General features: G+C 40.0%; 1 long non-coding RNA gene across 1 annotated transcript; it reads right to left on the reverse strand.

Moving 5' to 3' along the window:
• Positions 1 to 23,075: 23,075 nt before the first annotated feature.
• LOC145538553 (uncharacterized) lies at positions 23,076 to 104,368 on the reverse strand. The gene is made up of 3 exons (XR_014077009.1): positions 104,049 to 104,368; positions 102,695 to 103,214; positions 23,076 to 23,970 (listed from the first exon to the last, which is right to left on the reverse strand). It is a non-coding gene; the product is annotated as an uncharacterized LOC145538553 (long non-coding RNA).
• Between the last annotated feature and the right edge of the window lie 39,811 nt (positions 104,369 to 144,179).

The following is a 144,179-nucleotide window of genomic DNA, read 5'->3' on the forward strand; positions in this document are numbered from 1 at the left end:
AAGCAAAGTAATCAATATATCATTTAATAGGATACTGTAGAATGAAGTGTGGGTCAACAGCATGATGTAAAGCCTTAGGAAACGTTACTACGAACAAAGCTAGTGAAGGTGATGGAATTCCAGCTGAATTATTTCAAATCATAAAAGATGATGCTGTTAAAGTGCTGCACTCTGCATGCCAGCAAATTTGGAAAACTCAACAGGGGCCAAAGGCTGGAAAAGGTCAGTTGTCATCCCAATGAAAAGGCAATGCCAAAGAAAGGAAATGCCAAAGAATGTTCAAGCTATTGTACAATTGCACTCTTTTCACATGCTAGCAAGGTAGTATTCAAAATCCTTCAAGCTAGGCTTCAGGGGCACATGAACTGAGAACTTCCAGATCAGCAAGCTAGATTTAGAAAAGGCAGAGGAACCAGAGATCAAATTGCCAACATCTGTTGGATCATAGAAAAAGCAAGGGAATTCCAAAAATAAAATCTACTTCTGCTTCATTGACTATGCAAAAGCTTTTGACTGTGTGGATCACAACAAACTGCGGAAAATTCTTAAAGAGATAGGGATACCAGACCACCTTACCTGCCTCCTGAGAAACCTGTATACAGGACAAGAAGCAACAGTTAAAACGGGACATGTAAAAATGGACTGGTTCCAAATTGGGAAAGGAGTACCTAAAGGCTGTGTGTTGTCATCCTGCTTATTTAACTTATATGCAGAATACATCATGCAAAATGCCAGGCTGGATGACTCACAAACTGGAATCAAGATTGCCAGGAGAAATATCAACAACCTCAGATATGCAGATGATACCACTCTAATGGCAGAAAGTGAAGAGGAACTAAAGAGCCTCTTGATGAGGGTGAAAGAGGAGAGTGAAAAAGCTGCCTTAAAACTCAGCATTCAAAAAACTAAGATCATGGCATCCAGTCCCATCACTTCATGGCAAATAGATGGAAGAAGAGTGGAAACAGCTCCAAAATCACTGCGGATAGTGGCTGCAGCCCTGAGATTAAAAAATGCTTGCTCCTTGAAAGGAAAGCTATGACAAAACCAGACAGCGTATCAAAAAGCAGAGATAGCACTTTGCCGACAAAGGTCCATTTCGTCAAAGCTACAGTTTTTCCATTAAGCATGTACGGATGTGAGAGTTGGACCATAAAGAAGACTGAGCACTGAAAAATTGATACTTTTGAATTCTGGTGTTGGAGAAGACACTTGAGAATCCCTTGGACAGCAAGGAGCTCAACGCAGTTAATCCTAAAGGACATCAACCCTGAATATCTATTGGATGGACTGATGCTGAGGCTCCAATACTTTGGCCACCTGATATGAAGAACTGATTCACTGGAAAAGACCCTGATGCTGGGGGAAATTGAGAGTAGGAAGAGAAGGGGGTGACAGAGAATGAGATATTGGATGGCATCACTGACTCAATGGACATCAGTCAGTTCAGTTGCTCAGTCGTGTCTGACACTTTGCAACCCCATGGTGCATCAGATTCAATGGACGTGAATTTCAGCAAACTCCAAGAGATAGTGAAGCCTAGCATGCTGCAGTCCATGGAGTCACAAACAGTTGAACATGACTTAGCAACTGAGCAACAACAACAAATCAATGTCTGAGGTCCAAAAATAAGAAAACAGATATAAAGAAAGGAATAAACAAACCACTTAACCAAGAGACAAAAGGAGGAAGAGAGAGGAAAAGAGAAATAAGGAAATAAAAGCAAATTAGCTAAAACATTATGTAATACTTCAGTTGAAGAGCTTGGAGATCACAGGGAGGCATTAGTAGTTCTAGGTTCTAGCTAATCTCTTCTGTATTTGGCAACTATTCTAGCTCTTTTTCAGATTTTGTGATCTGCGTGAGACCGAGTCAGGAATTATGAGTACCTCAAGCTGAAGAAAGATTTACTTTAGCTACATTTGCTGTTTTTCTAGCCTATGATGGAAAGAAACAGTAATGTAAGGAGTCCATGGCATTATTTTGCACTTGAGAACTTTTATGCTAAATCAAATTTCCCTGCATTGGGGTGTCTTAAGCCTTCTGAAAAACTGACCTCACGCTCTGCATGGGATATTGAGTCTTTCAGGGTATCTGACTCCTAAATCCCTTTTCAGTGCATCAGATTCCCTTTGAAAGCAGGTCTGGGGGCATTCTTCAAGCTATTAGATAAAATTCATATCACATTCAGAAATTCTGTTTCATCAACACAGTATGAAAAGGCTACACTTAGCAACACTTATGCCTTATTAGCAATATGAAAGAATTTAGACAACTTGCTTGGGCAGCCGGTAATACTGCTAGACTCTCTTGCCCATATTAATTATGAAGCCATCTTGAAAGGCAGCATGGTAAGGCTGGCTGAAGATAAATAGAACTATGTTGTTGTTTAGTTGCTAAGTCATATCATGCCTGACTCTTTGTGACCCATGAGGTGTGTAGCCCGCCAGGCTCCTCTGTCCATGGGATTTCCCAGACAAGAATACTGGAGTGGATCTCCATTTCCTTCTCCAGGAGATCTTCCCGACCCATGGATCGAACTCATGTCTCCTGCTTGGCAGGCTGATTTTTTACCACTTAGCCACCTGGAAAGCCTGAAATAGAACTAGAGGACTGTGTTTGTACGTTTTTCTCAATCTTTCTTCCACTAAAACCTTGATGGGTACTTGAATAAATGTTTTCGAGAGCCACCATTTCTAAGACCCTTAATGAGACCATTAAAACCAGAGAGGGGAAAAGTATTGTAGGTTACAGAAACAGGCCAGGAGAGATGGCTCACATCCAGTAAAAAATAAAAAGCACATAGCTTCCTCAGGAAGCCAGGTGTGAGGAAGGAATTCAATGTCCATCTGGACACTTAAATCTTAAAATAATGTGGAGGAGGGAATTCACAAAAATGAAGAGGAGAGCAACAGATGCTAGACTGGAGAGTAAATGTGGGTAAAAACGACTGTCCTACCCTATGGAATAAGAAGAACGTCGCTAAACTGAAAGATTTGGAAGGAATAAAGGAAGAGAGTCACCAAAAGTCATTTTGCATGTGTGTTAACTGTGGTGATTTTTATTGTTCATAAAACTCTATTGTTAGTGCATGTCAAAATTATCTAAGATTTTGTATATTGGCCATCTTTGGATTATACTTTTATGTATATAAAGGGATGAGATCCTATGAAACAGATCAATACATTTTGGCGGAATGCACATAAAAATGAACAAGAATCATCTTGATAGCTTTTCTGTCGTTGTTATTGTTCAGTTGCTAAGTTGTGTTCAACTCTTTGTGACCCCATGGATTGCAGCACCCTCGTCTTCCCTGTCCTTTGCTATCTCCTGGAATTTGCTCAAATTCATGTCCATTGAGTTGGTAATGCCACAACCATCTCATCCCCTGTCACCTCCTTCTCTTTCTGCCCTCAGTCTTTTCCAGCATCAGAATCTTTTCCAATGAGTCGACGCTTCACAGCAGGTGGACGAAGTATTGGAGCTTCAGCTTCAGCATCAGTCCTTCCAACGAATATTCAAGGCTACTTTTCTAAGGAGAGGAAAAACTTGAATCTGAAGAATGAATAATAAGGCCCATACATCTAAGTTTTATTCTTCAAATCAAAAGTCAACCATCATAAAAAAGCTAACCTCTTGGCTCACGATATAATTGCATGTCTCTCATTTATTCATCCCAAAATGTTGAGCTTCCAAGAACTTGGAGGGAGTGACCAGAGAGGGATTTCTTACCAACAATTTTGTAGACTGTAATTCAGATGCCCATGCCATATTATGGTAAGTAAATGAGAAACTCAATACTATGAAAAGCATAAATAATAAAACGGTACTTAAGAAAATCAAAGTCATATCACAGGAGAATATATTCTTTGCCTTACTGAAAAGGATAAATTTAGTCCTCCCTGGAGGAATTACAATTTCTTAACTACTTGTGTAAGGAGAGACTCAAAATCACCACAGTAAATAGAATGGGGTGGGATGAGCACTCAGTCCAGGAAATTAAATGCAAGAGGTCAGTGAAGGATACTCCATGACCACTGACAGATGGCGACCTCTCCTCACAGGCAGAAAAGGTAGACGTTGCTAAAAAAAACCCTGCAGTGAATTATCTGCCTAAAAGCTTACCAGGAGGAAGGGGATGAGCAGATGCTATAACAATAAGCATTCCCTCTGGGTGGCAGGGACAAAATACTTAAGGAGTCAGAATCACATCACCAGAGGTGATTAAGAAATTTATTGAGCAGATGGATGTAACAGCTACTATAAAGGGAAGGGGAGCAGATTTTTACAGATATTGGCAAAAAGACTCCACAATAGTCTCATGCCATGGTCCTATACAGTTTCCCAAACCAGGGCTGCTCAGTCCTTAATGAACCGTTAACATCTCCAGGAGGCAGTCAAGAGTGAGCACAAGCTAAAACATGGGCTGTTGAGTCAGTCCCCGAACCTAAGTGGTTTGAATTGTTTTTCTGCAACTTACCTAATCTATGAAAACTTTGGCTTTCAGCTCCGCAGAATAAGGTTGTGTGCGAGTATGTTAAGTTGCTTCAGTTGTATCCAACTCTGCGACCCTGTGGAATGTAGCCCACCAGGCTCTTCTGTCCATAGGATTTCCCAGGCAAGAATTCTGCCCTTCTCCAAGGGACCTTCTCAACCCAGGGACTGAGTCGCATCTCTCAAGTCTCTTGCACTGGCAGACAGGTTCTTTACCACTAGCACCACCTGGGAAGCCCCAGAATAAGGATAGTAGTGATCCTTTGGCAGAATTATTGTGAAGACGCCAAAAATAAATACAAAAATAACAACGCAGTGCCTGGCACATGATATGACCTCAATGAATTGCCCTAATTGTACTGTTGTCATCATTATTATCAGTCATTAGTATGTATTTCTATAACATGCTTGGGATCAATTTTCACATTACTTAGACTTATGGTTTGGATAATGAACACTTTTTTTGAGGGCATATAGCATAGTATTTTGAGAACACTGTCTATGTTTTGGGATAGTTTCTTTAGTATTTGAGATGATCGTAAAAAAAATTACCAAAATCAGGATAAAGGAAAAAGAAACTCTGAGAAGTGCATCTAGAGCAGAAAAAAAAAATGAGCTGTGAAAATTAGTATCATGCCAAAACCATCAAAATTAACCTATGGCTCTAGTGAATCGTCAGAAAGTAAAAAATATTCAGTTTCTCAAAACAGCACTTTTTTCGATGTATCCATGAGTGACTTATCTAGTGTGTTTAGCAGAGAGAAAGGATGCTCTGTGCAGTTAGAGCTTCTGCCTGGTGTACAGCAAATGAAAAACTCAAAAAGTTCCAAAAGACCAGTGCAGATGACTGGTGTTTAAAAAAAAAAAAAAATTTGGAGAAGCTAAACGTAAAGATCCCTGGGACACAATAAAAATGTTCACCTATCTCAAAGGAAAGAAAAGATGTTCTCTTCCAATAGCACTTTTTAGTGCAATTGACCTTGATGAAGAAACACCTTCCTCTACGTGTTCTCATTTTTGTCACTCAAAAAACTCTGGCAGCATGTAAGCTACTGTTACCTCCATTTCACAGGTGAGGTGATGGAGGCTCAGCAGGCTGGAGTGAGAAGATGAAGACCAAGGTGTGAAGCTCAGATTTTCTGACCCTGTCCTGTTTCCACCTCTCACACTGTTGACACTCAGAGACTCAATGGAATCTCTTTCTTTTTGGAAATCCAAGAATAGATTCACCTTTGAGAAATGCAATTCTGTCTAGAGTAAGAATTAATCATCTCTCTCCATCAGGATTCCTTCTGGCTTTTGATTCCTCTGCATTTTCCTTCTCTGAGCCTGGGCTACTCATTGACCTACTTTGGAAGCAGAAGAAAAGGAACCTGTAAGACAGGAAGTCAGTATTGGAATGTCATAAGTACTTCTGGATTTAATGAGGTGTATATAAAACCAAAATTTTGAATATGATGACAATATCACAACACATTGCCAAAGGTGTTCTGAAATAGGTAGACTGATTGACATTATTGTCAAAAACATACTCAAAAATAGAAAGTGTATACCTACATGTCAATAACAGCTTTGCAATAGGCTCCATCTCAGTGCACAGCAGCAGCCTGTGAAATAGTTTGACCCATATGAATCCTTCATACATATTTTTGGCATATTCTGGGTTGTCTTTCCCTTTTGGATATATTTCATACTAGCCTGGATTCAAATCAAGGCCCTGCCATTTCTCAATCTCACTGTTCCCCAGTGTTTTATCCATAAATAAGAATAACAGGCCTTATAGTAACTCATAAAGTAGACCTCATAAGTTATTTACAGGAATAAAATCATGTTAATATAGGATTTTGATGATATTCATATATATAATTGCTCACTAAATGTTAACTATTACTATTAGCTATTCGATAAAGAATCTGCCTGTAATGCAGGAGACCCAGGATCGATCCCTGGGTCAGGAAGATCCCCTGGAGAAGGGAATGCCTACCCACTTCAGTATTCTTGCCTGGAGAATTCCATGGACAGAGGAGCCTTGTGGGCTGCAGTCCATGGGGTCACAAAGAGCTGGACACGACTGAGCAACTAACACTTTCATCCTCCTGGGTGCCAAACCTCTGAAACTCCTCTCTCTCTTCAGTTTAATTAAATCATGCCTCACCTGTCAGATCAATCTGATCCCAAGTTCTAAGAGCAAATTTGGCCTTGGCAATCCATCCCTATAGAAGTCAGGGTCACCTGCTGCTGGTTCAGATGTAACCTTTGGCATAAGCTCCTATAGCTGGATGTATTGGTTTTCTAGGGCTGCTCTAAACTAGGGGTGCTTAAAACAGAAGAAACATATTCTTCACAATTCTGTAGGCTAGAGTTCTGAAATTAAGGTGTCTACACAGCATATTTCCTTTAAGACTCAGCAGAATCCTTTCTTGCCTTTTCCTTCCTTCTGGTGTTGGCCATTGACTCATGGTGTTCCTTGGCTTATAGGTGCATCACTGCAATCTCTACTTCTGTGGCCACATGGCCTTCTCCTTCTGTCTCTGACTTCATGTGGCATTTTCTCTTCTTATAAAAATACCAATTATATTCAACTAAGATCCATCCTAATGACCTCATTTTAACTTGATTATGTGTGCAGAGAGCCTTTTCCCAAATAAGGACATGTTCACAGGTGTTAGAGGTTAAGCTATTAATAAGTCTTTTGAAGGGGACCCACAATTCAAACCATAACACTGGGTTTTTGCCTTGTTCACTGATTCATGCAGGTAAATTTTTTTCTTATCACATTCCATGCCACATGCTTGTAAATCAGATACATAATGGTTCCTATGCTCATGGAAATACCAGTTTAAGAAGGGAAACAGACATTAAATAACTTAAAAAGCAACTAACAACAAATTTAGTGAGTGCCAGAGGGTGTTGTGAGAGGGCTATAACAAGCAGCCCTGACCTAGTCCTTGGGAACAAGAAGGCTTCCCAGAAAAGGAGAACTGGAAAAAAAGATAAACTAGGCAAAGTGGGTTAAGCAGCAATCCAGATAAGGTAACAAGATATGCAGGTTTCCTAAAAGCAGAAAAGAGATGGATACTTGGAATGAATTAAAAGAAGGCAAATGTGGCTCAAATAGAGAGAACTAGGGACCAGGGTGAATAAAGTTGGCAAACTTCCAAGGCCAGAAAATGGCTCTAAAGAACCTGATGCTAGGAGCTATGGCATCCGTGGAAGAATTTTAGGTGGAGAAGCATTATCAGGTTGGTGTCAGTTACTATTTCTGCTAAATTAAACTACTAACAATTGTCATAGCTTCAAAACTCCCATGTATAAGCAGGATACACAGGCATCTCTTTGACAAGCTCTCCCAGATTGTGAGATGTTCTTTTCTATTTTGTTGTCATCAATCTATTACCATTGGTGTCTGTTCATTCTGTCTGATCTGCTTCCATATCCTCTTTATGGTTGTCTCGTTCATACTAGACAGATTGGAATAACTAGGATGCTAGATAGACCTAAAATAAGAGAAGGTATGGGACACTTGGCTAAAAGGCCTCTACCTTTCTATGTGACTGACCTCACTGAAGAAGACTCAAATGAAAATCCAAACTAAATAAATGTAGAGAACAGTTTACACACACACACAAAACTTAACTTGGAATGAAAAACATTCACAACTAGAAGAATTATGTTAAACTCATGATTGGACAAGATAAGCTCTCTTTACCTGATTGGAAACATCATGGAATTTTCCCAATGAATTCTATAAAATCAGTTTTTTTTAAGCTTATACTTCGGTGACAGTAAGTATTCACATTTGTGTCTCAATGCTCATTTTCTTTAAATGTTCATTTTTATTGACTAGGAAACCTAATAAAGTGAACTCTACTTCATTTGCAACTATCAAACTAATGAAAGACAAACTGAAGTGGTTTCTCCAACACTTGATTTCACTTAGATCTGTTAAATGCTTCAAGTGCAATGGGATAGCAGTCAATTCTGGATTCTAAAATACAATTGTAATACTTCATTCCACTCTCCAGTCTAATGCATAGTATTTCTTGTTTAACTGGGAAACATAAGTACCAGCGATTTAGTTTGAATTTGAGACCACCCAATGCCTCCTGGATTAATGCCTCCTGGCATTAAGCAGGAATATTAAATTAAGGAAAATGCCAGTCTCATAGTTTTGCTAAATGTAATTTATAGTTTAACCATCATATTAAATCCTTTAATTGAAATCTGTAAAACAAATGACAGTATTAATAATTCCTTTATCAGCTTCCAATTCTCTGCCTACTTAACACCAGCCTCTAACCCAGGGGAAATAATTTCCCAAACGCAGTCCTTGAACTTGGGAAAACGTCATTGAATCTTCACATTGCATAACCTTAATGTTCACTATTCCTGCAAGATAATATACTTTCATTTATCACACAAATGTGCTCATTTCCTTATTGTGCTTCAAATGCATATTACCAAGGCCTTTCTAGCTTAATATTATCTGGACTTCTGGCTTATGCTGTAATTATACATAAAAAAGAATAATAGTTCAAGCAGAAGAAGAAACAGAAAAACAGAATCAAAATGGCAGCTAACAAAACTACAGAATAGGAGTGAAGTACTGAGTGACAGAGATGATAAGGAAAACCTAGAATTCGCAGAGAATCATTATCATCTTTCCCAATACATTTATCTCTCTCTGCAAAAAGCTGTTGCTTGTTCTTGTAACTGGTGCTTTCCAACATGAATGTGTGCCATGGTCTTTCTTTGCTACAATGTGCCTATATATTTGGCAATTCCTCTATCTAGATCATCGAGACTTGTCCAGATGTTTAAAGGTAAATACATCCACATCCTTAAACCCTAAACCAGGAGTGCCAGTTAATTCTGCTAGATAGAGAGCAGGCAGGATCAGATTGAGGGCAGGACTGGCCAGGCCACAGTGTGAGAAGGAAAAGCGTTCCTGGGAAATAAGAAGAGGGACTCTTGGAGAATCTCCTTACATCTATTTGCTTAAAGGAACCAGGGCCAAGGGAAAGGGCAAGGGTCAGGGAAGGGAGTCAGGAGGTGGGAGGGTACCCTGACCCCAGGTGGACTTCAGGATTTATACCCAGCTCCAGTGCCCATCTGCAGGAAGGAGCTGAAGGGTGCTTTTTCCAGCTTGCTTTCAGTGAGGGCAGTGGCTGGATCCTAGAGAGTTGAACGTATCCACTGGCTATCAACAAGGGGAAGTTCCAAGGAAAGAAGGGAAGCACCTGTCATTTTCCTGACAGTTACTTCCAGCTTTCAATCTGGGGGACACATTCCCTTATATATCGTGGTCTTTTTCCTCCAGCTCTCACCTTCTTTCTCGAACGTCTGAGTTCCCCTCTACTTAATTCCCTTGCAATCATACCACTTTCTTCGGGAGAGAATTCAAAGCCAGCTCTCAGGGTGCATTTTATCATTTTTGTCCCATCAGCTAGATCTGGCAGTTGATGGCACCCTTCTTTTTTTTTTTTTTTTAATAAATTTATTTATTTTAGTTGGGGGCCAATTACTTTACAATATTGTAGTGGTTTTTGCCATACATTGACATGATTCAGCCATGGGTCTACATGTGTTCCCCATCCCGAACCCTCCTCCCACCTCCCTCCCCACCCCATCCCCCTGGGCCATCCCACTGCCCCAGCCCCGAGCATCTGTCTCATGCATCGAACCTGGCATCGAACCTGGAACGGTGCTCTGCTTCACATATGATAATATACATGTTTCAATGCTATTCTCCCAGAACGTCCCACCCTCACCTTCTCCCTCAGAGTCCATAAGACTGTTCTATGCATCTGTGTCTCTTATTCTGTCTCACATATAGGGTTATCGTTGGATGGCACCCTTCTTTAACTTAAAGCATACTTACATTTCCTCGGCTCTTTTGGCCAGGATCATTGGAGCAGAAAAGGAGGGGGATATGCCTGTGTTGCTGTTACTTTGTTTCATACTGATTTTCTACCTTAGTTTCTCACAGCCCTTGTTTAAAGAATTTGAGGCCATTTTCCCAGAAGGAAGATGTCCTGGCTTGTTTATCCTTGAAGCTTGAAGAGCTACTGGAGAACAGGCTTTGAAAATGCTTCTCAAATCTGCATGAGCTGGGATTCATAAGAGGGCATTTTTGATGATCCCACCAAGTTATTCCACCAAAAACCACTCCCCGCAATCAACAATCACCCTTGACTAAATCATAGGAGCTTTATTCTGCATTTTCAAAGCTGGTTTCCTATGCATTGAAGACCATTCCTAAAAATCAGGGGCGACCTCTGCCTTCTCTCTTGTTGAGTGCCTGCATCTAAGTCATCTAGGGCTTAGTCACAAGTTCCAGAGTTTTCTTCACCATTTCTTAGGTCATTATGTAAAATCAGACTCCAGCAACCTTTCCTAATTCCCAAGATCATTTGACATATTAGACAAAACTGGAGTTATAACTGTTACTTAATTTAGGAGACTAGGAAAGGAAGGAAAAGGAGAGCAATAGTAGTATTTTCTAATAAGAGTTTTTTTATTTTGTTCTTTTTCCTTATTTCCTTCCTCCCTTTTAATATCTTTTTTTTTTTTTTAACAGAGACTAGACAACCAACCACTTTTTAAGAAGCTACAAGGTGGTGGGTCTTGTGTTGGCACTTTCCTGCAATTATTTCATCTAGCTCCCTAAAAACTTGGTCAGATAGGCATTTTAGATGGTCAAACTAAGGCTACATCAGTAAAGGAACTTGCCTAAAATCAACAACAGATTGGCTGATTCAGAATTCAAATGTGGGTATCTAACTCCATAGCTAATATCCCTTCCTTTCTATCTCTATAGAGAGAGATATTCTATCTCTCAAAAGTTTCATTTTATTGTCAGTCTTCAATCAATACATAGGTCATTGAAGGACCAAATTAAGGAGGCAGCACATTGTAGAGAAAGCCCATAGAACCCACTCAATTCAGGAAGCCTGGGCTTTTCTTTTTCCTTCCACTAACCAGCTCTGTGACCTTGGACTGTTCATGTGGTTTGCTGGGCTCTCTCATTACATCTATAAAATTTATTTCAATAACTGGATTATCGCTAAGGTCTTTTTGACTCTAGCATCCTATGATTCCTATATATAATTAGATGAAACTATTTGAGTAAATTAATATATTGGAAATCAAGACACAATTTTTTTTTACCTCTTCCCGTAATATCCCTCCCTTGAAGAACTCAATTTCCAGGCACTCGTGTTCTCATCATTACAGACATTACTGCTTTGACAATGCCATTTCATTCACCTTTAGAATTTAAAAATCGTCCACCATGAGCACATTTCAAAAATCACTCACAGGCAAAGGTTAAAAAGTAGAGGCTACATATAATGAATTTCTGAAGAGTATTCAGTCACCGATCCTTCTACTGCAGGCACTGCTTCTCAACAATAAAGGGACAAAAATAATTGAAAGCAGAGTCCTTAAAACACACACCTCATATTCATCCTTCATCTTTGCAGCAGTCCTATCACAACTTAACAAGAGCCTTTTCACGCTTAAAGGAAACTCATTTAGCCTCTTCATTCAAGCTTCATCTTAAGAAGAGGAAACAATTAATAGCCATGCTGATACCAACCAGAGCCCTCACTTGAGTTCCTTGTCGCTAAGGTGTGTGTGTGCCCTCTGGGCATTAGGCAAAGAAAAACTTCAGGACAGCTATTTTTCTTTTATCTGCCACACAGTTCCCACCATAAATTAAGCCATTTTCAATTTTCTTAACTTCTGTAGTATTAGCATCTTCTATCTCCATGTTCATTATCATTCCTGACAAACGTTTTCAGAGAATATTGTTTCACAGTAGCTCTTGCAGCATTTCTTCTGAAGATACCTTTGAAGAAATTGATGCTCCAAAAGGTGGAAGGATAAAATAAAACTTGAATGTGATAGAATTTGTATTAAACACATACACATGCAAGAATATCATTGTGTATATTTTACAGCCATATTTATGAACACAGATTTGTTGAAACATATATGGAAGAAGAAATAACAAACTGACAATTGTAGTTTCCTCTGAGGAGTGGGGTCAGTAGAAGGGACATCGTCTGAAATATCTTAACGTTTTGCAAAGAATTTTTTTTTAATTTTCAATGCTAAAATAATTAAGTTTAAAGAAAATTAAAAACATGCACTAACCATCTTTACTCTCAATGGTTAGGATGGGCCTTGATTTCTGCAGCCCTGATGAACCATGGATAAATTTGCTTAAGCTGTCTGCCACTTGGAGCATGATGTCATCAACCTTCCACCCTTCACCGGGAAAGTGAGACTGGCAACCCTAAAGAAAGTCTAATAATGAGTTTACTTCCCATATGATCTAGTAAGACATAAATAGAACAGATTCATAATCTGACTTGGGCATATGTCAGGAATGGTGCCCTTGTTCTCACACACCCTGTTCTTGGTCCTGTTCCCAAGTGGAGGACCTCCTGCTCACACATCTGGGTTTCCTACAAAGACAGTGCTGGAATTATTGAGAGTGGCCCCTGGTTTTTGCCTCTGCCTCTCACTGCCTCTCTTCTACCACCTTCCAACATGCCCCCTGACCCTCTACTCCAACGTCAGTCTTTTCAATCCTTCCAGACTCCATGAAATCCCCATCACCACTTACTCTAAGGTAGTAGCCATTTTCCCAACTTCTTCTTCCAGTCTTAGAACTTTGTACATCCTTCCAACTTGGAATGTCAATATGGAAACAAGTATATATTTAAAAAAAATTTACAATGCTCATCATAGCTAAGGGGGAAAATTCTGAATACATTCCTTCTGAGGTCAGGAAGAAGACCAAGTTGTCCGTTATCACCAATTCTATTCAACATCATACTGAAGTCATAGCCAGGACAGTAAGGCAAGAATAAAAAATTAAACCATAAAAATTGAAAAGGAATAAATAAATCTGTCTTTATCCTAAATCATATGATGTTCTATGCTGAAAATTCAAATTAATCTAATTTACAGGTAAGTTATTGGAATTAGAATTTGTTAGCAGTGATCATAGCTATGAAATCTGTCTAGAAAAACATTTGCTTTTCTATGCAACAATGCAGAAGATGTTGTAAATATTTTAAAAGGCACCATGTACATTAACATCAAAAGTATGAAGCACCTAGGGGAAAATATTACAAAATTTTGCAAGTCCAAGGTGAAAATTACAAACATAAAATAAAAACATATATTGTTTTTGTGTGATTTATAAAGCATTTGGAAGTATTGACTTTTTAAAGGAAAGGTTTTGGAGGTGACAATGAAGATAGATAGTATTCTTCAGATAACAGAAATGTCATAAGCATCATCTACTTGTTGAAGCTGATGAATTTTTGCATGAGCATCTGCAAAATTGCAAATGGAAAAACAAATATAGCCTATTTACCTAAAACAGTTTGTGAATAATTAGTTTAAAATAATGAAAAACATGTATAAAATAAAAAGATAAAGCCAACAAAAGAAACAGCAAATACTACCACATTATTGTAGATTTGTCACTATATGGGACAAACAGTAATCAGTTGGGAATTAAGTAAACTGTAATTATTTAAACACAAATAACATAGCAAAAAAACAAACCCCAAAACCCCAACTCTGAGCATGATTTCTAACCTCTTCGTCAACTGAAGAGCTTCTACTGTAGGTTTATTAACAACATGAAACAAGTTCCATACAAGTGAAATGTGCTGTGGAATAATAATCATAGACAGATACGTAGACTGCAGAACTCCCCATAATATATCTATCAGCAATTTCTTTGTCTTGCCTGACAAAAGCTGCCTCCACGGTCCCTGATATGGTTGACTACTTTGTTATTTTGCAACTGTTACTCTTTTTCTTTTCCAGCTGTCCTTTATGTGGAGTATCTTAAATATTCTTGGCAAGGTGTGGCTTTCTTTAAATAATCTAAGAAATGTGATGAGATGTCTTGTCCATTATAAAACTTTTCAAACTTGCAACAGTAGAGTGGCATTTTAATTATTTGAATATATATTACAAAGATTCAGCAGAAAAACCCAAACTCAGATGAGATGACAAAGAATTTTTTAAAACAGTTGGTAAAAACCAAATATTTTAACTACAACGATTTTTAATAAAACAAGTGATAAAGAATCCCACACGCATGTGTGCTGAGTTGCTTCAGTCATGTTGAACTCTTTGCGACCCTATGAACTGTAGCCCACCAGGCTTCTCAGTCCATGGGATTCTCTAAGCAAGAATACTGGAGTGGGTTGCCATGCCCTTCTCCAGGGGATATTCCTGACCCAGGGACTGAACCCACATCTCCTGCAGCTCTTGCACTGCAGATGGGTTCTTTACCACTGAGCCACCAGGGGAGCCTGAGTTAGATCCAAGTAATGGGTACCTCTTTTCAACTTTAAATTTATTTTAAAACAGCAAAAAGGAAATTTCGATAAAACATTAATGGGATATACAAAAATGGTGATAAAGATAAATGAAGAGGTCAATTAAAATTATTCTGCAATCAAGAAGCAAATAGCTATAAAAATTTTTTTAGATTATGCCAGGAGCAGTATGGAGAAGGAAATGGCAACCCACTCCAGTATTCTTGCCTGGAAAATCCCATGAATAGAGAAGCCTGGTAGGCTACAGTCTATGGGGTCGCAGAGAGTTGGACATGACTGAGCGGCTGAGCACAGCACACAGGAGCAATAAATGATTAAGAGAAAGACATAAATTTTAAAAGTAAAAAATGGATGCTCGGACAACTTGAAAATGAAATTAATAAAAAGTCAAATATCTGATCACATTAAAAAGATTCAAACGGCTTGCCAATTTGACATGAAATACTGACGTCAACTAAAATAACAAAAACTAAATATGTCATTACAACCTGGGCATCAGGAACAAGGCAGGTCATTAATTTAAAGAGTAGTCATGATTAGTCACTACCCAAGAAAATGTGAAATGTTCTGAAATTTTATAGCTTATACATAAAAGAAACTTGGAAAAGAATTTGCCAAATTTGACAGCAGTCCTAAAAATGTACATGATATTACCGTTAATGAGGTATAAAACTTAAACAAAATTTTCCAGGCCATCAATAATAAAATAAATTTCTACCACCCATGTTAGAGTGGGGACTAAATCATCTTTATGTTCCCTATATAGAAAGTTACATTACAAAGTCATTGTCATATAAAGAAGCTATCAAAGCAGCCAAAAAATAATAGAGGGAAATGATTCTATTGAGTCAGACTTTTAATAATAAAATAACTTACTTTTCTGGATTTGGAGATGTTTATATTAACGTTTGTCAACTTTTTAAATTTGGAATTTGTATGACTCCTTTGCTCTTCCAAATGAGTATTCACATTTGTACCTGATTATGTATTTTCATTGTAAATTTTTTTCTCAGAATGAGCTACCCAAATTGTAAAAGCATCAATTCTCACAAAACCAAGATCTACCTGTACCAACCCATGTGAGGTGAAAGTTGGAACTGTGAGTCCCAGTGAAGGTAGACATGTGCTTATAATTTCTCAGCAGTTTTGTAAAACCACTTCTCTGCTGGAAGCCAACACACAGGTCCTTGCAGTCCCTGGGAGCAGGGTTGATTCACTCCTAGTCAACCCTGATCCCAAGAGTATGACATTTCTGGGTTCCAAACTTTCTAGGTGATGGTGTCCTCCTAGACTCTCCAACCTGGATTGGCTATTGGACTTCTCTCTCTTTCACCTAGCAAGTTCCAAAAGCTGCTACTCATTTGGCAAGTTCAGTGGAAGTACAGGGCAACAGTCAGGACCTGTGGTGCTCTGCTGATCCCCCAGGGTGGCACCATTGGTAATATTTTGATTTGACAATCCCTTACTATCTTATTATTGCTACATGTTTAATAAATTTTGTCCAACATTTCTAGTTGTTTTCAGTAGAGTGGTCAATTTGAATTATTAACAACCCATAGCTGGACACAGAACCTTATTTGCCCATTGTATGCTAGATTTAGAAAAGTCCTATATCCTCTCAGGCATATTCTTGCTTTTTAAATACAAAAAAGAAGTTTATTTAGATTACACATAAATTTTTTTGGAATAAAAACACCCACAATTCTACTAAGCAAATAAAATGAGTATCCTCATATACCATCCTAATTCTATGCTTTTTTCTACTTTCGAAATCACAGGCTAATATTTTGAATGATGCTTTCTTCTTTTGTCTTCATTCTCAAGATTTTATCATAAGCATTTTCTCACATCATTAAAAATACTTAATGAACATTTTAGTTGGTTGTGCAATAAAAGTATATTGCTACTCTATACAGTAATAATGTTTGCAATTGAGGTAATTAAAGAATAAGATCTGAGAATATATAAAAGACACATATGCTTCACCTAGACTTTTCATTCTATGAAGTCCTACTCTGTGGGCAGATTCACTACAGACAGAAAGGCTTATTAGAGAACCTGGTCTGGGGGCAATTCCTTCTCTCTCCTTCCTAACCACCCCCCCCCCACACACACACACATCGTGCTTGTGTGCTCATGAGCTTTGACAAGCCAGCACAGTTTTGAACTAAGATGGTCCCCAGTGGCCAGAGGAAATGAGTTTGCAATTCCTGATTAGCTGGATCCAGCCAGTTCAGCATCTGAACAAGTGCAAAGAAGTGGCTGGAATAACCCAAACTGTTTCCTCTTCTACTCCATGTGACATTGGCTGAGGGCAGCCGGTGGTAGTCAGATGGAGGGCGGGTGGTCTGGAAGGATCAAGATAGCTTCACTTCTTTCAAAATTTCCTGCCATATCTATTTTTTAATGTAGCAATACACATTTGCATTTAGGAGAGTAAACACGGCACATGTGTTTCCCTCCCACCACTCCTACATCCCATCGAAATGACAGCAAAGATGTACAGAAGGGAATTAACCTGTTACAGCTCTGGTAAGAAAATTGGAAACCATGAGTTGACTCAAGACATTCTGATGAATTTCTAAGGGCAAGAAAGGGGTGAGAAGTGTGTCAGAGAACAGACTGCCTGAAACACACAGAGAAAGTCATCACAGGGATTCAGAATCGATTCTCCAGGTACTACCACCAAGTCTCTGATCAGTGATCAAGATAAATAGAAGAGGACATACGGGACACCTGAGACTTATCTCCTGCACCCTACACACTGAGAGACTGGCAGCGGGTAGTATCTGTTCCCAGGCTGAAGTCTACAATCTCTTCTCTAATGAAATTACATGATCTGCCTGAAGAGAACCAGAGTCGGTGTGAGTGTGAGAACCAAGGGGAAAACTCTGTGGTTTTTGACACTGAAGGGTGGAGGAAGCCTGCCTACCTGCTCCTGGAACACACATCCTGAAATAAAACCTGCTGGTTGATACCCACCACACGTAGAGAGAACTTCTGTCTGGTTAGCTATTGTTCCTTAACAAGTTAGCCCAGAATGTTGTGACTTAAAATATCAACCATTTTATTATAGCTCATGATTGTTGGCTCAGTAATTCAGGCAGGGCTCAGCTGGAGAATTTTTCTGCTCCATGTGACATTGGCTGAAGGTACTTGGTAGTATTCACATGGAGGGTGACTGGTCTGGAGGCGACTTAGCTCATGTTTGGCATAGCTGGAACTCTACGAGATAGTTCTCTGGAGCACCTGCATGTAACCTGCCCAACGTCGAACTCTCAGAGTAGCTGGACTTCTTACATAGTCACTCAGGTATCCCAGAGAGTATGTTCCAAGAGACAGGAAAAGTCTCTTAAGGGTCAAGTCAAGGAACCAGTCCATCATCACATTCATTGGTGTTTTTCTTTCTGGCTTACTTCACTCTGTATAATGGGCTCCAGTTTCATCCATCTCAATATATTCTATTGGTCAGGCAGTCAGAATCCATCCAGACTCAAGGAGGGATACCATAAACCTCACCTCTTATTCCAGTGGGGGAGGAGATAAAAAGAAAATAAACCGCTAAATAGATACTCTGTAAGAAAGTTTTTTGAGTTATAATGAAAAAGCAGTTAAAGGGGGTAGAGAGTATCAAGAATTTGGGAGAATACTATTTACATAGAGTAGTCATGATAGTCCTCACTGTTTAGATGACTTTGGAGCAGGGACATTAAGGAAGTAAGGGGGCAGACATATGGATTTTGACTTTTACTCTGAGCTCAGTGGGAAATCTTCAGAGGATTTTCAGCAGAGGATTAATATAGTCCAAGTTGAATTTTAAAGACATACTCTTAGTGCTATGTGGGTAATACACTGAAGGGAAGTTGAATGGAGTAATAGGGATACTAAGAGGCTATTTTGATAATCTAGTCAAGAAATCACAGTGGCTTGGACCAGATGATACAGCAGTGGATGTATTAAGTGGCCAATTTTGTAAAGAGATAGATATACCTAAAAATATCTTGTTGCATTCCTGCACCTGTTTCTAATATGTGTGGGTAAGGGTGTGGGTATGTGTAAGCTTCCACATACTAACAAGCAGTTCTTGGACACTAGCAGAGTGTCTGAGAATTCAACTCTATTATGAAACTATCTACCCAGAAATGGCATCAGATTCCACAAGCCAAGCTCACTCCCCTAAGACCAACCTCCATATCAGAGGCCAATCACAAGCCCAGAATGTTACCTATACTTCTGACTGACTGGCTATAATTCAGAGGTTTTCATGACTCTCTCCTTGGGATTGAGTAATTTGATAGAACAGCTCACAGAACTCAGGAAACCCATTTACTCAACAGATGACTAATTTATTACAAAAGACATTAAAGATTATCAGTCAATGAAGAAGAGATGCAGAGGGCAAAGCCCCAAACAAAGGTCCTCATGGAGCTTGGGGCCTGGCACCAGGGCATATATTAATAGAAACGTTCTGGTTCACCCTCCCTGGAAGCTTTCTGAACTGCATCCTTTTGGAGTCTTACAGAAGCCTCATTACATAGGCATGAGTGATTCATTCATTTGTCATTGGTGACTGAACCAATCTCCAGCCTCTGTCCTGTCCCTGGAGGTCAGGGGAAAGGGACTAAAAGTTCCAACCCCTTAATCGTATAGATGGTCCTTCTGGCAACCAGTCCCCACCCTTAAGTAGGGTCTACTAGTTGCCTCATCAACAGAAATAACAATATCTTTGTTGCATTCATCAGTTAGGATGAGAACTTCCAAGTTTAAGGAGCTTTATGCAAATATATATTTCTCATTATAAATCACAATATCTAAAAATATATCTGTGATAAATGAACTTTTTCATCTTATACATGGGACTTCCTCGACAGCTCGAGTGGTAAAGAATCCCCTTGCAATACAGGGGAGGCAAGAGACTCAAGTTTGATCTGTGGTTCGGGAGGCTCCCCCACCAAAGGAAATGGCAACCCACTCCACAATTCTTGCTGGGATAATCCCATGGACAGAGGAGCTTGATGAGCTATGGTCTCAAAGAGTCAAACATGACTGTGCAATTGAGCACACACACAAACATATATCTTATACATCATCAGAAATCTGTAGTTTATGAATTATTGGTAAGAAAACAATAGTTATATTTCTTTTTATTGAAATATAAATTATGTACGTGAAAGTCTTTGGTGAACTGTCCTATTAACTTTCACATATGTGTCTACTAATGTAACTCAGAATCCCTCCCATCCCTCCTGTCAATATTTCCCCAGAGATAACCCCTATTCTGACCTCTGTCACTATAGATTTGTCTGTTTCATGCACTTCATGTAAACAGAATAATATAAAATATGTCATTTTTATCCCTGGCATATTTCACTTCATATTATGTCTGTAAGATTCATTCATGTTGTTCACATACACAGTGAGTTCATTCCTTTACACAGTGAGTTCATTCCTTCTCATTGAATATGGCATGATTTATTTATAAAGATATAGCTGAGAATATTTGCTGATGGTTTGGAAATACGGTCTGAGAGAAAGGAATCATTTTTAGCCTGTGCTTCCAGAAGACTTGGAATTGCCAGAAGGAAGGCTGTTGAAAGCAATTATAGGTGTAGGGAATGGGGAAAAGTTATGTTTGGGGCATGCTCTCTGTGAGATACCTGTTAGACATCTAGTGCAGAGACCAAGGAGGCTGTTGGATATGTTAATCTGCAGTTATGAGAAAAATCTGAGTTGAAGATCTCACTTTGGGAGTCATCAGCGTAGGTAGATGTTATTTGAGGCCTTGGGGCTGGATAAGATCGGTGAGAGCACGAAGGTTGCTATCCTGTAAAGTAAGTAGCGGACTGAGGTCGAAGCACCATCAGGAGCTAAGGGAGGAGGATGAACATGCAAAGGAGACTAAGAAAGTGTGGCTGATGAGGCAGGAAAAGAACCAAATGGCCTAAATTAAAACATGAAATTTCATGGAAAGAAGTGTGTCAATAGCTGCTATTGGGTTGGTAATATATGGGATGAGTTGACAAGAGCTGTTTCATGGGGAGCTGGAGAAAAAGCCTGAGTGGATTCGTGGGGAGGCAACTGCTGGTTCCCACCCAATAGTCATGCCCCACTCTTCTTTAATAACAAGAACTCTGGTTTTATGGGGGGTTTAGATGCATCCAGTATACTGCTAATCTCCCGTTCATCAAGATATGATCACACATGAAAAATAAGTAGAAGTGTGTGTGGTATTTCTGTGAAGTCAGCTGAAAGGGAGCTAATTCAGCCAGGAAGCACCCTTTGTATTCATCATCTCTGTATTGGTCAGATTTTTACTGTGATAGTTCTATGAAACAAACAACCCCAAAATATCTCAATGGCTTACAACATTCTCTTTCATGATTCTGGATCAGCAATTTGGCTCACTTGGCTGTGCAAGGCTGCATTCCAGGCTTTGGGTCAAGGTCAGGGCAGCTTCAATTCCAGGCTGAAAGGAAAATATGCTGTTCCCATGGGGGTGGGTGGCGATGGAGCTTCAAGCAGCCTTGTGGAAATTTGCCACACCTCTTAGTGCTTCGGTTCAGAACCCCAAAAATCACATCTATCCACTGGCCAAAGAACTTACATGATTGAGTCCAAAGTCAGTGAAGAGGGTTATAATTCTCCATCAACTATGAACCATGGCAGGGGTGGGGAAGTATGAGAAATTATACACTAATAGTAACATCTACCATACGTCCTTTTATTCATTTCTTTGATGCACTAAAACCCAAAGTGATGGCTGGAGCCCCAGCAGCCTTTATGGATCATGTGACATTGAAAGCCTCAAGCTAAGATGGTAGAGTAGAGACATGTCCCATCTGTCTGTGGACTCACCATTCCAACCATGAACAGGCTGAATCTGACCTTATTTTATTTTGATTACTTTTATGTTACATTCTCTTATGTATGTAGCCAAATGTAAAACTAATGGACACAAGTGTGTTTAAGTAAGAATGGGAGGAGTATGGACAATACATTCAAAGAATTTTTCTATGCAGAGTAGCAGAGAGACGTAATAGTAACTGAAAAGGCAAAGGGAGTTTTGCTTTTTTTTTTTTAAGTTGGAAAGTATTACAGCATGCTATATGATGATGAGAAAAAACCAATGAAGAAAAAAGTAATTGATACAAGAAAGGGAAGATCATTGAAGTACTGTCCTTGAGTAAGCAAGAAGACCTTGACATGTTGACACTTAGAGGTGATTCTATTTGGTTTTAATCATGGGTCAATTTATACCTATTACATGACCTAAACTATTTAAATTCCATGAATTTTCCTGAGAGTTTCCCAGGCAACTCCATATATTAAAAGTGTCTGGTTTGACAGAAAACAGCAAAATTCTGTAAAGCAATTATTCTTCAATAAAAAATAAATTAATTTTTTAAAATGTCTTATTCATGTTTTTTATTTCATGTAAATAGTAAATGAACTTTTCATAGATCCTAACCCCACCCATTCCCACATTATTTTTCATTTTGAACTACAAAAGGAAGTAGAGAGAGGGTTTGTATTATTTGAAATTATATAAATGATCAAAGGATGGTTCGATAGTCTAAATTAAAAGAAATAACTCATTAAATGGCACAAATCATCTTGCAAATAAAAATATAAGACACAGAAAGCTGATAAAGCAAGTAAAGAAAAATCCTATTTTTTTCTAAGCTCCCTGTTAAAATGGAATTTTTAAACCCACAGATGTTTAGAGGAGGTAAAAATACACTTCCTTGTTTGATGGAACTGCTACAATTCCAAATATATAAATCCACCCACAGCATTAATTAAAGTTTAACATTTTTTTCTCTCTCTGATGTGAGTAGCATAGTGTTTTTACCTGAATAAGGCACTGCTTTTCTTCCCTGTTCTGCCAGATAAGATGCAGAACTCTTAAATACCTATTTTTTTTTCCCAGAGGGAACAGCTTGGGGAGAAATATCTAGAGTTCCATTTGAGACTTGTTAACTTTGAGATGCCTACTAGACATCCCAGTGGAGGTGTTAAGTAACAAGTTGGTTATACAAGTCTAGAGTCCAGGGAAAAGGTCTGAGCTAGAGATAACATACTTGGAGTCATCGGTATTTAGTATATTTAAAGACATGGCACTCAGTAAGATTATCTAGGGATTTACTGTATACAGAGGAAGAAATACAGATCCTTAGACTAAGCCCCAGGGTGCAGCATTTATACGTTAGGAAAATAAGAAAAAAAATAGCAAAAAGACCGAGAAGGAGCAGCTGATGAGGTGGAAGGAAAACAGGAAGAGTGCTATCCTGAAGGCGAGAAAGTGTCTAAGAGATTTATCTATACTGACTAATAAGGTGAAAATGGAGATGTGACACTGGATTGTGCAAATGACATTAGAGGTCATTAGTGATCTTGATAAGAGTGCTTAGAGTGAAGAGTAGGAGTGAGCATTTGTTTGGAGTGGGTTCAAGAGAAAATTAAATTAGACAACAGGAATAGACAACTCTTTCTGGAGTTTTGCTCTCAATAGCAAGAGAAAGAAAACAGGTGATGAGGTCATAGTGGTTTGTTTGTTTTTAAGTTGAGGGAAATAACACTAAAGGGAATAACCCGTACAGGAGGGGAAAGCTGATGATGCAAGAGAGAGATGGAAGCTTAGAGGGATGTAAGTCAGACAGAATGGGGTCTGTCACACAAGAAGAAAGCTTGGCTTTAGCTGGTAACATTGACAGTTCATCCAGAAGGGAAAAAAAATGTTAGACTATATAAACACCAATGCAATTTGGAGTTCGATATGATGGTGGGAACTGATGAAGCACTTTCTGATTTATTCATCTTCCTTGGTATTATCAGCTAAGTGAGAATGGGAAGAAAATATGAGAGGTTTCAGGAAAGTAGGAAAGTGAAAAATACCCATCCGGATAGTAGGAAAGAAAATAAACCTGGAAAATATGATGTGATTACCTGGCAGCTTTAAAGGTCCTCTTGAGGTTATTGATCATCAGTGTAAGCGGGGAGAGCCATCAGCATAGTTGTATGTTTTGCTACAGTCATTTTCAGCCATGGATCCAGGTCTGGAAGGAGTTTCATCAGTGATTTCCCCAAGCAGTATGACCAACTGAAAAAGGTCAAGAGAGTTATGTGCAAGGAAATGATTAAAATGATTGACCATAGAATTTAGGCTGAGGTCTCAAGGGAGAGGAAGACAGGAAGCAGGTAGGGAAGGATGGAGAATGTAAAGGTGGTAACACCATGGGTTGAAGATCCAAGTGAGATTTAAAAGATTGAAGTCAGATACTAAAAGGGATGAACGGGAAAGACAGCAAAAGAGTTGTAGAGTACGTGACACTGACATTTTGGAAGAGACACGGTTTCAGAATAAAAGCATGACTTCCCATGAAATCGAGTGCTGAGGCAGGGTAAAGGGCAAGATCACTAAGGGAGAGATTGAGGAACCACATGCAGGGGATTGGAAGGCCCATCTAACTGTACCTGTAAATCACTAAGACTTAAAATAGCAGAATGTTGGCAAGAATGACAGCGAACCAAAAGCCAGCACCTTCGTTGAAGACCACTGGTCAGCCTCCTCACCACAGTGAGGATGAGTACTCATTGACTAATCTCATGATATGATAAGCAAAGTTTAAGGGTTTTTTGGAAGAAGCTGGGAGGATGGTAGCAAATGCAAAGAGGAGCAGGAAGTGCACTTACCCACCTATCAGAGCTACCTTGCGAGGGCCTTAGCCTAAAGCGAAGTATAGGCTTCAGTTTTAACAGGAACATTTTGGTATGGGTGCTGAAAATGGATTGAAAGATAGCAAAGGGTGAAAGTAGAATAAGTTAGGAGGCTACTATAGTAATGTAGGCAAAAGATGATGGAGACTTTTCCCAGGAAGATAGCAATAAAGGTGTGAAGATACAGTCAGAGACTAAATATTTTTAAATATACCATACTTCTTTGCGCCATTGATTTTAAGATGCTTCACTATTTCAGGGGCTTCCCTGGTGGCTCAGATGGTAAAGAATCTAGCTGCAATGTGAGAAACCCGGGTTCACTCTCTGGGTCAGGAAGATCCCCTGGAGAAGGGAACAGCTACCCACTCCAGTATTCTCACCTGGAGAATTCCATGGACAGAGGAGCCTGGTGGGCTACAGACCATGGGGTTGTAAATATTCGGACACAACTGAGCAACTAACACTTCACACTATTTCATGTACCACTAAGAAAAAGAAGTAATGCTGCCAATTGAACAGTGATAACATTTTTGTGATTTCAATTTTAAGATGCATCCAAATTTCAGAGATGTTAAAATATTAAAATTTGCATCTGCGAATGGATGAAATATATTGTTACACGGTTGAATGTACTACTGTACTGAGGAAGAAACTCTTTTCCATAAAATCTAAGAATTAAGCAAACTGAGTGTTTGGCATCTTAGAGGACTTGCTACAGAAATTCCCTGACAGCTGCTTGAGGAAAAGCAAGGCTGTGCCCCTGTTAGGTGACCTTCACTAGACACATTTTGCCACCTGTTTACTAATTGGCTCCTGTCAGAGAGTACCCCATGTTCCTTGGCACATCTAATTAATAGCCACACATCAATTTACTTATCATTTGTGTCTCTATATACTACTTGTTATTTCTAGTTAATGGTTCATGCCTGATCATTGTGAGAAGGTAGTTCAGACTCGTCCAGGCTGCAAATTTATCCCTGTCACTGATGAATATTCCATTATGGCCACAGGAAGTAAAAAGCAAAACAGCAATCTGTGCTAAGTCAGAAGTCTTATGTTTGTAAGTCCTTCTTGTCCCGTGTCAAATCAAACCAGCATATCTTCCTTGTTGGTTCATAATCCTGACTGCACATTAGAAACACTTCAGGGTGCTTCTTAAAAATGCTTATTCCTGGACCGTTGCCCAGACCAATTAGATCAGAGTCATTGGAGGTAAGCTCCAGGCACCCACATTTTTTAGAAAAATGTAAGTGATTCAAATATCCCACCACCACTAAAGGCCATGGGTGTTTGGCAATCTCTTCATTAATAAGTAATAAACTTTGATGAGCTCAGATCAAGTTGTCTAAGAAATATTGCTTTAACAATATAAGCTATGTCATGGAGTATAGCAGGCATCACAAATTAATATGGAATGGTGTGGAAAGTTACCATGTGTCACTAATGAAGAATAAAATTGTAGACAGTATTATATTAATTGAAATAAGTTGTGTCTACATATTTTTGTGTGCATGTATGTCTAATTAATATCCAAAGATCAATTTACGTATTATTTTCTTCTCCATATATTGCTTGTTATTTCCAGTTATGAATCATATTCATATCTGACCATTATTGAAAGATTATTCTGAGTTGAACATAATGCAAATTTAACCCTATCACTGATGCATATGACATACACACACACCGATACATATACACATGTACAGATATATCTATACACACAAATAACACTCATACACATATATGAGTGATGAAGTAGTAAAAAAATGTTTTCAATTTTAAATACTCAAGATTATAGGAGATTTTAGGTTTTTTCTTTCTTTTGGCCTCATTTTTTGCAATGCAAATGTATTTACTTTGTAACAGACGCTCATTCAGAAACAATACCCTTACCTATTCACTGGAGAAAATCTGGAAAATTCATAAAAGTATGAGTGTGTGCTTAGTCGCTCAGTCGTGTCCGACTCTTTGTGACCCCCATGGACTGTAACCCGCCAGGCTCCTCTGTCCATGTGATTTCCCAGGCAAAAATGCTAGAGTGGGCTGCCATTTCCTTCCCTAGGGTATAATGTGTAGATGCGTGCTAGGTCGCTTCAGTTGTGTTCAACTCTTTGTGACCCTATGGACTGCAGTCTGCCAGGCTTCTCTGTCCATGGGATTCTCCAGGCAAGAATACAGGAGTGGGTTGCCATTTCCTCCTCCAGGGGATCTTCCCAACCCAGGGATAGAATCTACATCTCTTATGTCGCCTGCATTGGCAGGCAGGTTCTTTACCACTAGCATCACCTGGGAAGTCCCAAAAGCATAAGTAAGAAAATTTAAATGGCTCATGAATCCACCAGCCAGAAATAACCATTTTGGTTCATTCTTTCCAAAAAATGTTTTTTCTTTATATGAAAGTGTGTGTGAGTATGTGTGTATATACAGAATTATGCTTATTACACTGAAAAAAAAAATTTGTTTTTAATCTTTTTGTTCTCGTAATAAAAGATTTTCCTATGTCATTAAGAATTATCACAAAACATATTTTGTAATGAATTACACGCATTTTGCCAAAAGACTGAGGAATACATGCAGTATAGCTAGGCTTTTAGCCATAAAAACAAAACAATCCAGTAGAGTTTGGGAGGTTAGAGAGCTGTGAGAATTAGCAAGCAATACTGTGTTGAGTCCTCTGCAAGGCTCTTTCAAGAACCTGAGCAAGGAGGGCTGCAAAGCAAGTGTTATTGACATTTGTGAATTGTAGTCCTGTATCTTTCACCATATCATTACAATGAAATCTGAGCTAATTTAGCAAAGTGAGATGGGCTAATGGCAGGAGATTAAGATACGTGAAGCTAACTTAGGTTATCAAGATGCATTCGTTTCTAAGGCATTTCCAAGGCCAGAATACTTACATAACAAGAACAGCATCATACTTGGTCATTAGCAACCATGAAAACTAAGAAAATCACCAATAAATTCAGCAAATATGTACTGTATTGGGGGATGGGGGGCAAGAAGCAATACCTTTTACTGGTACCATGCACTTGTGGACAGAAATATTTTTTTCTACCCCAGATTTTCCCTTATTAACCAATTTCTCAGCCATAGACCAGCATCATGATGACTACAAAGCCATAAATTTACTGTGGGTTATCTGTCATTAATATATGATTTTCTGCTCTCATGAGAGCGGAGGCTGTCTGTGAAAAAAATCCCAAACAAGATAGGGTTGGGATTCCAGAAACGAAGAGAAAGGAATAGGAGTGGAAATGTGCACAAAGGGAGATGGGCTAAGAAACAGACTACAGGAGAATAAGATGGATTATTCAAGAAAATTCTAGAGATTGAGAGTGAAATCCTTATGAATTTCTAAATTGTGGTGCTACATAAACTCTTAAAGAGAAGACATCTGGCTAGACTGAGGTTTTTTTCCCTTGATATGAGAAGTTTAGTTTCCCAATTACATCTCAATGGGAGACTTGTTGTAATTGAGTTTTAAGTTCACAGATGGTGAAGTCTGAAAAACTGCCACAAATTGACCAACACTAACAAAACTGAAAATCTCTAGCCTTTCTTTATTTCCTACTCCATTTTCTCTGCCCTCTTTCTTTCTCTCCTGACACTAAATCTCTGCCAATGTTTGGAAGCAAAATGTGAATCAGAGTTTCAAGATGACACTGAGCTCTGGTGGCACTACTTTTCCTTGGTTAGAAGAACTTATAAGGACAATAGTGGTTAACCTGCTCTATGCTACAGTACTCGAACTGAGGATTGTGGTCACATGATTGTTGTATTATTATGGTCAACTGATAAATTTTTCACACTAAATATCATACATTTTGGTACTATATTCTTTTATTCTTTATGGCTCTACAGGAGCTTAGAAGGAAGAGACTATAAAGGATGCAGGATTTAAGTAATACAGCTAAGGGAGGGTGAGGTAAAGGATGCCTCACTGTTCCTGAAGATACCCATCCACCTACCATGTCCCCATGGAAATCTAGCTCAGACTGGGGAGAAAAAGGAGTAAAGAGTGAAATATTTTAATACACATTTGGGACCTCTACAGGTTTTTCTGAGGAAGCAAATCATCATGGGAAAGGGGTACTTATCATAGATTTTTTTTGCTTTTATTTATTTTTTACTTAGAGGATAATTGCTTTACAATATCGTGTTGGTTTCAGCCATACATCAACATATATCAGCCATAAGTATACATATGTCCCAAGCTCAAAGGTGGAGTTTGTTACATGTCTAGCAAAGTGGCCCTTGGGTTATACTGTCATCTGGGACATCATATAAGTCTATTGACTGAATTTGTTCAGACAACATAGCAGAGAGTTCTTTAAAATTAGGAAATAAAATACTTGGCTTCTTGGTTTAGTGTACAAAGTGACACTGAAATAATTGATTTAAGAATTTTTTGGTCATATTTTAGAAGGATTTCATAGCACCCTGAAGTCTATATCCCCAGTAGCATTGTTCTCAGATGGGTATAGAAAAAGTAAGAAGGGTAGGAAAGTGTTTTAATGAAAGCTCACACTGTAAATTTCTGACACTCTTCCAGTCCTTTCTTTGAGAGGACTTGATGACTTTCCCTTCTCCATTGTGGACCCTTCTGTAAAGCACATTTCTTTTTCCTTGGGTCTTAGCTGAGCATGTCTTATCTCAACTTAACTCTACTTCTAAACTCTGGCTACAGATGTATTTCTGAGCATCCTTATTCCACCCTCCTATTATCATTTCACAATTTTCAAAAGATTAAATGTAGTTTCATATCCATCCATGTATAATGAACTCATCAACTGTCTCTTTGGAAGAATGAAAGTTGCATGCTAGCTATTCTAGTAGATACTCATCTTGTCTAATAAATTGTTTAAAATGAATAATAGCCATGATTTATAGAAATTATCCTCTTAAGATAAAGGCTGTTTGTTCAGCCTTTATAACTTGGCTGGAGGGAGGGGGTAGGATTGAGGTAACTTAGTATTAAATTTTCCCTTATTTTTCTTTTCTTTTATTTTAAATTAATTTACTTATTTTAATTGGAGGATAATTACTTTACAATATTGTAGTGATTTTTGCCATACATTGACATGAATCAGCCATGGGTGTACATGTATTCCCCATCCTGAGCCCCCCTCCCACCTTCCTCCCCATCCCATCCCATCCCTCAGAGTCATCCCGGTGTACCAGCCCTGAGCACCCAACTTAAAATAATCAACAAGATCTTCCTGGTCTACTTGTTTTATTCCAGAAGAATATATTTCAATAGGTAAAAAGCAACTTAGTAACAAGTGAATTGTTGACATTTACCAGATCAACCTATTTTGAACATTCTTTTATGTTTATCCATTATTACAGTACATAAGAAAATATCAGATATTCCAAATTACATTTCTAAAATTATACAGAACACTTGTTCTGCATTTGTTTTCTTCCAGCATTTTTCAGCATGACTCAAAATCACATGCTTCTGTTTAACATTTTTCTCGTTAATGTCATTGAAGATTTTGCTGGAAATAATGCTGGCAAATGTTTTATTCCTGGCCTTTAACCTCCAGGATTAAATTTCAGACACTGACTTTTCTTTGTAGAATCATTAATGTGGTATCTGGCAAAACACTCCTGATAACAAGTAGATCAAATATTTCCTAAATAGTAAATAGGAAGTAATATTTTGAGGGAAAGAAAGCTTGGTGCAATTAAATTACAAACCTTGTATGCTCTAGAACATACACTAGACCTTTTTTTCCATTTTCCTCAACCACTCACAACCTCACATGCTATTGGAATTTAATAAATATTTATCAATGATTGATGACATTGAGCACACTCTACTCAGAGTCTAATACCCTCAGATATTTACCAAGCAGCCAACATCGGTGAAATTTTCATCACATTGCTCAACTGGGTTCCCTACCTCTAGGATCTCCATGCTGCAATCTACCCTGTGGCCTAACACTAAATTAATCTTTCTGAAGCTCTACTTTTATCATATCAGTCCCTTTTTAAAAATATATAATGTATGGTGGTACTTAGTTACTCGGTTGTGTCCACTCTTTGTGACCTCATGGACTACTGCCAATGGGATTTCCCAGGCAAGAATACTGGGAAATACTGGAGAGGGTAGCCGTTCTTTTCTGCAGGGGAACATCCTGATCCAGGGATCAAACCTGAGTATGCTGCATTTCAGGCAGATTCTTTACCACCTGAGCCACCAGGGAAGCCTCAAAGTATGTTATTGTTGTTCAGCCGCTAAGTCGAGTCTGATTCTTTGCCACCCCATGAACTTCAGCAAGCCAGGCTTCCCTGTCCTTCACTGTCTCCTGGAGTTTGCTCAAACTCATGTCCATTGAGTCAATGATGCCATCCAACTATCTCTCATCCTCTGTTGCCCCCTTCTCCTCTTGTCTTCAGTCTTTCCCAGCATCGTCAGGTGGTTAGAGTATTAGAGTTTCAGCTTCAACATCAGTCCTTCCAAAGAGTATTCAGGGTTGATTTCCTTTAGGATTGCCTGGTTTGATCTCCTTGCTGTCCAAGTGACTCTCAAGAGTCTTCTCCAGCACCACAGTTTGAAAGCATCAGTTCTTCTGTGCTGTCTCTTTGCCAATTGAACTATATCCATACTACTTAATATTACTGACCAAAATTTTCATTTTTCTGGTTCCACCTCTTGCCAACCACCTCTCACCAACCTCTCGTAGCCTCTCAACTCCACACACTAGCCATACTCAAAGCTGTCAAGTCTCCAAGTTTATCAAATGGGTCAAGCATGCTCTATCTTTTTTCCAGGCCTTTGCACCGGCTATTCATTGCTTTGAACAGCCCCCTACACAACTCCATCCCATGGTCCCCTTTGCCTAGATAATTTCTGTTAATCCTGCAAATTTCAGCTTTAATATTTCTTACTCCTTGGGTAGTGTCAGGGAAGAGGAAATTTCCCCCTCTCCCCCTCTTTTGCTGGGACTAATATTAAATAATAAAACTGACCCAAGACACGTTAACAGGAGAAAAAGAAATTTTAATTCATATACACAGAAGTCTCATAGAAATCTGAGACCTAAGAATTGGCCAATGCAGGCAGCTTTTATACTTTTTAGACCAAGAAACAATACATTTGGGAGGAATTGGCTGGACAGAGAAATTTAGATTTAGCATATTCAATTAGTGAAGAATCTAAAAGAGTTTGGGCTTCGGGCAGTAAATTAAAGAAGTAGCAAGATTCGTTTCTACAGGCTTCTCTGCCCAAATTCCTTATCTCTGTGATAAGCATGTCCTTCTACCACCAGATGCAGGGAGTGCATCTCTCACAGGATAGATTTATCTCCTGCTTTTAGGGAGACAGAAAGGAGGGTCAAGTGTCCTTTTTGCATTGGCCATTTCTTAATTCTTTACTTCAAAATAAATAATATGACATCATGGCATATTTGGGGGCAGTCCGCCCCCAACAGAAACATGCCTTTAGCTACTAGGCTGGTTGGGATGTCTCTGCTTGTGCTTCCCTACATCTGTACTCCCCTGTCTGAAGTGGATCAAAGGGTGACCCCTTAAAGAGATCAGATCCTGTTCTCTAAAACCTATAAAGCTCACCTTGTAAGCAAAAAATGTTCTTTGCAAATGTGATTACCTTAAGGGGGCTTTCCTGGTGACGCAGATGGTAAAAATCTGCCTGCAATACAGGACACCCAGGTACAATCCCTGGGTCAGGAAGACCTCCTGGAGAAGGGAATGGCTACCCACTCCAGTATTTTTGCCTGGAGAATTCCATGGTCAGAGGAACCTGGTGGTCTACAATCCATGGGGTCACAAAGAGTCGGACATGACTGAGCCATTGTCATCATCATCATTTACATTAAGGATCTTCAGAGAGGGAGATTGTCCCAGATTATCTAGGAGGGCCCTAAATGTAATCACAAATGTAAGAGGAAGGCAGAAGGAAATCTCATACATCAGAAGAGGAAAAGACACACAGAAGAAAAGGTGGTGTGGGAAGAGGGGAAAAAACAAATTCTCCCCTAGAGCCTCTGGAGGGTCTACTACCTTACAACACCTGGACTTCAGCCCAGTGATGCTGACTGCTGACTTCTGGCATCCAGAACCATAAGAGAACACATTTCTATAAAGTCACGAAATTTGTGGTAATTGGTTGCAGCAGCCTTGAGAAACAAATACACTATAATAGTTCCATCAGTCAGGGGTCCATCAGACAAGAGATGACAGTCAAACTGGCCAATAAAAGCTAAATAAAGGGATAGTGTAATAACACAGGGCTAATGATAATAAGGTCCTTATCATTTCTGAGAAGGCAAGGGAAAGGAGCAGTTTCCAGAACTAAACAAATAGCTGATTGGAGGGGGTTCCCCAGTGAAAGCCTTCAGTAGGTGACCCAGTCAATTTAAAGTGACCCAGCAGAGAGAAAACCAGGGGAACAAATATTCCAGCTTCTCCATCTCTCCACCCTCTGATCGTCCTCTTTTTGGCTAAACTTAGAACAAAGGGTAAGGGAGTTTTGTCATACATTCCACAAAGTCAGAGCAAAAAGCCAAAAGTGGAAGGTGGTGGTAGGGGAATTTTCTTATTCAACAACAATGACTCTTAATTCTCTGACTCCCTCCCTCTGCTTTAAATGCCAGCAACTACTTCATCTCTCCTCTTTATTATGAATTCCAGTGCCTGACCTGAAATTTATAAAATATTTAGCAGATATAATTAATTAATAAAACAACACCGCATAGAAGGATTAGAGACCCATCACAATTGGGATCTAGTCTTCTATTTCCAGTTTCATTTTCCACTGTTGACACCTTTACAAACGTCTGCTGGAGGCCAGACAGACTATGAAATAGTAACAAAGCTGCTTCATCCTCACCCACTACCACACCTCTGCTTATGCCTGCTCCTCTTCCTAAGCCATCTTCACCACCTCTACTGAATGTTGTCATTCTTTAAGGCCATCTTTTAGGCCACCTCCTCCATGACATCTGTCAGGATCACCCGGTTGAAAACAATCCCCTCCTTCTTGGCACTTTTCAGCTCTTGCTTGTATCCCCCTTGTAGCTGTAACTTTTTATAGCTGTGTTCTGTAGACGTGTGTACACATGTCATAACTTAACTTGAAGGCCATAATTTCCTTGAGAGCTGCCTCTTCATCTCATAAAATGATTTAGCCATTGACTTTTTAAGATTTATTTATTTTATTTTTTGACTGTGGTGGGTCTTCAGTGCTGGACATGGGCTTTCTCTAGTTGTGGTGCTCAGGCTTCTCCTTGCGGTGACTTTTCTTGTGGTGGAGCACAGGCTCTAGCAGCACCAGCTTCAGTAGTTTGGTGCACAGGCTTAGTTGCTCTGAGGCATGTGGGATCCTCCCAGACCAGGGGTCGAATCAGTGTCCCTTGCATTGCAAGGCAGATTTTTAACCACTGGACCACCAGGGAAGCCCCTAGTCAGTGACTTTTTAAAACAAATGCAGAAAAACTTTGTTAAATAAGTAAATTAACTGTAAATTTTTTTCAATTAGCATACTTCATGGTCACCTAGTCCTTGTCTTCCCTAAACCTCTTGGAATGTCAACTTTATCTCTTTTCATAATAGCAGTTTCCTCATTTAATAAGTTTCACAAGGGAAGAGACTTGTGAACAAAGTTTAGGTCCCCACTAACTTCATAAAGTTAGCCATTCACTGTGTTGTACCATGAAGCATCTTTGCAAAGGATTTGCCCCCGAGGTGATGCGGGTTAGTAACAAATCTTCAGGAACCCTGGCATTTCTGAAGTTTGTCTTAGGTGTGAATTTACCAGACTTGGCATTCCTCAGAATGCAGAGCAAGTTAAAACTTACTCTTGATTTTAATGTAACCACTTATAAAAAGGGAAAAATAGAAAGAAAATAGCTATTAGGATTCAAAGGAGTGGCATTTACACTCACCAAGTCCTATGACATTTTTATAAAAGTCATATTAGAGAAACAAATACTAAATTCAAGAAAGTTAAAATGATATATTCTGCTGCAAAATTCTATACCTCTTAACATCAGAATAAACATTTAAAACAATCTTTATTCATGATTACCACAAATCTTTAGGAACACTTATGAGAGTTTATGAAATTTATTGTCCCATTTCACTATAGTATCACCTAAAAAGAGAATATAGAGCCAAGTATATCTCCCCAAGGACTATTATGAGGGACTGTATGAATACCTAATATATTGATTTTATCACTGTCAGAAACACATACTTTCATACGTAAAAGCAATGTCGTTCAATAACTATATTTTGCAAATGACTGCAGCACTATAACCACATCCCAGAAAGACTCATGTGAAAGTCTTTGGAAATATTTAAGCTCTTTAATATTTGAATTGCTTCTAAATGTTTATCTGCACTGTTTTTCTTCCAAAACCTACCAAGCTTACATCATTGCAACGCATAAGTCAATATTTGCATATGGATGTGGGTAAACACAGCTTTGCAATAGATTCATTTAGATGCAATGGGCAGAATAAAATACATATTTTCTAAAAGAATAGCTCCTCTTGGCTAATCACATAGGGCTCAAAAGCAACTGAATGCTCAATGTTTCACAGCTATTTAAACCAGTGGGAACTTAATAGCTAAATTCTGAAGGAAGAATAAAAAGTATTGGAGAAAGAAGAACCCTGTGCATTACTAGGAACTGAAGCAGCTTCCCATTCTTTCAACATGGAGATACCACACATTCAGCTTTTCAAGACCCTGTACAAGCAATATTACAAACAGGGACCTTTAGAACCAGTGGCCAGAGCATCTTTGGGTCCTAACATAACTTAGGACAGAACTGATACTGACTAGTAGTACTAAATCAGCTTATCAAGTTAACTGCACCAGAAAGCATACAGAGACGCTCCAAACGCATATCAAGGAGCATTTTTGTCTCAAATATATATAAGTTATATAACCCTCTTTACCCTACATTGATTATGGAACAAATGGGTCCTCTATATTTTGTAAACTATCCTGAATTTCTAAAATAAAGTCTTCAATCTTTCTTTAGAAGATTCAAGATTGCTTTCTACATTTAAATACCAAAACATAATCTTAGCTACCACGTCCATGAATGATACAAGGGACTAGCAGAGATGCCCTAGGACAATTAACTTGATAAAGGGAATGAGCCGAAGGAGCACTTATGTTTCAGGTTCATGCCCTGGCATCTTAAAATAAAGTCAAGCCCCTAGCAGCAAAGAGAAGAAGAGATTTCCAAAGTTTCCTGCTTGCCCCCGTATTTGCCTCCTTTTTGTGTTAATATTAAACTTTAGGATGTGCTCCCGGGCACAAGAAACAAATGGTGGATCAGAAGTCAATTCCACACTCAGGAGCTCCCTAGCCTCCTAGTTGAAACAGCACACGAGCATTAAGAGTTACAAATTTTCATTCAGTGGAGAGATGCGGTTCCAGATGAGTGATCAGACAATGCTTCATGGAGGTGGCATGGAGGTAGGACGGAGGACATGGGTAGTACTGGGGGCCCATGGACATAAGAAAAGATTGCTATGCATTGTGAAATGACTACAGAGCTTCTCTGCTTCCTTGTTGCCGTGTCAATAAGCTGAACATGCTCATAAAAAAGATTTGTCCATTCCTCCTCCTGAATTTTAGTATTTGGCTTAGTGGTTCCCTAAACAATTGTACTGAGATCTCTGTGGTCCAAATGTGGCTATGTATTCACTCAAATTGTCACTCTCAGTGGCACGGTTATGCGCATGTCTTTTGATTTCTGTTACTCCCTCCTGCACCCTTGCTGAGTCTGTCACCTGTTCATAGTTTGCTTTCTCACACTCACTGGTTGCTCCTTTGCTGTTGTGTTTACAGCTTGCATTTTGGGTGATCACTTGGGATTACCTAACATTTATAAAAGAAAAATTATCAATAAATATTTTTAAATCTAAATTGAAAAGAAATACACCCACATACATGACAAGGATAGACAAATATCTACAAAGCAATCAAGATGATATATCACATTTAAAAAACCAATAAATAAAAATCATATGATCATTTCATTAGATGTAGAAAAAGCTTTCAACAAAATTCAACATTGATTTTATGATTAAAAATTCTCAACAAAGTGAATATAGATTGAACATACCCCAACATAATAAAGGTCATATATGACAAACTCACAGTTTATATCATAGAGCATTTTCTCTATAATCAGGAACAAGCAAAGATACTCACAATTTTATTCAATGCAGTATTAGAAGCAAAGATAGCCTTTTCAAAAAATAGTGCAAGAATGATTGGATATCCACATGCAAAGAAAAAAAAAGAATCTAGACTTTATACTCTTCACAGAAATTATCTCAAAATGGATTATAGACCTACATGTAAAACACAAAACTATAAAATTCCTAGACGATATCATAGGAGAAAATCTAGATGGCCTTGGATATGGCAATAACTTTTTAGAATACAAAAGCATGTGAAGGGATGGGATATATTGAAATTCTGTGTTCTTTCAGCTCAATTTTGCTATGATCTTAAACCTGCTCTAACAAAATATAGTCTACTTAAAAGGGAAAAAAATCCTAGAAAGCCTACTGATGGTTAGTATTTGATTCGTAAGCAGTGGTGATCCACAGAAGATTTCTGTAAACAGGATAATGGTATAAGTTTGCTTTCAAAGGTTAATCTGGGGGCAAGCACAATAAGGATGGAAGGGGAGAGAGGGAGAAAGAAGCCAAACATCATGTGATTGCTCACTGGGTGATATATTTGGAAGATAGCAAGGGTCCCTGATAGCACAGTTGGTAAAGAATCCACCTGCAATGCAAGAGATCCTAGTTCAATTCCCGGGTTGGGAAGACCCCCTGGAGAAGGGATAGGTTGGGCTTCCTCTGTGGCTCAGCTGGTAAAGAATCTGCCGGCAATGTGGGAGACCTAGGTTCAATCGCTAGGTTGGGAAGATCCCCTGGAGAAGGGAAAGGCTATCCACTCCAGTATTCTGGCCTGGAGAATTCCATGAACAGAGGAACCTGACAGGCTACAATCCATAGACCAGGGTGGGACACAACTGAGCACGCACGCAGGCACTCACTCACAAGGAGCTTGACAATGGCAATAGAGGAAGGGGAAGAGGGATCAGTGTTATCATGGTGAAGGTAGTCACCCAGTGTGGCATCTGGCTAGATGCCACCATTTGTGAGATGCTATTTGTAGATGAGGATAAGAGGAAAAGTAGAAAGTAACAAAATGTCCTAAGAGACTAGAAGAAAGATGATGCCATTAAAAGAGGTACAGAACACTGAAGAGAATAAAAGTAGGAAAGATGTAGTGTAGTTCCAGAGATTAGCATGCCTTCTATGAAGGATCTCTAGAGCACAATTCTAGACTGATACACCTAAATCACATTGCCATAATACATAGGAAAGTTTTGCAGATTTTTTTCAGCAAACTGGCTAACAGGCAACCAATCCTCTCACTTGCTCTGTATTAAGAATCCCTGGAAACAGCATGTGATGCTCTAGAGCAACCAGTTCCTCTGCTCTGGAGGAAGAAAATTTGTTACATCAATCATACACAGCTAACCTCGGAAACTGTGTTCAGGAAGAAAGCTGTGCTGTCACGGAAAGGGACTTGGGTTTTAAATCAAAGAACCTGGATTTGTGTGCCATTTCTGCCACTAAATGAACTTGAATCTGGAATAAGATATTCTTCTCTTTAGTTTTTTATTTAAAATGTATACGTTAATATGTACCTCATAGGATAATAATGAGAATAAATGGGGTGATCTATGTAAAGGTATTTTGCAAAGTGCTTTGCAAAAATGGAAGATTTAAAGTTATTTCTACTCAGCAGAATGAGGATCTATAATTAACTATAGATTCTGGGTGGAAAAGTTTTTACCAAAAAACAAAAACCAATTTTATGCTCACCAAAGCAATTTCAAGTTACTAAATTAATTACATATATATGTGTATGTGTGTGTATATACATATATATACACACATATACATATGTATATGTATGTATATGTATATGCCTTTGGACAGAAAATAATAATAACAATAATAATTTCTGAATAAGTCAAAATAGCCTAGGGTCAGAGGTGGCTTTAATAAGTATATTATCCATCTTAGGAATTCTTTGGTGCATGTGACAAACCCAAGAAAATGCATTTATGTGAACGTCTCTAATTCCTTTAGAAGAAACTGTAAAAAGAACATTTAGAGATTTAGACCCAAATTCCAAATTAGCACCAAGAAACCAATATTGATGATGTGGGCTGCACCCACATTGCCTGGCAAATTCCCATGGTTCTCATTTTCTCAGCAAAGTGAATTGTAAACAAGCATGGTTTATTTCCTGAGAAACCTGTTCTTGGCTTAGTAGGTTTATCTCCTGAGAAATTACTAACTGAAGTAGTGATAGCATGGTGGCATGTAGACATGGGGACCAGATAAAAAGTAGCCCCTGGATTAGGGCTGCCCCACCCCAGGCATGGAGTCCTACCCTCTGCTCTGAGTTGGCTCCCCCAATACCCATGCCATGACCTCTCACCTCTGTGCTCCTGCCACTCCTCTTCCTGTTGAATCATCTACAGATTTCGACTTCACAACAATCACTTAAAACAGCCAGATTCAGTTATCACTGATGCACAATAAACTTCCCTGAAACTTAATGGCTGAAAGCAGCATCATTTACTGCTTCTTACAAATCTATGACTCAGGGAGCCATTCTGCTGAAATGCGCTGGCCTCCAGTGATCCCAGCAGGGGTCACCTGTGCCTTGGGATTCAGCAGGAGGGTTGCTGGAACCTGGTTGGCCCAGAAAAGTCTTGACTAGGACCTCTCGACCCTCCTACACATCTCACATCCCTCTAGCAGGCTAGCCGGGGGGTTTTCTCATGGCAGTGGCAGGACCCAGGATAAGTGGACATTTCAAGAGGAAATGTGCATGCACCATTTCAAGCTTCAGCTTGTGCCGTGTTTGCCACTGTCCAGTTTTCACTTGTATGTACTGCTCTCTGGAGCTGAGTCCTGACTATCTCCGCGTTTCAGGCCAGGCCCTAGAACAGCACTTTTTTAATTTAGAAATTGGGCATGATACTGTACCTATCACTTCATAATGTAATTTTTTAATCAATATGTTACAAAATTATTTCCTGTGACAAAATATCCTTCTGTATCAGAGATCAAATCCTGCCTGCTACATTTTTTGGGCAACCTGTGAAGGAAGAACGGTTTTTACATTTTTAAATGGTAAGGGAAAAAAAATAGAAAGAATATTATTTGTGACACAAGAAAATTGTCTGAAATTCCAACTTTAGGGTCCAAACTAAAGTTCTGTTGGGATATAGCCACACTCTATGGCTGCTTTTGCATTACAGCAGCAAAATTATATTGTTGCAATAGGGACCATATGGCCCCTTAAGCCTAAAATATTTACTACCTGGCTCTTTGTGGAAAAAGTTTGCCAAGCCCTCTTCTACAGTGTGATTTCCAAAAGCTGAAGAGTGATTATTTTCTGTGGTCATACTGTCAAGATCTAAGGTATAAATACTGAATATGGAGGTCATGCTCAATTTTTAGAATTATAGATAAAAACTTTGAAAAAGAAATACTGTGTACATTTCTGAATTATTCCTTAGATCAATTCTTAGAAGTGGAGTTGTTGAGACAAAAGATTAGCACATTTTTATTTTTTTATTTTTATTTTTTTTCTCTTTCCTCTATGGCAATTTGTTTATTATTTCTTTCTCTTCTGGGGTCAGTTTTGACATATTATTTTTTCCTAATAGAAGTATCAATTTCTTCTAGTTGTCAAATGCTTCTGCACAAAGCAAAGTGTCTCTTCAGTTCAGTTCAGTTACTCAGTCGTGTCCAACTCTTTGTGACCCCATGGACTGCAGCACGCCAGGCCTCCCTGTCCATCACCAACTCCTGGAGTTTATCCAAACTCATGTCCATTGAGTCGGTGATGCCATCCAGCTATCTCATCCTCTGTCATCCCCTCCTCCTCCCACCCTCAATCTTTCCCAGCATCACTGTCTTTTCAAATGAGTCAGTTCTTACATCAGGTGGCCAAAGTATTGAAGCTTCAGCTTCAACATCAGTCCTTCCAATGAACACTCAGGACTAATCTTCTTTAGGATGGACTGGATGGATCTCCTTGCAGTCCAAGGGACTCTCAAGAGTCTTCTCCAACACCACAGTTCAAAAGCATCAATTCTTCGACGTTCAGATTTCTTTATAGTTCAATTCTCACATCCATACATGACTACTGGAAAAACCACAGCCTTGACTTGGTGGACCTTTGTTGGCAAAGTAATGTCTCTGCTTTTTTTTTTTTAAATAAATTTATTTATTTTAGTTGGGGGCTAATTACTTTACAATATTGTAGTAGTTTTTGCCATACACTGACATGAATCAGCCATGGGTTTACATGTGTTCTCTTGCCTAGACCCCTCTCCCACCTCCATCCCCATCCCATCCCTCTGGGTCATCCCATTGCCCCAGCCCTGACATTTGTCTCATGCATCGAACATGGAATGGTGTTCTGTTTCACATATGATAATATACATGCTTCAATGCTATTCTCTGAGAACGTCCCACCCTCACCTTCTCCCTCAGAGTCCATAAGACTGTTCTATGCATCTGTGTCTCTTATTCTGTCTCGCATATAGGGTTATCGTTACCATCTTTCAAATTCCATATATATGCATTAGTATACTGTATTGATGTTTTTCTTTCTGGCTTACTTCACTCTGTATAATGGGCTCCAGTTTCATCCATCTCAATAGAACTGATTCAAATGTATTTTTTTTTTAATGGCTGAGTAATATTCCATTGTGTATATGTACCACAGCCTCCTTATCCATTCGTCTGCTAATGGACATCTAGGTTGCTTCCATGTCCTGGCTATTGTAAACAGTGCTGCGATGAACATTGGGGTACACGTGTCTCTTTCAATTCTGGTTTCCTTGGTGTGTATACCCAGCAGTGGGATTGCTGGGTCATATGGCCATTTTATTCCCAGTTTTTTAAGGAATCTCCACACTGTTCTCCATAGTGGCTGTACTAGTTTGCATTCCCACCAACAGTGTAAGAGGGTTCCCTTTTCTCCACACCCTCTCCAGCATTTATTGCTTGTAGACTTTTGGATAGCAGCCATTCTGACTGGTGTGAAATGGTACCTCACTGTGGTTTTGATTTGCATTTCTCTAATAATGAGTGATGTTGAGCATCTTTTCATGTGTTTGTTAGCCATCTGTATGTCTTCTTTGGAGAAATGTCTGTTTAGTTCTTTGGCCCATTTTTTGATTGGGTCGTTTATTTTTCTGGAATTGAGCTGCAGGAGTTGCTTGTATATTTTTGAGATTAATTGTTTGTCTGTTGCTTAATTTGCTATTATTTTCTCCCATTCTGAAGGCTGTCTTTTCACCTTGCTTATAGTTTCCTTTGTTGTGCAAAAGCTTTTAATTTTAATTAGGTCCCATTTGTTTATTTTTGCTTTTATTTCCAATATTCTGGGAGGTGGGTCATGGAGGATCCTGCTGTGATTTATGTCGGAGAGTGTTTTGCCTATGTTTTCCTCTAGGAGTTTTATTGTTTCTGGTCTTACGTTTAGATCTTTAATCCATTTTGAGTTTATTTTTGTGTACGGTGTTAGGAAGTGTTCTAGTTTCATTCTTTTACAAGTGGTTGACCAGTTTTCCCAGCACCACTTGTTAAAGAGATTGTCTTTTCTCCATTGTATATTCTTGCCTCCTTTGTCGAAGATAAGGTGTCCATAGGTGCGTGGGTTTATCTCTGGGCTTGATAAGTACATTTTTAAAACTTTGATACATATTGCCAATTTGCCATACCTTAAAATATAAAAAAGATAAAAGATAAAATATCATTTAGAACATAATTTAGGCCCAGTTTTGTGAGTTATTTTTTTTATTATAAATGGATATAGAATTTGCTCAAAGAACAATTTGTTCTCTAACTGAGATGTTATCAATTCTGTAAATTCTTGGTCTTACTGGTAGTCCAGTATGGACCTGAGAGGACTGGTGGTGCTCTCAGGCAGAAGAAATTGAAGAATATCATGGACTGTAACCCACCAGGCTCCTCTGTTCCTGGAATTCTCCAGGTAAAAATACTGTAACAGGTAGACATTCCCTTCTCCAGATCTTCGCAACCCAGGGAGTGAACCTGGGCCTGCCACATTGCAGGCAGATTCCTTACCATCTGAGCCACCAGAGAAGCCCAGAAGGATGTCAAGATCCTACCATATCCCTTAGTGTATGTATACTAAATTATAAGACATTCTTTTTTCGTTAAAAAAAATTATTGTCTTAAAAACTAATTATATAACTATACAGTTAAGCACAGAAAGAGAAAATTTTCTCTTGAGCTTGTAGGCCAGGTGTTACTGTCCACATATTGATGGCCTGCCTGATAGCAAGAGACTTCTCCATCAATTTCCAAGTGTTTTATTCTATTTGCCTGTTTCACCAAGTTCCACCTATTATCCCCCTACTGTTTCCATTCCAAGGCTCTTTATTTTTTCTACAGTACATTATCTACAGATATCCTCTCCCCAGTCTGGGAGTGCAGACTAGCTCAGAGTTCAGTCCTCCATCTGCCCCAAATAAGGAAGAAGAAGATCCAACTCGAATGTTTGTTGGAGGAATGAAAATCAGTATCCAAAACACACACACACAAAATATGTCTGAGCTAAAGACCATGAAAGAAGCCCAAAATCAGAATTTGGTGAGGTCTTATACAAATGCCAAGTCTGAAAGGCAGCCTCGAATCACACATGGGGTTGCAAGACAAATTCTGAAGCCAGACTGAAAGTTATAAGAATGGGAGGCATTCTTCCCATTCAGATATTCCAGGTCAATTTTTGTTACCATCTTTAGGGTAAATATAACAACATTCTTGGATACTGGAGGTGACAGACTATTTTAAGAGTAAAGACAGAGCACAGCCACAAAGGTTCAACTAAATACAATTTTTCACAAATTCCAAAAGATAACTTACAAATTGGAATAATCCCAAAAAGGTGCTAACTAACATTTAACTGTATGGATTAAAATTTATTTCAGGAAGATTTTGTACAGAAAAGTCTTTTTACACCTATTGGCCCACATGGAAATTATATGTTTGCTATCGTTATGCATTTTAAAAAGTTCAAAAGTAAATACCACTGTTAAATTTATTCAACTAAAAGTTAAATATGTACATTACAACCACCTATTAAAAGCTATTATGATGTAATTGTTCTGTTTAATAATCTGAAGCATACATTGCATCAAAGGCTCACTTTCCTGAAGAATCAATCATAAGCTTAATAACAGCTCACAAGTTTGCTTAGAAAGTTAGATAAAACACTGAACTCTTTAACTATTTATCTATTTAAAAGAGCGCTGCCAAAGAAGTGATGAAAGGGGAAGAGAGAACAGAAAACAATCCAGACCAGATGAGATGATGTCACATGTGGAAGGACATGTCAAAGCCAAATCTGTTCATTCTCTCTCTCTCTTTCACACACACACTTATACACACACAGAATAATTATAGAATATAACCTGGAGTGATAAAAATGATCATTTCAAAGACAGTCTTCAAATTTCCTCCCAGGAACTGATTAAAATGGGTTGAAACAAATGTAAGAGAAACATTTATATGCAATGTAGCTCAGCTGGTAAAGAATTCGCCTGCAATGTGGGAGACCTGGGTTAGATCTCTGGGTTGGGAAGACCCCCTGGAGAAGGGAAAGGCTACCCACTCAGTGTTCTGGCCTGGAGAATTCCATGGACTGTATAGTCAATAGGGTCACAAAGAGTCGGACACGACTGAGGGACTTTCACGTCACGTCACGTCCGTAAGTAAGAAACAGTGTCAACTACATACTACCACCTTGTATGAAACTTCAGCTAGGTATAATGAATGGCCAAAATTGAAAGAAAAAAATTCGCAGGACATAAATTTATTCTCAAGATAACAGCACTGTGTAAAATAAATGAAAAAATTCTTGAAAACACCTAATTACTACAATTTGGAGAGAGAAGATAAGGTATGGGTAGTAAGAGAAAATATGGACTGTAGACTCCTGAAATTCCACCAGGGGGGAGCTAAACATTGCCTATATAGATTCTCTCCAATCAGAAATGAACCCTTACAGTTCATGAAATAAATCAACTGGAGACAGAAGCCTGTAGCACAGAAGGACAGGGTGTGAGGATAAAGTTAGATCAGGGGAAGAGCTTAGAACATAGTAGTTCCTGAAGCAGCGCCCCAGATGTGTCTTGAGGCAATGGAAACAACTCCCTAAATAGAAAGATATAGTTCTCAGAGCTTTTCTCTAACCTGAATCCTTAAAAAGGAGGCAAATGCTCCTGGACACAAGGGAGCACTTTATAAAATCTTCCTCACATCCCCAACCCACTCCCATCAACCTATGAGTTAATTCTTGTGTGTGGTGTGAACTAAGGGTAAAAATCCATCCTTTTGCATATGGATATCAATTGTCCAAACACCATCTGTTGAAAAAGCTATTATTTCTACAATGAATTGTCTTGGTATCTTCCTCAAAAGTCATAAGCATAGTGATTCTTTTCTAGTCTCTTAATTCTGTTATATTGATCTTTGTCTAACCTTACACTAATAGCACACCATTTTAATAACTATAACTTTTTATTTTTATTGAAGTATAGTTGATTTACAATGTTGTGTTAGTTTCTGGTGTACAGCAAAGTGATTCAGTTGTACATATATATACATATTCTTTTTATATTCTTTTCCATTATGGTTTATTATAGGATATTGAGTACAGTTCCCTTTGTTTTACCCTAGGACATTATCTGTTTTCCATATAGTAGTTTGCATCTGCTAATCCTAAACTCCTAATTTATCCCCCTCTTATTCCCTTTCTCCTTCAGTAAACATAAGTTTGTTTTCTATGAGTCTGTTTCTGTTTTGTAAATAAGTTCATTTTTATCAGATTTTAGATTCCACATATAAGTGATATCATATAATATTTGTCTTTCCTTCTCGACTTACTTCACTTAGTATAATAATCTCTAGATCCCATCCACGTTGTTACAAGTGGCATTTTTCATTCTTTTTTATGGCTGAGTAGTATTCTGTTGTGTATATATGTACCGTGTCTTCTTTATCCATTCTTTTGTCATTGGACACCTAGGTTCCTTCCGTGTCTTGGCTATTGTAAATAGTGCTGCTATGAACATAAGGGTGCATGTATTCTTTTGAATTAGTGTTTTGTCCAGATATCTGCCCAGGAGTGGGATTGATGGATCATATGGCAACCCTATTTTTAGTTTTTTTAAGGAACCTCCATACTGTTCTCCATAGTGGTTGCACACATTTACTTTCCCACCAACAATGTAAGAGGGTTTCCTTTTATCCACCCACTTGCCAACATTTGAATAATTATAGATTTACAGTAAGTTTTGAAATTGGAAAGTGAAAGTCCTCCAACTTCTTAAAAACTTATTTTGGTTATTCTAGATCTTTTAAATATTTATGTAAGTTTTTGGATTGGCTTGTTAATTTCTTGCCAAAAACTCCTTCCGAAGATTTGATACAAAATGCATTGAATTTATAGATAAATTGAGGAAAATAGTACTTTACCAATATTGAGTCTTCCAATCCAGTATTTCTCCATTTATTTAGATATTCTTAATTTTTCTCAATAAAATTTTGTCACTTTCAATGTACAAGTCTTGTACTTCTTTCATTAAGCTTATTGCTAAGTATTTTATTTATTTTTATTCTGTGGTGAATATAAATGTATTCTTAATTTCACTTTAAGATTATATCAGATTATCTCACAATATTTTTGCAGGGGGACAAGTGAAATAAAGAAAGCTTAAGTTCTTTTCTCATTCAAGATTAAGACAGCCTTGTTAGCCCAAGGTGTCAATAAATATTGTGAATGTAAATATGTATATTAAAAAATTTAAGGGTAACCTTAAAAATATTTGAAGTAGGACATATAATTTCCAAATTACCAACAACAACAAAAAATAAATGGAGCAAATCCACAAGTAACAAAAGATGGGACAAAGAGGAGAGAAATAAATAGAAAGAATAAGTGAATGCTTTAACACTAAGATCCAGAACAATGCAAGAATGTCTGCTCTTACCATTCATTTTCAACACAGTACTGAAAGTTCTAGGCATTACAATAAGCCATAAAAAGAAAAGAAAAAGCTTACAGATTGGAAGAGAAGAAATAAAACTTTCTCTATTTGTAAATGATATGATTCTGTACATAGAAATTCTCAAAGGATCTCAAGAAAAAACTCTAAGAACTAATAAGTAAGTCTATCAAGATCACAGGATAAAACACCATGAGAAAAAAAATCAACTGCATTTCTATATTTTAACAATAAACATGCAGACACCAGAATTTAAAAACATGATACCATTTGCAATCACTCCAAAGAAAATAAACTACTTAGATGTATACTTAACAAAGCAAGTGTAGGATTTCTATGATATAAATTACAAAATACTGGTGAAGGAACTCAAAGATTTAAAAAATGGGTTTAATGTAGTTCCTGTCAAGGGTCCAGCAATATGTTCTGTAAGATATTTTTAATGTATTATAGAATTTATAATTTTATATAATATATATTATGTTATTTGTATTTTATTTATAGACAAATAATAATAGAATGGGCTTCCCTGGTGGCTCAGACAGTAAAGAATTTGTCTGCAAAGCAGGAGACCTGGGTTTGATCACTGAGTCAGGAAGATCCCCTGGAGATGGAAATGGCTACCCACTCCAGTATTCTTACCTGGAGAATATCATGGACAGAGGAACCTGGCAGGCTACAGTCCATAGGATCACAAAGAGTGGGACATGACAGCTAAGTAATCTCAAAATAGAAGAAAAAAAGTGGGAATAATCATTCCACCTGATTTTATTGAGGCTTACTATCTACCTGATTACTTATTATCTACCTGAAATTATTAAGGCTTACTATGTAGCCAAGTAATGCTAGCAACATACATTGACAGATAAATAGACACATAAATAATGGAACAAAACAAAGATCTTAGCAATAGAGCCACAAAAATACACTCAACTTATTTTTTTACAAAAGTGAAAAGCAATTCAAAGGAAAAAGAATAGCAAATGGTGCTAGATCAATTATACATCCATAGCAAAGACATGAAACTCAACCAAAACATCACACTTGATACTAATATTAGCTTAAAGTGTGAAATGTAAACTGAAAGTTTTATGGGGAAATAGAAATCATCTTTAAGATCTAGAAGTTGGCAAAGAGTTCTTAAGCTTGACACCCACAGCACAATCCATAAAAGGAAAAAATGATAAATTGGATCCCCTCAAATTTAAAAACTTTTGCTTTGCAAAAGTTCTTGAGAAGAGAATGAAAGGACAAGCCACAAACTTGGAGAAAGTAGTTGCAAACCACATCTTACAAAGGACTAGTGACTAGAAAATACGAAGTGAAAGTGAAAGTCACTCAGTCCTGTCTGACTCTTTGCGACCCCATGGACTATACAGTCCATGAAATTCTCCAGGCCAGAATACTGGAGTGGGTGGCCTTTCCCTTCTTCAGGGGATCTTCCCAACCCAGGATTGAATCCAGGTCTCCCACATTGCGGGCAGATTCTTTACCAGCTGAGCCACGAGGGAAGCCGAGAAAATATAAAGAACTCTCAAAAGTAAATGGTAAAAAAAAACAACAACCTGATTAGAAAATGGATTAAATAAAAAAGAAGAAAATAGATTAAACACATGAAGAGATATTTCACCAAAGAGGGTTAAGGACACTGGTGATAGAATGTGCTACAAAATGAAATACTTAGAAATAAATCTAACGTGACAAAATATTTTGAGAAATTTTCTGATTTTGAACCACCCTTCCATGCCTGAAATCTGCTCATGAATTAATTGGTACAGAGGTTAGATTATAAACTAAATATATAAAAATTAATAGTTTTCCCTAAACTCTTAATATTAAATTAGAAATAAAAAATATTTTAGATGTTTGTACTTCATTCACAACAGCAAGAAAAATTAAGAAGAATATAGTAATTCTCAAGAAAAGTAGACAATTTGTAAAAATACAAAACGTGAAAGTCATTCAGTCATGTCTGACTCTTTGCAACCCATGGGCTGTAGTCAGCCAGACTCCTCTGTCCATGGAATTCTCCAGGCAAGAATACTGGAGTGGGTTGCCATGCCCTCTTCCAGCGGATCGACCCAACCCAGGGATCAAACTCAGGTCTCCCACATTGGAGGTGGATTCTTTTCCATCTGAGCCACCAGGAAAGCCCAAGAATACTGGAGTGGGAAGCCTATCCCTTCTCCAGGGGATCTTCCTGACCCAGGAATTGAACTGGGGTCTCCTGCATTGCAGGCAGATTCTTTACCAGCTGAGCTATCAGAGAAGTCTAAAAACACAAAATAAAACCTAGATAGCAGCAGCAAAGACATTAAATGGAGAGGAATCAATAAAACTTAAAATGTCAATCTTTCTAAAGTAACATATAAATTTTAACATACAATTTTAATCAAAACCTCAAAATATTTTGTTTGGTGTGAAAGTGAAGTTGCTCAGTCATGTCTGACTCTTTGTGACCCCGTGGACTGTAGCCTACCAGGCTCTTCCATCCATGGGATTCTCCAGGCAAGAATACTGGAGTGGGGTGCCATTTCCTTCTCCAGGGGATCTTCCCGACCCAGGGATCGAACCCAGGTCTCCTGCATTGCAGGCAGCTGCTTTACCCTCTGAGCCACCAGGGAAGTTTGTTTGGTTTTGTTGAGGTAAAATTGACTTATGGCAATATATAGAATTTGTCCCACTTTTTTGTAAGGGAAAATCGTGTGTGTATGTGTGTGTGTATTCCTGTGGGTGAAAGACAGAAGGATATACAGTGGGCTATAATGTGTAACCTTGGAAAAGAGGATTTTTGAAAAAAGAGGAAATTATTGTTTTTTCTCTGTATAGAATATCATCTTACAGCAAATATGAATTCCTTTTTTTAAATGTTAAAATTTAAAAAATTCAAAGGAAAATCAAACTTTAATAAATATAAAAATTACAATAAAAATAGTGAACTTTATGAATTTTTAATTTATAAAATTAATTTAAATTTACCCAGAATAGTAAGCAGGTGTGAACACATAATAAAATACTTTCTATTCACAATGGAATATTTTAAACTTGATCTTATTTTTTTAATTAAAGCAAAATTGCACTGACGTCAAAAGAGAAAAATCAATGAACCAGTACATAAAATACACAATAGACCCAGGTGAACCTACGCATTTTTTGATGTGGTAATCATGTCATTTCAAAATAATGAGGAAATATAATTATTAGTATATGCTCAAAAATATATAGACAAAAATAACAACCTAAGTACTCTGTACCTAAATGTTCAACAACAACAAAAAATTTGCTAAAGTCATGATCCATTCGTAACCTGGAACACCATTCAGCATTAAAATTATGTGGTAAAATATTCAAGAAAGTGTCCTCACTAAATTGTTAGGTCACTGTCAAGAAGAAAATAAAATATTTTGCTGTTATAATTTTCTAAATATAGAAGACTGGAAGAATATGAAATAGAAAAATAAAAGTGTTGTGTTAAGAGAATACACAAGTAATTTTTATTTTTGTTGTTCTTTTCTCTGTCTTTTGAATTTATACTTAGAAAGCAAATTTCAAGTTAAAAATCCTTGCTAAAATCATAGCTCTGTTTTCTAAATAGAAGAGAGAAAAATCACATTTATATCTCATGAAATAATTTATAAAATAATATCATTCTATTCGTTTAAATTTTGCCTCATAAGAAAAACTGACCCGGAATTCCCTGGCAGTTTAGTCAGTAGGACTCCATGCTTTCACCTTTGAACGTGCCAAAGGTGCAAGTTCAATCCCTGGTCAGGGAACTAACATCCTGCAAGCTGGGAGGCATGGCCCAAAAAAGACAAACTGACCAAGGAGTCTTCAGCAAAATGTTAGGGTAGATAAAAAAGGAACATTACATCCCAGAGCTCTATGCTGGTCACATACTTGGTTGCAGTAGATTGCATTAGTGATGTGTTAATAATATGCCTTGGAGAAGTCAATAGAACAGTTAGATTTGTAAAAACATAATTAGCATCACAAGAAAAACAAAACATAAAAGCAATCAGAGGTCTTCTTGATCCTTTGTACTAAAGTAGAAATGCAATTGTTTTTCCTGGAAAACGTTCAAAGGCCTATTGTGTCTGCAAGGCTACTGTATCTCAACTTGTTTGGGTGCAACTGGGCTGACAATGAAAAGCAGGATGTCATTCCAGGGAGCCAGCTGACTTCTCTGCAGAAATTCTGCTGAGCTGACAGACAGGGGCGGCACTTGTACCAGCAAGCTGGCCATCAGAACCCGCATCTGTTAGGACTCAAGGTAGGAAGTAGTTAAGTAGTTTCAGCAGGCATTTCTCTAGATTCCAAGTTTTCTTCAACTTCTAGCCTGTTATCACTTAACAAAAACTATGAGAAATGTGAACAGAAATAGCATTGGGGGAAAATCAAAACCTCGTGTTATAGACTAGATTGTGTTCCTCATCATTCATGTGTTCAGGAAGTTCCTAACCCCTAGTACCTCAGAATATACCCGTATTTGGCAAGAAGGCCTTTAAACAGGTAATTAAGGTAAAATGAAGTCATAAGGGAGGTCTCTATATGGGTGCTGCTCTTTTAATAAGAGATTAAGATACAGACAACATGTAGATCAAGAGCCAACCCTGTGAGAACCCAGCAAGAAGGAGATCATCTGCAAGTCCAGGAGAGAAGCCTCAGAAGGAACCTAACTTGCTGACCCCTTGATCTTGGGCTTCTGTCCTCTAAAACTGTGAGAAAATTAATTTCTGTTGTGCAATCAACCTGGTCTCTGATATGTTCTTACGGCAGCCCTAGCAAATTAATACACGTAGGAACACTCAAGTTTCAAATAGCTCCTATAGTCCTATCTTCAAAAGAAAATAAAATTGTAATCAGTATGTATTGAAGAACAAAGGAATCTTAATGTATCTACTTTGTTTTTGGAAGACCTCTAGGCTTCTTGAAAATAAAATAGCAAAAAATAAATTATACACACAGACATACACGTCTGTATATATCTTATACCCTTACTCCCCAAAAGCTGAAACCTTGAAACCCCAGGAAACCCCCAGGCAAAGCTGCAGCACCATCTTTAGTTTAGTTTGGAAGGGACCCACGAGGTCACATCATCCAGCATCCCACCTTTGAGGGGACCTACCTGGAGTACTCCTGACAGGCAGGTATCTCAGAGTACAGAATACAGAGACTAGCTCATGCATTGCAAGAATTCCAGCTGTTAGATAGCTCCTTTTAATATTCAGTAGCACCTTATGCAATGATCCTAAGTTCTACCCTCAGACTTGTATTTAGCTTCCCAGGTGGTGCTAGAGGTAAAGAACCCACATGCCAATGCAGGAGACATAAAAGACACTGGTTCAATCCCTGGGTGGGGAAGATACCCTGGAGAAGGAAATGGCATCCCACTCTAGTATTCTTGCCTGGGAAATCCCGTGGACAGAGGAGCCTGGCGGGCTACAGTCCATAACATCACAAAGACTCGGACACGACTGAAGCGACTGAGCACACACCTATCCTTCATGTCCATTCTCCCAGCTCTTCACACATATTGTCTACCTTCCTCCAAATAAAGTCTTCTTTAACTCTGTCCTGCCTATAGGAGTGTCCACAGCTGACCACTGCATATCTCTTGAAGTCTTCTAATAGAAAGCATGAGATCAACTTTCAGCATGATTCCATGGGGAGCTTAAATGACCAGCTCCTTAGTGAAAATTATTGGAAAAAAAAAAAAAACAACTCTTAAGCCTCTGGAAATGGTGCTAAGAGCAAAATCTATTGAAGAAAATCTATGAAAATTAAGTAAGAAAGGCAAGTCTGCGATATTAGAAATAAGACCACTCCTGCCTGCAACTCTCCTAGCTCAGTGAGGTTGAGATTCCACCTCATTCTGATTCTACCAGGAACACAGAACTCCCTCTTCCTCCAGCTCTCAGTTTTGGGGGTCTTTCTTCCTGAAAGGAGTAGGACTTCAGTGTTTCTCTGAGGCTAAGTCCCAGGTGAGTTCAGTCAAGAGGTGGAGGCTCTCTTTTCCCACCCACAACCCCACTTGTAGAATAGAAGCTCTACTTCAGTGCTGGGATAAAGATAGACATAATGAATCAAAGGTTTAGAATTGTGATTCAAAAACATTAACTCATACATCTGTAATCAACTGATTTTTTAACAAGAACATCCAAAGGGATAATAATTGATTTTTACAAAAATAGTACTGGTACAATGGGATGGGCTTCCCAGGGGGCACTAGTGGTAAAGAATCCACCTGCCACTGCAGGAAATGTGAGAGACACAGGTTCAATCCCTGAGTCAGGAAGATCCCCTGGAGGAGGGCATGCCAACCCACTCTAGTATTCTTGTGTGGAGAATCCCATAGACAGAGGAGCCCAGAGGGCTACAGTCCATGGGGTTGCAAAGAGTCAGACACAACTGAAGTAATTTAGCACACATGCACCCACACAACTGGATATTCATACGCAAAAAAATAATGAACATATTGAGCTCTTACCTCAAACCATATACAAAAATTAACTCAAAATGTATCAAAGACCTAGGCTTTTAGGTGACATTAGTGGTAAAGAACCCACCTGCCCATGCAGGAGATGTAAGAGACATAGTTTCGACCGCTGGATCAGGAAGATCCCCTGGTGGAGGGTATGGCAACCCACTCCAGTACTCCAGTATTCTTGCCTGGAGTATCCCATGGACAGAGCAGTCCAATGGGTTACAGTCTATAGAGTCACAGAGTTGGACACCACTGAAGCAACTTAGCATGCATTCACACACATATCAAAGACTTATGTAAGACTAAAACTGTAGACCTCTTAGGAGAAAACACTAGCTTGAATTTTAATGGCCTTGGATTTGGCAGTGGAGTCTTAGGTATAAACCCAAAGCATGAGCAACAAAAGAAAATAAATAAACTAGACTTCACCAGAATTTAATAGTTTTGTGTTTCAAGTACACTATTAAGAACATGAAAATTTAACCAAGAGAATGAGAGAAAATATTTGCAAATCATATATTTCATAAAGTATATATATCTGGAAGATATGAAGAACCCTTACAACTCAATAAGGATGGCATAGATGTTTTCCCAAGGAAGATATACAAATGTCCAATATCATGGAAATGGAACTTATATCATCAGTCATTAAAGGATCAAAACTACATGAAATACCACTTCATATCCACACGAATGGCTAGAATCACAATGTCATACAGTGAAAGCTTGTGAAGATGTAGAGGAATGAGACCCTTCATACATTGCTAATGGGAGTATAAAATGATTAAGCCACTTTAGAAAACAATCTACCAGCTCTTTAAACATAAGGTTATCATATAACTCAACAGTTCTGCTCCTAGTTATTTATCCAATAGAAATGAGAACATATGTACACACAAAAGCTTGTGCATAAAATTTTATAGGAGCATTATTCATAATAGCCAAAAAGTAGAAACAATCCAAGTATCTACCAACTGGTGAATGGAGCAACAAAGCATGATGTACTCATACAATGGAATACAATTCAGCCATAAATAGGAATAAAATACTGATGCATGCAACAAATTAGATGAATTTTGAAAATTTATGCCAAATGAAACTAGCCACAAAAGTCCACTTATTGTATCATTCCATTTGTTTGAAAATCCAGTACAGAGAAATCTCGAGACAGAAAGTAGATTAGCTATAGTTCTGTGTTGGAGGATAGAAGAGGCAATAAGAGAGTGATAGCTGAAGGGTATAGAGTTTCTTTTTGAGATGATGAAAATATTCTAAATCTATGGTGATAGTTTCATACATCTGTGAATATACTAAAAACTGTTGAATTGTGTACTTTAAATCTGCATATATACGGTATAAAAATTGCACCTCAATAAAGCTATTCCAATAGGAAATATAGCCTAACACTGAAAGAGACCATTCCAGGTTCTAAATCCCCCCTCCAAATTTCTTTTTTCTTTTCTATATGGGAAACATAAACAGGTCGAGCAGTAATTTCATTTCAACCTAAAACAAGAATTCCCCAAGTATTCAACTGAGCCTGTAAAGTTTAACTATGAATTTGTGTTACATTTAGTTCCTGGGTTTATACAGGAACTGTCACCTTTTGACTGAGGCCACAGTATATTGTGACACTCCTGTTAACAGGCATGCAGCATCCCTGAGCCTCTGTTTCCTCATCTGTACATCTAGCACACTCACCCTTGCTCCAACAAGTTCTGTTTGTTGTAAAGATCAAATGAAATCACAAACACTTTGAAAAATGAAGGTATTATAAAGACAGAGGAGATTAATCCTTAACATTAATCCTTAACATTCTCTCAAAAAGCTTTCAGCAACTGGCCCCCCTGGGGATAGCAGATTAAGTACAAATTAAAAACAAAACTTCAACTAACATTTTCATCCAAATTCATAAGGCATTTTACATTCATTAAGCTTTGAAGTTCATAGTCTAGTACTTCTTTTTTTTACTATTTCCATTAGTCATATAAAGTAAGAAATCAAGTCATAGCCTTTGTCAGAGGATTGAATGTTTCCAAATGACCTATCTCATGAACACAGGATAGAAAAGTAATGAGAAATATCAAACTCTATTTTTCTTTTGTAGTATACTAATAACAAAAAAAGCTTTTAAAATTAAAAGATGTTGGTAACATTTTCAGCATACTTAGCATTCTTTTTAAAGCAACTTCTCTGCTGGCAGTGGATTTTAGGTTGCAATGCCTTAAGCTAAGAAAGCAAGTCTTAAAAAGAAAAGGAAAAAATCGAGGAAACAAGCATGATGCAGTCAGTTGTAAGTAATCACTTTACAAAGGGAATTATAAAGAAGGGCTGGCAGTCTTGCCTTCAGAGTCCCTCCCTTGAAGGACCTGACCATTTATGCTGCTACATCAATTCACAACATGAGAGGGATCCGAGTTCTCCAAGTATGATTTTTCAGTAGTAAAAATAATTATCTCAATTTTCCAAGTCCTTTCACATATATTATCCCTTTTGATCATCACAACATGAGGGAAGTGATGATTTTCCCACTCATGAATTATAGAACTAGGAGTGGTACCCAGCATTCCAACTCTCCAGCCTCTGTGATGTCCTCTGCCTCGTGCAGAGGCTGAGAACCACAAAAACTCTCTTGCCACATAGAGACTCATTCCAAATTCCTGCATTAAACGGCCGGATCAACCTAGCATGGCTTCCGCCAGCCTAAGGCCACATCCTTGGGATGACTAAGACATCCCCTCTCTCAGTTCCTGTCTAAAAAAGCTCAAGGCTGTCAAAAAAATTTACCATTTGTTCTAGCCAACACCTGGCCACAGGGCCCTGACCTCCACTCCTTTCTTTGAGCATTACTAATTTAAAAAGGCAGGAAGGGGTAAGCTCACAATTGTAAATTCTCCCTCTGTCGCTTTCAAATATACACGTATGTATTCCCTACAACACAGGAGTGTCTTTCTCAAGGACTTGAAAGCCATTCCTTTCAAATGCTATCATCAGGAAGGATAGGGCCTCTGTCACCCAGGCTCTATGGGTGAGTAGAATCCTAATTCAGCTAACTGCCAGCTAGCATCCACAGCTGTCCTAATGACATCCTCACCATCTATCTCACTAGATTTTTGTAATTTTTTCTTATCTCCCTGATTCTACTTGACCCCTGCTCACTGCTCCTCCCTATTCCCTCATCCTGATTATAAAATGCTCCAGTCACCTCTGTACAGGCTTCCCTGGTGGCTCAGACGGTAAAGAATCTGCCTGCAATGCAGGAGACCCAGGTTCAATCCCTAGGTTGAGATATCCTGGAGAAGGAAACGGCAACCCACTCCAGTATTCGTGCCTGGAGAATCCCAATGGACAGAGGATTCTGGCAGGCTACAATTGATGGGGTCGCAAAGAGTCGAACACGACTGAGTGACTAACAGACACACCTGTGTACAAATAGAATGGAACTCAGCTCTTTTCCCTACTGTCAGTAGTTAATAAAATCTGCCTTCACCACTTTAACTAATATCCAGCTTTATCTTTGTCAACACACACGCAGCTGCCCCCAGGCAAATGTGCTCAAAACCAACCACATCTCCTCTTTATTCTGTCCTTGCCTGACCCGAGTCCCCATCTCTGCCCTGTCCCCTCTGCCTTCAAAGCTTCCCACATGTACCAGTGGAATAACCTCCTTTACATCTGTCTGCCTCAAAACTGTCTCCCGGGCAGTTCATTCTGCATCTTCCTCCCAAGGTGTAGGTTGTATCATATCTTTCTCTCTTCAAAAACACCTGCAGTGTTGACAAGCTAATTAGCATTCAGTACTCTGTACTGGCTGGTCTAAGCCTCAATTTCATTTATATCCCCGAGCTAACATGCCAAGTGAATGCAGGGGCAGGAAGAAGCAACACCTTCACACACTGTTCTTCGGGACCCCATGTGAAGACAGCCTAACAGAATGATATCTAGGAAGACTTGTGAAAATCACTGGTAAGCCATTTGCAGAAAGCCTCAACCTATCCCAGCTGTTGTCTGAAAAATGTTCCTGAAAAGACCCAGAATCTCAGGAAGTCCTGCCTCAGACAGGCAAAAATTTGTTATTCTTCAACCTCACTCTCTTCTTTGGGCTTTTCAAAACAGAATAAAGACCAGAATTATTGCTACTGACAGCCAGCACCTATCAAGTGCCTTCTCTGGGTCAAGCAACTCACTAAAAACCTACATACATTTTCTCATTTAATCTTCAAAATGCCATAACCATGACATAAGTACTGTTATTATTCCCACTGAACAGATGAAGAAACTGAGGCTTAACATGGATCTGCATCTTTTCTGCAAGTGGCAAAGCTGGAACATGAATCCAGGTCCCTATGTCCTCAGAGCTTGAGTTCTTAACTGCTACACATGTTGACAAGCATCCAGACATTTTTAAACAGCCCTCATTCAATCTTAGGGTCTTCAATCCGTTTCTCATCATATGGACCATGATCTTTTTGTCATCCCAGGCATTGTCCTCTGAACTTGGGTCAGTAAGTTTAGAGTAAAATAAAAGTAGCACTCTAAGGAAGCCCTCGGTAGGCACTTTTCTCATTCATTTTACATTATGTTCTCAACTGGGTCTTTATTTTCCATTGTTCATTTAAGAGACTTGTCACCACCTCCTCTTAATTCATCAAGACAGACTTCAAATAGATTAAAGAGTTAAATATTTTCCTTGAGAAAAAGATCAATGAAAAGAAACTAGAAGAAAATGAGTGATATATTTTTTCAAAGCTCCTTTTTAAAAGATTATTTTCTAAATGTAGCAGTAACACAAGAAAGGACAAAGGAAAATATTGATGATCTGACTACAAAAAAATTGAAAACGTCTGTACATGAAAAGCAACTAAAATATAAAGACAAACAGCAGACTGAAAAAATGTTTGCAGGAAATATGACAAGGGTAAATGCTCTTATTAAACAGAGAGAGTATGCCAGTCGATGAGAAAAACATTAAGATAAATGGCCATCAGCAGGAGAGTTACACAAGAGAAAATGCAACCTGTAAACTAATGTGATGGGGGAAAGTTAAGCTTAATAAGAAATTAAGAAGTGTAAATAATGTAACAATTTCACTTAATAATTAGCAAAAGATTAATAAGATGTTCAATGCTTTCAGAGAATTAGCAAAATCAGCACTTTACTACTCTTTTTGGAGGTAATATAAATTGTTGGAGACTTCTGGAAAGATATTTGACAATCCATTTCACGTGGTTTTTTTTTGGTAAGTCTTAAAGTTAGGCCAATAATCCCACTTCTTTAATAATTCAAAACACAAAAAGGGCTAAAAGGTGTAAGATAATTACAGTAGCTCAAATTGGGACTATCCAAAGATTACAATAATAGAAGCATATCTGCATGATCTGTGCTACCTACATGGCATCCACTTCATAAATCACTATTTTATAATGTAAAATATGTATACTTTCTAACAACATTAAAAAATGTATATAACGTGTTGTGGAAAAGCAAGATTGATATGCATGTACTCTGTGTGTTCACTCATATTTTTGCTGTTGTTGTTTGGTCACTAAGTTGTGTCCAACTCTGCACCTCCAAGGACTGTAGCCCGCTAGCCTCCTCTGTCCATGGAATTTCCCAGGCAAGATTACTGGAGCAGGTTGCCATTTTCTACTCTGGGGGATCTTCCTGACCAAGGGATCAAACCCACATCTCCTACATTAGTAGGTGGATTTTTTATTGCTGAGCCACCAGGGAAGCCTCATTCACTCACATAACTATGCACAAAAATTCATCTGAAAATACTCGGAGGGGCTAAAGAAACTTGATAAGGATTGCTGAGTCAATCTTTGGATTTATGAGTGTTGAGTTTTCCCTTATTTTCCTACCTATATGAACATATAGACATGCACAATTTTATGACATTTATCGGATGCAACTGAGCGACTGAACATACAACACGACAATTAAATTAACAGACTTTGGGTAAAGCAGATTACTCTCCATATTGTGAATGGGTCTCATCCAATCAGCTGGAGGTCTTAAGGGAGAAGACTGAGGTCCCCAAAGGAACAGGGAATTCTGCCAATTGATTGCCTTCAGACTTGAGCCACAACATTAATTCTTTTCTAGGTCTCTCTATTACCAGCTTACCCTCCAGATTTTATACTTCGCTCTGCCTCTCTCTCTCTCTCTTCAGTAGTAACATATATATTTTTGGTTCTATTTCTCTGGAGAACCCTGATAACTACATCCATCCTCCCCACTCCCTGCTACCAGCTTTCACACACGCAGTCTCTCATCAGTGGACCTGATCCTTTATTTCACCTAGACATAAATGCTATGAAATTTAAAGAATATTTTTCAGTTTCTTCCTACTTGACTTCCCATTAGCATTTAACACAACTCTTCTTTCTTGCAACACTTGCGTCTGGACATCCAAAATACTCCAGAACCCTGCCTTCCCCTCTCCCTCTCTGGAACCTCTTCACTCAGTGCTTTGCAGTTCTTTCCTCCTCAGAACAATCCTCCTCAATGCTGGGATTCTCCTGGTGTCAGCTCTGAGTCCTCTCTTTACAGAGAGGACTCTTTCCCCAGGCAACTTCATCCATAAGCACAGTTTTACTTACCGTCCATGTACTGCTGACTCCAGCCCAGATTTCTCTAAGGTCTAGATTCATGTAGTCAACTCTCCTCTGACAGCTCCACCTGGATACTAAAATGCTGTAATTTTATTTTTTCGGGTCAAAAGATTAGTTTTCTGTGGGGAGAAGGGAGCTACATCCAAAAGAGGCAGCTGGCTAACATTTTGCTTCACCTTCACACAGAAGGGTTACTTCTCCTTGTTTATCATTGCAATCTGAAAATTGATGCTGTTCTTCTCTAACTTAGGCAATGCTCCCCAGAACATTTAGTCATTCCTGTGGCCTGCAGTTCACAGAGAACCTCAGCCGAGCTCACTGAGCGTGAGCCCCCAATCTAGCCATCTCCTTTATCTCCACTAATGCAAGTTTGCCTTAAGATGTGCAAGTAGAACTGCAGATTGCCTCAAATGCACCACACGCTGCACTTATCCCTGGCCCCTCTGCTCTGGTCTTTCTCTAATATTAGAGAGCTTCTAATAGAAGTCCTACACATTAATTCTCAGACCAATTTTATTTTTGATGTAACATCTCATAAATTAGTCAGACTCTACTCAATGTGGTCTTGGCGGCACTTTACCATGCAAAAATTCTGGAAGATGGGCAGCATGGTTTGATGGTTTCCTGTATGCTGTTAATCATTCAGTGGAATTCAGGATTCAGGGAGAGTTCACTCAAAGGTTTCATAGCCATCTTAAACTGGAAATTCAAATTTGACTTCTAAAGATTATCCTCACTCTGATTTCTCTGAGCCTATAATCCTTCCAAATCTTTCAATCCCAGTTACCTTTAAGGGGTTCCCCCATTTTACTTAATGCAGGGACACACCCATAATCAGGAACTTGGTACTTGGGAAAACACTAGCTGCAAAGATTTTCTAGCAATTATTATGATAAAGGACACACATGACCTTCAGTATTAAAAATCTTTGCATAGTAGGTAAAGCCCAATCATCCAATAGCCGTCACTGAGTGTTTTCCCTTCTGCTACAATTCCGCCAGCCTACAGCTGGGATATCTGCTGCCTGCATCTTCTCGTTGCCTTCTGCTCTTAACTTTCCAAAGCATCTGCATGTTTCAAGAAACAATGTCCAGGTAAAATGATGAACTGTTTAGTTCACGAAGAGATATGGAATTATCTTCTCTGGGCAGATGAGAAATTCTGATTGTGAGAGGTAGCAGCAATGATGAATGTCTGCTGAGTCCCACATAGAAAGCTCCAGTAACTGATCAAAGGCACAGTCATAAATAGCAAGCTTTTATCTCCATGCTTAGGACAATTTTGCTTTCTTAGGCAGACTATGAAGATGATCGAGATTTCCCAAGAGTAATGTTAGTTTTCCATTTCTATGTATAATATGCAAACAATTTTTAACTTCTTTAAAATTAATTTTTATCACAGTATAGTTGCTTTACAATGTTGTGCTAGTTTCTATTGTACAGCAAAATGAATCAACCATACGTATACATATATCCCCCCTCTTTTTGACTTCCTTCCCATTCAGGTCACCACAGTGCATTAAGTTGAGTTCCCTGTGCTATACAGTATGTTCTCATTAGTTGCCTGTTCTATACAACTTTTACTCTTAACTACACCTTTCAAGTCTCTTTTTTATAAGAAAATATCAAGGCACTTTATGAACATTAATCTTCATTACCTTGGTCAAAAATAACCTTTTTCTCAAAACAGTCACAAGAGTCTTCTCATTTTTTTCTATTTGCTTCTTTGGTCTTAGATTTTAAAACTAGCATTGCATCAGGTTGTGAAATTGGAAAGTGGATCCTCCAATTTTATTCATCTACAGTACACTGTATGCTGTATACCTTGTAGACTTAAAGAATGGCTAATTTATCAAACTTCATCATCAGAATTTCAGTTAATGGTATCTGAGAAGATATTTTGCTTTTGGGCTGCTTAGTCTCTAGCTCTTTTTTTGCTGGAAGGAGAGAATGTTTATTTGTCCCATATATTATTTTTTAACCCCTCACCTTCACAAAGACAATGTTCTATCTAAAGCTTTACTACTCAAAGTATAACTTGTAGACTAGCATCATCAGCTTGCTTGTTAAACCCACTACTCTCAGGCCCACCTAGACCTGCCAAATCAGAATCTGAGAACCTCAGGAGGTTCTTGCTGTGTTAAAGTTGGAAGAACACTGAATTAAAGCATTAAACATCTGGGTGTCTATATCAGTTCAGTTCAGTCGCTCAGTCGTGTCTGACTCTTTATAACCCCATGGACTGCAGCACGCCAGTGAACTGTAAAATGGGGGTAAAACCAATGGTGTCTATCACAGGATATTAGGAGATTCAAATAACATGAAATGTGGCAGTGTTATCCAGTCAACAAATATTAATATTAGTCAATGAATTAAAAATATATGAGGTTATAATAAAAATTAACCAAAATCCACACAGCATAGTACTGAGAATACTGTAAGCCTTAATAGCAGAATTAAGCATCCATTCATTTATCCAATAAATATTTAAGCTCCTGTTAGATACCAAGCACAAATCCTACCTTTTCTCTCAAAGGTGTTAGAAGTGACGGTTAGACAAGAGGAACACCTAGAGGAATTCTTCAGGGTCATTAGAAACCAGATTCTGTAGCCTATACCCTTTCATCCATCCAGAGACTAGAAAGAAAGGTGTGCTTAGAGCCCAGTGAAAGGGACTTTGAACATATCCTGAGTCAGATTTCCTTTTTCTTGTCAGAGTTGGAAAATCCCATTTGCAGTTAACTCTTCTACAGTGATTCAGAGACAATCTAGAATTAATAGTGCAAACTAGCATGTGGTGCTGTGAAAATAAAGTACCTATCATCCCTTGACACTTGCTCTACCCTTATGATGGATGAGGTGACAAAAGTCCAGGAGGCACAGATACAGTCTTAGTTAATGGACATTTTCACAGCAACAAACACATCAGGCCTGTAAGTGATACAACACCAGGACAAACTGAACAGACCTAGTAGCTGGAAATGACTTTCAGAGGAAAGAAATGCCATCACCTCTTGGAAAAGGAGGTTTGCTCCTAAATTTTCATCAAACCATAGTCGTCAAAAAGCCTATGGAACCTGAGAAAAGATCTAGTCCAGGTGACAGCATAAGGGCAAGAAGAAAAAGGGTAGGGAAAAAAAGGGATGCAGGGAGAGCACAGCCAGTAATCACTGTTGAAGGCAGTGGAGTGAGACATGTGGTCAACTTCTGATTGGTCAATCCACGTGTTGTTCCCACCCCTTTGTTCATAGAGGGGGAAGTGAGTCCCAAGAGATTAAGCCCCTAGGTTTTCCATTTCACTATTGAATTGAAATACACTTTAACTACAATGAAAAATTCACCATTTACTTTATAAATAATTCATATTAGTAAAAACATGTCAGGTGGTGCCTGTGGCCAGGGGGAATGTAAAGTACTGTGATCAAGGAGAAGATGTCAAGAGGTGGTTCCTGAATAAATAGAGAAACTGATTCTAAAATTAATGTGAAAATTCTTGAGGACACAGAAGAGCCAAAATTATCTTGAAAGAGAACAAAATTGGAGGATTAATACTTCCCATTTTCAAAACAGTGCAAAGTGTATGATGCTGGCATAAGTATAAACAAATAGATCAGGGGGATAGAATTGAGAGCATAGAAATAAATCCTATCACTTATAGGTAATTGATTTTTGACAAAGGTTCCAAGACAATTCAATGGGGAAAGAACGTTCTTTTTCCAAAAACTAATGCTGGAATAATTGAATATCCACATGCAGAAGAATGAAGTCGGACTCTTAACTCACACCAGCTAACTCAAAAGGGAACATAGACCTATATGTAAAAGCTAAATCTATAAAACTCTCAGAAGAAAAAGTAAATCTTCATAATCTTGGTTTAGCCAAAGATCTCTTCTACATGGAAGACCCAAGTCACAAAAAGAAAAAAAAAGGATAAATTGAACTACATTAAAGTTCAGTTTAGTTCAGTCACTCAGTCGTATCCATCTCCATGAGACCCCATGGACAGCAGCATGCCAGCCTTGCCAGTCCATCACCAACTCCTGGAGCTTACTCAAACTCATGTCCATTGAGTTGGTGATGCCATCCAACCATCTCATCCTCTGTCGTCCCCTTCTCCTCCTGCCTTCAATCTTTCCCAGCATCAGGGTCTTTTCAAATGAGTCAGCTCTTCACATCAGGTGGCCAAAGTATTGGAGTTTCAGTTTCAGCAAAAGTCCTTCCAATAAACATTCAGGACTGACTTCCTTTAGGATGGACTGGTTGGATCTCCTTGTTGTCCAAAGGACTCTCAAGAGTCTTCTCCAACACCACAGTTCAAAAGCATCAATTCTTCAGCGCTCAGCTTTATTTATAATCCAACTCTCACATTCATACATGACCACTGGAAAAACCAAAGCTTTGACTGGACAGACTTTGGTTGGGAAAGTAATGTCTCTGCTTTTAAATATGCTGTCCAGTTTTGTCATAATTTTTCTTCCAAGCACCAAGTGTCTTTTAATTTCATGGCTGTGGTCACCATCTGCTGTGATTTTGGAGCCCCCCAAAATTAAGTCTCTCACTGTTTGCATTGTTTCCCCATCTATTTGCCATGAAGTGATGGGACCAGAGGCCATGATCTTAGTTTTCTGAATGTTTAGTTTAAGCCAACTTTTTCACTCTCCTCTTTCACTTTCATCAAGAAGCTCTTTAGTTATTTTTAGCTTTCTGCCATAAGGGTGGTGTCATCTGCATATCTGAGGTTATTGATATTTCTCCCAGTAATCTTAATTCCAGCTTGTGCTTCATCCAGTCCAGCATTTCATGATGTCCTCTGAATATAAGTTAAATAAGCAGGGTGACAATATACAATCTTGTCGTATTCCTTTTCCGATTTGGAACCAGTCTGTTGTTCCATGTCCAGTTCTAACTGTTGCTTCTTGACCTGCATACAGATTTCTCAGGAGACAGGTCAGGTGGTCTGGTATTCCCATCTCTTTCAGAATTTTCCACAGTTTGTTGTGATCCACACAGTCAAAGGCATTGGCATAGTCAATAAAGCAGAAGTAGATGTTTTTCTGGAACTCTCTCACTTTTTCAATGATCCTACGGTTGTTGGCAATTTGATCTCTGGTTCCCCTGCCTTTTCTAAATCCAGCTTGAACATCTGGAAGTTCATGGTTCATGTACTGTTGAATCCTGACTTGGATAATTTTGAGCATTACTTTGCTAGTGAGTCAAATAAAATATGTTTAATAGTGATCTTCAAACTCCAGAATAACTATATCAGAATACCCTAGGAAAAAGGAAAGGGATGCTATTAAAAATATATATATATGAACTCTCAAGTCATACCCTCAGAGAGTATGGAAAGTTGTGCTTTTTAAAGTCTCCCAAAATATTATTGACTAATGTACAAGACTGGGCTGCTCTGATGGCTGGGGGTAAAGAATTCACCTGCAATGCAGGAGATGCAGGTTTGATCCCCGGATTGGGAAGATCCCATGGAGAAGGAAATGGCAATCCACTCCAGTGTTTTGCCTGGGAAATCCTAAGGACAGAAGAGCCTGGTGGACTACGTCCATGGGGTTGCGAAAGTCGGATAAAACTTAGCAACTAAACTACCACCCAATGTACAAGAGGAGTTGGAACTCCTGATCTAGAGGTTGAAACAAAACATATGAACCAAATGAGGGAAAAATATAGAGGAATATTTTCCCATTTCAGTATGAGAGAGCATTTTAAATATGTAAAAGCAAAGGAAAACAATTCTTTGATTTATTAAACGAATATTTATGGGGGCTACCAGGCACACGCATTTTGGCTATGTGAAATAGTTAAAGATCTGTATATCAAAAGTCATCACATACAATATTTAAAAACAAACTAGGAAAAAGTATTTTCGGAAAAAATCTTTTCAACGTCTATGGTAAAGAAAAGGTGTTCTTAATAAGTTAAAAAAATTCTTACAATTCACTAAGTAAAAGTAAGTAATGAAATAGAAAATAGGAAGTTGACATAGTCCACAAAAGAAATTTGCCCAAATTAAAATGCAAATATGTGAAAAGCTATTTGACTTTTCTAAGAGTAATAGAAATGAAGAGTATTTAAATAAACTACTGTGTGTGTCTACCGAGATGTTAAATACAGAAACAGATGGCCCCCAGTGTTCATCACCACACTATTCTCAGTGGTTAGGAAATGGAGACAACCTAGATGCCCATTGATAGATGAATGGATGGGGAAGTTGTGGTGCATATATACAATGGAATATTATTCAACCATAAAAAGGAACGCGTTTGAGTCAGTTCTAATGAGGTAACTGAACCTAAAGCCTATTACACAGGGTGAAGTAAGTCAGAAAGAGAAAAACAAGTATCATATATTAACATATTATATGGACTATAGAAAGATGGTACTGATGAACCTATTTGCAGGACAGCAATGGAGATGAAGACAGAGAGCAGACTTGTAGACACAGTGTGGGAAGGAGTTGTTGTTCAGTCACTCAGTTGTGTCCAGCTCTTTGCAACCCCTTGGACTGCAGCACGCCAGGCTTCTCTGTCCTTCATCATCTCCCAAAGCTTGCTCAAACTCATGTCCATTGAGTCAGTGATGCCATACAACCATCTTGTCCTCTGTCATCCCCTTTGCCTCCTGCCTTCAATCTTTACCATCATCTAGGTCTTTTCTGATGAGTCAGCTCTTTACATCAGGTAGCCAAAGTATTGGAGCTTAAGCTTCAACATCAGTCCTTCCAATGAACACTCAGGACTGATCTCCTTTAGGATAGACTGGTTGGATCTCCTTGCAGTCCAAGGGACTCTCAAGAGTCTTCTCCAACACCACAGTTCAAAAGCATCAATTCTTCAACACTCAGCTTTCTTTATAGTCCAGCTCTCACATCCATGCATGATGCCTGGAAAAAACAGAGTTTTGACTAGATGGAACTTTGTTGGCAAAGTAATGTCTCTGCTCTCTAGTAATATGCTCTCTAGGTTGGTCATAGCTTTCCTTCCAAGGAGCAAATGTCTTTTAACTTTACGGCTGCAGTCACTTGGAGCTCAAGAAAATAACGTCTGTCACTATTTCAATTGTTTCCCCATCTATTTGCCATGAAGTGATGGGACTGGATGCTATGATTTTAGCTTTTTGAATGTAGAATTTCAGCCAGCTTTTTCACTGTCCTCTTTTGCTTTCATCAAGAAGATCTTTACCTCCTCTTTGCTTTCTGCCATAAGGGTGGTGTCATTTGCATATCTGAGGTTATTGATATTTCTCCCAGTAATCTTGATTCCAGCTTGTGCTTCATCCAGCCTGGCATTTCGCATAATGTACTCTGCATGTTAGTTAAATAAGCAGGGTGACAATATACAGCCTTGACGTACTCCTTCCCAATTTGGAACCAGTCTGTTGCTCCATATCCGGTTCTAACTGTTGCTTCTTGACTTACATACAATTTCTCAGGAGGTGGGTCAGGTGGTCTGGTATTCCCATCTCTTTCAGAATTTTATACAGTTTGTTGTGATCCATACAGTCAAAGGCCTTAGTGTAGTCAATGAAGCCGAAGTAGATGCTTTTCTGGAATTCTCTTGCTTCTTCTGTGATCCAGTGGATGTTGGCAATTTCACCTTTGGTTCCTCTGCCTTCGTAAATCCAGTTTGAACATCTGGAAGTTCTTGGTACACGTACTGGTGAAGTCTAGCTTGGAGAATTTTGAGCGTTACTTTGCTAGCATGAGAAATGAGTGCAATTGTGTGGTAGTTTGAACATTTTTTGGCACTGCCTTTCTTTGGAATTGGAATGCAAACTGATCTTTTCCAGTCCTGTGGCCACTTCTGAGTTTTCCAAATTTGCTGGCATATTGAGTACAGCACTTTCACAGCATCATCTTTTAGGGTTTGAAATAGCTCAGCTTGAATTCCATCACTTTCACTAGCTTTGTTCATACTGATGCTTCCTAAGGCCGACTTGACTTCACACTCCAGGATATCTGGCTCTAGATGAGTAATCACATCATCATGGTTATCTGGGGAAGGAGAAGGAGGGACAAACTGAAAGACTAACACTGAAACATACATTACCATATGTAAAACAGATATCCAGTGGGAACTTGCTGTATGATGTAGGGAGCTCAAACCCTGTGCTCTGTGATGACCTAGAGGGGTAGGATGGGGTGGGAGGTGGGACGGAGGTTCAAGAGGAAGGGGACATATAGATACCAATGGTTGATTCATGTGGATGCATGGCGGAAACCAACACAACGCTGTAAAATAATTATCCTTCAATTAAAAATATAGTAAAAAAGAAACAAATGGAATGACACCAATGTTGGAAAGAGTATAGTTAGAGCAGTGCTTTCTTGCATTGCTCTTGGCAGTTAAAATTGTCACATATATGTCTTATCTTCTTCATCTGCCAGCTTTCATTAGGTTGTGTTGTGGTAACAAACTACCCTAAATCTTGTGGCTTGCAAGAGCAAAGTTTCATTTATCACTCATGGTCCAGTTTGGCTGTGGACTGGCTATGGCTTTGCTCCATGTGCCTCCTTCATTCTAGGTTCCAGACTGCTAATAGGGACATGCCGTTTCCTTCCTCTCTTCCATCCACCATGTTATTCAGCCAGAGGATGTAATCTGGGTAACCCAAGCAGGCAGGCTTTATTTCATTTATTCTCACCAGTTAAACAACTACATAGTTCTTAAATAGGGAGAGAGTACAGAACTTCTCTGTACTCTCATAGTTTCTGCTAGGTAGTAGCCCATGGCACTTCTACACACGATCCATTAGCCATTGCAAATCATGTGTCTAATCCTAATGTAAATAGGATAGAGGAACACAAAGAGTTCCGAAAGAATGGACCAAAGGGAAGAGAGAGAATACTGTGAACAAATATATAATCTCTATGATCTTCCTCCCTCTACAGGCAAAAATACATTTCACACCCCAAGGAAAAGTATCTTCCAAAGACCTATTTAGTTGTGGCTTCAGACCCAAAGTGCAAGATATCTTTTGATAGTTTCTGTGCCTGGTCTATATATAACTACTTGGATATGGATACCTATGAACTAAAGAGACAAGTTATCTGTACCACCACCATCCTTTGTGTGTGTGTGTGTGCCTGCGCACACACACACACACACACACACACAAACACACAGCCTACAGTAAGGTAAGAGGGACAGGATCACCAAAGTAAATTATCCCATACAGCAAAGGAAGAGATAAGAGGCACACATCAGTTAACTGATGTTACTCTTCCCTCTCACTCAGTCTTTCTTCATGAAGCTAAGATTTTAGCATCCTATGACTTTGCTGGTAGCATCTGTAACCAGTGAATGAGAACAATGAAATGAAAATGGTAACAAAAATAATCATCAGAATGTCTCTTAATTTCTAAAGTGGAGGATATGTAAGAAAGGCTGATCCTGGTAATGACCTAATTTGCCTATCTTTATCTTGTAGAATATACAGAATAGCTTTTTCTATAAATTTAATAAATATAACTTTCCAAACATTTAATAAGTATACACTGTGTGTCTATTTTAAAATCAGCACAATAATTTAGAAGTCCATGTGTCATTAAGGTTTTCTCTGGTCATTATTGCTAACTATCAAATATACCGTCTTCTCTTAGAAGACTTTACCTTGAAACAATCCATGCTAGCAAAAAAAAAGAAAAAAATGTCAAGATTTAACTGCTTGATTACATTCCAGCCATCATTTGCTTTACTTTCTGTGGTCTCCTTTGTGTCACTGCCTATATGTGAGGCTCTGAAACCAAATAAGTTTCTGTGGCTGTTTTTCTCTGTAAACGCATTGGTAGAGCTTCCAATAAAAATAAACAGAAAAGAAACTGCTGAAGTGCAACATTTTCCCAAGGCAATATTAGTCACCTGTGTATTCAAAATTTTTCTCATTACTGAGATTTACAGTATCTTTTTGGAGGGACAAGGCGTTGTCCATCCATTTCCTCTCTCTCTTCCTTCCACCATGTTATCCAGCCGGAGTATGTATTCATGGGTAACTCAAGCAGGCAGGCTTTATTTCATTTACTCTCACCAGTTCCTACATAGTTCTGTAATAAGGATAAGGCTGCCCTTCATAATTAGTCATTTCCCTTTTTCCAAATTGCAAAGAAAACCAGATTCAAATTTCAGTTGTGATGACTGTTTATCTAAACACCTACCACCATGAACCTTCAAGCAAGCACAGATGCCCCTAAGATGAAAGTCACACCAGCTGGACTAGAAGCTAGAGGAGCAGCAGAATAAAAAGGTTGAGGATATGAGAATCAAGTGGGCATCCTAGAATAAAGTCTGAAGAAAGGGCTGGAGGCTCACACATGGACTTGAAGCTCCACATGAAGTGTAAGCCCTGAGTACTTGGCAGAGGCACCCTGTGCCGATGTGTCTATGGGCCAGTGATGTACTAGAGCCAACTTGTACCAGCCTGAAAAAAGCTGTTAAATTTTTATGAATTTTCCAAACCACATGTTAAATTGTTGGTAGCTTGAAATTGGCTATGGTGAGGTACTTACACCATTGAAAGTGAAAAATTCTACAAACCAAGACTCTGGTTTTCAGAAGGTTGGTGGTTGTACATTTACCAGCATACCACTAGACCTTTGGTTGCTTCTCTCAACTTGAAATCCTTCACACCTCCTTCCTATGGACATTTGTAACCAGATTCTCTTCAGAAAGCAGCAGAGAACAGTAAGAAAGAATGACCAGCAGGACCTGTCACTGATCATTACCCACAATGTCTGTTCAAGGTCTGTTTGCATATGAAGGGATGCTCAGGAGAGGTCCCTCCACCAACATTCAGAGCCAGGCCACCATCTGAGGACAAGTGTCAGTTCTTGTTCCAGCTCTTTTCTGTTGTTTACACTAAGCAAGAGGGACTGGGAGAAGAGTGAAACAAGTACGGGCATGAAAAAGATGGGCCTGAAATTTGACTTGTCTGTAGCATGGCTGGTCATCAGACAAGGGAAGGTGGTGAAACTCCTCCACAATGCTGCTTCACCTCTCTTTAACCTGACACCATAGTGAAAGGAAAGACTCCCATGTGGAACCAAGACCAGAAAATTGGGTCTTACTCCACTTCTGACACTGACTTACAGTGTGACCTGGAAAAATAAGACACCAACTGCCCCCACAGGAGACCACATTGCCCTAGTGACTCAAACCATGTCTTCTAATAGACCCTTCCACTTGTGGAGGTCCTGTAGGGATAATGGGAAAACAAATAGAACTAAACTGGAAAAAAAGAGAAAGAAGAAATGGAAGGAAAGGAGGGAAGGATGGAGGGAGGAAGAAAAAAGAAAAGGAAAGAGAGAGGAAGAAAGAAAAGAGAACGTGCAAAGAAGAAGAAAGCAAAAAAGGAGAAAGAATTTAAAAAAAGGAAACCAAAAAATTAGAAGCTTAGGCTAAAATAATAGCTCTTCTCAACTATAGGAATTGAAAAAATGTTCATTTTTCCAAGGTCTTCCTGAACTTAATGACTGACTGTAAAGTAAGTAAACATCAAAAAATGTGAACTTAATAAAATAACTAAATACTAATAAAATGTCACTTTTATATATTTATGTATTAGGGACTTGTATGTAAGATTTTATTTGAGAAAACAAAAGTTCCAGTGCTAAAGATTAAGTTTGAAAACTACTCAACCAGATGAATTATTTATTCAGTAAATATTTGGCTGTGAGCTATCAAAGTGTGATGCTAACTCTAAACATTTACAGAGGGAGAACACTCAAATCCTCTGCTCAAGAAACTCAAAGCCAGAACTCCAGCCAAGTGTTCATGCTTTAAATTACCTCCTCCACTCTAAAGAGAACATTTATATTTGAATTTTCTTCATTGGATTTTTAAAATTAAGGCAAAACCCCTTTCAAAGGGAAAAGAAATTTCTTAATAAACCCAAAACAGAAGACAAACCAAATGCAAATCAATGAAGACACTGTCCTTGTTAATTTCAGATCAAAACTATAAGTGACGGGGATTCCACTCCCAGAAATAATGAAGACTCCAAACCTCAATGGTGATGGAGGGAAAGAGCCATCCTGCCACATAAAATAGGGCTTGGACCAACAGCCTCCTGTGAAACAAGCTGTGACCACCCCCTAGGGATGCCGCTTGGGACGGCAACAGCAGTTCTGGGAGGGAGAAGAGAAGGCTGTTGATGCAGGACCAATTCCTGGGCATGAAATAGATCTGATAGGATGGTAATACCAGCATGGAAGGGAAGGGCTACATGTGAGGTTCCATTCGGCCAGATGGAGACAACCATAGATCTGCTGGGCAGAGAGAAAGGAGTACAGAGAGATGGAAAACAAAACACCAGAGGAAACTAGAACTTCAACACATATAGGGAAAGGTCACACTAAGAAGGATGGACAACAAAACAAGTAATAAGGGGATGCATTCACTCTCAACAAAATGCAAAAACTTTAAACAATCACATATTGACTTTACAATTGGTATATTTAAGATCCTCAAAGAACTAATGCAAGAATAACACTCATTTTGAAAAGAATAACAACAACAACAAACGTGGAACAAAACAGAACCAGACACCACAAATAAGGAATGGCAAAAGTGCCCAAGCAAAAGATCTTCCAGTCTTGGCTCAAAGTCCCCACAAAAAGCTCATCCCCTCCCCAGCCCAGAGTGCAGATGAATTTGAGTCCCCTTGGAGATGCCAGGTCTTCCAGTTACCCATACAGCGCTCAGCCCTGAGCATAACAACTCTGTAGCAATCAAAGGACAATCTCACAAAATCATGGCCAGTGGACTCATGCCAAGTTTCACCTGACTGAATTTTTGTCGTGGGTAATAAAATTTGAAAATACTCACCCTTATCCTTCCAGGTTGGATGTTCCAAATATGAAAAGAAAGGAACATAATCTGACTTGAACTCAGGATGGTTACTGATATGAATCTGGTCCCTAAAGCCCACCCTAAGACAGGGATCAGGAGCAAGTGATTTCTTCAGGACCTACTCCGAGGAAATTCCACGAGGAAGTGGGAGGACCAAGACAGGAAACAAGAAGCCATGAGATCGGGGTGCAAGTTGAGGCAGAGTCTCAGCCTGTTCTCAAGTAAATTTGCATCTAAGAGATTTGCCTGCCCTAAAGTAAAGAAACTAGGCTTTCACACTTCCACACCTGTCAGTCATGAACATAAACTCCCAGGCACTGTCTCCTGTCCATGCCTATGGGTGAGGCAATTACCATAGCCCCACAGGGTGGTCTCCAAAGAAGTCCCAGGTCCTGGCTATTAGAAGTAATAGTGCCCAGAAGCCCAGGGAGGGAGTCACAGAAATGTTGTGTGTGTGTGTGTGGTATGTACTCAGTCATGTCCGACTTTTTGTGACCCCATGGACTATAGCCCACCAGGCTCCTCTGTCCATGGGACTTTTCAAGCAAGAATACTAGAGTGGGTTGCCATTTCGTACTCCAGGGGATCTTCCTGACACAGGCATCAAATTCATATTTCTTGTGTCTCCTGCAGGAATGCAGATTCTTTGCCACTTGTGCCCCCTGGGAAAAAGGCATTTCAAGGAGTTTAGCAGAGCTCAGATACTTGTCTGCTGCAGTTACCTTTCCTTAAGGTCAGCAGCTGGGATGGTTTGTGATGATTTTACACTTCCAGAAGGTGAACTGGGCCAAGAAGAGAACTAAAACACAACATAAAATGTTTAGGATTTATTCATGTGTGTGGTGAATGAAGGATGAGCCATTGCTGTAAAGCCTGATTATTAGTTAATAGTAGGACTTCCATCAGGAACAAATCACTTAGGTCTAGATAAACGACAGAACTTAAATTTGATTTAAATTATTGCCCAAACTATTGCTTTCACAGGCAATTTCATCTGTTCTGAATCATTTGAAAATAAGATTTTAGTTTTGGAAGCAACCCTATAGTTTTAGAAATCAAAAGATATATAACCTTTTATTAAGTTTGTAGATATACTTTCAATAGCACTCTTCTAATTAAGAAATCTGACAAAATAACTTCAGCAAATGAGTTTCAATTGTTTAGCAAAATATTTATGATTTTTAGCTCATTGCCAGACTAGGAATTGAAATAAAATAATTAGAGCCTAGTAATATTGGTACCTATAGATAATATTAGTGCACGGCTGTTTGAAACTTAATAACTTAGAATAAGTAGATTTATGGACTGGAGTTTTCATAGTTTCAACTTGTGTGGTCCAAGCATCCTTCCTTAAAGTAAAAGAGAATAAAAGAAAAAGCATCATCAAAATATGTGAGTTGCTTTGGTGACCCTGGACTTCCTGTAGCACCTTTGCCAGCGTACCAGCATGATTAACATACCCTTATATTGTGACGCCCTTACCCTGCCTATGGCTGACAGAAGAGCAGTGACAACATAGCTTGGATGTTCCCAGGTGAGGCTGTAGAGAAGACACAAGAAACTATGATGAAGGCAACTGGTCAATGTTTTTGTTTGAGGCTTTTTATAATCCAACTAAAAAGTAAGTATTTTCTATTAAAAAAAAACAGGCATATGAGGTTAATACTAAAAAGAATTCATTCTAAATCCTGGGAAATAAAAACATGGCCACTGAAAATTGTTTTAAAATGAACTGATTCAAGTGCAATGAAATCCAGATTGGACAGAGTTCAGTTGAACTGGTGGACTCAACTAGACATTGATGAATTGGAAGCTCTCTGAGGATTTTACTCAGAGATTGGAAGATTAAAATGTATGAAGAAGAAAGTAAGAGATACAGAGTCTAGACTGAATGGCTCTGACATATGTCTAATAAGACTTCCCAAAGTAAAAAGTAGAAGGACTAGAGAAGCAATATGAAGAAATAATGGCCAAGAATTTTTGGCACTAAAAAATATGAGAGTTTTTAAAATCAAAAGCAAAATAAGAGGGATAGAAATAAATCCATACCTAGATTAGCTGCAATGACAATGCAAAATCAAGAATACAGAAAAATCATAGAAGGTATAAGAAAAGACAAACAAACTGCTCTCAAATTCTCATAAGCAACAATGGATCTCAGAAAAAAATGGGATGGCATCTCTCACTGCTGAAGGGACATAATTGTCACCTGGGGTTATATATTTACAAATCTTCAGTTACAAGTTATGGCAAGATAAATACATTCTGATACTCACAAAACAAAAGCTTACCACACACATTCTCACTGAAAGAATTACTGAATAACATATTTTAATAAGAAAAAAAAGTGAACAGAAGTTTGTTATACAGAAAACATCGTGAGTAAGGAAAGTGACCAAAAAGTGTAAATATAATAATAAAACAAAAATATGTGTATTAAAATATGAAAACAAAGCATTAGAAAACAATGATTGGCAGAATAAAAGAACAATATGCAACAAAGTGTGCTGAAGCCTTTTTCTACTTTTTCTATCTCTGAAAGAGAGTAGAGAGATACTAAATGCACAATTAATATATATGTTCAAATTTTGAAAAATAACCATTACAAGAAATGTAACCAACATTGGCTTGCCAAACAGAAGGAAGCATCAGTTCAGTTTAGTTCAGTCACTCAGTCATGCCCAACTCTTGGTGACCCATGGACTGCAGCATGCCAGGCTTCCCTGTCCATCATCAACTCCCGGAGCTTACTCAAACTCTAGTCCATTGAGTCGGTGATGGCATCCAACCATCTCAACCTCTGCCATCCCCTTCTCCTCCCACCTTCAATCTTTCCCAGCGTCAGGGTATTTTCAAATGAGTCAGTTCTTCACATCAGGTGGCCAAAGTATTGGAGTTTCAGCTTCAGCATCAGTCGTTCCAATGAATATTCAGGACTGATTTCCTTTGGGATTGATTTCCTTTGGATCTCCTTGCAGTCCAAGGGACTCAAGAGTCTTCAACAACACAGTTCAAAAGCGTCAATTCTTCAGTGCTCAGCTTTCTTTATAGTCCAACTCTCACATTCATACATGACTACTGGAAAAACCATAGCTTTAATTAGATGGACCTTTGCTGGCAAAGCAATGTCTCTGCTTTTTAATATGTTGCCTAGGTTGGTCATAGCTTTTCCTCCAAGGAGCAATCATCTTTTAATTTCATGGCTGCAGTCACCATCTCCAGTAATTTTGGAGCCCCCCCAAAATAAAGTCTTTCACTTTTTCCATTGTTTCCTCATTTATTTGCCAGAATGAATTCCCATCCTTAGGAAACCACTGCCATATGGCATTTCCTATGCAATTCCTCCTTGTTCTAGCTTTGGTTGGAGCAGGGTGAAGTAGAAAAGTAAGTCTAGGAGCAGAGGAAAAGATATCTTAAGCTCCTACCATCTTCATGAAAGCACGCAAGCACTTCACTTCTGTACTGTGGGAGAGCTATCACAGATTGTTCTCCACATCAGTGATCACAATTTTTTAAGTTTTGTTTCTGTTCCCCATAGTCTACAACCATATTTTCATTTGGTTTTGCACTTTTATTTTCCTGAAGTCATTTTTTCCATTATCCTTTTATTTTGAAATATTTTAAATACATACAAAACTAGAGCCATCTCATGTATATAACTATGAGTGTTTTACTATGTATCTCTAAAAGGCGACTCCTCTTTTGAAGAAATATCAACAATTCCACAATCATACCTAAAACTATTCATGATAATGCCTTAGTATAGACACATATTTAATCACTGTTCAGATTTTTCCAACTTCTTATCAGGTTTTTTTTAAAAGAGTTTTTTTTAATAGAAATCAATTTGGTTGATGTGACCATTAAATCTCTTCTAATTTGTAGATTTCCTCTGCTTCTCTTATTTTCCTTGAATGATTATGTGCTTTGGTTTTTTACTGCTGTTCTGTTTTTCTGTAGAAACCAGGTCATTTGTTCTGTAGCATTTCCTACACTTTGGATTTTGCTGATTGCATCCCTGTGGTATCATTAACATGTTCCTTTGTCCCCTGTGCTTCCTGAAAATTGGTATTTGAATTACAGCTTCATCAAGGTCTGAGTTAGAATTTCTAGCAAAATAGCTCACTTTACTATGATCCTGCAAGTGATCTCCAAAGCTTATACTGGAAGACTATGACATTGGCAACACCATGAAATATATATTTATTCATTCTCCCGCATTTCTCCTTTGTGTATATGTGTGTGCATGCACACATGCGCACTCACACACACATACAAGCAAGACTATTTCAAAGGTGGTGGTGTTTATTTCCATCAGGACATACATAAATGTCTGGTTGTCTCACATAATGTGATGTTTCCATACTTATATGCATTGTCTGGTTCCATTGTCTGGATTCATTAATGCTTTAGAGACCACAAAATGGATTAAAGTGATCAGTCTTTGAATTTCAGCTGATATTCCTCTATACAGAGAAACTATTTCTCCTCAACCCATGATCCAGAGGAAGAAATCCTAAAATGAAAACAGGATAAATGTTTGATATTTTTCCTTTATTTTCTAGATTTTAAAACCACAAGGTGATTCCCTGATATCCTTTCAAAAGTTACTGGCAAGCTTTCCATTATTATTATCATTATGAACACATGAATTAAAACCTAATTGATATGTTTTAACCCATTGCAGTTTTTATCCTTCTGGATGATCTATTTGTCCTATCTTTAGCCCGTAGGAGCTTCTTCAGGTAGTCTCTTAAGTACATTGACACATCTCTAGTAGTATTTTAAAGCGTCTTTGCTATCTGTGCTGTGTTGCACTGTTCTCAATCACTAAGTGGTGTCCAACTCTTTGCAACCCCATGGACTGTAGCCCACTAGGTTCCTCTGTCTATGGGATTCTCCAGACAAGGATACTGGAGTGGGTTGCCATTTCCTATTCCAGAGGATCTTCCCAACCAAGGGATCGAACTCATATCTCTTGTGTCTCCTACATTGGCAGGCGGATTCTTGACCACTGCACCACCTGGGAAGCCTCATTGCTATCTAGTATGGCAAATTATTTTAGGTTCATCTTGAATATTTTCTTCCCCAGAGCAGGAATCAGTCAATTCTCCAAGAGTCTCTGGTTCCTCTCAGTAGTAAATGGTATCAGAAATGAGAATCTGGGACTTCCCTAGTGGTCCAGTGATTAAGATTCCACACTTCCACTGCAGGGAGTGAGAGTTTAATCCCTAGTAGAGCAGGTTCCACGTGCCATGCAGTGAGGCCAAAAAGAAAAAAGAAATGACAGTCTGAACTAGTAGTGCTCACTGCTTACTGGGCTTGTCATTACTTCTAGGTCTTCTTAGTCAACAGATAGGAAAATAATTTCAGGTAAAATACAGTTCACGATGACGATTTAAATGCAGAGTTACAGAGTTTTTAAAACTTAACCTTATCCATCTTACATCTTTCTTGCCTTCCAATTATGCCAAAAGTCTCAGTTTTCAATATCAATAACAGAAGCATGTATTTGATTTATTGCATGATACACAGAGCCTCAGAGTAACAATACTAACACTACTATCACCAGTATGCTTACTGAATACGATTTAAGATATTTTGCAGTTCTTTTTGTCTCTGGAGAATATTTCTTTATTGTTGTAGAAGTACTGTGTTCACTTGTAGTGTCACTTGGAATAACTCCTTTCTGTGTGGTTACATCAAAATTGGATCCACAGTTAGGTTAATTTGTTTCATTTTTTCTGAAAATCTTTTTCAAGTTCAATTAGCTTTCTTGCCATCTCACCTGTTGACTTTGCATCCCATTGTATCACCTCACTTTCTTTGCTTATTCTTGTTTTAGAAAGGCAATGTTTTCTAAAATGCATGTGTTGGGTAAATAATCTTCTATACCCTAATGATAAATCTGATAAATCATTTTTGCTTCAGGATTCTTTGAAAGGCCTTATTCTCTTTGTTGTTTGTTTTCTTTTCCTTTTTTTTTGCTATTTCATTCTTAAACATGTTTGTTTCTAGTGAGGCCTTTGTTTATTAACAGAGTGGATGGTTTACTTTGCCTGCCTCTTCTTCAATGCAGACACTAGAGTAGGCATTTTTGTTTTAGTTGCTAAGTTGTATTGGTAATAATATATTTATTGATATATTGAGGCCTTATGCGCACTAAAAAGTATGAACCAAGGACCAGGTACATGTACTGAGGACTAACTTAATCTCGCTTATAGCCCTATGACATATATATTACTGTCTCTATTTTAGAAATGAGAAACTAAAGATGTGGAATACTTGACCTAAAATAACAGAGCTAGTAAGTGCCAAAGCCAGGAAGAATCCCTTCTCAGAGTTAACTCTAGAAGAGAGACTGACGTTCACCTCCCTGACTCTAAACTCTAGCATCTAGTGTATTTCCTACTGCTCTGATTTTAGGCCTGTCTTTAAGGCAAAGAATGTAACCCCTAGTAAAGGTGAGGGAAAGCTGGGAGTTTTCTCTCAACCATTTGCAGTTCACAAAAATCCGTAAACTGCCACCCGTTCCCAGCATTCCCTGTTCCCAGGGCTCACCTTTCTTCCATCCTTCGTCCACAGCAGCCCTCAGGAGGAAGTGCATGACAGCCAGTCCCTCCCTAGGTGGTATGTGGAAAAACTAGACTCTGAGCAGAACAGAATCAATCCAATGGGAGTAGGAAATGGAAGGCAAGACCCTGGCCCCTCAGAAAGGAGCCTGCCAGTTTCATGGAGCAAAATCCTTCTCTGACTATGGGCAGACGGGGGAAGAGAGAAGATTGTCCTTTCTTATTATCCATTCCTTACAGAGCAGATGGTGGGCAGAACCTGTGCCACCAAAGAAGCTGAGAATTCTGGTACCATTTTGGCATGCCTGGTAGATACTCAATTATTGGACAATATTATAAATCACTTGTAGTGATGAGAAAAAGAGGCCTTGAGACAATAAGTACCTGGCCCATCTTTCATTAGAATTATAGTTGGGGAAGTTTCCCCCAAAATATTCAGATGATTGACTCTTGCTATTTTCGGAACTGTTTTTCTTTAATTTCATTAACATTCACATAGCAACTGGGAGAAAAGCCTTTCAAGAGCCGATTGCCCGAGGCCATTTAAAGTAGAAGTCCTCTATATGCTAAATAATTTAATCTTCACAACAAACCCATGAGGCAAAGGTTAATTTTCCATATTGTCAAATTAAGGAAACTTCAACTGAAAGAAAATTTAACCAAAGTCACTTTGCTATTGAGCAGTGGAGGCTGAATTCCAAAGTGCTTGCTACTATGCCACCCTACCAAGACCCTATACACAAGACAGCAAAAGAGACACAGATGTAAAGAACAGACTTTTGGACTTTGTGGGAGAAGGCAAGGGTGGGATGATTTGAGAGAATAGCATTGAAACATGTATATTATCATATGTGAACTAGATCACCAGTCCAGGTTCGACGCATGAGACAGGGCACTCAGGGCTGGTGCACTGGGATGACTCTGAGAGATGGGATGGGAAGGGAGGTGGGAGAGAGGTTCAGGATGGGGAACACATGTACATCCATGGCTGATTTATATCAATGTATGGCAAAAACCACTACAGTATTGTAAAGTAATTAGCCTCCAATTAAATTAAACAAATTAATAAAAAAGAAGAAGAAGAATCCTTCAGTCTAGTAGTAAAGTAGTAAAGTAATGCTCAAAATTCTCCAAGCCAGGCTTTAGCAATACGTAAACTGTGAACTTCCAGATGTTCAAGCTGATTTTAGAAAAGGCAGAGGAACCAGAAATCAAATTGCCAACATCTGCTGGATCATTGAAAAAGCAAGAGAGTTCCAGAAAAACTTCTATTTCTGCTTTATTGACTATGCCAAAGCCTTTGACTGTGTGGATCACAATAAACTGTGGAAAATTCTGAAAGAGATGGGAATACCAGACCACCTGACCTGCCTCTTGAGAAACCTGTATGCAGGTCAGGAAGCAACAGTTAGAACTGGACATGGAACAACAGACTGGTCCAAATAGGAAAAGGAGTACATCAAGGCTGTATATTGTCACCCTGCTTATTTAACTTATATGCAGAGTACACCATGAGAAACGCTGGGCTGGATGAAGCACAAGCTGGAATCAAGATTGCCAGGAGAAATATCAATAACCTTAGATATACAGATGACACCACCCTTATGGCAGAATGTGAAGAAGAATTAAAGAGCCTCTAGATGAAAGTGAAAGAGGAGAGTGAAAAAGTTGGCTTAAAACTCAACATTCAGAAAACAGATCATGGCATCCGGTCCCATCACTTCATGGCAAATAGATGGGCAAACAGAGGAAACAGTGGCTGACTTTATTTTGGGGCTCCACAATCACTGCAGATGCTGATTGCAGCCATAAAATTAAAAGACACTTACTTCTTAGAAGGAAAGTTATGACCAACCTAGAGAGCATATTAAAAAGCAGAGACATTAGTTTGTCAGCAAAGGTCCATCTAGTCAAGGTTATGGTTTTTCCAGTAGTCATGTATGGATGTGAGAGTTGGACTATAAAGAAAGCTGAGCACCAAAGAATTGATGCTTTTGAACTGTGGTGTTGGAGAAGACTCTTGAAATCCCTTGGACTGCAAGGAGATCTAACCAGTCCATCCTAAAGGAGATCAGTCCTGGGTGTTCATTGGAAGGACTGATGTTGAAGCTGAAACTCCAATACTTCGGCCACCTGATGCAAAGAGCTGACTCATTGGAAAAGACCCTGATGCTGGGAAAGATTAAGGGCAGGAGGAGAAGGGAATGACGGAGGATGAGATGGTTGGATGGCATCACCGACTCAATGGACATGAATTTGGGTAAACTCCAGGAGTTGGTGATGGACAGGGAGGCCTGGCGTGCTGCAGTTCGTGGGGTCACAAACAGTCGGACACGACTGAGTGACTGAACTGAACTAAACTGAAAGCTCTCCCAGGAATATTGATCCCTGATGCCCAAGAGAAAAGCAGATCTGAGCTCCCAGATACAAGGTCTCATAGACTGTTAGTTATACACTTAATCTCCAGCCTGTTTTGCAACAAGGCACCGAAATTCACAAAAACTGCCCAGCTCTGGTTGTGGTGATGGCCTAATGTCACCTATACTTCTCCACCTGCTTGAGCCCTTCACCCACAGGTACTATGTACCTATGGGCTCATTGCTTCTCTTCCCAGTATCAAAGCAAAACCCTTCTCTATCCTTTATCAATTTAGAGCCCATCAAGCTAAGCAGGGTCCAGAAATCTGTTTTTCCCTTTACCCAGTGAGTTTTCACAGTGAGAAAGCATCATCTTTGATGAAAGAAAGACTCATGCAATAAACTTTGGCTGCTCTGGTCTTGGGCTGGTTAGTGTCCCTCGCAGGACCTCAGTTTTTCCCAATTGAAAGACAAAGGGCACATCCTACTTGTTGTCTGGTTGGTGAGGTCCTTCCCAAGGAGAATTCTGTGCCTTGAGGCATGGAAGGGGGACAATTTTAAGAGGAAGTTGCTTTCATGTCAGTCTTCTGAAAAGCATGCTCCACTTGGCTCCAATGCAGCTGGTTTTTCCAGTTATTAAGGGCTACTGCAAAACCATTTTAGCTTCCCCATTCTCTACCTAAAGGCACTGAGCATATCAACAAACACAGAGACAGGGGTTCCACTGAGAGAAGATAAATATTGGAATGTGCATTGGCTCTACATAGAAAAATTTGAAGGCCATAATGGGTACACTTCTAAATAAAAACAATAACTATGCAACCTCAAAATATTAGGGCCTGAACTTTCTGCTTCCCCTCCCTTGATTCTGGCTTAAATTCCACCCAGCACAGGCACATGAACCGCAGCTGCTCATCCCAGCCTGCTCAGCCAACACATTTGTGTCCACTGGAAGAGCTCTAAGTACTCAGGGAATGCAAATCCTCATTGCCTGGGGTGGAAAGCCCTAGGACCAAGGTCACTGTGAGCTAGCTAGTGGCTGGGCTAAATCTCCAGCCAAGAACAAGCTGGTCCCTCTCCCTTCCACAGTGATTATACTCACCTGACTCATGTCCCTTCTTAATTCCTCAGCAGAAACTTCTCAGTCTCTTTAACTTCTTTTTAATCAGGTCAAATAAAAATGTTTTTAATTAACTGCCTTGGATTTTATGCCTCACACCCAGCTGCTTTGTGCAATCTGGCAGGTCCCATCTGTCTGTTTCAGCAGGCTGCTTCTGCATTCATGCTCCTTTCCCATCCTTTTGTTAAGCAACCCCTGGGCACCCACATTATTCTGGGTGCTGGGAAGACAAGATACATAAGGAACTACAGTCCAGAAGGGGAGGCCACACATCAACAGAGAACTCAGTACAGCCTGATGAGGATTATATCCACGGGAAGTGCAAAACAGGAGGGAGGGATGGCCATACTGCAGGGAATCAAGAAAATCTTCACAGAGGAGCTGGCTTTGTATCTTAAGAAATATATTGACCAAATCAGGGAGTGATTATTTTGTAAAAGGCAAAGAACAACAGAAAGCTTCACAATGGTAACCAAAAGAAGGAAAGAATAAATAAAATGCTATCTTTGTGTAATGAATGAAAAACTCAGACTTAACAAACTTGCCCTTGGGGTCTGCAAATCCTCTCTATCAGGATGGAATAAACTGTGTTCATATGTTAGTGCTATTTCCCCAAATCTGGCCAGCACCAAATTAAGACAGTCTCTAGGGAAGGGAGTTTTGAAAGAGGTGTGAGTGACAAATTCCACTTCATGTTCAAGGCACTTTTTTGGGAAGGAACTTTGGCAGAGGGACCAAGAGTCAGGGGAGAAGAGGAGGGATGAGTAAGATATCTGGATGAGTTGATTTCTGCTCAGGCACCCCAAGCTGGTAAGGGCAGAATGAAAGCAGCCCAGGAATCTTCCCGTGGAAGCCACTTCCTGAGTGTCTTCAACCAGCCGCTTAGCAGCACAGAGGCTCACCATTTAGCCCAGCTTGTCAAACAATTTAGCCTCCACTGACTTCTAGATCAAGACAGTGACACTCCTCTGGTATCTGCCTTTTTCTGAAGGCTGCAGAGAATCTCAGACTGAACTAGATGAGGAAGAGAGGAAGGGAAGGGGAAGAGACAGAGGGGGAGAAGAAAACGTGCCATCTCTATTAGTTCCCTAATGCCACTGTAAAAGTTTGCAACCAACTTAGTGGCTTAAAACAACACAAATGTATTACTTCGTGGTTTCTGTGGGTTGGATATCTAGCATAGTGTGACTAGGTAACCTTCTCAGGGACTCATAAGACCAAAGTCAAGGTGTTTTTCAGCGAGCCTGGGCTTTATCAGGAGGGTCAATGGGAGAACCCACTTCCAGGCTTATTCAGGTTATTGGCAGTTCCTGGTAGTTGTAGTACTTAGATGCCAGTTCTTTAAAATGAGAACCCAACATAGCATGTTGCATGCCTCTTGTGCTTTCAGTCTCTGCAGACTTCTTCCTCTGCTTTTAGGGATTCCTGTAAATACACTGAGTCCATCCAGAAGATCCAGAATAATTCTCTTATCTTAAAGTCACTGATAAGAGGCCTTAATTCTATCTGCAAAATCCTTTTTTCTCTGTAAGAAGGAAATGGCAACCCACTCCAGTATTCTTGCCTGGAGAATCCCAGGGATGGCGGAGCTTGGTGGGCTGCCGTCTATGGGGTCGCACAGAGTCGGACACGACTGAAGCAACTTAGCAGCAGTAGCAGCAGCAAGATAACATAGCTGTAGCTATGATATCTCATCATATTTCCAGTGCCAAGAATTAGATAATAGAATCTTCTTGGATTCCTAAATTTGCCTAATATACCATCTTTCTCCCCTTCTGTGTCCATCACCTTGTTATCTAATCTTATTTTTTAAAATCTGTGTCAAAAAAAACTTTGCTATAAGACATGGTCTTAATCTGTAAAGGACATCTACCTTAGTTGGGGAATTAAAAACGAGATACAACAAATAATCACAGCAATCATCACAAACTGCATATCTATGGTGCTTACTAGTTCACACCAATCTATTCATATTCCCTAAATAGCATGGGGCATTCCACCTTCCTGCTTTAATTGTTTCTCTGTACTTTTTGATAACCCTCAAAAAGCCAGGCTTCATGATTTTGTCCAGATATCTCCTCCATAAAGTCCTCACACACTGGTCAGAGCAAGCACTCTCTTTCAACAATACAAGAGAAGACTCTACACATGGACATCACCAGATGGTCAACACTGATATCAGATTGATTATATTCTTTGCAGCCAAAGATGGAGAAGCTCTATACAGTCAGCAAAAACCAGACAGGGAGCTGACTATGGCTCAGATCACTAACTCCTTATTGTCAAATTCAGACTTAAATTGAAGAAAGTAGGGAAAACCACTAGACCACTCAGGTATGATCTAAATAAAATCCCTTATGACTACACAGTGGAAGTCAGAAATAGATTTAAGGAACTAGATCTGATAGAGTGTCTGATGAGCTATGGACAGAGGTTCATGACAGGAGACAGGGAGTAAGACCATCCCCAAGAAAAAGAAATGCAAAAAGAAAAATGGCTGTCTGGGGAGACCTTACAAATAGCTGTGAAAAGAAGAGAAGCAAAAAGCAAAGGAGAAAAGGAAAGATATACCCATTTGAATGCAGAGTTCCAAAGAATAGCAAGGAGAGATAAGAAAGGCTTCCTCTGTGATCAGTGCAAAGAAATAGAGGAAAACAATAGAATTGGAAAGACTAGAGATCTCCTCAAGAAAATTAGAGATACCAAGGGAACATTTCATGCAAAGATGGGCTCAATAAGGACAAAATGGTATGGACCTAACAGAAGCAGATGATAGTAAGAAGAGGTGGCAAAAATACACTGAAGAACTGTACAAAAAAGATCTTCATGGCCCAGATGATCACGATGGTGTGATCACTCACTTAGAGCCAGACATCCTGGATTGCAAAGTCAAGTGGGCTGTAGGAAGCATCACTACGAACAAAGCTACTGGAGGTGATAGAATGCCAGTTGAGCTATTTCAAATCCTGAAAGATGATGCTGTGAAAGTGCTGCACTCAGTATGCCATAAAATCTGGAAAACTCAGCAGTGGCCACAGGACTGTAAAAGGTCAGTTTTCGTTCCAATCCCGAGGAAAGGCAATGCCAAAGAATGCTCAAACTACCTCACAATTGCACTCATCTCACATACTAGTAAAGTAGTACTCAAAATTCTCCAAGCCAGGCTTCAACAATACGTGAACTGTGAACATCCAGATGTTCAAGCTGATTTTAGAAAAGGCAGAGGAACCAGAGATCAAATTGCCAACATCTGTTGGATTATCGAAAAAGCAACAGAGTTCCAGAAAAACATCTGTTTCTGCTTTATTGACTATGCCAAAGCCTTTGACTGTGTGGATCACAATAAACTGTGGAAAATCCTGAAAGAGATGGGAATACCAGACCATCTGACCTGCCTCTTGAGAAATCTGTATGCAGATCAGGAAGCAACAGTTAGAACTGGACATGGAACAACAGACTGGTCCAAATAGGAAAAGGAGTACATCAAGGCTGTATATTGTCACCCTGCTTATTTAACTTACATACAGAGTACATCATGAGAAATGCCGGGCTGGAGGAAGCACAAGTTGGAATCAAGATTGCTGGCAGAAATATCAATAACCTCAGATATGCAGATGACACCACTCTTTTGGCAGAAAGTGAAGAAGAACTAAAGAGCCTCTTGATGAAAGTGAAACAGGAGAGTGAAAAAGCTGGTTTAAAACTCAACATTCAAAAAACTAAAATGCCATCTGCTCTCATCACTTCATGGCAAATAGATGGGCAAACAGTGGAAACAGTGGCTGACTTTATTTTTTTAGGCTCCAAAAGCACTGCAGATGGTGATTGCATCCATGAAATTAAAAGACACTTATTCCTTGGAAGGAAAGCTATGCCAAACTTAGTCAGCATATTAAAAAGCAGAGACATTACTTTGCCAACAAAGGTCCATCTAGTCAAGGCTATGGTTTTTCCAGTAGTCATGTATGTATGTGAGAGTTGGACTACAAATAAAGCTGAGTGCTGAAGAATTGATGCTTTTGAACTGTGGTGTTGGAGAAGACTCTTGAGAGTCCCTTGGACTGCAAGGAGATCCAACCTAAAGGAGATCAGTCCTGAATATTCGATGGAAGGACTGATGCTGAAACTCCAATACTTTGGCCACCTGACGTGAAGAGCTGACTCATTTGAAAAGACGCTGATGCTGGGAAAGATTGAAGGCAGGAGGAGAAAAGGACGATATAGGATGAGATGGTTGGATGACATCACCAACTCAATGGACATGAGTTTGGGTAAACTCCAGGAGTTGGTGATGGACAGGGAGGCCTGGCATGCTGCAGTCAATGGGGTCACAAAGAGTCGGCCACGACTGAGTGACTGGGACTGAACTGGACTGAAGGTCCTCCTACGTCTGACCAGTTGAGATGAAGGAGCCCCTTTCATGGAATGACTGGCACTGTATTTTCAAGTGTCAGCACTTGTGATACTCACCCTGAGCTCTGGCATGTTGCTGAAGTTCTGTCTCCTCCACAGTCAATGCACAGGAAGCCCTTATGGCTTATACCTACACCCTGAACTTGGCAATGAGTTACTCTAACAAAGCTGATACTGAATGAGGAGGTGATTTATACCTGTTGGTCACCATAAAATGTTTGACTCTTCTCAACTTAAAGCAGAAAGAATAGGATGTTCAATTCTGATCAAGTCCTGCCTCAACATGATAGTCTACACTGGTGTTTGTTGTTCAGCAGCTAAGTCATATACTACTCTTTTGCAACTCCGCCAGGCTCCTCTGTCCATGGGATTTCCCAGGAAAGAATACTGGAGTCGGTTTCCATTTCCTTCTCCAGGGACTCTTCCCAACCCAGGGATCAAACCCATGTCTCCTGTGTTGGCAGGTGGATTCTTTACCACAGAGCCATCAGTTTAGTTCAGTTCAGTCGCTCAGTCATCTCCAACTCTTTGAGACCCCATGGACTGTAGCATGCCAGGCTTGCCAGTCCATCATCAACTCCCAGAGCTTACTCAAACTCATGTCCATTGAGTCAGTGATGCTATCAAACCATCTTATCCTCTGCCATCCCCTTCTCCTCCTGCCTTCAATCTTTCCCAGCATCAGGGTCTTTTCAAATGAGTTAGCTCTTCACATCAGGTGGCCAAAGTATTGGAGTTTCAGCTTCAACATCAGTCCTTCCAGTGAATATTCAGGACTGATCTCCTTTAGAATGGACCGGTTGGATCTCCTTTCAGTCCAAGGGACTCTCAAGAGTCTTCTCCAACACCACAGTTCAAAAGTGCCAATTCTTCAGCGCTCAGGTTTCTTTGTGGTCCAACTCTCACATCCATACATGACTACTGGAAAAACCACAGTTTTGATTAGACTGACCTTTGTTGGCAAAGTAAATGTCTCTGCTTTTTAATATGCTGACTAGGTTGGTCATAGCTTTTCCTCCAAGGAGCAATCATCTTTTAATTTCATGGCTGTGGTCACCATCTGCAGTGATTTTGGAGCCCAAAAAAATAGTTTCTCACTGTTTCCCCATCTATTTGCCATGAAATGATGGGACTGGATGCCATGATCTTAGTTTTTTGAATGTTGAGCTTTAAGCCAACTTTTTCACTCTCCTGTTTCATTTTCATCAAAAGGCTCTTTAGTTCTTCTTCACTTTCTGCCATAAGGATGTTGTCATCTGCATATCTGAGGTTATTGATATTTCTCCCAGAAATCTTGATTCCAGCTTGTGCTTCATCCAGCCCAGCATTTCTCATGATGTACTCTGAATATAATTTAAATAAGCAGGGTGACAATATACAGCCTTGACATACTCCTTTCCCGATTTGGAACCAGTCTGTTGTTCCATGTCCAGTTCTAAATGTTCCTTCTTGACCTGCATACAAATTTCTCAGGAGTCAGGTCAGGTGGTCTGGTATTCCCATCTCTTGAAGAATTTTCCACAGTTTGTTGTGATCCACACAGTCAAAGGCTTTGGCATAGTCAATTAAGCCGAAATAGATGTTTTTCTGGAACTCTCTTGCTTTTTTGATGATCCAAAGGATGTTGGCAATTTGGAGAAAATGAAAGATATACCCATTTGAATGCAGAGTTCCAAAGAATAACGAGGAGAGATAAGAAACACTTCCTCAGTGATCAATGCAAAGAAATAGAGGAAAACAATAGAATGGAAAAGACAAGAATTCTCTTCAAGAAAATTAGAGATACCAACGGAAGTTTTCATGCAAAGATGGGCACAATAAAGGACAGAAATGGTATGAACCTAACAGAAGCAGAAGATATTAAGAAGAGGTGGCAAGAATACACTGAAAAACTGCACAAAAAAGATCTTCTTGACCTAGATAATCACGATGGTGTGATCACTCACCTAGAGCCAGACATCCTGGAATGCGAAGTCAAGTGGGCCTTAGGAAGCATCACTACGAACAAAGCTACTGAAGGTGATGGAATTCCAGTTGAGCTATTTCAAATCCTAAAAGATGTCGTGAAAGTGCTGCATTCAATATTCCAGCAAATTTGGAAAACTCAGCAGTGGCCACAGAACTGGAAAAGGTCAGTTTTCATTCCAGTCCCAAATAAAGGCAATGCCAAAGAATGCTCAAACTATTGCACAATTGCACTCATCTCACAAGCTAGCAAAGTAATGCTCAAAATTCTCCAAGCCAGGCTTCAACAATAAGTGAACCATGAACTTCCAAATGTTCAAGCTGGATTTAGAAAAGGCAGAGGAACCAGAGAGCCACCAGCGAAGCCCATTATAGTCTATACCTTTATCAATAGTATTAATATAGCTGGGAGTGGGGATGTGTGAGCAGAAGCAGGAACTACATGATCCTAGGAAAAGAGAGGGCAAAAATCATAAGTCAAAGAAGTGTCCAGGGATCCCTAGGCTGGGATGGATCGGCAATGTTTTTCCACTTTGGATAAGATTCTTAGGCCCCTTCCCTGAGCCCAGGGCTCAAATTCTCTGACAAATAATTCTGTGTCCAGATGCTTTGTTGAGGGAAAAGTAAATATGCCATCGTAAATAAACACATCAATAGTCTAAATTGTGCACCAGTCTACTGTGAGCTTTGTTTGCTTGAATAAATCCTTGAGAGTCTAGAAAAATGCTGGCTGCCCTAAAAAAGCCAAATGTAAAGAACTTCACACGAAAGGACCACACTGAAAATGGGCCCTATTGGGAGGTTGATCAACCTGCCTCCTTGTTGGAAGAGGGTCTTCCAGAACTGAGATTTACCCACCTCCCCACCAAGAGGCTGCTGGGGAAGAGCCATGGTGCTGGGGGATTGGGGTATGAAAGATAGCCCAAACATCTCTCTATGTGTGTGCTAAGTCACTTCAGTTGTGTTCAGCTCTTTGCAACCCCATGGACTGTAGCCCACCAGGCTCCTCTGTCCATAGGATTCTCTAGGCAGGAATACTGGAGTGGGTTGCCAGGGGGGAATATTCCTGATCCAGAGATCAAACCCATGTCTCTTAAGTCTCCTGCATTGGCAGGTGGGTTCTTTACCACTAGCACCACCTGGGGAGCCCCCTTCTCTGCCTTCCTTTTAAGAAGGTGGAAGTTGTACCCCTCCCTCTTGAATCTGAGTGGGGACTGGGACTGCTTTGACCACTGGAATGTGGAAGAAGTGACATCCTAAGACTTGCTAACCCCAGGCACTGAGATCGCCTGAACCCTTCCAATTCCTCCTCTTGGAGATCCAGGCTGACCATGTTAAATGTCCAGGGTAGAGAGAGGCCACATGGAGAAGACCCAGAGGACAAGACGCCACATGGAAATAGAGGCTACATGGAGCAGCACCCAGGTTACAGCCCCATCAAACAGCAAGTACAAGAGAAACCCCAAAAGAGACAATAGAGGAACCAGCCAACTGAGCCCTTGTCAACCCATGGAATTGTGAGATATCATTAAGTGGCTGCTGTTTTAAGCCACTAAGTTTGGGGGTGGTTTTTTAGACAAAAATAAATCATCAAAACACCATTCAAGCCAGTTCCCCAGTCTTCCTTTCAAATGAGTGTAATAACTGTTCACTAGACTAAGTGAGTTGAAAACTTTACACTATAGATCCATTGAATTATTTTCCTCTGTTTGAGACCTATTTAATAGGTAAGAAACTGAGACTCGAATTGGTTAAGCAACTTGCCCAACATTGCACAACTAGTTAGAAGGAAACTAAACCAAGTACAACCCAAATGCTGACTGCCGTGCTGTTTCCCCTTCAACAATCCAGCCCCGCCCTAACACTCCTCTCCCGCAGCACTGTCTGGTCCTCATTTATGCTCAGCAATGGGCTCTGAAAGATTTCTCAGAACTCACACCAAAAAACTGTCACACATCCTGGGATAGCTGCTCCTGATCTGTAGTACCCATAGCTTCTAAAACACCACTGAGCACACAGTGGGAACCCAATAAATGCCCACTGTTTAAAACACAGATCCATTGATTACAATAAAAATAGAGCAGATTGCAAATTTTTAGGAATATGCCCTACACTAAGATTTATCTCTTGTGGAGTTTATTCTGGTCACTCTTTCAGCAGAGGCTCATTGCAGGGAGAATTGTTTCCATGCATTTTCTAGAATAATGTGATTAAGTCTCTGATGGATGAAGCGAGTTGTTGCAAAAAATTTATTCTGCTTTCAAAATTTTCTAGAAGAGGAAACCCCAGATCAGAGGCCCACATCACTTTTCCCACACCACCTTTGCCCTGAAGCGCATTGCCTGAGACTGGGGATGCATGTCTTTAGCAATTTAATTAAATTGACAAAGTCAGTTCTTTTTTCTTAATCAATGCTGTGATGATGTCAGTTACCAAAGCCTGCAATCCCTTTTTCAGCTTGACGGGATAAGAGAAAGCACAGTGCAGCCAACTCATATGGAAGCTCTTCTGTGACATACGTCCTCAAGGAGGACGGGAGATGAAAGAAAGCTCCAATCTCCTTCTGACATGAACTTCATTTAGGGTCTGGAGTAAATCACAACTAAAGTGCACATATTTATTAACCACTTGCTGAGGGTGAAGCACTCTGCTAAGCGCTAGAAGAAATGATAATAATGAAAACATCTCACATATATATTATGTTTATCAGATTAGAAAACATTTTCTCATATCAGCTCATTCAATCCCCATAATGTTCTTGAAAGCAGATAAGCTGACCACTGTTTTGCAGAAAACTGAGGTCATAAGAGGCCATTGGATCAGCCCACAGTTACTCACCTAGTTCCCAGTGGGGCCAAGACTTAAGAGGATATGGTGATTCTACATTTATTACCCTTTCCAGGATGTGATGAATCAGTGAATGAACAATGTATAATAAAATTGATATCTGTAGATGCTAAGAAAATTCTGTGTAGTCTGAGGGGGTCTGGTTAGGCTTCTGGAATTTGGGCCGAGTTTAGAAGACTGGCCTGCGCACTGAGAGTGTTTGAGAGCCATGGGCTGAAGGCTGAGCAGCAGGGCTCCTCATGGACACTGAGACCTTCTTCCCATCTGAAGAAGGGAACTTGAGGCTTCACACCACCTGGGCACTGCATCCTACAGATGAGCCAGGGGATGCTGTGATTATGCCCTTCTCACAGAGAAAGACCAGAGCAGCAGGTCATCTAGAGCTGCACGGGTATAGCCACCTGGCCCCCACTTCAGAATTCTCCCTCCCAAGCCATGCTGCTGCTTGTCACATTTTCCTTCATAGGGCTCAGGGACTTAGTGATGTAGCTATGTCAAATGTATATTCTCCTCGTTCCTATGGAAGCCTCTCACAGGACACACTGCCTCTTAGACACCCAGGCAGTGTGTCTAATGGGAGCAGTAATGGCTGTAAAGTAAAGGGACCTAAATTCAAATCCTGTGTGGCTATTTGATAACACAGCCATAATATCTTTGACACGTGTTTCATCAAGAGGTGGGGTCTATGTGGAATGAGACTGAGCTGTGACTGCTTCTACCAATAGACTAGAGAGGAAGTGACGCTAGGTGACTTGCTGGGTTAGGAGAAATCTTGCAGCTCCTGTTTTGGGGCTTAGGGAGGCTTGTCCTCCAATGGTCCCTCTAGAAACCAAGCACCATAGTGGGATAAGCCCAAGCTACATGTGGAGGCCACGTGTAGGTGCTTTTGGCAATGTGCTGTGCTTAGTCACTCAGTCATATCCAACTTTTTGCGACCCTATGGACTGTAGCCCACCAGGTTTCTGTGTTCATGGGATTCTCCAGGCAAGAATACTGGAGAGGGTTGCCATGTCCTCCTATAGGGGATCTTCCCAACCCAGGAACTGAACCCAGGTCTCCCGCATCAAGTGGATTCTATCCCATCTGAGCCACCAGGGAAGCCCAAGAATACTAGAGTGGGTAGCCTATCCCTTCTCCAGGGAACTTCCTGCCCCAGAAATTGAACCGGGGTCTCCTGCATTATAGGTGGATTCTTTACCAGCTGAGCTAACAGGAAAGCCCAAAGGTCATGTGCGTGCTAGTCACTTCAGTCGTGTCTGACTCTGTGCGACCCCATGGACTGCCTCCTGCCAGGCTCCTCTGTCCATGGGATTCTCCAGGCAAGAATATTGGAATGGGTTACCATTTCCTTCTCCAGAGGATCTTCCCGACCCAGGGATTCAATCTGAGTCTCTTATATCTACCTAGATCGGCAGGCATAGTTTCAGTGAAATGAGCCTTCCCAATGTTCCCCCCACCCAGAAGTACCTACAGACATTGGAGTCCTAGATGGAGTAGAGACAAGCCACTCCCCCACCCTGCCCAAAGTCCTGATCCACAGGATCTGTGAGCAGAATGAATGAAGGTCATTTTATACCACTAGGAAATGGTTTGGAGGTTGTTTGGTACACAGCAAAAAAAAAAACAACTACCATCTCACCACTAGGTACTGACAGTGTGACTTTGGGAAAAGCAGTTGACCCCTTTAAAGAGCCCTCTCTATACAATAATGATTTTCAAATAAAATCCTGCTTCACGTGATGTTGTCAGGAGTAAATGAGACAGAGAAAGTGACTCACTTGGCACCATGCGCAGTACATTAGGGCATGCACTAATGAATGAATGTCAGCTTCCACGTGAGGTGAAAACGAGGCTTCAGTTTGTCCTGACAAGTGCTGCTCTCCATCTTCCATCTCATCAGACTTCCTTCCTCACTTCCTCCCCGGGCTCAGACTTCACAGGTTAGACCTTCCAAATCTGCTTCCTCTCAGCCTCACAGCAGCTGATTGCCTGGTGGGGTGAGAAGACCCAGGGCAGAGTGGAGGTCTTTCATGTATGATGCCCCTCTTTTCTCTGGAGTTTGATCTTGACAACTGTGGGGAGGGGCTTCACAAAGTGGCCTTTGCTGAAATCCTCCTGGCTCCCCAGTGACTCAGCACAGGATGGATACACACATTCATTATAATCACCAGGTAGGGGGCTTTCTTTGGAGCCTCCTCAGCCAATACCTCTATCCACACTGAATTCTGCATGACTCTCATGATCCAAATTCAAGTATGTCAGGCATATATGCACGCAGAGTGTCACGGAGCTAAGAAATAATTGTGTGGGTCTCTTCCCTCCTGAGGGCCAGCATGAGGAAAGTCCTTTCAAGACTAGAGGAGGTTCCAAGCATCCTAGGAGGTGATAATTAACTCTCAGCCCCACAGGTTGGAACCTGTGAGAGAAGGCAAGGAGAAGGGGAGCCCCCTCACCACGTGTGGCCAGATGGAACATTGCCACGCACACTCTGAGAGAACACAGCTCCCAGTTCTTTAATGCAGTGCTGACATATCCCAGGCACAAGTCTCTTACTCTTAGGGAAAAAAATTAAACTTTTCTAAATCAGACTGATATCTCAATTGGAGAAACTTTCACTCCAAGACTAAAAAAAAATAAAAATAGAACAAGAAGCTGCAAGTACCAAGGGCTTGAGTCTGAATCTCCATGAGGACTGGCTCAAAGTTGGGCTCCTCCAATGACACTCTGCTGTAGGATAGGGGTGGGAAGTAGGGGGCTCCTTCCAAGTGGTTGCTGCTCCTTCTGGAGCCATGAAGGGCTATCAGGAAGAGGTCTGGATATTCTATGAATCCAAATATGGCTTTATGTCAAGGGCTTCCCAGGTGGTGGTAGTGGTAAAGAACCCACATGCCAACGCAGGAGATGTAAGAGATGTGGGTTTGATCCCTGTATCGGGAAGATCGCCTGGAGAAGGAAATGTCAACCCACTCCAGTATTCTTGCCCGAAGAGTCCCATGGACAGAGGAGCCTGGTAGGCTATAGTCCATGAGATCTCAAGAATCGGACACGACTGAAGCAAATGAGCACGGCTTTATGTCAAACTGACTTTATCACTAGAGTCAGATTAACAAATGTTTATCAAGCACTTATTATGTGTTAAGCACTGCTCTAGAAACAGTAAACAAGTAAAGCAAGAACTTTCTCTCAAAGAGCTTACAGTCTAGAATAGAGACGGGTCAGAAGGGGTAAAGGGAAGATCATTTTAAGTTCTCAGCCTTGGGAGGGGTCCTCAGGATGGACGAGAGTCTTATTTCACATTTTATTTTTTTAATTCCACACAATTTTAAAGGTTACACTCCATTTATAGTTACTACAAACTATTGGCTATATTCCTCATGTTGTACAATATGTTCTTATAACCTACTTTACAGGCGTTAGTTTGTACCTCCCACTCCCCCATTCCTGTTTATTCCACATTTTAGATGAAAATTTTCTTTGCTGTGAGTTTCTGAATTTCCATAGATCCCAGCATAGTGACATTCTACTCATTTCTCTAGCCTACCAGCTTCAAAATACCTCCTTGTCTACACTAGTCGTTTCTTACAGCCCTTTTCAGAAATTTTCCACATGATTAATGTTCCATTTAAAAACCTCCACTTTGGGTAGGTTTGCAGTAGATGCCACACAGCTGTAGCTGTCAGTGGGTCACGCTGTGTGATAAATTAACCAAGACGAAGCTCTGGGAACACTGTCACTTCCCTCCACTAACACAAGAGCCATGGATGAGTCCCTGCATCATTGCTGCTCCAGATATGACACCTGAGACCAACAACAGGGTTCTGTGGGCAGAGAATTCTGACCACGACCTACCCCATGCTACCCACGTGGATCAGCTATGTTGCTTCATAGAAAGTGCCTCGGTGTCCCCTTCTCTCAAACAAAAACATAAAAATCCCAATCCTTCCATTTAAAAATTCTCTAAAGACTGCATCATATAGGGTTCCAAACACTGGGTAGATGGTAGGAGAACATAGGTTTTGCTCTCACCCCCTTGTCAAGGCTCTCATCCCCTTGTCAGAGTGACCTCTCTGGCCACTATTTTCTTCTGAATAAAGGGAGGGTCCCTTACTATTCTGCTCTCTGTGAATCTATAGCTATGGAACATGTACCTATTTTTGAGTTGAGGTCTTGTGTAACTTTTTCAAAGTTGTTTTATTAGCATTGCAGTAAATCTTTCCATTTAACAACTTAAAATATGCAAAAAAATCTGATAACTTATTTATAATTAGATACACTTGTGAACACAATATGATTACAGCACTGAGGTAAGATGATTTCCCCACTACTTCAATAATAGTTGGAAATAATTATTTCCTATAACACTAAAAAGTACAGTTTTATATCTCAAAATGCCAGTGCTTTAATGTACTAAAACAGATTGTTGCCCCTTGGAGTCTACTACACATGTTAAATTATTATTATTCTGATTATCACACCATGATTATAATGTATTCCACTTAGCACTGTGGATTGTATTAGTTAAGTAGTTCTAGATAATTTATTACTTATCCACTCAGTGGTTCTTACATAGCACCTGAGCAAAAGTCAAGAACAAAATGTAAGACTTTAGTCTAAACAGACTTAATCTTCAGTATTCAAAACTCAGCCTTATGCTGCCTAAACAGAGCTGGCATGGTTTAATTCCTTTTGTCACAATCCCCCTGGATAAATAATTCCTTAATTACTTCTTAGATGGAAATATTAATCATGGGGCAGCCTTTAATAAGACCAAAATTATGGTGCTTCTTATCCCCAAAGGTTAACAAGGGAAAAAATTATTCTTCTCTTCCTTTCTTCTCTCTCCCCTGATACACAGCTTGTGTGGCACCAGTCAGTTTGCCATTTAAATTTTATTTAAGCAAATATGTCATCTATCCTCAGAAATTCGAGGTCCCTGAGCAAGGGAATGGTGTCTGATTCATATCAGGATTTGCCACAGAATTGCCATGCAATAAATGAAATAGCCTGACTCTATACAAACATAAATGATTTAAGTAAATTTGGGAATGCCTTAACAATGATGTCACTGCTTCCGTTTGACTGTATAACAGTTGGTCAGTTTCATGGTTGGTCAGTAGATTGGTTTGAGGACTTAGGAAAGCTAATCACTTAGTATATATGTGTTCAGTTGTTCAGTTGTGTCTGATTCTTCACTGCCCAATGGACTGTAGCTCGCTAGGCTCCTCTGTCCATGGAATTTCCTAGGCAAGAATCCTGGAGTGGGTTGTCATTTCCTACTCCAGGGGATCTTCCTGACCCAGGGATCAAACTCACATCTCCTGCAGTGGCAGGTGGATTCTTTACTACTAGTGTAAGCTGGGAAGCCAGTATAAATGTAATCACTCAGTATAAATAATATTTAAACCTCAACCACGTGGTGGATTTGGTGCTCTGCACTGCAATGTTTCCTGCACTCTAGAAACTCACAGTGTGTTGGGGAAGATAGACTTACAAAAAGATAGATTAATCATTAACTTCTCTATTAAGCTATTAAACACTATAGTAGAGGTGGAAACACTCCTTTTGACCCTCAGATACCGCCCAGAATGGCTCTCTTGGTTTGACAAGTGTGTGGAGAGTGTACATTCATTGTCCCAGTGTGATGGTGTAAGAAACCCTTTTGCGAGCCTATCCAATCTGTAGATGTTTAAAATCTCAAGGGTGAGAAGTTTGTTCACAGAGGAGAGGAGCAAATCTATCTGCATAACTGAGGTGAAAGTAAGACAGTGCTGCACACAGAGACCTTTCAGACAGAACAACTTCCACGGTTCTTGGTTAAACACGGAAAGCCACAGTCTGATCTACTATTGAGTGTAAGTTGGAGACGTAAGAGCTGTGACAGGGTTTTGTATGTTGCAGAGATCTCACTGAAACACAACAAACGCAGTTTTGGAGAAACTGATTTGGAGAATTCTCTAAATGAGACAACCGATGTGAATTGGGCAAGTGTAGGTTCTATAACACAGAAGTAAGAGATCAAGGTAGGAAAATAGGCAGCTGTAAAGAAAACAAAAGACAGACAGGAGAGAGAAAATGTGTGTATGTGGAGGGGCAAGGGGGGAAGGGGGGCAGTGTGTTTATGTATGCATGTTAGAATTTAATATTCAACAAATAAAGGAAAGGAAGAACTTGTCAAAAATTTGTGTTTGTTATGAATTTGGAAAAAATTAACTTTGAGTTTTTCCTTAAACCATATACTAAATAAACTTCTAAATGAATTGCAGAGCTACATATTAAGATATTAAGTTCCAATTATAGAAAAATTAGACTGTAAAATTGAATAGCAAGTGTGTAAATTTAGAAGTAATAGAAGAAATCACAAAGAATAGATCATCAGACTTAATTACACACAATTAAATTTTCTGCCTAGTGAAAGAACCCCAAATAAAAAGGCAGTTGGGAAAAGAAATGCTGCTGTAAATATATTGTTAGAAAAAACAAAGAGGTAATGATTTTATTCTGTGAAAAACAAAAGAAACATCAATTTTAAAAAGGAAAATAATTAATAGTAGATGAATGAGTAAAATATTCTGAATAAGATAAAAGGTATTTTTATCATTATCCTACTATTCTATTTATTTTTATTAAATAACACTTAACAATAATTACTGCCTGGAATTATGTGAAGTGTTGAACATACATAATTCTGAGCTCTTCTTGTAAAAACTACTTGATAATGGGTTTAATTCCCAAGAAATGATCAAAATTAAAAATTAGATATGAAAACTGCAGTGAAAAATTAGTGGTGATTATTTAACTATTTAAATATGGAACTAAGCGGTTATGGAATTTAAAGGCCAGAACATAAATGTTATAAACCTTAACCAAGTAAATCTAAAAACATAACAAATAAAAATTAAGACATGAAGGAAATGGAGATGGGAAAAAGTGAAAACTGGCAATTTCTTAAATCCCCTATAGCAAGAAGTTGGTTAATAAGTTGTCTACTATTTAAAGGACATAATTTTAAAAGCTTAACTCCTACCTGTTAATATTTTATAAGCTGTTCCTTCTTAACTTCGAAAGGATCTTTTGGGAAAGGAGCAATGGCATGTGATAAAGAAACATTTATCTGAAATTCAGCTCTTCCTTCGATTCTTCTGTAATACTGAAGGGAATTAATTTTAATGATTCTCATTTAAAGACAGCAGCTTAAGAAGAGGCCTCTGCTTTTCTCTACTCTTACGAGTCATAGGACAGCCAGACCAGACAGGGCCATCTCACAGGCAGCAAGCTGTCCAGGCAGCCCTTTCTGAAGAAAAGTCTTGAAACAAAAGAATATATGGTATGGGGAAGTTTATATAAAGCTGGAATTTAAAATTATTGAAGTGGCTAAAATAAAACCAGTTGTTGGAGAATAAAAGTAGAAGGTAAAGGAGAGGACTGAAAGAGTAAAGTCAAAGTGAAGTGAAGCGAGTGAAGTGAAAGTCGTTCAGTCATGTCCGACTCTTTGAGACCCCATGGGTTATATAGTCCATGGAATTCTCCAGGCCAGAATCCTGGAGTAGGTAGCCTTTCCCTTCTCCAAGGGATCTTCCCAACCCGGGAATCAAACCGGGGCCTCCTGGATTGCAGGTGGATTCTTTACCAACTGAGATATCAGAGAAGCACCTACACATACATATGTAATTAATTTAGTAACTTGAAATTGCTTTGGTGAGTATAAAATTGAGTTCTTTTTGATGATAGCCATTCTGACAGGTGGGAGGTGTTATTGTTATTTTGATTTGCATTTCCCTGATGATTAGTGATGTTGAGCAACTTTTCATGTGCCTGTTGGGTTATTATGAATTATATGAAATCATGTGTGTGAAACTTTTGGAAATTGTAAAGCATTAAAGAATCATTCATTCAATTTAAAAAGTCCAAGAAAATCAACAGTGAAAATATAAAAAACACAGAGTACTTGAAAATTAAGGAACACCCTCGGGCTAAATTAAAAAGGAAATCCAAATCAAAATTATAAATTGTTCATAAAAGAGTGCAAAGAAGCACAGAACTCAATCCAACTGATGTGGGAGACAGTATTGTTTGCTCCTGAGTCAGACTGCCTGGAGCTGTGTGATTCTGGAAACATTACTTAACCTCTCTGTGCCTCAGCAGTCTCACCACTGCAAAACAGTGATAATAACAACACTCGCCCAGAGGGGTGTGGTGAAGACTGAATTAGAATTCACAGAAAACACCTAGAGGTCAAGTACGTAATAAGGGTTCTTGAACAGTTTATATCTTGTTGTCTCCATTCCTCCCTCTACTTTCCTTCTTCCCTTACTCTTCTCCTTCCTCATTTTTTTAAATTCTCTAAATGTGATTCTACTACTTTTGTAATAAAAAAAGTACATTAAAATGTCTAATGGAGCTATTTCATCACAAATCACATTATTAATGAAATTTAAAGGAAAAAGACTTCAACTGAATAAGAAGTATCATTATTCCTTAGGTCAGCATATTTTGATAGCTCTCCTTTCTGCTGCTGGAGGTGTGTTAGAGTGAGGAGAGGGTGGAAACCAATGCAGAACTGTTTGATTTTGCCTATTTTAGACAGAAAAAATGACCCAGTTTCTGAGAAGGCTGTCTGGGACCTACCATAATTTCTACAAGGAGGGTTATCATCTATCTCCTTTGTCTTAGAGAGAGCTGTAGAGGAAGGAAAACAAAGATATCAGACTTCCAGCCTTTTATTTCCAAAAGTCTAATTTCAAAAGAAGCAAGAAGAGAATGACTGTTGCAGACTTTCCCCCAAACCTCTTGTGACCACTCCAGATGGGAAACAGTCTGCAGAAGATGAAGAGTCGGGGGCAGGTCCCAAGACAGGAAGCATCCAAGCAGCAAGTTCAGCAACTGACAAGACCCCAAAAAGAACTGGCTTGGGGCACACCAAGGCAGGGGCCAGAATGTGCAGCCCCCAAGAGGAATTCACGTTCCAAGGGTCATATAGGTATAAAGCAGAGTGCAGGATCCAGAGGCCTTGCCAAATGGAAAGGTCCGTGTCCAGCAGTACCTGACCTCAAAGGACAGGTCATGTGAGAGCCAGGTGAGCACCCATTACCAGACATTGGTGCTATGGAAGCCCTGGGATTTTGACACTATCTTCAGTGTCAGGAACTGCAGGAAAGAATGTTAAAGTTTCCCAGTTGCCCAGTAGAACAAAGGCTCAAAACAAAAAATATTTTGGAAAATAAAGTAATACTTTGTTGCACATCTGAGTTTATAGTGAGACTTCTACTTGCCACATGAGTCTTCCCCACCTTCAAATCATGGACTCATGTGACATGCCATCCACTAATCCTGATGTGAACTCGCCTCTGGAGTCCAGTGCTTCCTCGGTGATAATGGCTGGATGGCACTTTCTCTCTAGCGTCTTTTGCAGCCCTTTCTAGGAGACATACCTTGGAGGCTTATGTTCTTCGGTTTTATTGCTCTGCATTGTGCTGTTAAGACTACCCCTGAGATCCTTCCATCTTCCTCACCTTCCCTCCTCCCACTTTACTGATAAGGAAATCAAGGACAATCATAGAAGTAATGCCCCCAAGCCACACAGCTAGATAGAGTGGACTTACAGCTGCTCATGAATAGAGTCTTCTCTCTTTCTAAGATGAGGCAGGATAATCCTCCTCATAGCCCTGGGAACTCAGCCAGCCCTCCCAAGAGATGAGGACACAGCCCACAATACAGCCTGCACTGCGGCATGGCACACTCCCCCACAGACATGATCTCAGGCACTTTATATGTTCAGGTTTTACTGCCGGTCCCCAAGAGCAACTGTTTGTTGCACAGGCACAGCTCATGAGATACAATCATAAAGAGCCTTTCCAACTCTCTCTCTCCTATAGATTATCATATCCTGCGAGCTGCCCTAGGGCTTGGAATATATCTTGTATTCAATAAATTCTCATTGACACTGATTCCATTGCTATGTAAGTACTACATTAACATGATAACACAAAAATTAGATTAACGATAGCATCTGCAATTTGTTATACAGAGCACTTAGTGTGTGTCAACTCTCACACAATGACTTTCTACAGGCATCATCACAGAGGTTGTACAGATGAGAAAACCAAGACCCAAGGTGGCACAGTAAGCAGGATTTTGAATCCAAAATCTGTCTGAAAGCAAATCAAAACCTCGCTCTCTCTAAAAGGGTGATTACTTTCCCCCTGCTAAAATCTTCTAATGCCCTTTAAGTTTGCTCTGAGGGATTAGTTTTTTTCATCTGCCCCAGGATTAATTTCCAAGATTTTCCTGGTTATTTCTGGTTATTATAAAGTTCTGTAGTCATTTGAAGTCACAAAGCTCCGTCTTGATTGTGAAATTAGAAGGTCTGGCTCTATGTAATAATCAACACTTCAATCTTAATTTGAAAATAAGACTTATCCGCTTCCTTAGCTGGGGTTTCCCGCAGTTACAAAGCCTCTCTCTTCTTGCTCATCTTTTTTACCACTTGTTACCTGCTGTTTCTTTTAACTTTTTAATATTTTATGTGGAAACTTCCAAGCACACACAAATGTCAAAGAGTAGCATGATCAATCCATTATTCACCTTCAACAGTTATTGCCTCACCAACCCATGGCCAGTCTTGTTGCAACTATACCACACCCACTCACCATTATCTGGCCAATGTTCTGAAAACCACCTCCCAGTGTTGGCCAGTGGAGAAATTTAACGGAGAAGGAAAAAAAAATCTTACCTAAGTAGCAGGTACACTCTTGTACTCTCTGGGCCGGCAAGTGTTTAAAAGATATTTTTTTTAGTAGGGAAGATTTGGTGAGTTCTCCAGAGAGTCCTGTAGGTATTGCTCCCCTGCTATTCCTTTGATGTGAACACACACATCTCCATTTTGGTGAATGGCTTAGTCAGGAATACAGTGGCCCATCCCTAGAGTTTTTTGTTGTTTTTTTTTTTTTTTTGCTGAGGTCCCATCAGCTCTGCAAGCAGCCTATTGCACAGGAATGAAGATGACCCAGACCCATTCCCTCATCAAGAGCCTTCATCTGCTCAGTGGGACACATTCAGGCAACCCTTGTTCTAATTAATTCTAGAAACATGGGCAAGTGTGATTCTGGTCACCTCTTCTTCAGCTGGTCCATCTGTTGCAAGCTTCTCTCTCATCCTTTAGATTTCTAAGTGCAACTCTTACTAAGGTCATAGAGTAGTTCCATAGAAGTACTTCTCATTATTCTTGATGTTAGGAATAGGCACACCAGCACCTGTCCAAAAAAAAAAAATTTCTTATTTGCACCCCTTTTATACCTCAACATGAAAAGAAGGTTAAGTGCCCTAAATCAGTGTTGCTCAGAGTGTGGTTCTGTCAAATGAGATACAGAGCCTGTGATGGGTTATAAACCAATGCATTGCTTCCTTCATCAGGAAAGTCTTGCTATTAAAAAAAAAAAGTCAGCTGAACCAAACAATGTGCTTAGCAATGTAGCTGATCTACTTTCTGGTTCAAGTTCCTCATGTCACTGGAGACTGCGAACAAATTGCTCATGGGCTGGCTTGAACAGTTCTTGGCCATTTACTTTGGGATTTATCCACAGTGGGAGCATTGGAATAAACTACTGTTTGTTCCTGCCAAAATTTGATTCTTCAATCAAAACTGAGACAGTAAGAATCCTATTCTAATCCTGAGGTATATAAGAAAAGATCAAGGACTCAGACCTACACAGAACAATCACAAAGATCCAGAGTCTAGAAAGGTTTCATAGGGATGGTTCCTGGTCTTGAGTTCCTGTTCCTCTGTGGTGGTCACTTGCAAATCCTATGAAGTCATCTGTTTCAACTTGCTGAAGCAAACAGCCATAGCCCTGGTTCTTACCCTTCAGAGCAAGCAGTCCAGATTTCCAGCCTCAAATATTATATTTCCTTATCTGTGGGCTTTCTCTCATCTACGAGTCTACTTTGCTCTCCCAGCACAACAACAAATGACTGAGGAGTACGTATATAAATATCCTGTCTCCTTCACTCCTTACCAGGATCATTCTGAAATACATGCCCTATACTGGTGCTCAAAGCTTCCCGCCGAAGCACAGGCAAGAACTCACCACATCCTGAGAGCTCTCCACAAGGAAGATCCTTCCAACTGCAACTTCTGGAGAGAAGCTCACCAAGAAACCTGAGATGCTGGTTCAACTTGGCAATTAAGAAGCTCTGAGAGGAGCGTCGAAGACAAAGTGTTGTTGCCCTTGCTTGCTTGCCCTGTATCTGTTTCATCAATAACAAGGGCATATTATGGGCAAAGGACCATCCGAAGCCAGACTAGGAGAGGCATGGACCTGGGTTCAACATCATAATCTTTCAGATAGGATTCAGAGTGGACACCTAGGAAGAGCTGCTTATCCAGCCCTTTCCGGACCACCCACTTGGAATCATTCATTGCTAGCCAACAATTCCAAAGAGCCTTGGAATTCTGGCTCTCACACCCCATTTGCTGGGGTGATGAGTCATTCCACAGTGTGGAGATTGACCACACTCTCCTGCCCTCTGCTGAGTCTGGTCTCAGTGTGCCTGCCAGGTGCCAGGGCACCTGAGCATCCTATTCCGGTGGGCAGCACAGAATTTTAGCAGCGTGCACAAAGATGACGAGGCAGAGGCTGAGTTCTGAAACTCATGCTCTAGTGGGGAGACTGGTGAGAAAACAATCATAACCAAATGTGGTTTCCAGGTTTCAAGTCAGAACTTTGACTCTGCAATAAGGGACAGACCTCAGTAATTAAAACATAAAATGAAAATAGGTGAGTTACCTTGGGAAAATCATTTCTTCTTTCTGATCTTTCCATTTTCCCACCTTGAAATTCAAGCCCTAATCCTTGTCTGGGGTGGTGTGAAAACTCAGTGAAAGGACTTGTGAAAACATTTTGTAAAATGCAGAGTGTGATGAAATGAAAGGGATGGGGTGATATTTGAATAAATGATACATTCATATTCCATAATTCTCATTATATGCTAATGGTTATACTAACTATATAACATTATCCTTCTAACATTGTATATTAAATTCATCACAAACCATATCTAATCTCTCAGTAAATCCTGCTAGTGATGACTTGGGACTCTATCCAGAAGCCCACCATTTCTCTCCACTCCTGCTGGCCTTCCCTGGCCTGTCTGGTCCAAGCCTCCATCCACAGCCTTCTCATTCCTCCTTCCCACCACCCAACATCAACCTTTGAGCAAGCAATTTTTTAAATTTTGGTAAAATAGTAGATGATCCCTTCCAAACGTAAATCAACCATGTCACTCTGCTGTGGGAACCCCGCTGATGCCCCACAAATCCTAGCAGGGCACCTCATCCTGTGTCACTAGTCCCTGGCCTCCTGTGACATCCCCCACCTCTCTGCCCTTCATTCTCCCACTCCAGCCATGCTGGCCGCCTTACTCCACTTCAAACAATAGCACATTCATGCCCTAGAGCGTTTGAACTTGAATCTGCTATCTGGAATGCTTTTCTCCAGATCGCTGAGAGCTCACACACCTTCACTTCCTTCAGGATTCTTCTCAAATACCAGAGGCATTCCCCACGCCTTGGTATGAAAAGTAGATTGCCACCAGCACCCAGCTCCATGTCCTATACTGCATGCCCACCTTCATTCTTCTCCACAGCACTGACACCTTCTCACATGTTAGATATCTGTTCGTTTTGCTAGAGCCTGCCTCCTCCTCAGCCTAGACTGTCATGTCCTTGAAGGCATAGCAATCTCCTCCTTTCACCTAAAGGGTGAATGGTCCACAGCAGTTATCTAATACGTATTTGTATGAATGAGTGAACGAACGATTGAAGGACATATTGATCAGCCAATCAATTAACCCACAATATACTCTGCACACCCCACAGAGTGCAAGGACCGTCATAGGGGAGAATGGATACCGTGTACTTTGTAATCTGTAAAGCAGCGCTGATTCAGGTTTTTAAGGCAGGAGCGCTGGGATGACCCAGGGAATCTCAGTACACAGTCTTACAGGGTGTCAGAAATAACTTCACCCAAACTGGACCATTTATTCTCTGCCTAGGGGCTTAGACTTGGCCTTTATGATTTCTTTCCAAGCATCCTGAATGGACTAGCTCCACGGTCCTTTCTGCCCCCACAGGAACTCAGCAACAGCAGGAATCCAACTCCCCACCTCTGTGCTCTATTTATACTCCTTGATGCCTCTTTATGAAAGTTAAAGTGGTCAGAAGCTGAGAGAGGCACAAATGTGCAGATAGCACTATTGATTTTTTCCTCCTGAGAGAGACCAGGCTGCCAAACTGTGTGGCTACAAAGCAGGCAAAATGGCCTGGCAGGGGTCCCAGTCCCCTCCACTACCCACCCCCCACCCCCGCCACCATACACACACGGTTCGTTCTCTGATCCCCACCTCCCACCCTTGAAACCCACAAGACCCCTGTTTCTGTCTCCTCTGCTCTGGACCTTCCAGACCCAGGAGCCATCGCAGTGGCAGTAACTAGCCCAGCAGTTGGTTTCTGCCATTTTTATTTTTAGGCGTGATGCTGTCTCTGAAAAGAAAATAAAAGCAAATAAAATTCAGGCTGCTGCTATTGATCTCCAGTCATTTCTGAACGTTGCTACAGCAACCAACAGGGGCTTCGCAGCCACTCTTTCCCTCCTCTCCACACCCTCCTCCCCGTCATCATGTGTCACAGGACCCGGGCCGTCAGGATAGCATCAGCACAACATCCTGTCATGAAAAAGCATCTGTCCACAGCTTTGGAGGAAAGAGTCACCCAGGATCCGGGGCCAGGCAATCGGTTCTGTCCACGTGGTCTATTCGCTGCCAGGCCAGCCCCGCAGCCAGGCCAGGTCCTAAGTGACACAGAGAGGGAGGCTGAGGAAGTGCTGTTAAACACCGATGCAGACACAGGGAGAAGGAAAGGAGGGAAGCCTGCAACATTTCAAGAAATTTACAGCCTGGACTTTCTCCGCCTCCCTCTGAGGAACTGGTAAATTTTCAGCAGCCCTTGTCATGAAGTCAAGGAGACTTGATTTTGGTGGCTCCGCCTGCTTCACCTCCAGGCTCCTCAGGGACCTGGTATGCCCCACCCCTCCTCCATACCACCAGGGACCTGGCTTCCTGCTCTGTGGTGGAAGCCAGAAAAATCAAATTAAAATATGTGTGCCGGGTTACAGGTGACAGCAATATATGGGCCAGGGAGGGGGCTGTGCCTAAAGCTCAGCTCAGGTCAGCTCTGGGAGCTGGGGCGACTGGGGAGACTGGACCAGGACCCCAGGCCCTTACTTAGCCTGCAGCTTAATAACAATTCCTGTCATGAGAACAGTGCCAATCCATTCCAGCACATGTGCATCCAAGTCAGGGGTCTCACAATGGCACAGTCTCACAATGGCACAGTCAATATACCCATTCTTGTGTGAGCACAAGATGGTTAAACCTTCAGCTGCTGCTAGATTACACGGTGGATGATGAGAAAAAAAAGAAAAACTTTATGGGAAATGTCTTCCAGGTAATAGGTAGCAAGTTCAGAGCTGTTCTATTTCCACCTGAATCAGAGCAGTCTATAAAACCCTTCATACACCAGCAGAAACGGGAGTGGAAGGTGTTTGTAATGGGCAGCTGCTGCTGCCATTCATTGCTGAGTGTGCTCTGACTGAAAGACTCCTGCAGTGGCCAGATCTCTGCAGCAGAAAATAGCCACAGATGGGGCTGGGCCTGCAGCAATGAAATTCATGAACATGTACAGGGAAGGGGTCCCAGTGGCAGCCTGGAGCAGGCCACCACCAAGTTCTCTCCAGCCCCTGGGCTTCTCGTCTCAGATCCCTCCAGTCTCGGGGTAAATCCTTCTCCCTGCGTGTTTCGTCCAAGGTGCTCTCCTTGTCTGCCTCCAATCTCCCCTCCCCTTTGAGACTAAGACCTTGAGAAATAAAACCATGATGACTTCTGGCTAGTTCTGCTTTCAGGTCTCCCTCACCCTTGCAGATCAGAGCCCAAGCATCCACTTAGGTGGAAGAAGGAGGAAAAAGAAACTGGGTTATTATCTGTTCTGCCACTAACCGCTCTCATAGTCATTAATCTGAGGACTGACACAGAGTTCACAGTCCCTTCCCGAAAGCTTATGTGTCCTCAAGGCCAGAGACTAGACAGTTTGAGATAGGATGCAAATTTAATGTGTACTTAGTGATGAAAGTTAATGTATATTGAGTGGTTCTAAGTATTGTAAGTATAAATAGTTATAACTGCTCCAAATGCATTGCATGCATTGGTCAGTTCATCCTCATAGCATCTTGTATGGGAGGCACTATTATTGCTCTCATTTTAGAAAGGAGGAATTTGAGACACAAAGAGGGCAACTACCTTTCTCCCAAGTCACACAGCTTGGGATTGGTGGAATCATAATTCAAATTCAGGCAGGCTGAGAACAGAGCCTCTAGCTCTTTACCATGAGGTTTCACCACCAGGACCCATCCTATCTCATCCTATGTGAGAGACACTCCAGATGCTGTGAGAATAAAACAGTGATGTAGTGGTTAGACAGTGCCTTCCTTCCCAGCCCTTTCCTGCTTGCCCCTTTGCACCCTCAGTGAGCCAGTGAGGAAGGTGGCTGTAGGGATAAAGAAGAGGAAAGCCAGGGCTGGAGTTCAGCTGAGTTACACAAGCACAGACCTGGCCAGTTGGTTGAATTTTTAAAATACTTCTAAACTGACAAAAAGTCACTGCTCAGCCCCCTCCTTGAGACATGCTCCTCTCGCTGACCCCCACCCTGCCACTCAGGATCCAACAGTTAAGCGAGTGTGAGGTCTGCAGAAGGCACCCACTCATCAGGTCTCTAGAAGGCACCAGAAAGTGCCTACAGTTTATTCGTCAGCCCCACCTTGGCCTGATGCTCTTCCTGAGTCAGGTGTCGGGGGTGACAAAGGAAACTGAAGTCCCTAATGGTCTCCCGTGTGCCCAGATGAACCTTGTTCCCTGCCGGGGCCATGGGTGGTTTGACTCCTCACCAGTTTCAGTCTTTTGTTCCTGGTTTTTCCCAGCTCAGGCTGGTTGGCCAGGCTCCCAGGGGCATGGCTTCTGCCAGCCCTTCCCTTGAAACTGGGCTCTATTCCTATTTCTTAGGCATGGATCCAGATGGATGCCCCCTTCTGCTTCTGGCACCCCAGCTACAAGCTGTAGCACTCACACCCTCTCCCATCAACTCTTCTGCCCCGAGTCTTGCGTCTTGGTGGCATGAACAGCAGGTCCCTCTTGGGAAGGGGAGTGGGCACCCCTGTGGCCCTCCAGCCACTAGTATGGACTGTCCCATCCCCTTACTCCTTGCTAGCAACTCTTTTTATCACCCAGTTAGGTCCAGTTCAGCATTACTGGGAAGCTACTGCTTGTCGGGTGTTAGTGTTACAAAGACCTGGTTGAGAAAATTGTCCTGTGCTCAACTGATGGCAATAACTGCTTAGCTATAATAACTGTGCATCAGACACTGTCCCTAAGCATTTTACATTTATTAAACTTAATCGTGATGCTAAACTCATGAGAGAATTGTTATTGAAGAGAACACTGAGGCACAGAGAGGTTGAGAAACCTCCCCAGGTCACATAGCAAGTCATAGAAATGTCTGGATTTGAATTCAGCACCTGTACCTGCAACCACCATACTGTGGCTGACATTCTGTAGCACAAAACTATGAGTACCAGGACAGGAAAGACCTTAAGTTCTCCCCGGTCCTTTAGACATATGAATTCAAATCCAAATGGGCATATTTAGGGAAATACTTTAAAATATTTATCCCAAGACCTTCCACATCTCAAGGGCAGCCTCAGAGAAAACGGAATTGGCCAGTTTCTGGGTTAAGAGACAAGGTTTTCGGGGAGAAGTTTCCTTTCTTGGCTATTAAGAAGTCTTTCACCCTGTTTCAGAGAGAGGTTCAGGCTTCTGGGGGAAAGCATAGGATTCTGGTTGGCCCTGGAGCAGTGTCCACTGGCCACCCCTGCCAGCAAGCCCAGCCACACAGACGTTTTCCTTCTTTCCAGGGAACCTGCAGGTAAAGACCAGATTTTCTAGGTGATCACAAATACCCTCTCTCTCACGCCCCAGGAAAGGGCACCAGGCCAGCGTCCTCATGGTGCAGTGGCAGCTCCTGGGCACCTGCAATTTGGGATTACCTCACAGCCATTTTTCCAGCCAGAGCAGGCTCTTTTCGGATAACCGGCTAGATGGCGCCACCTGCTGGAGAAATGAAGCGTCTTCTCTCTGGCGGTAGCATCAGCGAGCCCTGCTTCCTACGGCTATTAGCCCTGGTCCTCGCCTACCTCCTCCAACCATGAGCCCGGCCAGAGAGAAGCCTTCAACAGAAATTTCAAGCCAGGGACACAGGTATCCATATCTGAATCTTCCACCGGATTAATTAGCATATTGTTCATTTATTTATCTGCTCTTCTTTCTGCTTCTCAAGGCTCTAACCCCACCCACCCCTCCACTCCAGACCATTTTGGCTGTCACCTTCTGGTTAGGGCTTCTAAGACCTTAAACTCTTTGAGCCTCAATTTCTTCATTTATTAAGATGCAGCACTGTTATGAACAAGATAGCACACCTGTTTCAGGCACTCAGAGAGGTGGAAAAGGTACTAGTGATTGTCACACATCTGCCTAAATGAACGTGTGCTGGACATAGGTCATGACAGGCCCGTAACAAATGGGAAACACAACGTTGATAGATATTCTCAGGTTCTCAAAAACTTCTGGACAATACCATTTCCTTTGTAAAATGTGTACAGAAGAACAGAGCCCCTTTCAGGTAAGGCTTCTGGGCCATTCACTAACATAACTACCTATGGGTTTGCAAGATGCAAGACTCAAATCACAGCCCCAGCAAGGCAATAAATTATATAACACTGGCTCTCAGAGTCTTAACAGAACCATAGAGGTTATACTTGAAATGCCAAGCTCTACTATTTTACTTAATAAACGGTATTTTTCTTCGCTTTCTACTTTGTTCCTTATTCCCTATTAGCTAATTCCTTCCCGTCTATTATGGGCTGAATTGTGTCTCCCCACCTCACCAACAGAAAAAAATCATATGTTGAAGCTCTAACCCTCGCCATCTTAGAATGTGACTGTAGTTGGAGAAAATTACCTCTCTAAAGGCCCTAAGTTAAAATTATCGTGGGTCCTAGTCCAATCTGATTAGTGCCCTTATAAGAGAATTTGAAAACACAAAGGTTAGCCACAGACTAAAAACAATTTTTCAAAACAAAGAGCTGCTATTCAGATTGAAGAACTTTTACAACTTAATTAAAAGAAGGAAAAAATGTAATAAAAAAATGGGCAAAAGTTTGAGACAGACATTTCCCGAAAGAAGATATACAAGTGGCCGATAGCATATGATAAACATATTCAACATCACTAGTCCTCAGAGAAGTGTTAATTAAAACCACAATGTGATACCACTACACACCCACTAGAATGACTAAAGTTAAAGACATCAATAACAAGGATTGGTGAGTTTGGTAAGGATGTGGAGCAATGGGAACTCTCTCCTGCATTCCTGGTAAGAATGTAAAATATTAAAGCCATTTTGCAAAGCAATATAACAGTATTTTATAATGTTAAATATTTATTTATTGTTGTTGTTCAGTCACTAAGACATGTCCAACTCTTTGCAGCCCCATGGATTGCAGCATACTAGGCTTCCTGTCCTTCACTATCTCCCAGAGTTTGCTCAAACTCATGTCCATCAAGTTGGTGATGCCATCCAACCATCTCTTCCTCTGTCACCCCCTTCTCCTCCTGCCTTCAATCTTTCCCAGCATCAGGGTCTTTTCCAATGAGTCAGCTCTTCACATCAGGTGGCCAAAGCATTGGAGCTTCAGTATCAGTCCTTCCAATGAATATTCAGGACTGATTTCCTTCAGGATTGACAGGGATGATCTCCTTGCAGTCCAAGGTACTCTCCAGAGTCTTCTCCAGCACCACAGTTAGAAAGCATCAATTCTTCGGCACTCAGACTTCTTTATGATCCAACTCTCACATCTGTACATGACTACTGGAAAAACCATGACTTTGACTAGACGGATCTCTGTCAGTAAAGTGATATCTCTGCTTTTTAATATGCTGTCTAGATTTGGCATAGCTTTTTTTCCAAGGAGCAAGCATCTTTTAATTTCAAGGCTGCAGTCGTCATCCACAGTGATTTTGGGATCCAGGAAAATAAAGTCTGTCACTGATTCCATTGTTTCCCCATCAATTTGCCATGAAGTGATGGGACCAGATGCCATGATCTTCATTTTTTGAATGTTGAGTTTTATGCCAGCTTTTTCACACTCCTCTTTCACCTTCATCTAGAGGCTCTTAAGTTTCTCTTTGCTGCATATCTGAGGTTGTTGATATTTCTCCTGGCAATCTTGATTTCAGCTTGTGCTTCATCCAGGTCGGCATTCTGCATGATGTTGTCTGCATATAAGTTAAATAAGCAGGGTGACAATATACATCCTTGATGTACTCTTTTCCCAATTTGGAACCAGTCCGTTGTTCCATGTCTGGTTCTAACTGTTGCTTCTTGACCTGTATACAGGTTCCTTGGGAGGCAAGTAAGGTGGTCTGGTAAGAATTTAAGAATTTTCCACAGTTTGTTGTGATCCACACAATCAAAGGCTTTAGCATAATCAATGAAGCAGAAGTAGATATTTTCCTGGAATTCCTTTGCTTTTTTTATGATGCAACAGATGTTGGCAATTTAATCTCTGGTTCCTCTGCCTTTTCTAAACCCAGGAATTTCTCGGTTCACATACTGTTGAACCCTAGTTTGAAGGATTTTGAGCATTACCTTGATAGCATGTGAAATGAGCGCAATTGTGCAGTAGTTTGAACATTCTTTGGCATTGCCTTTCTTTGGAATTGGAATGAACACTGACCTTTCCCAGCAATTCCACCCATTTGTATTCATTAGAGAAAAATAAAAATATATATCCCCATGAAAAATGCATGCAAATAATTATGATAGCATTATTCATAAAGGCCAAAAACTGGAAACAGTGTAAATAATATAGACACACCATGGAATACTGCATAGTGTTGAAAAGAAACAAAATATTAACACATATAACAACATGAATGAATCTCAAAACATTATACTAAATAAAAGAAATCAAGCAGAAAAGTCTATGTACTGAATGATTCCGTTCATGAAATTCTAGAAGAGGCAACACTATAGTGACAGGAAGTAGATCAATGGCTGCCTGGGGCTGGGGTAGAGAAAGGGGATCAAGAGCAAAGGGGCACAGGGCATATTTAGGGGGGAAAGGGACTGGGGCTTTATGAAAATATTTATTTATTATTTTACCACTTTTATAAACATCTTTATTACATGTATTTTTAATTGAAATGTATTTGACATATAACATTGCATGGCAGAAACCCACACAACATTATAAAAAATTTTAATTTAAATAAAAATAGAAACATTAATAAATTATAAATTATGTTTAAAATCTACTTATTTAGAACACTTTTAGAATAGAAATACCCTATATAGTAGCCTTCAATGTAACATTACTAAGAAAACAGAACCAAGTAGAGTTGAAGTTTAATGCTCTATTATGAGCAGACAGTATTAGGGACAGGGAGGTCCTGCCTCCCTCTCTGAGCTCTCTAGTTCGTATTCTTCACTCAACTCCAGCCACAATACCCTTCTCCCCGTTCCTCAGGGCCCTTACTTCAATTATAAAGGCATTGCTGTTAATATTGGTTAGGAGGGAAGTAACTTAATTGTGTATACTTAATAAAATTCATTAACGTGTACTTTGAAATAAGTGAATGTTATTATATATAACTGTATATTTCCATAATAAACAGAAAGAGGACCAAAACCAGAGAGAAAATTTGGCCACGTAGAGACTCCAGAAGGCAACTCAGGGACTCTTCCTCTGAGTTTGCCCATGTTCCTGTCTATCCATATGTACTGTACTCTTTTCCTGTTAATAATACCTTGCCTCACTGAAAAAAAGAAAAAGAGAGAGAGAGACACCAGGAGTGTATGTATAGAGGAAAGACAGTGTAAGGACACAGAAAGAAGGCAGTCGTCTGCAAGCCAAGGACCTCAGGAGAAACCGAACTTGCCAAAACTTATCTTGGATTTCTTAGCTTCCAGAACTCTGAGACAATAGAGTTCTGTTGATTAAGCCTCCCAGGTTGGTTTCACTACAGCAGCTCTAGCAGAGTAATGCATCATCTTAGGACAAGAAAGACAGATGCTGACCTTCCATCGATGAGGAGGTGAGCCAGGAGGAAGGACGCAGGCTGGGCTGGACCTGCTCGTACAGCCAGGCAGGGCCTGGTGGGGACCAGCCAGCACCCCCTGTTTCCCTCCGCGATTCCAGGCCCAGAAAGGGTTCTGAACTGAGTAGGCACCTGACTGCCGCCTGGAAGGACCTTCCCTTAGGCCCTGGAGAGTGGCTGCCTGGATTTCTGCTCTCTGCATCCTGACTAAAGAGTCACCAATTCCCGCTGCAGAGGAAAGGGCTCATAAACCACAGTGCCCAACTGCGAGGGTCACGGCAGGGCAGGGTCACCCTCTGCGGGGCTGTAAACAGAGGCTGATGTTTATGGCTGTGTGGGATGTTTACAACAGAAACATTTGTTTCTCAAACTGCTCTCGGGTTGCTGAAGTAAAATTTCCTCTAAAGCTGAAAAGTACCCATCCATCTGCTTGATGGTGACTTCCCTGCAGGCAAAGAGAGCAGAGGCTTGGGTGACTGGAATGGGTTGGGCTGGGAAGGTGATGACAAATCAAAGCGAGACCCAGGTGGTGCTGGGGACATCCCTCTACAGGTGAAGCAGTTGTATACTTAACCAGAAGATAGTAAAAAAATATAAAAACAAAAAAACTGGCTCTGATTTGTGAATTTATTTGTATGAAAAGTTTTAACAAAGAATTATAAAAGCAACCACAATTAATTACACATTCAAAACATTTTATATTGAAAATAGGGGGAGAACAAGATGGCGGAGGAGTAGGTGGACCTGGAGTACATCTCTCTCCATGGATACATCAGGAATACACCTTCAGACACAGAAATGCATGCAGGACACCAGCTGAGAGAGGACAGGAGTACCTGACCAGTGGAAAAGAATATATAGAACCACACAAAACTCGGTAGGAGAAAGGAACTAGGAGGAAAAACAGGAGGGTTAGTAGGACTGGACCTGCCCTCTATGGGTGGGGGAACTGAAGCAGGGGTCTGATTCCCCACGTCGGGGCAATTGTCTGAGTCAGAGGAGAAACATTTAAGGCTGAGAGTGAAGCAGCTGATCTGTGGCAGCCTAAATGGGATGAGAATCAGACAGTCCTTGCTGCAGCCATACATACCCCAGACAGGAATGCTGGTCCCCTAGAAGGCACCACAGCTAGGAGCTGGAGTTTAGGGATTGTGGATCCTAGGACGAGGGCTGCTGTTGACTGTGGAGAGACAGGTTGAGGGGATGTGAGGGAGGAGACTGTGGTGGGAAATACCTGTGGAGGAAAACCAGGCAGCCATGGAAGCAAGGTGATACTGCTGAGTCACGTGTAGGGGGTGGAGCCATCACCATCGCCTCTCTCTCCCCACCTGCCAGCATCAGCAGCTGAACAATAGAGAGGCTGGCCGATCGAACGCCTGATGCACTGAACTACTGAGCAAGACCCCACCCAGGGTGCTCCTTTACTAGGCTGATACGCCGAAGTACAGAGTAGGACCCCAGCCAGGGGGGCCACTCTATGTGCCTGACACCAAACAAAAGACAAGGACCCCAGGCAAGGGAACCCTCTAAGTGCCTGAACGGGTGGAGCTACAGAGAAAGACTGGCTAAGGAGGCCTTCTGATCGCCAGCTACAAGAGTCTCAAAAAAAGGCTCTGATAAGAACATAACTACTGCGGTGGAGGCAGTTCATGTCCCTGCACACTTGGCACTGCCAGATCCCCATAAGCCAAGCAGCTGCGCCACCTTCATGCTCAACTCTCACTGGGGCAGAGCTGCCACAGGCGAAAAATTCTTGTATCTATGTACTCAGGGGATGCTTCGATCATGTCCAACTCTTTGCAATCCTGTAGACTGTGGCCTGCCAGGCTTCTCGGCCAGGGAGTGGGGTTCTCCAAGCAAGAATACTGGAGCGTATTGGCCAATACTGATTACCATACCCTTCTAGAGCACTACATTTCCTGCTGCCCTAGCCGCCAACTCCCCTGAGGACCTGGTGCTGCCAGAACCCCTGCAACCCAAGCAGCTGCACCACCCCCACATCTGGCCCTCACAGGAGCTAACTCAATCCTCCAGGGCAGCCTCAGGAGCAAACCCCAGTGGATGACCCATATCCAGAGGTGGAAATAAAACCATAATTGAAAGCCAGGGGAAGTGTAGCTAGGGAAGAAGGCTCAAAATCTTCCCACCAGCTGTATGAGCTGGAGATTAAATCCACATGATCAACTAGGCAGACTCTGTGTCTATGGAATATATAAAAGGTCATTGAGAGCTCCCACAAAAGACAACACACTAGTTCTGATAGCTGTGGACATTGGAGGCAAGAACACACAAGAGTAGAACCAGATTAGAATCTGAGCTGCCCCCACAGCAGGTCCAGAGATCAGCACAGTGTTGGAGGGCATCCTAGGGAGGTGAGGTGGACTGTGACTCCCAGAGAGGGAAAGGACTCTGACAGCAGTGACTCATATTCTCATGTTTTAACTTGTTCTATAGATTCGTTTGGATTTTCTTTCCTTTTTTCCCCCTCTCTGTTGTAGTTATCGATTTTATTGGCACTATGAAATCCAATTAAGCTTTTGAGCTTTCTTTTTCCTCAGTCACATTTTTATTGTTGTTATAAACCTCTGCCTCTATGTTGGGCTTTGCAATTCTGTTGAGTTTTCCTTTTCTCTTTTTTAATTTTAATTTAAAATTTTTAAACCTATTATTATTTTTTCTACATTTATTCTTTGATTGCCATTCCTACAGTTATTTTCCCCTTGCAGTTAAACTTTAACACATATAAATCTTCAACACATATAAATCTTCTTTATCTACCTCTATTCAACTTTGTATATCTATTCTTTATTTCTTTTCTTTCTCTCCTTTTCTCTCAACGTATTTGTTAGTTTTATTTTCATTGCTTTATTCCCCAATTGGCACCTTGCTTTAGTTTTGTTTTCCAGTTTGTGCTTTAGTTAGTTTTGTTCTGGTAGATACAATTTTTGTTTGTTTGCTAAATCAATCAATTGTAATTTATTTTTGCTGGACTGTTTCGATTTTGCTTATGGGTGTATATGTACATGAGTATATCCAGTCACACTTTTTATTGTTGTTATAAACCTCTGCCTCTGCATTGGGCTTTTGCAGTTCTGTGGAGTTTTCCTTTTTTTTTTTTTCTTTTTTCTTTCTTCTTCCATTTTTTTTCTTTTCTCTTTTTTATAATTTTGATTTTTAATTTTTTAAACTGATTGTATTTTTTCTACATTTATTCTTTGTTTGCCATTCCTACTGTTATTTTCCCCTTGCAGTTAATCTTTAATGTATATAAATCTTCATCTACCTCTATTTAACTTTGCATATATATTCTTTCTTTCTTTTCTTTCTTTCCTTTCCTCTCAACATATTTGTTAGTTTTGTTTTCATTGCTTTATTCCCCAATTGGCACCTTGTTTTAGTTCTGTTTTCCAGTTTGTGCTTTAGTTAGTTTTGTTCTTAGCTGGTTAGTATAATTTTTTATTTCCTTTGTTTGCCAGGTCAATCTACTCTATTTTTGTAGGACTGTTTTGACTTTGCTCGTGGGTATATATGTATATGTATATATTCCATTATTTTAATTATTATTTGCCTGATTTTGTAACCACCATTTGTCTGGGGTTCATCTTTGGTTTCTCATTTTGGGATATTTGTTTTAATCTCACTTAATGTCATAACAAACCACTTGTGGAATCTTCCTTCCTGACCAGAGATCAAGCCCTGAGCCTTTGGAGTGGGAGCACTGACTCCAAGACCCTAGACTACCAGAGAACTTACCTTAGGGAGTATCCAATAGTGAGAACTCATACAAAGGAAACCACTTGAATACAAGACCCAGCATCATCCAACCACCAGTAGCACTCTGTGCAGGATGCCTCATCTAAACAACAAACAAAACAAAAATACAAACCCGATCACCAGCAGACAGGATCACCACCTCACTCAGCCCTGCCCATCAGAGGAAAAGCAAACAAACAAACCGCCACCACCACCAACAAAAAACACTCAGCACAAATCTCACCCTATACAAAGCTTACATAAACCACTGGACCAACCTTAGGAGGGCAGAAACCAAAAGGAAGAAAGAATTCAACCTTCTTCAAGGAAGGAATTCAACTATGCTTGAAGCCTTGGAAAAGGAGACCTCAAACACAATAAGTTAAAAAAAAATAATGAAAAGCCAGAGAAATACTACAAAAATTAAGGAACAAACTAGAAACACAAAAGTCCAACTAAATGAAGGAGAAATAGGCAAACTACCTGAAAAAGAATTCAGAATAATGATAGTAAAAATGATCAAAAACCTTGAAAACAAAATGAAGAAAATGCAAGAATCAATTAACAAAGACCTAGAAGAATTAAAAAATAAACATATAGAGACAAACAACACAATTACTGAAATTAAAAATACTCTAGAAGGAATCAATAGCAGAATATCTGAAGTAGAAGAATGAATCAGTGAGATGGAAGATAAAATAGTGGAAATAACTTCTGAAGACCAGAATAAAGTAAAAATAATGAAAAGAACTGAGGATAGTCTCAGAGACCTCTGGGACAATATCAAACACACAAACATTTGAATTATAGGAGTCCTAGAAGAAGAAGAAGAGAAAAAGAAAGGTTATGAGAAAATTTTTGAAGAGATTGTAGTTGAAAGTTTCCCCAACATGGAAAAGGAAATTATCAAGTCCAGGAGGCACAAAGAGTCCATACAGGATAAACCCAAGGAGAAACATGCCAAAACACATACTAATCAAACTAATAAAAACTAAACACAAAGAAAGAATATTAAAAGCAGCAAGGGAGAAGCAACAAGTAACATACAAGGGAAAGCCCATAGGCTTAACAGCTGATCTTTCAGCAGAAACTCTGCAGCCAGAAGGAAATGGCAGGATATAGTCAAAGTACTTAGAGGCAAAAATCTACAACCAAGATTACTGCCCCCGGCAAGGATCTCATTCAAAATTGATGGAGAAATAAAAAGCTTTTCAGACAAGCAAAAGTTAAGAGAATTCAGTACCACCAAACCAGCTTTACAACAAATGTTAAAGGGATGTATATAGTCAAGAAATACAAGAGAAGAAAAAGGATCTACAAAATCAACCCCAAACAATTAAGAGAATGGCAATAGGAACATTCATATCAATAATTACTTTAAACATAAATGGATTAAATGCTCCATCCAAAAGACACAGACTGGCTGAATGGATACAAAAACAAGACCCATATATATGGTATCTACAAGAAACCTACTTCAGTCAGACCTAAAGACACATATAGACTGAAAGTGAGAGGATGAAAAAATATATTCCTTGCAAATGGGAAGCAAAAGAAAGCTGGAGTAGCAATCTTCATATCAGACAAAATAGACCTTAAAATAAAGAAGATTACAAGAGATAAGGAAGGACACTACATAATGATCAAGGGATCGATCCAAGAGGAAGACATAACAATTCTAAATATCTATGCACCCAACATAGGAGCACCTCAATACATAAGACAAATACTAACAGACATAAAAGGAGAAATTGACAGTAACACAATAATAGTAGGAGACTTTAACACCCTACCCACACCAATGGACATATCATCAAAACAGAAAATTAATAAGGACACACAAGTCTTAAATGATACATTAGATGAGATGGATCTCATTGATATCTTCAGGACATCCCATTCAAATGAAGAAGAATACACCTTCTTCTCAAGTGGACATGGAAGATTCTCCAGAAGAGACACATCTTGGGTCACAAGTCAAACCTCAGTAAATTTAAGGAAACTGAAATCATATCAAACATCTTCTACCACAACACTATGAGACTAGATATCAATTACAAGGAAAAAACTATAAGATACACAAACACATGGAGATTAAACAACACGTTTCTAAATGACCAACAGGTTACTGAAGAAGTCAAAAAGGAAATCAAAAAATTTCTAGAAAAAAATGACAATGAAAACATGACAACTCAAAACCTATGGGATGCAGCAAAAGCAGTTCTAAGAGGGAAGTTTATAGCAATACAATCCTACCTCAAGAAACAAGAAAAACATTGAATAGACAACCTAACTTTACACCTAAAACAACTGGAAAAAGAAAAAAAAAATTAGCAGAAGGAAAGAAATCATAAAGATCCAAGCAGAAATAAATGAAAAAGAAACAAAAGAAACAATAGTAAAGAATAATAAAACCAAAAGCTGGTTCTTTGAGAAGATAAAATTGACAAGTCCTTAGTCAGACTCATCAAGAAAAAATGAGAGAAGAATCACATCAACAAAATTCAAAATTAAAAAGCAGAGGTTATAACAGACGATGCAGAAATACAAAGGATTATAAGAGACTCTTATGAACAACTATATAGCAGTAAAATGGATAACCTGGAAGAAATGGACAGATTCTTAGAAAAGTTCAATCTTCCAAGACTGAACCAGGAAGAAATAGAAATTATGAACAACCAATTACAAGCACTAAAATTGAAGCTGAGCTCAAAAATCTCCCAAAAGACAAAAGCCCAGGACCAGATGGCTTCACAGGAGAATTCTATCAAACATTTAGAGAAGAGCTAATGTCTATCCTAAAACTCTCAAAAAATTGCAGAGGAAGGAACACTTCCAAACTCATTCTATGAGGCTACCATCACCCTGATACCAAAACCAGACAAAGACAACACAAAAAAAGAAAACTACAGGCCAATATCACTGATGAACACAGATGCAAAACTCCTCAACAAAATTTTAGCAAACAGAATTCAGCAACACATCAAAAAGCTCATACACCATGATCAAGTTGGGTTTATTCTAGGGATGCAAGTATTCTTCAATATACACAAATCAATCAATGCGATACACCATATTAACGAATTGAAAGAGTGATAATCTCAATAGATGCAGAAAAACCCTGTGACAAAATTCAGCACCCATTTATGATTAAAACTCTTCAAAAAATGGGCATAGAAGGAACCTACCTCAACATAGTAAAGGCCATATATGACAAGCCTACAGCAAACATTATTCTCAATGGTGAAAAACTGAAAGCATTCTCCCTAAAATCAGGAACAAGACAAGGGTGTCCACTTTCACCACTATTATTCAACATAGTTCTGGAAGTCCTAGCTACAGCAATCAGAGAAGAAAAAGAAATAAAAGGAATCCAGATCAGAAAAGAAGAAGTAAAGCTTTTACTGTTTGCAGATGACATGATACTGTACATAGAAAACCCTAAAGATTGTATCAGAAAACTAGTAGAGCTAACCAGTGAATTTAGCAAAGTTGCATGATACAAAATCAATACACAGAAATCACTTGCATTTCTATATACTAACAATGAAAAATCAGAAAGAGAAATTAAGGAATCAATCACATTCACCATTGCAACAAAAAGAATTAAATATCTAGGAATAAACTTACCTAAAGAGACAAAATAACTGTACACAGAAAATTATAAGACACTAACGAAAGAAATTAAAGATTCCGTAAACAGATGGAGAGATATTCCATGTTCCTGGGTAGGAAGAATCAATATTGTGAAAATGACTATACTACCAAATGCAATCTACAGATTCAATGTGATCCTTATCAAATTACCAGTGGCATTTTTCACAGAACTAGAACAAAAAAATTCACAATTCATATGGAAACACAAAAGAGCCCAAATAGCCAAAGCAGTCTTGAGAAAGAACTCCATTCTTCTTTCTGGGGGAATCAACCTTCCTGACTTCAGATTATACTACAAAGCTATAGTCATCAAGACAGTCTGGTACTGACACACAAACAGAAATATAGACCAATGGAACAAGATAGAAAGCCCAGAAATAAACACATACACCTATGGGTACCTTATTTTTGACAAAGGAGGCAAGAATATACAATGGGGCAAAGACAGACTCTTCAGTAAATGGTGCTGGGAAAACTGGACAGTTACATGTAAAAGAATGAAATTAGAACACTTCCTAACACCAAACACAATACAAAAAATAAACTCAAAATGGATTAAAGACCTAAATGTAAGAGATGTAGACCAGAAACTATAAAAACTCTTAGAGGAAAACAAAGGCAGAACACTCGATGATATTAATCAAAGCAAGATCCTCTATGACCCACACCCCAGAGCAATGGAAATAAAAACAAAAGTAAAGAAGTGGGACCTGATTAAACTTAAAAACTTTTGCACAGCAAAGGAAACTATAAGCAAGGTGAAAAGACAACCCTCGGAATGGGAGAAAATAATAGCAAATGAAACAACTGAGAAAGGATTAATTTCCAAAATATATAAGCAGCTCATACAACTCAATGCCAGAAAAACAAACAACCCAATCAAAAAGTGGGAAAAAGACCTAAACAGACATTTCTCCAAAGAAGATATACATGCAGATGGCTATGAAACACATGAAAAGATGCTCAACATTGCTCATTATTAGAGAAATGCAAATCAAAACTACAATGAGATATCACCTCACACCAGTCAAAATGACCATCATCAAAAGGCTACAAAGAATAAATGCTGGAGAGGGTGTGGAGAAAAGGGAACGCTCTTACACTGTTGGTGGGAATGTAAATTGATACAGCCACTATGGAAGACAGTACAGAGATTTCTTAAAAAGTTGGAAATAAAACCACCATATGACCCAGCAATCCCACTCCTAGGCATATACCTGAGGAAACAAAAGTTGAAAAAGACACATGTAGCCCATTGTTCACTGCAGCACCATTTACAATAGCTAGAACATGGAAGCAACCTACGTGTCCATTGACAAATGAAAGGATAAAGAAGTCGTGGTACATATACACAATGGAATATTACTCAGCCATAAAAAGGAATGCATTTGAGTCAGTTCTAATGAGGTGGATGAAACTAGGGCTTATTATACAGAGTGAAGTAAGTCAGAAAGAGAAAGATAAACATTGTATTCTAATGCATATATACGGAATCTAGAAAAATGGTACTGAAGAATTTATTTACAGGGCAACAATGGAGAAACAGACATAGAGAACAGACTTATGGACATGGGGAGAGGGGAGGAGAGGGTGAGATATATGGAAAGAGTAACGTGAAAACTTATATTACCATATGTAAAATAGAGAGCCAATGGGAATTTGCTGTATGGCTCAGGAAACTCAAACAGGGGCTCTGTATCAACCTAGAGGGATGGGATGGGAAGGGAGATGGGAGGGAGTTTCAAAAAGGAGGAGATATATGTATACCTATGGCTGATTCATGTTGAGGTTTGACAGAAAACAACAAAATTCTGTAAAGCAATTATCCTTCAATAAAAAATAAATTTTAAAAATTTATATTGAAAATAGTATCATTCAAAAGCTTATATCATTTAAATCAAGAGTGTCAGGTCTCAGCTTGAGCCTAAGCTGGATCTATGTGTGTGCTCAAGTGCTCAGTCATGTTCAACTCTTTGTGACCCTATGGACTGTAGTGTGCCAAGTTCCTCTGTCCAGGGGAGTTCCCAGCAAGAATACTAGAGTGGGTTGCCATTACCTCCTCCAGAGGATCTTCCAGACCTAGAGATTGAATCTGCATCTTCCACGTCTCCTGTATTGCAGGTGGATTCTTTACCGCTGAGCCACCAGGGAAGCCCCAAGCTGGATCTGGATCTGTTCAAAAGAGGCTGGTGAAGAGGACTGGGGGCTTCCTGCTCAGCAAAGGGGAAATGGGCCAGAACAGGCTTGACCCAGAAACACAGAGGGGCCCAGGGACAGGGAAGGAATGACATACATATGTTGCAGAATCTGCTCACAGGAGGCCAGTCCCAGGAACTTGCTGGCTCCTAAAGGGAACAAAAATCAAATCAAAAAGCAGCTTTTCCCTTAAAAATGCTGAAGATCCAGGCGTGGGCAGCATCTACATTGCTCCCCAGGCAGATTAGATTCAAAGCATTAATGGATTTGTTTTCTGTGTACTTCCCTCCCCTCCCCTAGTTTCCCCAGGGGCACCCCAAGCTGAAACAAAGTCTCCAAGACACAGACACTGATCTTGGTAAAAATAGCCAATGGGAATTTGCTGTGTAAATCAGGGAATTCAAACAGGGGCTCTGTGACAGACTGAAGGGTGAGGTGGGAGGGAGGCCTGGGAGGGAGGAGACACGGGTGCACCTACAGCTGATTCTTACTGATGTATGACAGAAAACCACAAAATTCTGTAAATCAATTATCCTTCAATTAAAAACATTAAAACACAAAACAACGCTCCAGCTCCAGCATGTTTTTCCCAAAGCAAGAGCTTGGATTTTGCTCCCTGAATTTATTTAAGACTGGAGAGAAGGAAGGGAGTGGCTGATGGTGACAAGGATAGTAGAGAAATGTGGGGAGGGAGCATCCGTCAGAAGGAAAAGAAATACCAACAAGCAAAAGATCAGGGAGCCAATTGAAAGGGCCCTGGCAGTCCCTCATTGATCCTGCCTGTGGACAAGAGCCCTGGACTCCTGTGAACAGGTAATGCGGGCCTTGGGCAAAGCTAGTGCAGACCGCAAAGAGAAAACCTTCACATGACCATCAGGGAATGTTTGAATGGTCCAGAGCAATGGTGGACACAGCTCTGGTCTGACAATATCATCTAACGCCTGGTAATCTAGAGGACAGAGAAGCACCAGTCCCATCTTGTCACAGGTACTGCAACACTGGCTGGCATCACGGGAACTTCAGAGTACTAACTTTGGCATCTAGCAGAAGTCAACAGCCCCCAGTGGGAGATGCTATGATGAGAGCTGGAGGGAGCAGAGAAGCACAAAAGTCTGACAGAAAATGGCCAGAATCAGAGCCGTTTGTGAGTACCCAGAGCTCCAAGAGTCCTTAGATCAAGGAAGTATTTCAAGGAGATGTCAATTCTGACCCCATATTCAAACTGTTTCTTTGACTTGCTTTCTGTTGCTTTTGTTATAATAATCATACATAATGGTCTGCCTCAGAGAATCCTACCTGACTGTTAAACTAAAGTGCCTTTATTCAGAACCCTGTCTACTGGTAGATGGCAGGAAGGAAGAAAGAAACTAACACATCCCCCTGCCTGAGGCATGCCTTTTCTAGGAGATATTTGCAAGGTTAATGGCCTTTTTACTTTGTTTCCTCACCTCTCCCCCACTCCACGGTCTCTGATCCATAAAAAGAACCTGGCATCCAGACCCAGGTAAGATGGTTATTTTGAGATGCTAGTCGCCATCTTCTCTGTCAGCTAGCTCTCTGAATAAAGTCATATTCCTTGCCTCAACACCTCACCTCTGATTCATTGGATTGATCAGCTTATTATGCAGCAAGCAGAGCATGCTTGGACTCAGTAACAGAGGGAGAGCCCAGGCTCTGGGTGAGAGGATGGAGCAGGTCCCCTGAAATCAGATGTTTCCTGTTAGTATAACCCCATTTGTTCTTCCAGCCAAACTAGTAAGGAACTGGGCTGGTCCAAGACATGGCTGAAAATGCAGCTTCCATCTGGCAAAACCTGTTTGTCAAGTTTATAGCATATCTGATGGAGAAAAAATGATGACAGGTACACCACAAATTATGCACATAGAAAACTAATGTACGATTTTTAATTCCAGGAAAATGAAAAGTTGTACAAGAGAGGAAATGTAATCATAGGACCAACTTGACCTTTAGTGAACAATGTTTTTCATTAAACTGAGAGGACTTGGGTGGATGAGGAGACTAAAAAGGGGTGGGGTGTGCAGAAGACAGGAGAGCCAACTCTACATCTACTGATGAGAAGTCAAGGGGTAATTGCCTAAAACTGAAAGGTCAAAAACAGCAGTCCAATCTCATAATTCAGAAAAATAAAGATACATACCGGAAAAAATAGCTAAAGAATTAAGGAATGTTGTGTCTAGGGAGCAGCAGTGAGTGAAACAGGAGAAGGGGGACCAGGCGCATGCTGGGTCCTGCCTCCAGGTCTATGGGTCACCTTGGACCCGTGAACTCTGGGACTCAGTCTCCCTGTTTGAATCATGGTGGAGCTGTGTAAGTGATCTCTATTGGCTGCCCCACTCTGAGGTATGGGGTTCTAGAAGTGTGGGGTTCAAAGCACATGGCTTTATGTAAATGGATGCACTGTGGGTACTGGATGTGAGAATAAATGCATTTTTATGATCATAATAAACTGAGTGTTGCACATTTCTGGGCCAGACCAGCTGCAGGGTGCATCTCAGACTGGTGCTCAAACTCTCACAGGTGTACGGTCTACCCAGGACAGCCTCAGCCCTTCCCCAATTCAGCCAAGGGAAACTCTGCCCACCTGCTCCCGAGCTGAGGGGCCAGCTACAGGAAGGCTCCTCTGGAGTCACTGAACCACAACTCTGTTGCACATACTGACAATCATCCCAGCAGGATCCATCTTATCTCTGCAACCTCCTCTCCACCCCACCCAGCACTCCCTTTGACCTCCTATACCCCATATGCCATATTCCACTCCCACAAACAGACTTTCACGTACTCCAGACTGCAAGGTGATCAAACCAGTCAATCCTAAAGGAAACCAATCCAAAATATTCATTGGAAGGGCTGATGCTGATGCTGAAGCTGAAGCTCCGAGACCTTTGGCCACCTGATGTGAAAAGCCAACTCATTGAAAAAGACCCTGATACTGGGAAAGATTGAAGGCAAAAGGAGAAGAGGGCAGGAGAAGATAAGATGATTAGATAGCATCACTGACTCAATGGACATGAATCTGAGCAAACTCTGGGAGATAGTGGAGGACAGAGGAGCCTGGTGTGTTGCAGTCCACGGGGTCACAAAGAGTCAGACACAATTTAGTGACTGAACAACAACAAAAATACTCCAGAACTGAAGGACTTCCTTCAATGAGAATACAAAAAGCAGATGAAAACTGACCTGCACACGCCACTTAGAGAGAAGAGGGAAATGATGGTGAAAAAGACATTCAATTCCTTGTATAGGCTTCCTCTAGAGGTAAAACTATTTTGAAAATGAGGGAAGCAGTCCCTATAGATAGAAAGTAACTTTCTACAAATCTTCCAGAAAATCTTCCAGAGCCCAGGACCCAGCAAGTCTTCATATGGCCACCACACAGCCAAATGGCCCTTCCTTTTACTCCTAAGGCAAGTCAGGATGGAAAATGCTGATTATCCTTGAGACTGAAGCTCTGAGGAGGGAGAGAAATAGCATGTATCTAGGACCTACAATAGGTCACCTGCTTTTTATGTATTTTCTCAGGTAATCCCAACAATAAACTTCTGAAGCAGGAATCATTACCCTGATTTACAAATGAAGAAACTGGACCTCCCAGAGCTAATGTATCTTCCTTGAGGTCACATAGCTAATGAGTATCAAAGCTAGTGGGTGTGTGCTAAGTCGCTGCAGTCCAATTCAATCCAAAGATCAGGTCATGACAAAATACACTCTTCTCTCTTATAGCTTCCAACTTGCACTGACTTCCTCCAAGTAATTCTTTTTTTTTTTTTTAATAAATTTATTTATTTTAGTTGGGGGCTAATTACTTTACAATATTGTAATAGTTTTTGCCATACATTGACATGAATCAGCCATGGGTTTACATGTGTTCCCCTTCCTGGACCCCCCACCCACCTGCCTCCCCATCCCATCCCTCTGGGTCATCCCATTGCCCCGGCCCTGAGCCTTTGTCTCATGCATCGAACATGGAATGGTGTTCTGTTTCACATATGATAATATACATGTTTCAATGCTATTCTCCCAGAACGTCCCACCCTCACCTTCTCCCTCAGAGTCCATAAAATTGTTCTATGCATCTGTGTCTCTTATTCTGTCTCACATATAGGGTTATCGTTACCGTCTTTCAAATTCCATATATATGCATTAGTATACTGTATTGGTGTTTTTCTTTCTGGCTTACTTCACTCTGTATAATGGGCTCCAGTTTCATCCATCTCAGTAGAACCGATTCAAATGTATTTTTTTTAATGGCTGAGTAATATTCCATTGTGTATATGTACCACTGCTTCCTTATCCATTCGTCTGCTGATGGACATCTAGGTTGCTTCCATGTCCTGGCTATTGTAAACAGTGCTGCGATGAACATTGGGGTACACGCGTCTCTTTCAATTCTGGTTTCTTCGGTGTGTATGCCCAGCAGTGGGATTGCTGGATCATATGGCAGTTCTATTCCCAGTTTTTTAAGCCTCCAAGTAATTCTTGATCTGGCTGAGGAGGAGCCTGCAGCGTCAGACTCGAAAGGGAATGTGTGTAAGGTGCCTTCTCTGTCCTTGGCTGCCATGTGCAGAGACTAAGCCACATTTTCCAGGCTGGGTGTGGATGGAAGGTCAAAGCAGTTTGTCAGCCAAAAGGAGACCGTGTTGAAAGGAGCACAGGAGAGGAGAATTGATGCAAGTGTATTCCTTTAACAAATGGGGGGCTCAATCACTTCATAGTAACTCTGTTCCCTACCAAATGGATCTCTCGATTTTTTTTTCTGTTTCCATGTAAATTAAATGCTTTTAAATGAAGTTGATTATTTAATGATTTCTGTGGGTTTTCTGGTATTTGTTTTGGGTTTTTTTTTTTTAATTTCATTTTTATTTGACAGTGTTGAATCATCAAAATACTGTAAAGCATTTTTCTGGCTCACGAATTGATACACTCCTGCCTAATTGTCTGCTGTTTCATTTTTTCTTTCTTAAAATGACACAAGGTTTTCTGTTTTGTTGCTTCCCAAAAACAAAGGATACTGCTTCACTACCCCTCCATCTGTGCCTGCACCAGGATGACAGCACACACCTCAAATTCCAAGGATATTGATCCTGGGCAGGGAGTGGGGAGCAGGCACTAGGAAGGATGGGGTGGGGGAGCACAGTGGCCTGCCTCCTCTCCAAGTTCCTGAAGCTCCTTCCCCAGCATCCATGCCTGGCATTATCTAAGGGATCCACTGACATCCTCAGCAGATCTTAGTTGCCTATACCATGAATTGCCTTATGCCATGAAGCTGGTGGAAGCCCCTGCCTTTGGCTATAGAGATTCCAAGTGTAGCCTTATTTATCCACCCAGAAACTACAGCCTTAAACCAACCAGCTTCACCCACGCCACAGAACTGTGCTCCATTGACACCTAGAGCAGGTATGGGTCCCACCTAATGCTCAGCACATGGACCTTTCCCAGCATCCTACGTTTCCAACCTCTCCCTGAGCCTCCCTCTCTCCAACAGGAATGGGGTTTGGAGGTATGGATACATTTTTCTGAGCTCATCCCTCCCCTTTCCATAGAACTTTGCCGAAACCAGAGGTTGTCTGGAAACCGGTATTACGATCCTGGCCTCCTGGATTTTAGAAGAGAAAAATTGAGACCCAATGAGAAGAAAGTGGAGTCCAAGGTCACAGTGTGAGTCAATGGCAGAACTGGAACCAGATCCAGGAGCCAAACTTCGAACCCAGTGCTATGCTAATTCTAGACTTTACTCTTGCAAAAGAAAACTCAATATCCTGACGTTCCTCTAAAGACCTGGGGATGCCTGGAAAAATGGAGAATGTTAGCCAGGGAGACCTGGCTTGACAGTACTATTTGTGAAAAGGGTCAGGAGTTTTGATTGCCTGGAAGGATCTCTGAGTCAGTGCTATGATAAGTCAGCTATAAAGTAACCAACAAATGTATTACCAAAGTATTCATACCCTAGCTAATGTGACATATATGTTACACATATGTTACATATATACTATACACACACACACACTACATTTAGTTTAACAAACTTTTACTGCCAGAGTAAGGGACATGATCATCTTTCCTAACCAAACCCCACACAGAGGGCTGTGTTCACTTTAACAGGAAAACTGATAAACTGGAGAATTTCCAAAGAAAACCTACCAAGAAGCCAGGCTAACTCAAAATAATAATAATAATGTGAGGAATTGTGTATAAAAGCTAAGGAGAAGTTTAGTTACGGAAGAGAAGATTAAACATGTATCAGATCTCAAATAGCTGAAAAATAATGTGAAAAAGAGAACAGAATTGTCCTGGTTCATTTTAGAGAGTCAAGCTTGGTTCAATGGAGAAATATAAAAATGAATTTTAACCACTTAAATTCTTAAAATATGAAGATTATTATGTGAGATAGTGAGCTCCCCATCATTTCATGTATCCAAGCAGAGATATCTCCTCAGGGAGACACCAGAGGACTGAGTGTGCTCTAGAGTGAATTTGGGTAACAAAGATAAGTTTGAACTAGATCAAGGATATTCTGTCATCCGATAAACTCTACATTCCTTTCCCTGAGATTCAGAGGGGAAAAGAGGAAAGCAAAGTAACAGAGAGGGTAACAGACCTGAGCTACCTTTTGCAGGTGGAGTCAGAGGAGGTGTTTTCACCAATCTATGTACCTCTTAAAATCTTTTATATATTAGCAGGATCCCTTGGTTGCTCATGCATTTTTAGGCAAAATAAAGGTCTTTATTGTCAGCACATAGGGTGTCTTATAAAAAGTGAAAAGCTCCGTCTCTTTCATCCTCGCCTCTCGCAGAATATCGTCCATTCTCTCTTTCTGCAGACTACTTTATTGCATTCTCCAGAGTCTTAGGTTTACGAGTTTAGAATTTATTCTGCAGGTTTCTCAAGTTTACTTGAGGTTAAGAATCATCTGAAGTGCTTATTTTGGAAATAGATTGCTGGGGAACAACCTAAACATCCTGATTTATAATCTCCAGGGGAAAGTCCTGATATTCCAGTGAGAGATTCTTAATATTAGGGAAGTTTGAAAAATCTTTGCAGAGGCAGTTGGGAGGCATTGAAGGTTTGAGAGCAGAGTCGTGACATAAATGGTTATGCTTCGGGGAGATTAATTAGGTGGCTCCGTGGACGCCAGTGGAGAAGGAAATGGCAACCCACTCCAGTACTCTTGCCTGGAGAATCCCATGGAAGGAGGAGCCTGGTACGCTAGAGTCCATGGGGTCGCAAAGATTCGGACACGACTGAGCGACTTCACTTCACTCACTTCATACTTTATCACTGGAGAGGGAAATGGCAACCCACTCCAGTGTTCTTGTCTGGAGGATCCCATGGACAGAGGAGCCTGGCGGGCCATGGTCTGTGGGGTTGCAGAGAGTCAGACACGACTGAGGTGACTGAGCACGCACATGGAAGCCAGACTATCAGCATCAAGCTGCAGAGAGTTCTGATGAGGGAAACATGGTATCTCTAAGATCTGACTGGAGGGACAAGAAGCAAAGATCCCATAGCCATGTCTTCCTCTCATGAGCCTACTTCCCTGGCCACAGTTGAGAGCAACACCATACACACGTGACGTTGGTAGAGGCAACTAGGATCATTCAGCTGGGATTCCCAGTTGAATGACAATCATCTCCCTGGTCCAATCCTGCCCAGATCAAAGCCCACCCCTACACTGATTTTCTGGCCAGATGATACTTCACCCACCATTGAGTACTCATGTCACCGGCCCTTGACCTCTCTTCTGACCCTAATTACTTCCCTCCATCCTACATCAGGGATGTACATGTCCACTTCAGCACTAGACTATAAATTCTATTAGGAATGAGGACTCTACTTTATGCATCTTTGTTTCTATCCAACATTCCCTACACATATACAATAGCCTGGTTATCAAAAATACTTCTCTAACTACAACTACAATGTGTTCCATGGAAACATTGATCCCTCTCAAGTCCCTTCCAGTTCTCAAAGTGGCCAAGAGGTTTCACACATGAGGGTTGAGAATGAGACCTCAGAGCTACCACTAGGTATCTGCAATTTGCCTCTTGTCCTCCAGCACCTTTTATGGGAATTTCGCCTTCCTTCACCCACTCAAAAAGTGAGGTCCACAACCTAGTGCCCAACCAGGCCCAGATGCTCATTAGATGCCAAAGCTCAATGCCAAGAGCACTAAGAGTCAATGCTGCTGCCATCCTCAATTCCAAATCTATCAGTGCCTTATCTTTTCTGTGTCCCACAGAGACACTCAACACATTTGTTCATTCAAAGTACATTACTGTAGGTCTGGTTGGTACCGGGATCACTGCTGGGTTGTAGAAGATCATTAGGATATAGCCCCTTCAGATTAACTTATTTTAAGGCTCAGACATCTGTCCCAAGGGTCTGGAGTGAAGGACAGGCTTCCCAGCAATCTCCTCTCACCCCTCCCATAGTGGCCTCTTGACCATCTTCCAGGCATTTGTACCATGATGCCGTCTTCCTCTCAGGGATACTTCATGTCAAGAGGGATCCCACTGCCTTCCTCTGAATTAACATCAGTATCAATCCCTCCTCCATACACTCCTACGGGCCATGTTAACTCCTACAATTGACATAGCTTAAACCCATACTAACAAATATCTGTTGGATACTGAGTGAATATTTTCCACCTACAAATCCTATCTATACAGACTCACACCCTCCTCTCTATCCTGACCCTTCACACACATCCTCCTACATCACAGTAACTAAGAAGTCTTCATGGCTCTTAAAGGATTTTCAACACTATAAGTTGAGGACCTCATAGCGTCTAGCAGAAATCATCAGAGAGAACAATGATATTAATCCTCTCATACAGATGAGGCAAGTGTCTCAGAGACTAAGAGCTTCTCAGAGCTGGAAGGATTGGCCATGGCACTTGGTTCCAGGTTCTCTGCTTCTAGTTGCTATCTTTCTGCCAATGCAGCTTCTCTAGAGGGGAGGAAAAGTCATCTTGATGAAGTACCTACAGCATTGCAGGTATCTTCTATGCTTTATCTCATCCAATCCTTGCAATGGCCCCTTGAGGCACCATTTCCCCATTTTATAAGTGTGGTAACTGAGATACAGGGAGGTCAAGTTCACCCAGCAGATAAATAATGGGGACAGGATTCCACCTCACATCACTTGGATCTAAAACCCATGCATTTGGCCCCCACGACTTTGCCCCCCTCATGTAGAGAACTCTGTGTCCTGTGACTGTCTCATTAGCAAACCAGTCCTCATGCTACTGCAGTGAAAGCAACCCTCATAAATAAATTACCTCCCTAATCAATCAAATAATGAGCAGCAAAGGGTGTTTTAATTCCCAGACTTCCAACCAGCTGAGTAGAGCACTTTGTGTCACTGATCTGTGCTGCCTATGCCATAGCACACAAATCCCCAGCTGAATAACCACAAAACTGAAAAAGTCAACACGTGCATTAGCCCAAACAAGGACATCTTGTCACAGGACTGAATGCCTTTCCATAAGAACACCTAACATTGCCAAAATTCTAGGAATTTGGCTGGAGTATGAAATCATATCTATAGAACCTCTATTAAAACATAAATTGTACCCACTACAAATTAGGACTTCAGCTCATTTTTCAGGCAGGCAGTGATACAGGCTTCCCTGGATCTTCCTTCTGCAGTGTTCCTTTCCCCACTAATGTAGTGACTTTCCTGTGGAAAGAGGATTGGGGCCGGGGAAAGTGTCAGGAGATCCTGACCGGAGATCAGTGTTGGGTACAGAGTGGCTGGGCTGTGGGGCAGGAGGAGGCACCACTTCACTTAGGGACCACAGAACTCCTGGGTGGTTCCTAACAAGCCTGGCTTGCTCTGTTCCTCATGTTTCCACCTCTCATTCTTCCCACCGTGGGGTAAATCCCCCCATCATTGTCCTGTGGGCCAAGTAGGGCAATGAGAAGGCATTGAGGACACCAGCCCACTTGGCTGCCCTTAAGGGAGAAATCACTCCTTCTGTTCCCAGCGTCAGCCTCCTCTGGGGTTGAATACCAGCCAGAGGACTCCCACCATTTGACAGCCATCTCCTGCATGAGTTTTGGCCATGGTTTCTTCCCTCCACCTGGCCCCACTGGCTTACCATACTTCAGAGATTCAGCAGGTTTTGTCTGCTGTAAGGAGTTCCCTGAGGATCTGAGTAGCCAAAACTCATGGTACACTGAGTCTGTCTTCAACTCCTGGGCCGTTTCTCCAAGACTGCTCAAGCTCCAGGCTTTCTTCTAAAGTATGAAATACTTTCCCTAAATCGCCACGTGTTTGAAACTGAGCTGCTATGATGTGCAAACCGTAGAGGCAGGTAAGTGACAGTTGATTTCAACAAGCACCCTATAAAAATCAGGACAAGATTTGAGTGGTGAGGGGAATGTTTCTAAAAAGGCAGCCTCACCTCAACAGGTCCCAAATTGAGCTCCTTCTCTTCCCCACTCTCTCCTCTTTGTAGAGGTTCTGTCCTGATGACTGGCTTTCTCATCTGTTCAGTCACTCACTTCAGAAAGTGGGAGTCAGTCCTGAAGTCCTATATCCAATCACTAGCCAAGTGCTGTCAATTTGTCTCCTTGATCTGACTTAAACATACCCTCTTCTCTCCATTCCCAGATGACATGACCAGATTCCAGTCTTTACTGTCTCTCATGTGGATGATTGTCATAACTTCCCAACTCATCTGCCTGTCTGTGGCCTTCCCCTGAACAACCATTCCTCCCTTAACTTCATGCCTTGGAGGTCTTCAGGAAATGCAGACTAATCTCTGAAAACACTGTGCTTGCTAGCACTCACCTGATGCTTTCAGTCCATCTGACTGCAGCCAGAAACGCACAAGCAATAACCATTTTCCTGTCCTCCAGGACCAATTTAGAGCAACTTGCAGGTACACAGATGGCTGTGCTATTCCACACCTATATTCCTCAGTGTATACTGTTCTCTCCATCTAAACGCTCCTTCCCCAGTCTACCTAGAACATCTCCAACCTTCTAGACCTCCTCAAATTCTTTCTCACATACTGTCTGTTGTACCAACAATTACCTAATACTTCCAGTCTCCCCTTAGCACTCATTAGTTTTGCCTGTGTCTGTTCTATATATTTTGGCAAACTTGTTTACCTAATTTAATTTTTTGACAATTCATTAGTTGTACTTCAATCAAGTCAGAACACTTTCTAGATGCTGCAAAGTCCATCTCCAGTTTTCTATTACAGATTCCCTTTTAAAATGTCTCCTGTGAATGGAATTGTTTCCTTAATTTCTCTATCTGTTTTCTCATTGTTAGTGTATAGGAATGCAAGGGATTTTTGTGTGTTAATTTTATACCCTGCAACTTTACTATATTCATTGATTAGCTCTAGTAATTTTCTGGTGGTGTCCTTAAGGTTTTCTATGTAGAGTTTTACTTCTTCTTTTCCAATCTGGATTCCTTTTATTTCTTTTTATTCTCTGATTGCTGTGGCTAAAACTTCCAAAACTATGTTGAATAGTAGTGGTGAAAGTGGGCACCCTTGTCTTGTTCTGACTTTGGGAGAAATACTTTCAATTTTTCACCATTGAGGATAATGTTTGCTGTGGGTTTATCATATATGACTTCTATTATGTTGAGGTATGTTCCTTCTATGCCTGCTTTCTGGAGGGTTTTTATCATAAATGGATGTTGAATTTTGTCAAAGGCTTTCTCTGCATCTATTGATATAATCATATGGTTTTTATCTTTCAATTTGTTAATATGGTGTATCACATTGATTGATTTGCAAATATTAAATTGCTTCCTTGGGATAAAGCCCACTTGGTCATGATGTATGATCTTTTTTTTTTTTTTTATAAATTTATTTATTTTAGTTGGGGGCTAATTACTTTACAATATTGTAATAGTTTTTGCCATACATTGACATGAATCAGCCATGGGTTTACATGTGTTCCCCTTCCTGGACCCCCCACCCATCTCCCTCCCCATCCCATCCTTCTGGATCATCCCATTGCCCCGGCCCTGAGCCCTTGTCACATGCATCAAACATGGAATGGTGTTCTGTTTCACATATGATAATATACATGTTTCAATGCTATTCTCCCAGAACGTCCCACCCTCACCTTCTCCCTCAGAGTCCATAAAATTGTTCCATGCATCTGTGTCTCTTATTCTGTCTCGCATATAGGGTTATCGTTACCATCTTTCAAATTCCATATATATGCATTAGTATACTGTATTGGTGTTTTTCTTTCTGGCTTACTTCACTCTGTATAATGGGCTCCAGTTTCATCCATCTCAGTAGAACCGATTCAAATGTATTTTTTTTAATGGCTGAGTAATATTCCATTGTGTATATGTACCACTGCTTCCTTATCCATTCGTCTGCTGATGGACATCTAGGTTGCTTCCATGTCCTGGCTATTGTAAACAGTGCTGCGATGAACATTGGGGTACACGCGTCTCTTTCAATTCTGGTTTCCTCGGTGTATATGCCCAGCAGTGGGATTGCTGGGTCATATGGCAGTTCTATTCCCAGTTTTTTAAGGAATCTCCACACTGTTCTCCATAGTGGCTGTACTAGTTTGCATTCCCACCAACAGTGTAAGAGGGTTCCCTTTTCTCCACACCCTCTCCAGCATTTATTGCTTGTAGACTTTTGGATAGCAGCCATTCTGACTGGTGTGAAATGATACCTCATTGTGGTTTTGATTTGCATTTCTCTAATAATGAGTGATGTTGAGCATCTTTTCATGTGTTTGTTAGCCATCTGTATGTCTTCTTTGGAGAAATGTCTGTTTAGTTCTTTGGCCCATTTTTTGATTGGGTCGTTTATTTTTCGGGAATTCAGCTGCAGAAGTTGCTTGTATATTTTTGAGATTAATTGTTTGTCTGTTACTTCATTTGCTATTATTTTCTCCCATTCTGAAGGCTGTCTTTTCACCTTGTTTATAGTTTCCTTTGTTGTGCAAAAGCTTTTAATTTTAATTAGGTCCCATTTGTTTATTTTTGCTTTTATTTCCAATATTCTGGGAGGTGGGTCATGGAGGATCCTGCTGTGATTTATGTCGGAGAGTGTTTTGCCTATGTTTTCCTCTAGGAGTTTTATTGTTTCTGGTCTTACGTTTAGATCTTTAATCCATTTTGAGTTTATTTTTGTGTACGGTGTTAGGAAGTGTTCTAGTTTCATTCTTTTACAAGTGGTTGACCAGTTTTCCCAGCACCACTTGTTAAAGAGATTGTCTTTTCTCCATTGTGTATTCTTGCCTCCTTTGTCGAAGATAAGGTGTCCATATGTGCGTGGGTTTATCTCTGGGCTTTCTATTTTGTTCCATTGATCTATATTTCTATCTTTGTGCCAGTACCATACTGTCTTGATGACTGTGGCTTTGTAGTAGAGCCTGAAGTCAGGCAGGTTGATTCCTCCAGTTCCATTCTTCTTCCTCAAGATTGCTTTGGCTATTCGAGGTTTCTTATATTTCCATACAAATTGTGAGATGATTTGTTCTAGTTCTGTGAAAAATACCATTGGTAGCTTGATAGGGATTGCATTGAATCTATAGATTGCTTTGGGTAGTATACTCATTTTCACTATATTAATTCTTCCAATCCATGAACACGGTATATTTCTCCATCTGTTTGTGTCCTCTTTGATTTCTTTCATCAGTGTTTTATAGTTTTCTATATATAAGTCTTTTGTTTCTTTAGGTAGATATATTCCTAAGTATTTTATTCTTTTTGTTGCAATGGTGAATGGTATTGTTTCCTTAATTTCTCTTTCTGTTTTCTCAATATTGGAGTATAGGAATGCAAGGGATTTCTGTGTGTTAATTTTATATCCTGCAACTTTACTATATTCATTGATCAACTCTAGTAATTTTCTAGTAGAGTCTTTAGGGTTTTCTATGTAGAGGATCGTGTCATCTGCAAACAGTGAGAGTTTTACTTCTTCTTTTCCTATCTGTATTCCTTTCATTTCTTTTTCAGCTCTGATTGCTGTGGCCAAAACTTCCAAAACTATGTTGAATAGTAGTGGTGAAAGTGGGCATCCTTGCCTTGTTCCTGACTTTAGGGGAAATGCTTTCAATTTTTCACCATTGAGGATAATGTTGCTGTGGGTTTGTCATATATAGCTTTTATTATGTTGAGATACGTTCCTTCTATTCCTGCTTTCTGGAGGGTTTTAATCATAAATGGATGCTGAATTTTGTCAAAGGCTTTTTCTGCATCTATTGAGATAACCATATGGTTTTTTTCTTTCAATTTGTTAATGTGGTGTATTACATTGATTGATTTGCGGATGTTAAAAAAACCTTGCATTCCTGGGATAAAGCCCACTTGGTCATGATGTATGATCTTTTTAATATGATGTTGGATTCTGTTTGCTAGAATTTTATTAAGGATTTTTGCATCTATGTTCATCAGTGATATTGGCCTGTAGTTTTCCTTTTTTGTGACATCTTTGTCTGGTTTTGGAATTAGGGTGATGGTGGCCTCATAGAATGAGTTTGGAAGTTTACCATCTTCTGCAATTTTCTGGAAGAGTTTGAGTAGGATAGGTGTTAGCTCTTCTCTAAATTTTTGGTAGAATTCCGCTGTGAAGCCGTCTGGTCCTGGGCTTTTGTTTGCTGGAAGATTTCTGATTACAGTTTCGATTTCCGTGCTTGTGATGGGTCTGTTAAGATCTTCTATTTCTTCCTGGTTCAGTTTTGGAAAGTTATACTTTTCTAAGAATTTGTCCATTTCTTCCAAGTTGTCCATTTTATTGGCATATAGCTGTTGGTAGTAGTCTCTTATGATCCTTTGTATTTCTGTGGAGTCTGTTGTGATCTCTCCATTTTCATTTCTAATTTTGTTGATCTGATTCTTCTCCCTTTGTTTCTTGATGAGTCTGGCTAATGGCTTGTCAATTTTGTTTATCTTCTCGAAAAACCAGCTTTTAGTTTTGTTGATTTTTGCTATGGTCTCTTTTGTTTCTTTTGCATTTATTTCTGCCCTAATTTTTAAGATTTCTTTCCTTCTACTGACCCTGGGGTTTTTCATTTCTTCCTTCTGTAGTTGCTTTAGGTGTAGAGTTAGTTGATTTATTTGATTTTTTTCTTGTTTCTTGAGGTACGCCTGTATTGCTATGAACCTTCCCCTTAGTATTGCTTTTACAGTGTCCCATAGGTTTTGGGTTGTTGTGTTTTCATTTTCATTCGTTTCTATGCATAATTTTATTTCTTTTTTGATTTCTTCTGTGATTTGTTGGTTATTCAGAAGCGTGTTGTTTAGCCTCCATATGTTGGAACTTTTAATAGTTTTTTTTCTGTAATTGAGGTCTAATCTTACTGCATTGTGGTCAGAGAAGATGGCTGGGATGATTTCAATTTTTTTGAATTTACCAAGGCTAGATTTATGGCCCAGGATGTGATCTATCCTGGAGAAAGTTCCATGTGCACTTGAGAAAAAGGTAAAATTGATTGTTTTGGGGTGGAAACTCCTGTAAATATCAATTAAATCTAATTTGTCTATTGTATCGTTTAAAGTTTGTGTTTCCTTGTTAATTTTCTGTTTAGTTGATCTATCCATATGCGTGAGTGGAGTATTAAAGTCTCCCACTATTATTGTGTTATTGTTAATTTCCCCTTTCATACTTGTTAGTATTTGCCTTATATATTGTGGTGCTCCTATGTTGGGTGCATATATATTTATGATTGTTACGTCTTCTTCTTGAATTGATCCTTTGATCTTTATGTAGTGTCCTTCTTTGTCCCTTTTCACATCCTTTATTTTAAAGTCTATTTTATCTGAAATGAGTATTGCGACTCCTGCTTTCTTTTGGTCTCCGTTTGCATGGAATATGTTTTTCCATCCTTTCACTTTCAGCCTGTGTGTGTCCCTAGTTTTGAGGTGGGTCTCTTGTAGACAGCATATATAGGGGTCTTGTTTTTGTATCCATTCAGCAAGCCTTTGTCTTTTGGTTGGGGCATTCAACCCATTTACATTTAAGGTAATTATTGATAAGTATGATCCCGTTGCCATTTACTTTGTTGTTTTGAGTTCGTGTTGAAACATCCTTTCTGTGTTTCCTGTTTAGAGAAGATCCTTTAGCATTTGCTGGAGAGCTGGTTTGGTGGTGCTGAATTCCCTCAGCTCTTGCTTGTCTGTAAAGCTTTTGAATTCTCCTTCATATCTGAATGAGATCCTTGCTGGGTACAGTAATCTGGGTTGTAGATTATTCTCTTTCATTACTTTAAGTATGTCCTGCCATTCCCTTCTAGCCTGAAGGGTTTCTATTGAAAGATCAGCTGTTATCCTTATGGGGATCCCCTTGTGTGTTATTTGTTGTTTTTCCCTTGCTGCTTTTAATATTTGTTCTTTGTGTTTGATCTTTGTTAATTTGATTAATATGTGTCTTGGGGTGTTTCGCCTTGGGTTTATCCTGTTTGGAACTCTCTGGTTTTCTTGGACTTCTGTGACTATTTCTTTCCTCAATTTAGGGAAATTCTCAACTATTATCTCCTCGAGTATTTTTTCATGGCCTTTCCTTTTATCTTCTTCTTCTGGGACTCCTATGATTCGAATGTTGGGGCGTTTCATATTGTCCCAGAGGTCCCGGAGGTTTTCCTCATTTCTTTTGATTCTTTTTTCTTTTTTCCTCTCTGCTTCGTTTATTTCCATCATTCTATCTTCTACCTCACTTATCCTATCTTCTGCCTCCGTTATTCTACTGTTGGTTCCCTCCAGAGTGTCTTTTATCTCCTTTATTTCATTATTCATTCTATATTGACTCCTTTTTATTTCTTCTAAGTCCTTGATAAACATTTCTTGCATCTTCTCAATCTTTGTCTCCAGGCTATTTATCTGTAACTCCATTTTGCTTTCAAGATTTTGGATCATTTTTATTATCATTATTCTAAATTCTTTTTCAGATAGATTCCCTATCTCCTCCTCTTTTGTTCGGCTTTGTGGGCATTTCTCATTTTCCTTTACTTGCTGAGTATTTCTCTGCCTTTTCATCTTGTTTAGATTGCTGTGTTAGGCGTGGCCCTTCTGTATTCTGGTAGTATGGAGTTCCTCTTTATTGTGGAGGTTCCTCACTGTGAGTGGGGTTGGACAGGTGGCTTGTCAAGGCTTCCTGGTTGGGGGAGCTTGTGTCGGTGTTCTGGTGGGTGGAGCTGGATTTCTGCTCTCTGGAGTGCAATGGAGTGACCAGTATTAATTTTTGAGATGTCTATGGATTTGGTGTGCCTCTGGGCAGCCTGTATATTGATGCTCAGGGCTATGTTCCTGCGTTGCTGAAGAATTTGCGTGGTATGTCTTGCTCTGGAACTTATTGTCTCTTGGGTGGAGCTTGGTTTCAGTGTATTTATGGAGGCTATTGGATGGTCTCTTATTAATTAATGTTTCCCCTGGCTCTGAGTCTTATTCTTGCAGTAGCCTCAAGACTTCTCCTTCCATACAGCCTCAATAATAAAACTTTTAGGTTAATGGTGAAAAGATTCTCCACAGTGAGGGATACCCAGAAAGGTTCACTGAGTTACATGGAGAGATGAGGTGGGGGGGGTGGGTTGAGGTGACCAGGAGGGGAAGAGGGGAATTCAAATGTGGAGAGAGCAATCTAGCCAGTAAGCACTTCCCTCTGTGCTTTCCACAGTTTGGAACCCTCAGAGTGATTCACAGAGATACATAGAGAGGGGGGAGGAAGGTAACAGAGGTGAGCATGAGTAGAAAGGGAGGAATCAAGAGGGGAGAGAGAGATCTGGGCAGTATCCTGTTCCTGAAGTGTTCTCCGGTACCCAGAACACCCTCAGAGATTCACAGAATTGGGTTGAGAAGAGAAGGAGGAGGGTGGGAGATAGAGGTTCCCTGAGGGAGAAGAAAGAGCATCAATAGGGGGAGAGAGTGATCAGGCCAGTGATCACACTCCTGAGTAAAAATGGGTCCTAAAGATTGGGTTCTTAAATGTACAAAATTGATATCAAATATGTAAAACAAAGATTAAAAATCTAGAGTAGAGGTTAGACTCTTATAAAACTTACAATCTAAAAAAAAAAAAAGAAAAAAAGGAAACAGTGTAAAAAGAAAAAAAAACAGTAAAACAGTAAAAAAAGAAACAGTAAAAAAATGTAGAACAGGAAAAAAAACATTAAAAGAAAGAAAACACAAAAGGTATAAGATATATGTATGTAGTTTGCTTCAAAAATAAGGTTTTTTTTTTTTTGCAAGTTAATAAAGTTAATAAAACCCACTTGGTCATGATGTATGATCTTTTTAATACGTTGTTGGATTTTGTTTGCTAGGATTTTGTTGAAGATTTTTGCATCTACGTTTGTCAGTGATATTGGCCTGTAGTTTTCTTTTTTTTGTGGCTTCTTTTTCTGATTTTTGTGTTAGGGTGATGGTGGCCTCATAGAATGAGTTTGGCAGTTTACCTTCCTCTGAAATTTTCTGGAAGAGTTTGAGTAGGATAGGTGTTAGCTCTTCTCTAAATTTTTGGTAGAATTCACCTGTGAAGCCATCTGGTCCTGGGCTTTTGTTTGTTAAATACTTAGGAATAAATCTACCTAAAGAAACAAAAGACCTATATATAGAAAACTATAAAAAACTGATGAAAGAAATCAAAGATGACACAAATAGATGGAAAAATATACCATGTTCATGGATCGGAAGAATCAATATAGTGAAAATGAGTATACTACCCAAAGCAATCTATAGATTCAATGCAATCCCTATCAAGCTACCAACAGTATTCTTCAGAGAACTAGAACAAATAATTTCACAATTTGTATGGAAATACAAAAAACTTCGAATAGCCAAAGCAATCTTGAGAAAGAAGAATGGAACTGGAGGAATCAACCTGCCTGACTTCAGACTATACTACAAAGCTACAGTCATCAAGACAGTATGGTACTGGCACAAAGACAGAAATATAGATCAATGGAACAAAATAGAAAGCCCAGAGATAAATCCACACACATATGGACACCTTATCTTTGACAAAGGAGGCAAGAATATATGATGGAGAAAAGACAATCTCTTTAACAAGTGGTGCTGGGAAAACTGGTCAACCACTTGTAAGAGAATGAAACTAGAACACTTTCTAACACCATATACAAAAATAAACTCAAAATGGATTAAAGATCTTGATGTAAGACCAGAAACTATAAAACTCCTAGAGGAAAACATAGGCAAAACACTCTCTGACATAAATCACAGCAGGATCCTCTATGACCCACCTCCCAGAGTAATGGAAATAAAAGCAAAAATAAACAAATGGGACCTAATTAAACTTAAAAGCTTTTGCACAATGAAGGAAACTATAAGCAAGGTGAAAAGACAGCCTTCAGAATGGGAGAAAATAATCGCAAACAAAGCAACAGACAGAATTAATCTCAAAAATAGACAAGCAGCTCCTGCAGCTGAATTCCAGAAAAATAAACGACCCAGTCAAAAATGGGCTAAAGAACTAAACAGACATTTCTCCAAAGAAGACATACAGATGGCTAACAAACACATGAAAAGATGCTCAACATCACTCATTGTCAGGGAAATACAAATCAAAACCACAATGAGGTACTATCTCATGCTGGTCAGAGTGGCTGCCATCAAAAAGTCTACAAACAATAAATGCTGGAGAGGCTGTGGAGAAAAGGGAACCCTCTTACACTGTTGGTGGGAATGCAAACTAGTACAGCCACTATGGAGAACAGTGTGGAGATTCCTTAAAAAACTGGAAATAGAACTGTTGTATGACCCAGCAATCCCACTGCTGGGCATACACACCAAGGAAAACAGAATTGAAAGAGACACATGTACCCCAATATTCATCGCAGCACTGTTTACAATAGCTAGGACATGGAAGCAACCTAGATGTCCAATGGCAGATGCATGGATAAGAGAGCTGTGGTACATGTACTCAATGGAATATTACTCAGCTATTAAAAAGAATGCATTTGAATCAGTTCTAATGAGGTGGATGAAACTGGAGCTTATTATACAGAGTGAAGTAAATCATAAAGAAAAACACCAACACGGTGTGTTAATGTATATATATGGAATTTAGAAAGATGGTAACGATGACCCTATATGCGAGATAGCAAAAGAGACACAGATTTAAATAACAGACATTTGTACTCTGTGGGAGAAGGTGAAGGTAGGATGATTTGAGAGAATAGCATTGAAACATGTATATTACCATATGTGAAATAGATCGCCAGTCCAGGTTTGATACATGAGACAGGGCACTCAGGGCTGGTGCACTGGGATGACCCTAAGGGATGGGATGGGGAGGGATATGGGAGGGGTGTTCATGATCGGGAACACATGTACATCCATGGCTGATTCATGTCAATGTGTGGCAAAAAAACCACTACAAT

The sequence above is a fragment of the Giraffa tippelskirchi genome, chromosome 2 (genome assembly GCF_054371585.1).
Source record: "Giraffa tippelskirchi isolate mGirTip1 chromosome 2, T2T-mGirTip1v1.2.pri, whole genome shotgun sequence".
Classification (NCBI taxonomy): domain Eukaryota; kingdom Metazoa; phylum Chordata; class Mammalia; order Artiodactyla; family Giraffidae; genus Giraffa; species Giraffa tippelskirchi.